The sequence below is a fragment of the Homo sapiens genome, chromosome 3 (assembly GCF_000001405.40).
Source record: "Homo sapiens chromosome 3, GRCh38.p14 Primary Assembly".
NCBI classification, from domain to species: Eukaryota; Metazoa; Chordata; class Mammalia; order Primates; family Hominidae; genus Homo; species Homo sapiens.
The window spans coordinates 98,220,838-98,336,992 of record NC_000003.12 but is presented as its reverse complement, the minus strand read 5'-3'; the positions used below and the strand labels follow the sequence as shown (position 1 = coordinate 98,336,992).

Genomic DNA, 116,155 nt, shown 5'->3' with positions numbered 1-116,155 from the left:
TCATGGTGTATTATACTTTAAATAGTGCTGGATTTAATTTGCTAGTATTTTGTTAAAGATTTTTATGATTATGTCCAATGTAAATATTGGTCTGTAGTTTTTCTTTCCTGTGATGTCTTTGTCTAGCTTTGGCATAAAAATAGTACTAGACTTCAAACCTGATACATGAATTGAGTAACTGAAAATCATCTATCAATCCAGTTCAAATATAAAATCCAGCTCAATTAGTTAAGGGCTGAGATCATGAGATACATTTCAAATTCTACTATTAGCAACCTTACTGATAACAAAGAGGCCATATGCTTTGTGTGACTATTTGGATTTTTGCATTAGTATATGGATATATTAGTACATATGAAGTTCTTACTAGTTCAGATACATAAAGGGAGCAAACATAAATCTATACTTAAATTGAGTACAGAACAAAAACTTGTTTTGAGAGCCTCAGAGAGGGCTTTATCTTAAGCAGTGCCATAATGGCCATATGATCCTAAAGCAAAATGACTTTGTAAGGAAAGTATCCCTATATATGCAGACTAGAGTCTTTGGCAAAAGGTTCATGCTGACTCCCAGTGCCCCCCAGCCCTCAGCACTGACTAGTGTGATTTTGCAATCAAATGCTCTACATCTGAGCTGTACCTTTTCATCTAGTGTGATTTTGGATTCATAAGTCTACTGAAGCTAGATACAGTTCCTTCAGGAGTAAATGACTAGTCTGTTAGTGTACTTTGGTGGAGCCAGCTTTCACCACTAAAAGCAATCAAATAATTCTAATACCCCAAATGCCTGTTTTATAATGGGTAATGCCAAAGACACATTCCAGTAAGAGTAGATCACTGACAAAAGGAGAATGGTCATCTCTAGAGGAATATATTGTATCTATGAGGGGTTTGCAGCCTTGTCTTTGGTACTGTCAATAGAACCTCTCAAACGACTGTCAATACCAACTTCTAAAAGGTGTAAACTCTATGATTCTCTCTCTGCCAGGGGAAAACAAGCTGACTTAATTACTAGTGCAAGTCTCTAAACGGAGGAACATGATGCCATTTAGAAGTCTACAACCTTTTCCCCATAGATCATAAAACTAAAACTGGTAGAAAACAGAAATGCAAAAAGAGAATAGACTCCTCCAAAATTTTATGAGGTTTCCACAACCTGGTTATGAGAGAGAAAATGTACAGGAAAGTCTCATTTATGAACATATACATTAAAATACTTAAAAATCAGCAGACTGAACCTTGCATTATACAAAAACTGTAATATTACCAACAAGGTTTCTTCCAATGCTGCTTTGGTGTTTGAAAATGTATTACTATACTTTTCCCCCTTAATAAATTAAAAGAAAATATGCAAAAAATATTGGACACATTTAGTAACATTTATATGATAACATTATTAATAACTTCTAATAGAAAATACATTATTTAATAAAATTAAGTACCAAAAACTTATAGAAAATATCACCTGAATAGTAAAACTTTGAATTTTTCCTTTTGAGATCACGTATGACATGAGGAGGCCTGCTTTTATCACTTCAGTGTTATACTAAATATTCTAGTCAATTCAATAAGACAAAAAGAAAAGAAATATAAGTAAAATGTGTAAGAATCAGAAATGAGGAAAGAAAAATGTAATTTTTGGCAGATGATAAGGCAAGGAATGAGGTTGCAATTTAAAAATACACACAGTTTTAGAGGGCACCAAATGTTCCATGTCTTGATATTTAAGATTATTACATAAGTTTTCACTCCCCAATAATTCATCAAGCTGTTTTTTGTTTACATAATTTTTTATGCATTATATTTGTAATTTGTATTTTTATATTAAATAGAAATTAAATTTTATTTATTGAGAGTGGCTTGGAGATGGCACTGCTATATCCCCTTTTGGATGACCTGAACCTACGACTCATTTAAGAATGGGTCTGTCGGCCAGGCACAGTGGCTCATGCCTGTAATCCTAGCACTTTGGGAGTCTGAGGTAGGCAGATTACCTGAGGTCAGGAGTTCGAGACCAGCCTGGCCAACATAGTAAAACCCCATCTCTACTAAAGATACAAAAATTAGCTGGGCGTGGTGGCACACGCCTGTAATACCAGCTACTCAGGAGGCTGAGGCAGGAGAATTGCTTGAGCCTGAGAGACGGAGGTTGCAGTGAGCCTAAATGAACAAAATGCCAACCAAGTAAAAAAAAATTATGTCAGTGGGGAGGGAAGAAGAGGAGTATGGATTGAAAAGCTAACCTATCAGGTGCTATGCTCACTACCTAGGTGACAAGATTCATTTCCCAAACCTCAGCATCATACAATATCCCCAGGTAACAAACCTGCACATGTGCCCCCTGTATCTAAAATAAAAGCTGAAATTTAAAAAGTGCTCCAACATTCTAGAAAGTCATAAAAGAACCTGCTTATGCACCAGAGTGTTCAATACCTATATATAATGAAAGATTCCACAAGTCCATTTGTCATTAGCCTCTTCTCTGACCTGGAATAAGTGTGTGCTTTCAAGAAGGCTTCAGTGTTGTCAAGAACATTAGAGTGTTCTGACTAGCATTTACTGGGCTCTATTTGCCAGACTCTGCCCTACATATTTCACAATGGTCACCCTTGTACCTCTTCATAACAGAGTTCTACAGAACAGTTCTACAGTTCTACAGGGGGTATTATTCTCACCCCTCCCCACTTACAAACGAAGAAAGAGGCAGAGAGAGTTTCTGATTTAGTCAAGGTTATATGGTTAGTAAGTGGTAGAGCCAGACTTCAAAACCCAGGAGTCTAAGCCTAGAGTTTATGTACTTCAGCACCCTCTTTTGCCGTAATTGATAATTGAGGCTACTTCTGCCCTGTCCATTTCTTGTATGTAATAAGTTCAGGGAGATTAGGGCATGGGGGGTGTAATTAGACGTACTAATGAACTCTTGATACAAGTTTCAGTTAATGTAATCTGTGATCAGCTTTGGATTCAGATAAGGAAAATAAGAGCACTCCTTTGGAGATTTGGTTAGATCCCCTACCACATCTAAGGGATCTCCAGTAAGATGTGCAATAGAGCATGGAGCTAGATATTGTGGGGGAAAAGAATAAGTGCTAAGAATTAGAATGAACAGAGTAGAGTTATAAGAAATTTCAGAGAACAGCCATTATCGCTAGCATCTTGCTCTAATGAGCTTGATAGCAGATGAGGGTGTGTGAATGTGCAGTCAGCTTGGCTTAGTGCCCGAGTAGAGAAGAAATCCTCTTTCCTTCATGCCAAGATTGACTCTTGGGTCTCCTCAGTATTACTTAAACAGTGTTCTCATTTGATGACAGCAATGTTACCCTTCCTAAGAAATCCCTACTGATTCCCTAATAATGTCTGCTGAGTATTGCATGTAAATTATGAATACATATTTACAATTACAGAAGTTTCCCAATTCCCAATCTCTAAGCATCAAACTTTTAATAAGTTCTCTAGTGAAGACTCTCAGATTCACTATGATACTTTGAACAGGGAGTGTTAATTTTCTATGTATGTCCAGGGTTAACAAGTGAATTACAGTATTAATCAGGATACTGTCTCCAGTGACTCTCAGTGGATGGATCATTTTTTCAAAGACTAATGATGATAATCTCAGAAAAAGAAATATTTTAGTCATTTCTGTTCTGAGAAATAAATGAAGATGCCCCTCCCCTTCATTTCATAATAAAATAAGAGAAGAGTCTCTGGGTCCCCTGTATCAGATTTGTTGAAGCTATTTATTTATATATAATACATGAAAAATCAGTATTAAATATTAGGGACTAGCCTCTAATAGCAAACTTTGAGATAATAAATAGATTGAAAGAAACTGGAATAAGCCATTATTCTTAATTTCATGAATGAAAGCCTTGATTTCTTTTCACTTTTAATGTAGTAGGGAACTTTAGTGGGTAAAAGGCATTAGAAAGTGACTATGACTCTTTTCTTCCCTTTTAAACCCCTTCTTCTCTTTCCCAATCTCTAGCTCTAGCACTTGTACTGAATTAAATAGTTCTCTTTTCCTCATCTCCTGTCTCTCTCCCTAGTCTTTTTCTTGGTTCCTTTTCTTAGAACTCTCACGCTCATTCTTTTTTTTTTTTTCCTTCTGTCTTCAGGTGTGGGACTGAAAGTAGGAAGATTCCATGTTTAATCCTGATCTTCCCAACACCTTCAATCTTTATATTAGGTTTATGCTGGGATTTCTTTTTTTGGATGCTTTGGGTTTATCTTGGACTAGATCAGATTACTTTCAAAGGCAGATTGATCTGATTTAAATGAAAGTAGTAGAAAACTTTCATTGTTTTTCTTTAAGTTCTGCAGTGAGAAAAACAGAAACTAGCTCCTTGATTATAGATTAGCAGATTCACCATATTAATTAGTATATTCAGCTGCCTGCTTTACATCTCTATGTAAATGTCTAATAGGCATCTCAATTTTTTTCCGGGCCAAACCCGAGCTTCTCTATAATTGCCACCCCTTAATATTTCTCCTGTATCTTCTCCATTTAAAAAATAATGGTGATTTCATTTTTCCAGTTTTTTCCATTTTCCAGGTGATTTCATTTTTCCAGAACAATGCCTGATACATAATAAGGATTGACAAAGAATAACCTTGGTTTCCATATCCCAGGACTATGGTTTGAATACAAGCTAACCAGAACCAAACTGAATTTTTTAATAACTGATAATAGTAAAAGAGAAGCATGCTTTGTGGGTGAAGAAAAGCTGAAGCCCAGGTCTGAAATGTTAAGACTCCTACACTCACTAATACCTTGTCCAGACCGCAAATGCTATACGAAAGACAGTGTGTGATTTTACTCTATGTTGTCGTTTCTGATTGTGCCTACTTGGATCTTCTCTTTTTCTTTGTTAATCTAGTTAGGGGTCTATCAGTCTTAATTATTCATCTGAAGAATGAACTCTTGGTTTCATTGACCTTTTGTGTGGATTTTTGCATCCCAAATTCATTAAGTTCTCTAATTTCACCTACTTATTTTCTGGTGCTGGCTTTGGAATTGGTTTGTTCTTGTTTTTCTAGTTCCTTTAGGTGCAAAGTTAGATTGTTAATTTGAGACCTTTCTGACTTCTTGATGAAGGCATTTAAGGCTGTAAACTTTTTGGGTGGATCCCAGTGATTTCGGTAAGTTGTGTCCCTATTTTTGTTTATTTTAAAGAACTTCTTATTTCTGCTTTAATTTTGATGTTCACCCAAGAATTTTCAGGAGTAAGTTGTTTAATTTCCAGATATTTGTGTCGTTTTGAGAGATCTTTTTAGTACTGATTTTCTTTTTATTGCACTGTTGTCCAAGAGTACACTTTGTACAATTTCATTTTTTTGGTTTATTGAGGTTTGCTTTATGACAGAGTATATGGTTGATCTTAGAATATGTTCCATGTGCAGATGAGAAGAATCTATACTCTGTGGTTTTTGGGTGAAGTATTCTATAGATGACTATTAGGTCTAATTGGTCAAGTTTTCAGTTTAAGTCCGGAGTTTCTTTGCTTGCTTTTTGCTTGATGATCTAACACTTTCAATGTGGGTGTTGAAGTCTCCCACTATTATTGTGTGATTGTCTAGGCCTTTTTGTAGGCCAAGAAGAAGTTTCTTATGAATCTGGATGCTCCAATGTTGGGTGCATACATATTTAGACTAGGTAAGGCTTCTTGTTGGTTTGTACCTTTTATCATTATACAATGCCCTTCATTCTCTTTCTTAATTTTTATTGGTTTAAAGTCTGTTTTATGTGATATAAGAATAACAACTCCTGCTCTTTTTTTTTGTTTTCTGTTTGCATGGTAGATCTTACTCTGCCCTTTTAATTTGAGCCTGTGGGTGTCATTACCTATAAGATGGGTCTCTTGAAGACAAGAGATGGTTTTTTGACTTTTAATTCAACCTGCCACTCTGTGTCTTTTCAGTGGCGTGTTTAGCACATTTACTTTCAAGGTTAGTATTGGTATGTGTGATTTTGAACCTATCATTGTTTTGTTAGCTGATTGCTATTTAAACTTTATTGTGCAGTTGCTTTACAGTGCCTGTGGGCTATGTGTTTAAGTGTGCTTTTGTGGTAACTGGTGTCATTCTTTCAAATCCATGTTTAGCACTCCCTTAAGGATCTCTTGTAAGGCTGGTCTCGTTTAAATATATTACCTTGGCATTTGCTTGTCAGAGAGGATTTTATTTCTCTTCAATTATGAAGCTTAGTTTGTCAGGATATGAAATTCTTGGTTAGAATTTCTTTTCTTTACAGACACTGAAAATAGGTCCTCAGTCTCTTCTGGCTTGTAAGGTTTCTACCGAGAGGTCTACTGCTAGCCTGATGCTGTCCCTTCTGTAGGTGACCTACTGCTTATCTCTGGCTGACTTTAAGATGATTTCTTTTGCATTGATTTTAGTGAATCTGATAACTGTGTGTCTTGGGGATTCTCGTCTTGTACAGTGTCTGGCTGGGATTCTCTCTATTTCTTGGATTTGCATGTCAACCTCTTTGGTGAGATTAGGAAAGTTTTCATGGACTATCTCCTCAAGTATATTTTTCAAAGTTGCTTATTCTCTCTCCTTCTCTCAGGAATGCTGATGAGTTCTAGATTTGGTCTATTGCATAAAGCATATGTCTTGGAGGTTTTGCTCATTTTTCTTAATTCTTTTTGCTTTATTTTTGTCTGACTGAGTTGATTCAAAGACCCAGTCTTTGAGCTCTGAGATTCTTTCCTCACCTGGATCTGTTTTGCTGGCAATACTTTCAATTATATTATGAAATTCTCATAGTGAATTTTTCAGCTCCAGAAGTTTACTTTGGGTCCTTCTTAAAATGGGGATTTCATCCTTTAGCTCTTGAATCATTTTACTGTATTCCCTGGCTTCTTTGGATTGAGTTTCAATGTTCTCTCAATCTAGATAAGCTTCCTTGCCATTCAGATTATGAATTCAATGTATGGTCATTTCAGACAATTTAGGCTAGTTAAGAATCATTTCTGGGGAGATAGTAAGGTCATTTGGAGGTAAGGGGATATTCTGGCTTTTTGAATTGCCAGAGTTCATGTACTAATTCTTTATCATCTAGAAGTGGTGGTATTCCTTTAATTTTGGTATAAAGTGAATATACCAAATTGGCTTAGTTTCTGGAAGTTTTCAGAGGGCTAAGGCTCTGAATAGGATCTCTTGCTGAGACAGGATCTCTTGCTGAATAGGATCTGTTGAATTCTTGCTCTTAGTTTCTCCGGGAGGGAGAATAATTTTTGGTGGTGTGGTTAGGGATGTGATCCAGCAGATGGCGCCTGAAGGCAATGGACAGTAAACAGGCTTTAGTCATGCAGTTCCTTTGTGTATCTTCACGTTTTTTTATCTGTTCTGTGGTGCAAGGGAAGAGCTGTGATCCCCTCACCAGGTCTGCTCGTGGGCCTTGGGAAGTCACCTCCGATTGCTGGCACTCTGCCTAAGATTTTTGTTGTTGTCATTGTTGTTGCTAAGTCTTTCAGGCCATGGGGCTCCCTTAGGGAGAGGCCAGGTAGGGAGATAGGCTGCACCCTTACCAGACCAGCCCTGTGGAGCCAGACACAGCTAGGTCCCACACCAGCCTTCGAATCTGTGCAACTCAGCCCTCTCAGTCTTCCGAGAGAGTGTGGGATCCTCCTCCTTTCAAGTGCAAAGCACAGATTCCACCTTGGCACTCCTGAGCCCACATCCTTGGGGCGCCAGGACCTGTTCTCAGCTCCCTCCTTCGGATGCTCAGGGTTGGGTTCCAGGTGTGGTGCGTGATTGCAATGGCTCCCAGCTGGAACGCACTCAGGTGGAGCAAAGCATCTAGGCTGGGTAGTGGAGGTTGCACTGTGTAACTGCTCCTTCCAGGCAGCCAGGCAGGGGCTCTGGGAGGGTCTGGTGCTCAGTCAGCCTGCAGAACAGATGTGCCCCAGGCCCACGGGGAAGCAGGCCCTGCTTTCTCCCAGGGGTTACCTGGGGCTAGACTTTCTCAGAGGCAGACAGGCAGCCCTGGCTGGTGGGCTTTCATGACTGGGTTCTGCTGGAGCTAACCTGTGCTCTGCTCCATCTAATCTCTGAGAGATCCCCCTTGCCAGCTCACACATCCTAGGGGTGTGGGGCCCCTGTATTAGGTTCCCAGAGGTTTGTGGTGAGAGTGGGCAGTCCTCCAGTCCTCTCACGCACCGCTTCCTCAGGTGCTGTTCAGGGCTGGGAACCAGTTATAACATTCAGGCATCCCATGAGGAGTTCCCAGCTCCCTCCCTCTTCAGCCTCAGCAACTGCATCTTTTCTGTATCCATATTTGGCATTTTCTCTGCAAATAATCTGTTCAAATTATGTTGGTGTAGTTGAAATCATTGTCTTTTCCTGTGGGAGTAGCACTTCAGCTCCATCTAGTTGGCCACCTTGGTAAAACCTAAATTTTTAAAAATTAAATACCTTTTACTGTGCCAAATAGCCTTCAGGAAAGGGAAACTGGAATCAGGCACACTAACAAGGAAACTTAGTTACTATTGTCCAATGTGTCTCAGACAAGATTATATATCAGAATAAACTGGGTACCTTTTTTTGTGCAAAATATGGATTATAAGGTATTACTGTAGAAATAGTAGTTCAACAAGGAGGCCTAAAAGTCTCCATTTTTAACATGCTCCCCAGGTGACTCAAATGCATGCAAAGTGCTTAGTCCTTGTGTGATATGACTTTGGGGGTGATAAGGAGGACAAGGCAATAGATTCAAAAGAATTTAAAATGTAGTGTCATAAGGACTTAATGACATTTTGGATATGTAGGGGGTGACCAATGAAGGAGAATGGAATTATATGGGCTGGGCAGATGGCCATCAAAAACGCAGATTGAGAGCTCAGATGCATTGGCAAATTTGTGGAAGGAGAATGTAAAAAGTAAAGCAGAGGTTCCTCTTCAAAGACTTTCCTCCCCGTCTAATTAGGAATAAATAGTAACTTCTCTTAGAAGCAAAATGTATTCAAAGACCTGTGCTAACATTCTTAAATATCTGCTAGCCATAATAAAGAAATCAACGTACTTTATGTTCTTAGCTTCCACAATTTAGCCTAAATATTTGCCCTGGCATACTTATACTGGTCCAAGCAAGCGTTAGGTCATAGCCTGTTCCTCTTCCTTATTTAAAAGTGTTTTTACCTTTCTCAACATTCCACAAGTGACTTCCTCCTTTCTTTGTTCTCCTCTACCTTTGCCTCTTTTAAAAAGTTCTAAGTTGCTAGCCAATCGGGACAAATACAGAATGTGAGGTCCTGTTCCAGCCCACGGAAACCCGACACAGCAGTAGGGTGGATGCGTCAGGATGCATCTCCTTTTTTTGGTGTACTCTTGTGGCAGAACTGCTGGTGAGTGTACCGTTTCTACAGGAAGTAAAAATGACCTTACTAAATAAATTAAATTTATGTTCAAGTGCTATTTCTTTATGGCACGGGAACAAGCATTTCAAACAGAGAATCATCTGAATATCCAGGTCAGATGAACTTAGTAGTATGAATTTACTGGAACTTACTAGAAATAATGACTTGGTTTGGAGTAGATGAAGGAATCATTATGGAAGACCTAGCAATTGGAGAGTACACAAAGTGGAAGGAAAAACTCAAGGAAGTTGTATTACAGAGGTGATAATATGTATATGCCTCATTTATTAGAATTATTAGCCATCCCCTTTTCATCTACATGTGTCTTGGTGGTGGGAAGAAGTTACCACCCATTCTAGAAACCAGAGAGGTAGAAACACACTTTCACATTTATCTTGCACCTAGAGTGAAACACTTGATCTGAGTTTGGCCAGTCAAATTGTAACTGCCAGAGGGCTTCTTCCTGCTTGCTGCACAAACAAAATCAATTCACAGAGATGATGGCATTGCAGTAAAGGAAGAGTTTAATAGACATCAGGCCAGCTACACTATGTGGGAGACAAAGTTAGTACCCAGATGAATCTCCCCAAAGGCCTGTAGTTAGGGGTTTTTCAGTGGCAGTTTGGGGGAAGGAGTGGGGGTGGCCAGGTAATGGGTGCTTACTGCTGATGTGTTGGGTCAGAGATGAAATCGTAGGGGTTTGAAGCTGTCCTTCTGTGCATTGAATCACTCTGAGTGGGGCCACAGGAGATGGGTTGGTGGGTCCAGGTGGAGCCATGGGTGTCAGACATGCAAAAAAACCTGAAAAGATATCTCAAAAGGCCAATCTACAATACTGGTATTATTTGCAGGAATGGTTGGCAATCATTTATGTCTATACCTTAGCAGAATTCAGATTCCTCTCCTCCCCCAACCTGAGGGCCTTTCATTAGCTTTACAAAGGTTGTTGAGTTTTGGGGAAGGCCTATTATCATTTAAACTATTAACTAAATGTCTGTCAAAGTTAGTTCAGCCCAAAATCCCAGGAATAATTAAGGGAAAGGCATAATGGGAGGTGGGTTAGATAGATCTCTTTTACTGCCATAATTTTCTTACTGTTATAATTTCTGCAAAGACGGTTTAAAAACCAACCCTCCATAGTTTTGCAATTTGGAGAGGGAAGATAAAGGTACAGGAACAAAAGAGAATTTGGTAGCAAAGGCAGCAATGACAAGACTCTAGCTAATGCATCCTTGACTTTGGCAACAGTGGCATCAGCAGTGGAGGCTGTGGCACCCAAGTTCAGCAGCAGGAAGAACAGCCCTCATCAGCTAGTGTTGGAACGTGGCTTTAGCTGTTGACTGGCTGTCTTGCTTCCTTCTGTTTCTGCCTATTTTTCCAGCTGATCCTCCAACTTCCTTAGCATTTCTATTTTAGACAGATTTCCATGTAATAAACTTACTTCCTGTTGTAACTGAGAATCCTGGCTCAAACAAAAGAGAGACAACAAAGAGACCAGAAAAAGATACTGAAGGAAGTGATCAGAGAAGCAGGAGGGAAACTGGAAAGCTGAGAGTTGTAGACATAAAGAGGGAAGGATACTAAAGAAAGACAAAATATAGTACAGGGCTAAATGCCAAAAAAAAATGCTACAGCAAGACAAGGAGTGAGAAGAGATCTTTGAGTGTGAAAATTAAAAGATTTTTAGTGATGTTAGTAGAGCACTTGCGTCAGAGTTAAGGTCAGAGAGTAATTCAAAATAAATGGGAAACAATGGAAAATGCTACAGAAAGCTCCATGAAATGTGAAGAATGGTTGGCATGTTTTTACTGCCCATAGACAAATGTAAAAAAGAATTTCCCATAGAACAATTTAATAAAAGTTTTCAAAGGAAGAGAGGAGAGGAATACATTTAAAGGAGAAAGGGGACAGAGAAGTGGAAAGAGAATTTGGGTAGGTGAAAAGAAAACAAGATGGAGAACAGAGAAATAAGCAGAGAATTATGGGGTCGTAAATGGAAAAGTGCAGGAAAGACAAGCCAGAGAAGCAGAGGGGAAATACCAGAGAAAGACTGAAGTGGAAAAAAATGGAAAGGCTCAAAGGCTTTAAGATAAATATTTATCCTAATGAAGCGGCATTGTTTGTCTGGGGTAATATCTGAGGTTCGTTGCCTCATGCCAAGGAAAACAAGGACGCGGACACACCAGAGTGAAGTTAAGAGCAGAAGTTTAAAAGCAAAAGAAAGAGAAGAGCTCTCTGCGCAGAAAGGGGTCCCGGAGAAAAATGGGTTGCCAGTTTCATGGTTAAGTGCACAGGGTTTTGTAGAGGAGCTTGAGGAGGCAGCGTCTGATTTACATAGGGCACGAGAGATTGGTCAGGCCAGGTGTGCTGTTTGGATAGCCTGCAAAGAAGCTGGCCGCCCCACCCTAATCTTTTACTATGTATATAAGTTCTCTACCTGGCTGGCACCACGTTGCCTACTCCCTGACTGCACACGTGGTGACGAAGAAAAGCAAAGAAAACGGAAGATGGCGCCTCCATGTTGAACATGCCTGGCTCCCAGGTAGCCTATTCCTGTCGGCACAGCCGCCAGCATTTATCTATGCAAGCTTCCAGGTTGCTTATCTATGTTTGCAGCTTAATATTTCAGGCTGCTCTTTGTTAGAAAAGAAATGATTTGGGGGCTGCTTTTTATTAAAAGGGAAGCCTTGCCCAGGACTCCTTTACCCTCACTGTCTGCCTAAATAATTTCTTCTTAGCTCCTGTATCACTAACTTTGGTGTTAAAGTGTCAACTCTGGGAATCTTTTCTTCTCTTTTAATTCAAATTTCAAAGTTCATTTTCTGAGCAGAATTTGTGTTTGAAAGGGAGATCTGACTTTAAGTTTTACTTTACAAACTTCAAGTTTTTTATTAATATATTAGCATTATCTGAAAGTTCTTTCCATATTTAAAAGGTTATCATTGTGATTAGTTATTAAAACAGACTTTTTCTAGTAATTCTGCCGGTTTTACTTGAAAGCAACTTTTTCTCCCCCATTTTTATTAGCAAAAGAAAGTTGAGCCAAAGCCTTGAATCTTACTTAGGATATAATAAGCGGTGCTGATAATTCCAGTTGCTAAACGTATTTTTATTTGGAATAGGTCTTCCTCTGTATAATCCCAAATCAGTAAATAATTGAGAATTCTTTAATTCATTTTGTTTGGGGTTACTTATTATGTCATAAATACTGGAAATAGTATTAGAGTAGCGAAGGTGTATTTTCTGCATATTTTCCACTATATATTAAATAATCAATAAAATAATAGAAAGAAGTGCATGGAAGGATAGAAGAGTTAATATTTAAATGACTTAGCTAAAAGTGTTAACCAGAGTTGTGGTTTATGATACAGAATGAGTCTTTTTATAAAGTTATCAGAAAGATTTCCATATAAGAAGCATTAGGACCCAAGTCTTTAAACCCAGTTTTAAATTGTTTAAAGTTCTAGTTCACCACAACATCTCTTAAAAAGTCATTATAGTGAAAGTAAGAGGTGAGAAAATATAATTAGAGAAATTAATTTACCTTTGCAGCTATTTTGCATATTCAGATTGTAGTTCATGAAAATAAAATAGATAATTCACTAATAGCTTTGACGTCTTACATCTGGCTATTTTGGCATCTTGTAAACCCAATCTAAATTTACTATAAATTAAACAGCATTTTCAATCTTATATGTAAAGAATAACAAATATTATATAAATCATTTCTGTCTTACCCATATCTTGAAAGAAATGGTCAAAATCCTTTAAAAGTATTAGGTTTTCTAAAGTAGAAAAAAATACAACAGTACAGGAATGACAATAACACAGGTAGCAATTCTTTGTACATAAATTTGCTATGGAGGCTTCATTTCCCACATTCAGAAAAATGTCATTTATATAAATTTGCTTTAAGTGGAGGAGTCAACCAATTGCATGTACTACCATGTGCTTTTGACAGAAGAGGGAGGAGAACTGAAACTCCTCTAATAGCACCCAAGGGTTCCCTTTAGGGCAAGTTAAGATGTATTACTGGGCATTATAAATTTGAATGTGTATAAGAAGTCTAGGCTGTCCCACAGGGCATTATAGACTTTGAAACCATAAACATCAAGTCATTGTATATGGGTCTAGTTTAACAATTGAAACTGAAATTGCACTTTGTGCCACTATTTTCTACCATAGATGACACTTCCCACATGTTTATGTAAACCTCGGATTATATATAATATTCCTTTCCCTGTGGTCTTTGATTAGGCAGTCTTGTCTGAGTTAATCAAATCATGATTTTAATAAGGCTGAAAGTCTAGATTACCCTCAGGAGCCAACTCCAAATGAAAGTGTCCTCATGAAAACTGCAAATTAAATTCCAGACATATCACTAGTTCCCAACTTTGAGTTGAAATCTGATGAAAAATCTTATTAGCAAAGATCAAAGAGAAAGAGAAAACAAAGACCACAGTGGGAGGTGGCCTAGGTCTCTGTTCCCCAAATTTCAATGTCCGTACATATTTTGGAGATCTTGTTAAAATGCATATTTGGTTTCAGTAGTTCTGGCGTGGGGCTCAGAATCTTCTTGTCTAACAAAGTGATGCCTGCTATCCACAGGGCCTTCATCATTGAGGACTTAGATTACCAGAGAGGCTAGATCATTGAGAAACAAAAAATTATAAATGTGGCTGACAATCAGAGAGAGAAGCAGGGAGGAGCCAGATGAGGCCAGGGAGGTGGTATGAATGGGCCTGCATAGCTCTTGGGAGCTAGGTCAGGGACTTTGTTCTTTACACGAAGAAAGGAAAACTATGGGGAAATTGTAAGTGTAGTGGTAACATGTTTAGATTTGCATTTTTATCTTTAACAAAGTATTCAGCAAACATTCACTTAGAAAAATAAAACAGTTCACTCATTTGTGACATTTAGACTTTATAAATGAATAATGATATGTAACTATCTCTACAATAAAAAATGTTCAATCTAAACTTGGGTTATGGCTGGCAAGACACTGGGAGAAAGCATAGGGCATGTTTTATGGTAGACTCATTAATCAATTATCCTCCTTTCTTAAGATTTTGCTAGTAAAAGACAAAGAAGCAGAAGAAAATAATAAAGAGGAGTCAGTGTGAAACCTCTGCGGAAGTGTGGAGTAAGCAGCGTGATGTGCAGAAGTAGCTTTTAACATGACCAAAACTTGACTTAAATGTATTGCCCTCTTAAATTTTGTATGATTACCTCCTAACTCATTTTGTTGCCTATCTGTGAGTACAAAAGCACTATAGTTCTGCACTGACAATAGGTAGTCTTTTCAATTTTGGTCTTTCAAATGATTGGGTCATGGCATCTCATTGTGGTTTTAATTTGCATTTCCCTGGTAACTAATGATAGTGAGTATCGTTTTCTGTCCTTATTTGACATCTGTTTGTTTTCATTGCTGAAGTGTCTGCATAATCCTTTTGTTTATATTTCAATTAAATTATTTGTTTTATTATTTAGTTTTGAGAATTCTTCATATATTCTGGATACAAGTCTTTTTACAGATATGGAATGTGTAAATATTTCTTCATGATTGCCTATCTTCAACAACAAGGTATCACACTGATTCATTACACTGATGACATTATGCTGATTGTACCTAATGAGCAAGAATAGTGACTACTCTGGACTTATTGGTTAGACATTTGTGTAACAAAGGATGGGAAATTAATCTGACAAAAATCAGGAGACTTCTACCTTGGTAAAATTTCCAGGGCTCCAGTGGTGTGAAACATATGATGATATCCCTTTTCAAGTGAAATCTGGCTCTTCCTACAATCAAATGAGAGAAACATATTCTACTGGGCCCTTTTGGATTCTAGAATTAACATATTGCCCTTTTGGTTGTATTACTTTATTCCACTTACCTAGTGACCTGAAAAGCTGTTAGTTTTGAAAACGGTACGAAAAAGGAAAGGCTCTATAATAGGTCTGGGCTGCTGTGGGAGATGCTCTGCCTCTTGAGCCATATGATCCCACAGATCTAATGGTACTGGAAGGGTGAGAGGCATAAAGGGATGCTGTCTGGAGATGTTGACATGCCTCTACTGATGAATCACAGCACAAGCCCTTTGAATTTTGAAGCAAAACCTTGCCATCCTTCATAGATAACTATTTTTCTTTTGAGAAACAGCTCTTGTTCTGCTACTGGCTGGGCATTAGTAGAGACTGAACACTTAACTATGGACCACCAATTTACTATGTGACATGAGCTGCAAATCATGAACGGAGTGTTTTCTGACCCAATAAGCTGTATGATTTAGGATACACAGCAACACTCTAACGTCAAATAGCAGTGATATATACATGATTGAGTCTAAGCAGGTTCTGAGGATAAAAGTGTATTATTACATAAAAAATGGCCCAAATGCACATGGTCCCCACTTCTGCTACACTGCCTTTTCTCTCTTGGCTTGTACCAATGGACTCCTGAGTTGTTCTCTGTGAGCATTTGAAAGAGGAAGAGAAGACTGGAGCCTAGATACAGACATTTCTATAGGATATGCAGACTCCCCAGAAAGTGCACAGCTGCATCACTGGACACCCTTTCTAGGACATGTCTGAAAGAGAGTGATGAAGGGAAATCCTCTCAGTGTGCAGAACTTAGAGTGGTGCACTTGGTCACTTACTTTTCTTGGAAGGAGAAATAGTAAGACTTGTGATTATATATTGGCTTGTGGGATGTGGCCAATGGTTTGGTTGGATGCTCAAGAACATGGGAGAGGAATAATTGGAAATTTGGTAACAAGGAAATTTGGGAAAGAGGTATGTGGATAGACATCTCTGAATTGGCAAAAAATGTATAAATATTTGTATGCTATGTGAATTTCAATCAAAGGATGACCCCAACAGAGAAGGACGGTAATCATATGGATAGAATGATGTATTCTGTGGACATCAGAAATCCACTTTCTCCATCCACCCCCATTAACACTCAATTGACTCATGAACACAGTGGCCATGGTGGCAGGAATGGAGGATAGACAAAGTCTCAGAAACATGGACTTTCACTCACCAAGTTTGTACTGGACATAGTCACTGCTGAGTGCCTAATTTCCTAGCAATGGATAGCAACAGAGTCATCAATTTGTCACCATTCACCAGGGTGATCAGCCAGCTACCTGATGCCAGGCTGATTACATTAGACCACTCCCAAAAAGGAAGAGTCAGTGTTTTGTTGTTACTAAAAAAGCTACTTGTGGCTGGGCATGGTGGCTCATGCCTGTAATCCCAACACTTTGGGAGGCCGAGGGCAGTGGACTACCTGAGGTCGGGAGTTCAAGACCAGCCTGACCAACATGGAGAAATCCCGTCTCTACTAAAAATACAAAATTAGCCAGGCGTGGTGGCACATGCCTGTAATCTCAGTTATGCAGGAGGCTGAGGCAGGAGAATCGCTTGAACCCAGTAGGCGGAGGTTGCAGTGAGCCAAGATCACGCCATTGCACTCCAGCCTAGGCAACAAGAGTGAAACTCTGTCTCAAAAAAAAAAAAAAAAAATAGCTACTTGCTTTGGATACACATTTGCCTCCCATACACCAATGCTTTTGTCAAAACTACTGCCCTTGGACTTACAGAGTACTTACACACCTCATGGTATTTCACATAGCATTGCTTTTGATCAAGGAACTCACTTCACAGCAAAAGAGGTGAAACACTGAACCCATTCTCCTGGAATACACTAGGCCTGCCATGTTCTCTACTATCCCAAAGCCACTAATTTGATGAAAAAGTAAATGGCTTTTTGAAGACCCAGTAACAGCATGGTATTGTCACATCAGAGATGTGGCAGTACCTGTTAGGGCTGGGACAAAGTTTTCCAAAACACTACATGCTCTGAATTAGAATCCTATATATGGCACTGTTTCTGTCATAGGATGCTTGGGCCCAGGAAAGGAACTGGTGAAAATAAGAGTGGGCCACTCACTATTAGCCCTAATGATCTTGTTAGCAAAATTTTTGCTTCTGGTCCCCTGACGTTATTTTTCTCCTGGCCTAGAGGTCTTAGTTCCAGAGGAAGGAATGTTCCACTAGGAGACAGAACAACGATTCCACCAAAGTGAAAGTTCATACCACCACCTGGCCACTTTAGGTTCATCATTTCTCTGAATTCCCTAGCAAAAAAAGAAGTAACTGTGCTGGCTTGGGTGGTTGAGATTTGGGTCACTATACCAGGTGAAGAACCATGTCCAACTGAAGTGCTTACTAAAAGCAATTAGAATAAAGTATGGGCAATGGAAGAAGGTTATATATACCAGCTTTGACCACATGAACAGTTACAGAAATAAAGAATGTAATTGGCACGAGTATTTTCTGTTTGTTTTGAACGCATTTGTGTTTGCGTGTGTGTATAGTAAAAGTCCTTGTTTTCTTTCTTCGATTATTTCATCATGTAACATAAGATGTATTGACTTTATATCACAGTTTTTAACTATTGTTAATTTTGGATCATAATATTTTATTTCCCAGATATTAAAGGAAAGAGTAAATATTAACAAAGATCTTTACCTCCAATCCTGTGGAAGATGCATTGACAAGTGGTGGGCAGGGGATGATTTTATGCGTCAGCTTGACAAAGCCAGAGATGCCCAGATATCTGGTTAAACCTTATTTCTGGGTGTGTCTGTGAGGGTATTTCTAGCAGATACTTGCATTTGAATTGGTGGACTGAGTAAAGCAGATGGCTCTCCTCAGTGTGGGAGGGCATCAGTCAATTTATTTAGGGCCTGAGTGGCATAAAAAGACAGGGGCAGGTCAAATTTGCTCTCTGGCTGACTGAGCTGGCACATTGATTTTCTCCTGCCCTCAGCACTCCTGGTTCTCAGATCTTCAGACTTGGAGTATAGCTTATAACAGATGTATATTTTAACTCTTTCCTAACATCTCTTGAAATGACAAAAATGACAAAAAATATTATATCTATAAAGAAATAATTTGTGTCGGGAAGACATAAAATAGTTGGAATTATATTCAAGGACAAACCAGAGAACAAGTACGTGTAGACTAGACATATACAAGAAAAAGGCTTCAGAAGAAGTCTGAGTTTCTGAGAGGATCTCTTTCATACTCATCCAACATGAAGTATGACTTAACCTGCTACACACGTTGCCACATGCTCAAAGCTTGATGTCCACCTTTTCATTGAAGAAAAAGGCCAATCAGGGAAGTAGACCTTTAAAATGGCAAAAAAAAAAAAAAAAAAAAAAAAAAAAATGGACATCAGATGCTCACATTACCAATCCAATCTTTGGGTTATAACAATGAACAAACCACCAAAAAGACAGATAATTCACAGGAAACCATCAGTACATTGAAAATATTACATAGCAATAAAAATTTTTAGAAAAGCTACAGACACATGTAATAACATGGATTCTCTAAGGGAAGGAGTAATAGAAGTTGAAGTGTTCCATATTCACTCTGTTTCCTGGAGTTTGGTGGGATTTCTTGGGAGAACAAAAAGAGGGTAGATGATTTTGTTAACTGGATGTCCACAAATGTAGAATAATATTTATTTTAAATATTTATATATTTTTATCCTTTATACCAAACATCTAACTGAATAGCTTCCCCTTGATACTTTCTCCTACTCTATCCCAGAAGACAATCCTAGTAATAAGAATATAAATAATTTATTTAGCTGTATAATATTTTCAATTGTCATGAAGGAAACATAAGGCAAGTTGCCTGCAGCAGACATCCTAGGCTCAGTAATCTCCTTGGGCTCATATCAAGGTTAAAAAAGACTGATGCACTCTTACTGCATTCTAGGAATTTGTGCTGTCAGTTTCATTTTAATTTCACAAATATTTCAAAAATGCTTATTTAGGCCCTTATGTGAATAAGCCACTGTCTACACACTGCAAAATACAAAAAGAGTAGTTAGACTATATATTGTAATCTACAAGATCCTTTGGGCCAAAAATAAATACTATGCAAGGAAAATTTTGGCCTTAAAAGAAGAAAAAAATTGCTAAATATTTCAAATGAGTTAGTAGGAACATTTGAGATAGATCTTGAAGAAAGAGTGCCATTTCAATTGTAAATGAGGATGGACGCAGTCAAGGGAGGAAAGTTTCTCTGTGGATGGACCTATCTGAGAAAAAGCATATACCTGAGAGACTAAAGTATGTCCAGAAGTCTCTCAGTAACTGATTTTGGCTACAACACAGATTCCATTAGGACAACTGTAGAGGAGACTCCAGTTAAACCAAGGTTTCATTGGAAATGAACTCAATGTCAGGGTGAGCAAATGCAGTGTGACAAAGATCTATCTATCATCTATAAACACACACACACACAAAGACAAGCACATATAGTTGGCTCTCTATATCTGTTGGTTTTGCATTTGTGGATTCAAACAATTGTGGATCAAAACTATTCAAGAAAAAATAATTGCATCTTTACTAAATATGTAGAGACTGTTGGTTTTGGTCACTATTTGCTAAACAATACAGTATAACAACTATTTACTTAGTGATTACATTGTGTAGGGAAAAGAAAGAGAGATCAGACTATTACTGTGTCTATGTAGAAAAGGAAGACATAAGAAACTGCATTTTGATCTGTACCCTGAACAATTGTTTTGCCTTGAGATGCTGTTAATCTGTAACTTTACCCCCAACCTTGTGTCACAGAAACATGTATTGTATGGAATCAAGGTTTAAGGGACCTAGGGCTGTGCAGGATGTGCCTTGTTAATAGTACGTTTACAGGCAGTATGCTTGGTAAAAGTCATCGCCATTCTCCATTCTCAATTAACCAGGGGCACAATGCACTGCAGAAAGCCACAGGGACCTCTGCTCAGGAAAGTCGGGTATTGTCCAAGGTTTCTAAGATAGCCTGAGATATGGCCTCGTGGGATGGGAAACACCTGACCATCCCTCAGCCCGACACCCTCATCCCGACACAGCATTAGTAAAAAAGGAAGGCCTCTTGCAGTTGAGATAAGAGGAAGGCCTCTGTCTCCTGCATGCCCCTGGGAATGGAATGTTTCAGTATAAAACTGATTGTACGATTTGTTCTATTCTGAGGTAGGAGAAAACCACTCTGTGGCTGGAGGTGAGACATGCTGGTGGCAATGCTGCTCTGTTATTCTTTACTACACTGAGATGTTTGGGTGGAGAAAGGCACAAATCTGGCCTACGTGCACATCCAGGCATAGTACCTTCCCTTGAACTTATTTGTGACACAGATTCCTTTGCTCACATGTTTTCTTGCTGACCTTCTCCCCACTTTCACCCTGTTCTCCTGCCACTTTCCCCTTGCTGAGATAGTGAAAATAGTAATCAATAAATACTGAGCGAACTCAGAGGCCGATGCTGGTGCTGGTCCTCCGTATGCTGAGCGCCGGTCCCCCAGGCCCACTGTTCTTTCTCTATACTTTGTCTCTGTGTCTTATTTCTTTTCTCAGTCTCTCACCCCATCTGACGAGAAATACCCACAGGTGTGGAGGGGCTGGCCGCCTTCAACATTGTATTAGGCATTTTAAGTAATCTAGATATGATTTAAAGTACATAGGAGGATTTGCAGAGGTTATATGCAAAATGCTATACCATTTGATATTAGCGACTTGAGCATCCATAAATTTTGGTATCCGAGGGCAGTGCTAGATCCCCCACAGATCCAGAAGCCCCAGGGATTCAGAAGGATGACTGTATATCACACTTATTTATTTAGATTTTATATTTATATATTTTTATGTGTATGTGTATCTATATGTATATCACAAAATCTGTACATACAAATTAACAAGCATATGGATAGTTACAAGCAGTCATGCATCACTTCATGATGGGAATATGTTCTGAGAAATTTGTCATTATGATTACATCCTATAGTGTTCTTGCAAGAAGTAAGTGATTTTGTCATTGTGAAAACATCCTAGAGTGTACTTACAAAAAATCTAGATGGTATTGCCCACACACCTAGGCTATACGGTATCACCTATTGCTCCTGGGCTACAAACCTGTACATCATGTTACTATACTGAATACTGTAGGCAATTGTAATACAATGGTAAGGATTTGTATATCTAAATATATCCACACATATAAAAGGTAGAGTAATAAAACAACCTAAAAGTTTAAAAATTATACAACTTACCGTAAATGGAGCTTGCAGGATTGGAAGTAGTTCTAGGTGAGTCAGTGAGTAAGTGATGAGTGAATGTGAAGGCCTGGGACATTTCTGTCCACTACTGTGGACTTTATTTTATAAACACTGTACATGTAGGCTACCTTAAATTTATTTCAACATTTTTCTTTCTTCAAAATTAAATTAACTGAGCTTACTGTAATGTTTTTGCCTTATAAATTTTTAAACTTTTGAAAACTTTCTGACTTTTTTGTAATAATACTTAGCTTAAAAGGCAAACATGTTGTACAGCTATACGACAATATTTTTCTTTAAATTCTACTCTATAAGCTTTTTTCTATTTTTAGAATTTTTATTAAATTTTTTATTTTTAAAAAGTTTTATTAAAAACTAAGACACAAACACACACATTAGCTTAGGCCTAGTTAGGGTCGAGATCATGAATATCACTGTCTTCTACCTCCACATCTTGTGCCACTGGAAGGTCTTTAGGGGAAATAACATGTATGTAGCTCTCATCTCCTATGACAACGATGCCTTCTTCTGGAATATATCCTGGAGGACCTGCCTGAGACTGTTTTATAGTTAACTTTTTTATATAATTAGAAGGCATATACTCTAAAATAATGATTAATAGCATAATAAATACATAAACCACTAACAGTTGCTTATTGTCACTATCAAGTATTATGGACGGTACATAAATATATGAGCTATACATTTATATGACTGACAGTGCAGATTTGTATACACCAGCATCACACAAACATATGATTAATGTGTTCTACTGTGACATAATGATGGCTATGATGTCACTAGGTGATAGGAATTTTTCAGCTCCATTGTAATCTTATGGCACCACCATCCCATAGGCAATCAAAATGTCATTATGTGGTACACGACTTTATTCAGCTCTAGGAACATATATCTTATATGCATATAATCTGGTAGCAGTGACAATCCATTAAAGGTTATTGAAGAGGAATATGATTCAATGAGAGTCTTGTTTATGAAAAATTATCTGGCTACAGTGCTTACAAGGTAAGACAGTAAGAGCTAGATGAAAAAGATAAGAAACTTGAGTTTTGCAAAACACACAGCTGAGTATGTTTTGGGGTGGGAACCTGAGTGATACCAGCGTAAACTTACAGAATTTCAAGTGTGAAGAGAATAAGGGCAAGGATGACCTAAAGATGAATCACTCATTATATTTAAAGAACATTGAGTTTGAGGAAAGCTATCAAGGACCTTTCAGCAACAGAATATCCAAACTCTTGCTCATTTTCATGTCTTTTCTATTAACCTCTGTGCAGTATGACAAAATATATAATATATATATAATAACTTTATCTGTGCTTTTTTTCCTGAAACAGTGTCTCACTCTGTTGCCCAGGCTGGAGTGCAGTGGCATGATCATAGCTCACTGCAGCCTCCACCTTCTGGACTCAAGGGATCCTCCTGCCTCAGCCTCCCAACTTGCTGAGACCACAGGTGCACACAACCATGCCTGGCTAGTTTTAAATTTTTGTTTTAGAGATGGGGTCTTCCTATGTTGCCCAGGCTGGCCTAGCAACATATACTTAGCTGGCCTATATACTTTTATAATATAAAGTTCTCATCATTCAGTCCCCACATCTAAGTGAGAACATGTGTTATTTGTTTTTCTCTTCCTGTGTTAGTTTGCTAAGGATAATGGCCTCCAGCTCCATCCATGTCCCTGCAAAGGCATAAAGTCACTCATTGTTAAGGAATATAATTACATTATAATTACATTACAATATAATTACATTATAATTACATGTAATATAATTACAGTATATTCCTTGTAATATAACCTATAAATATCACTGATTTCTTGATCTTACAAGGTTCCTTTCTTTTTAATTCAGGGAAAATTTAGACCATTTAATTCTTATTCTACCACTTCTGTTTTTTTTTTTTTTTCTCTGCACTCAACTTAATTATTAAGTCTAATGTGTTAGCTTTCCGAATTAGTAAAGGTTTTCAGACTGCCAACAAACATACAAACACAGCTGGAAATGATCTTAGAAGGCATCACAAACAGGGAGAAGCAACTGGCCTCTCCTCACTCACAGAAGCACACTGAACTAAGAGAATCCTCTCATAGTTTCCTATTTCTGTTCATTTCTGTCTATGATATGTGAATTGAATCTCTACAAGAGAAGAAATTAACCATTTCCCAATAAAGTGGAATAAAACACTTTGTGATGGTTAGCTGAATTCATGAGATTTGTTTGGGCTCATGCAAACACAAACTTGTTCTATGGAGGAATTGTGCTATGAATCTCCAGTTTATAAACCTGTATTAGTAACAAAGACATCATACTCAAGTTGTTATTAAAGGATCTACTATTGTAGCACTTGATCCGTTTATAAAGCCACATTGAAGAGCAAGAAACCTGTAAAATGTTTTTTTTTTCTGCTCTAATCTAGTATGTCATGAACAGTTGACAAAATTTTCTTGTATGCTTTTCAATAATATATACAAATATCTTAAAGAATTCATTAGATACTAATGACTTGAGTCGTTAAAAAGTTAGGACAATTGTAACTGCAAAAAACTTTAAACATACACTAACATATACTGACATCTAGCCTGCATGATTATGTGACTTTAAATAGAGAATACATTCCAGTATGAGATCTAAACATTTCCTTTTAATGTTTTTGTCAGTGAATCTATGACTTGCTTATTTCTCAGGCTGTAGATAATGGGATTTAAGAAAGGAATTATGACAGTGTAAAATAGAGACTCCACCATATCTTGATCATCTGCTTGTGGAGATGCAGGGTGCACATACATGAAGAGAAGGGGGCCATAGTATAAAGAAACAGATAAGAGATGGGCTCCACAGGTGGAAAAGGCTTTCCTTATGTCTTTGGCAGACTTTTTTTTTTAAGATTGTAAAGAGGACAAATGTATAAGAGACAAGAACAGTCAAAATAGTGAATACCTGTATTGAACCAGACAAAATAAAAAGCATTAAAAAATTAATAGAAGGGTCAGTACAGGAAATCTTTAACAATGGGATAATGTCACAGTAAAAGTGATGTATTATGTTGGAATTACAGAAGGTTAATCTGAATAAAATACCTTCATGAATTAAGGCATGAAGAAAGCCACCTATAAATGACAAGACTAATAGCCAGATACACAGTCCATTGGTCATAATGACTGGATAAAGTAAAGGTTTGCATATGGCTACATAGCGATCATATGCCATTGTTGCCAAGAGAAAACATTCTGTGGTTCCACTGATTCCAAAGGAAAAAAATTGTATCTTGCATTCAGAGACAGAAATAATCATACTCTTAGCTAAAAAGCTGATCAGCATCTTAGGGGTCACTGAGGATGATAACCAAGCATCCACAAAGGCTAAACTCCCAAGGAATAAGTACATTGGAATGTGAAGGTGTGAGTCTTTCCAGATGACAGCAATCAGACCAAGATTTGCCATGATGGTGATGAGATATATTACCAAGAATGCCAGGAACAGGGGTATTTTCCACTCTGATTGATATGTAAGTCCTGTGAGAACAAACTCTGTCAGCAATGTTGCATTTTCGTCATCCATGTCCTCATTGGATGTACCCTGAGTGAACTGAAATAAATATAAAAAGAATATTCAATAAGAATTTATAAAGTGAATACTGGAGGAGAGGAGTTAAAATAAAATCATACACTCATCAGAATGTCCTATTCATGCATTTATTACACTGTGCTAATGAAAACTATAGTAGGGGAACTGAAGAGGTGGAAAAATGCAATTATTTGAGTTTATAGAATGTTGCGGGAAGTCAAGGACCCTGAATGGAGGGACCAGCTGAAGCCATGGTAGAAGAACATTAATTGTGAAGATTTCATGGACATTTATTAGTTCCTCAAATTAATACTTTTATAATTTCTTATGCCTGTCTTTACTGCAATCTCTGAACATAAATTGTGAAGATTTCATGGACACTTATCACTTCTCCAATCAATACCCTTGTGATTTCCTATGCCTGTCTTTACTTTAATCTCTTAATCCCATCATCTTCGAATGCTGAGGAGGATGTATGTCACCTCAGGACCCTGTGATGATTGCGTTAACTGCACAAATTGTTTGTAGAGCATGTGTGTTTGAACAATATGAAATCTGGGCACCATGAAAAAAGAACAGGATAACAGCAATGTTCAGGGAACAAGAGAGATAACCTTAAACTCTGACTGCCAGTGAGCCGGGCGGAACAGATCCATATTTCTCTTCTTTCAAAAGCAAATGGGGGAAATATCGCTGAATTCTTTTTCTCAGCAAGGAACATCCCTGAGAAAGAGAATGCATCCCTGAGGGGAGGCCTTTAAAATGGCCTCTTTGGGGGGCGGCTGTCTTTTACAGTCGCAGCTGTGGGATGAAATAAGCCCCTGTCTCCCATAGCGCTCCCAGGTGTATTAGGACAAGGAAATTCCCGCCTAATAAATTTTGGTCAGACCGGTTGTCTGCTCTCAAACCCTGTCTCCTGATAAGATGTTATCAATGACAATGCGTGCCCAAAACTTCATTAGTAATTTTAATTTCGCCCTGGTCCTGTGGTCCTGTGATCTCCCCCTGCCTCCATTTACCTTGTGATATCTTATTACCTTGTGAAGCATGTGATCTCTGTGACCCACACCCTGTTCGTACACTCCCTCTCCTTTCTGAAAATCACTAATGAAATCTTGCTGGTTTTACGGCTTGGCTCAGGGGACATCACGGAACCTGCCGACATGTGATGTCTCCCTTGGACACCCAGCTTTAAAATTTCTCTCTTTTGTACTCTGTCCCTTTATTTCTCAGACTGGCCAACATGTAGGGAAAATAGAAAAGAACCTACATGAAATATCGGGGGTGAATTTTGCCTGATAATAGAATGTGCATGAATAAACATATTTAAGCAAAAAGAGAGTCATTCTATAGATGTGATTAATTTATGTGGACACTGGAGGATGGTACAAAATTTCTGTGTCTGATACATGGAAACAAGGTCAAGGGAAAAGATCTTTGTAAGGTCAGAAACACAAAAAGAGTTAAAAGCCATGTGAAGGACTTTGAACTTTATTCTTCAGGAAATAGTCAGGAATTTAAAATTCTAAGACAGACAGTGGCATGTAAGATGTATTTTAAGTTAAATAATTGGTGTTATAGAAAATAGGCTGCAAGGAAGGGAACCTGCAGTCAGAGATACTAATCCAGAAGCTGTTTCTATTGCAAAGGAATACCAAGCCAGATTACATATCAGAATTGTCTGGGGAACTTTCTTACCAAAATATAGGACATGAGGGATTACTAACAAACTCTGTAGTTCAAGAATGAGGTCTAGGAATATGTATTTTTAAGAAAATGCTATTCATGTGATTCAAATGCAGGCAAAGTACCTACTTCATGTGTGATAAGGAAGTGATGATGAAGACAAAGAAATAGATTGAAAAGAACTCAGAATGTAGAGTCAACAGGGCTCCATGACATATTAGATGGGAAGAGAATAGTCACTGAAATAAAGAGGAGTCATTTGGTGATTCAAAATGAGATTCAGAACTCAGGTTCGTTGGCAGATATGTGGAAGAAGCATTCACTGAACATCCAGGTGAGGTGTGCTTAGAGATGTGACTCTACTAGAACTTAATAAAAATAATGATATGAGAGGCATTGGGGGTAGTTTAAGGCATAGTTATAGATGTCCTATGCATTGGAGAGTGTATCAAACATAAAAGAGGATCAGAGAGGCAATACATTTAAATTACGTTAAACAGGTTATAAAGCGTATCCAATTTACATGTCATTTATTAGATGGCCAGCCCCTGGTCCTCTTTTCTACCACATGAATCTTGGTGGCCGAGAGAGAATACTACCCATTCTAGAGCTAGAAACTTACTTTTCCATCCTTCTTGCACCTAGAATGAGGCTACTTGAGTAGGTTTGGCCAGCCAAACCCACCAACATAGATTTGGAATTTGGGAGGTGGGAAACAAAGGAACAGGGATCAAAGAGAATGTCTGATGCAAAAGCAGCCAAAGCAGCAATATCAAGACCCTGACAAAAGCATCTGCACACAACAATGGAACTGACAGTGTGAGCTGTGGCATTTGAAATTTCAACCATGACAATGGGAGCTTCTGTTGAGCTAGCGTTGGGCCATAATTTGGGCTGTTGACTGGCTGTCTTACTTCATTCTGTTCCTGCCCATTTTTACAGCTGATTCTTCCAATTTCCCTGGCATTTCTATTTTACATAGCTTTCCGTTCAATAAACTCATTGCCCAATGCAACCAAGAGTCCTGGCTCAAACAAAGAGACAAGGGCGATGTCAGAAAAAAATACTGAGCAGAGTGATCAAAGAAGCAGGAGGGAAACTGGAAAGCTGAATGTTGTAGACATAAAGATAGGAAATATACTCAAGAAGGACAAAGTACAGGGCAAAATGCCAGAAGAAATGCTCTGGTTGGACTAAATATGAATAGAGATCACTGATTGTGGAAATTAGAGATTTTTAGTGGCTTCAGTGAGAGCAGTTTGCATTTTCTGATAGAATTAAAGTCAGAAAAAAATAAGAAGTGAATGGGAAACAAATGGCACAACAAATGAGGGGAATGAACTACAGCACTGCACTCCAAGTAATGTGAACAACATTTGCCATTTGCCTACTGTTGTAGAAATGTAAATAAATTAGTCCAACCATTGTTGAAGACACAGTGGTGATTCCTCAAAAACCTAAAGACAGAGAAATATCATTCAACCTAACAATCTCATTACTGGGTATGTACCCAAAGGAATATAAATTGTTCTACTATAAAGACACATGCCTGTGTGTGCCCACTGCAGCACTGTTCACAATATCAAAGATATGGAATCAATGACGGAATCCAGTCCATCAATCATAGACTGGATAAAGAAAATGTGATACATATACATGATGGAATACTATACAGCCATAAAAAAGAAGGAGATCATGTCCTTTGCAGTGACATGGATGGAACTGGAGGCCATTATCCTTAGTAAACTAACACAGGAACCAAAAACCAAATACTTCATATGCTCACTTACAAGCGGGAGCTAAATCATGAGAACACACGGACACATAGAGGAGAACAACACACACTGGGGCCTGTCACAGGGTGGAGGGTTAGAGGAGGGAGAGGATCTGGAAAAATATAATAACTAATGGGTACTAGGCTTAATACCTGGGTGATGAAATAATCTGTACAACAAACCCAAATGATACAAGTTTACCTATGTAAAAAACCTGCACATGCACCCCTGAACTTAAAAATAGACATTTTCTGTAAGCCTTTTTAATAAAAGTTTTCAAAAGCAAGGAGAAGAAAGGAAGGCAAGGAGAGGAGGAAAGGAACCAGAGAAGTGGAAAAGAAAATCTGGGTAGTGAAAAGAAAATAAAAAAGAGAAAAATAGAAAACAAAAAAGGCATATATGAATGAATGTAGAAAAGACAAGAGAAGCAGAAAAGAAACTGGAAAGCTGAGTGTTGGAAAGCCGAAGAATAGGAAGAGAGGAAGTATCAGAGAAAGACAGAGGATTGGAGGTAAATAGATGTTTTAACCCTAAAGTTCATTAAAAGATGTGAATTAGATGTGAATTCTAGGAATCTTTTCTTTACTGTTACTCAAAATTCAAACTTTAGTTTCATATGGTCTTTTTGTATGAAAACAAGATCCAATTTTAAATTTTACTTACAAACTTTGTATTATTCATAGATACACTAGCACTGTCTAAAAGTTCTTTCTGTATATAAGTCATTTTGTCTTTGTTATTCTAGTGGTTAGAACTGACTTTAGGAATTCTGCTGGCTTTACTTGAGAGCACTTTCTTCTCCAACAATTTTTTTTAAGCAAGATAATATTGAGCCAAGACTGCAACCTGAAACAGGCTATAAAAATAGCCAACAACAATAATTTCAGTGATTTTTAGATGTATTTTAATTTTGAATTAAATTAAATTAAATCAAATTGGGCCCCATTCATGCAATCTCAATAGAAAAATAATTGAAAATCTCTAATTCTATTTGTGTGTGGATACTTTTTAAGTCATAAATATGGAAAAAGCAAACATTGGTGGGACATTTTTCTGCATTTTTATGTATTTTCTGCACATAAATAAATATAAATAGTGAAATTATTTGCAAAAGTGGGTAAAAAACTAAGTATTAAGTGACACCTTAAAAGTTTTAATCATAACATGTATTTAATTAAACAATAGATTATTTTATCAGAATCGACAAAAGGATATCTTATATAGTGATCATTATAATTGAATCTTTAAACTTAATTTTAAGTTGTTCTGGTTCACCAAAACTTACCTTATAAAGTCACTATAATTAGGTTAACAAGGTAATAAAACATCACTGAAGGGAGCAAATCAGTATTACAGCTATTTTGCTTGTTGAGGCTTTATTAATTATTTTTATTTTCTAACTACTAGAGAAGTAGGGAACAGACTTTAATTGTAAAAATAAAGTATGCAAAAAAATAAAAAAAATAAAGTGTGCAGATAATTCACTAATACTTTTCATATCTACCTATTCTGACATCTTATAAACCTAATCTTAAATTATTATTAAACAAATTTTAAACTTTCTACCTAAAGAATAATAAATACTATAGAAATCATTTTACTCTTACCCATTTATTGGAGGAAATTGTGGAGATCCTTTAAAGGTGTTAGGTTTTCTAAAGTAGAAATAAACATAATTATAGCACTAAAATGACAAAAACATAAGTAGAAATCGTGGCACCCTGATTCGTTTCAGAGGTTTTATTTCCCAAGTTGAAGAAACGTGTGTATAAATTTTCCTTGAACACCAAGTCAACTAATTGTACAACTGTGCACTTTTGCCAAAACAGGAAAAAGTGGAGAACTGAAATTGTCCCAAGAGAGCTTGAGGATCCCCTTAAGGACAAAGTTAGGGGTTCTACTGGGCATTGTAGGATTGGACATGTATGAAAAGTTCAGATTGTTCCACAGGGGATTACAGACTTTAGAATCATAAACATCAAGTTACTGTAGACAGTTCTAGTTTTAAGAATTGAAATTATACTTTATGCCTTTTTTTTTTTTTTTTAACCACAGATGACACTACTGACATATTTGTACAAACTTTGGTTTACTTACATAATTTGATGCTCTGAGTTCTTTGGTTAGTATGGTCTCATCTGAGTTAATTAAAACATGATTTTAATAAAACCAAAGATCTAAATTCCTTTCAGAAGCAAACACCAAGTTGTCCTCCTCATGCAAACTGCAGCTCAAATTCCAGACATATACCTAGCTCCCCAAGTTTACCTAAATATACCTAGCTCCCCAAATATACTTAGCTCCCCAAAAGTCTGAGGAGAAATTTTTCTAGGCAAAAGTTAGGGGGAGGAGCAAAGAAAATAAAAGACAAAGGACCTCTGTGGAGGGAGCATAGATCTGTGCTTCCCAAATTTCAATGCCTATGAATTTCCTGGAGACACTGTTAAAATGCAAATTCTGTTTCAGTAGTTCTGAGGTGGGGCTCAAGAGTCATCTTGTTTAGGCCTGCGCGGTGACTCACGCCTGTAATCCCAGCACTTTGGGAGGCTGAGGCGGACGGATCATTTGAGACCATATGAGACTAGCCTGGCTAACATGGTGAAACTCCTGTACTAAAAACACCAAAAAAAAAAAAAAAGAAAAAGAAAAAGAAAAAAAAAAAGGTGGGGCATGGTGGCTCACGCCTGTAATTCCAGCACTTTGAGAGGCCAAAGCGGGCGGATCACCTGAGGTCAGGAGCTCGAGACAAGCCTGACCAACATGGAGAAACCCTGTCTCTACTAAAAATGCAAAAAAGTAGCTGGGCATGGTGGCGCATGTCTGTAATCCCAGCTACTCGGGAGGCTGAGGCAGGAGAATCAATTGAACCCGAGAGGCGGAAGTTGTGGTGAGCCAAGATTGTGCCATTGCACTCCAGCCTGGGCAACCAGAGTGAAACTCCATCTCAAAAAAAAAAAGAAAAGAAAAAATTAGCTGGGTGTGATGGTGCTTGCCTGTAATTCCAGCTACTTGAGAGGCTGAGACACAAGAATTGCTTGAATCCAGGAGGCGGAGGTTGCAGTGAACCGAGATGGCCTGGGCTACAGAGTGAGACCCTGTCTCAAAAAGAAAGAAAGAAAGAAAAAAAAAAAGCAGTCTTCCTGTCTGAGTGATGCCTGTGGACACTTGCCTTCCACATAACATTCATCATTGGAGGGCCTAGATTATAAGAGAACCTATATCACTGGGGAAACAAAAAATGACAGATGTGGCTGGCAATCAAAGAGAGAAGCAGGAAGGAGCCAAATGTGGCCAAAGAAGCAGTATGAGTGGGATTGCACAGGGTTTGGAGACTAGGTCACAGACTTTGTTCTTTAATCTCAATTTGGAGGAAAACTATTGAGAGATTGTAATTGTGGTAGTAATACGTTCAGATTTTCTTTTTGAGAATTAACATAGAAATTTGTCAATGAGCATTTATTCAGAAAAGTAAAAATGTCCTTATTTTTGGCATTTAGATTTGATATCTGAATAGTGATAAGTAACTACCTACACATTAACTTTTTAAAAACTTTAATCTCCACCAGCAAGATGGGAGAAAGCAAAGGGCATAACTTTTGGTAGGTTTATTAATCAATTATCTGACTTTCTTAGAATTTTTCTAGTGAAAAAAATATACAGAAGAAAATTGCCTATATAGAAGCAAAGTAACTGTGAATGCGCCGCAGAAAGGTTGAGTAAACAATATGATGTGCCGAGTTAGCTATTCACCCAACCAAAATTTGACTTAAATTGACTACCCCTTTAAATGTTATGTAATTATCTCCCAACTTGTTTCCTAGTTTTTACTAACAGAAGTCTGCATCATTGTTTTCAGTATAAATAATCTTTTCAATTTTGTTAATTTAAATATGTGGCTCATAGCATCTCATTGAGGTTTTAATTTGCATTTCCAAGATGACTAATGATCCAGCATGTATTTATGACCTTATTTGGCATATCTGTATTATTTTTGGTGAAGTTTCTTCTGTTAAAATATTTTGCTTATTTAATAAAATTGGGTTATTAGGTTTCTTTTCATTGATTTTGAGAGCTTGCTGTATATTCTGGATACAATTCTTTTGTCGGATATATGAGTTGCAAATATTCGGGAACTTGATCCTCTTTCTTTTCCACGACATATTCCACTGATGATATACTGATGACATTGTGCTGATTATTCTGATGACATGCTGATTGTCCTATTAAGCAAGAAATAGCAACTACTCAAGACTTATTGGTAATATATTTGCATGCCAGAGAGTTGGAAATAAATTTCACAAATATTCAGGGACTTTCTATTTCAGTGAAATTTCTAGGGATCCAGTGGTGTGGGGCATGTTGAGCTATCTCTTCTAAAGTGAAGGAAAAGTTGTTCCATCGAACCTATCCTGCAGGCTAGAAAGAGGCATAAAGCCTTAATAGGTTCTTTGAATTTTGGAGACAACATGTTCCTAATTGGAGTGAGTTACTCTGGCCCATTTAACCAATAACCCAACAAGTTGCTGGTTTGATTGAGGCTCAGAATACAAGAAGGCTCTGCAACAGGTCTAGGCTGCTGTGCAAACTACCTAGAAGGATAAAGGGGATATCATGATGTTACCATTATCTATTGCCCTCATATAAGTCTCATGTAGAAGGTACTTTAGTAGATGTGGTAAATATCATACCATTATAGCAAGTGCACATCTTATAGATGAACTTTTAAAAAATTTTAAAATAATTTTGTGGGTACGTAGTAGGTGGTATATATTTGTTGGGTACATGAGATATTTTAACAGAGGCATACAATTCATAATAATCAGATCAGGGTAAATGGGTTTTCAATTGCCTCAAGCATTTATTCTTTCTTTGTGTTACAAACAATCCGATTATACTCTGTTATTTTTAAATGTACAATAAGTTATTGTTGACTGCAGTCACAATGTTGTGCTATCAAATACTACATCTTATTCATTCTACTTAACTATATTTTTGTACCCATTAACCATAACCACTCCTTCCTGCCTACTATCCTCACCAACCTCTGGTAGACATTCTTCTACTCTATCTCCATGAGTTCAACGTTTTAATTTTTAGCTCCCACAAATAAGTGAGAACATGCAAAGTTTGTCTTTCTGTGCCTGACTTATTTTACTTAACATAAAGACCTCCAGTTTTATACATGTTGTTGCAAATGAAAGGAGCATACTTTTTAATGGCTGAATAGTACTCCTTTGTGTATATGTAGCACATTTGCTTTATCCATTCATCTGTCAATGGACACTTAGGTTGCAAATCTTGACTATTGTGAATAGTGCTGCAATAAACATGGGAGTGCAGATATCTCTTCTATATACTGCTTTTCTTTTCTTTCTTTCCTTTTTTTTTTTTTTTTTTTTTTTGGCTATATACCTAGCAGTGGGATTGCTGGGTCATATGGTAGTTCTATTTTTATTTTCTTGAGGAACCTCCAAGCTATCTCACACTGCTTGTATTAATTTACATTCCCAATAACAGTATATGGCAGTTTCCTTTTCTACACACACTAACCAGCATTTCTCATTGCCTATCATTTGGATATAAGCCATTTTAACTGGAGTAAGATGTTATCTCCTTGTAGTTTTGATTTGTATTTCTCTGACGATCATTGATATTGACCATCTTTTCATATACCTGTTAGTGATTTGTATGTCTTCTTTTGAGAAATGTCTATCATATCTTTTGCCGATTTTTAATCAGGTTATTAGATTTTTTTCCTATTAGTTGTTTGGGTTTCTTATGTATTCTGATAATTAATACTTTGTCAGATGGGTAGTTTGCAAATATTTTCTCCCATTCTGTGGGTTGTCTCTTCACTTTTTTGATTGTTTGCTGTGCAGAAGCTTCCTAACTTGATATGATTCTGTTTATCCATTTTTGCTTTGATTGCCTCTGCTTTTGGGGTATTACTCAAGAACTCTTTGCCCAGTCCAATGTGCTGCCCATTGTTTTCTTGTAGTAGTTTCATAGTTTCAGGTATTCTAGTTCAGTCTTCAGTCCATTTTGACTTTTGTATATGGTGAGAGACAGAGGTCTAGTTTCAATTTCTGCATATGAATATCCAGTTTTCCCAGCACCATTTATTGAAGAGACTATCCTTTCCTCAATGTATGTGTTTGGCACCTTTTTTGAAAATGAGCTCATTGTACATAGATGTATGAATTTGTTTCTGGGTTCTCTATTCTGTTCCATTGGTCTATGTGAGTATTTTTATGCTAGTACCATGCTGTTTTGGTTATTATAGCTCTGTAGTATAATTTGAAGTCAGTTACTGTGATTCTTCCAGTTTTGTTCTTTTTTGCTCAGGATAGCTTTGTATATTCTGAGTCTTTTTTAGTTCCATTCAAATGTTAGGATTGATTTTTTCTATTCCTGTGAAGAATGTCATTGCTATTTTGATAGGCATTGCATTGAATCTGTAGTTTGCTTTAGGTAGTATAGACAATTTTAACAATATTGATTCTTCCAACCCATGAACATGGAATATATTTCCATTTTTTGGTGTCATCTTCAATTTCTTTCATCAGTGTTTTATAGTTTTCATTACAGAGATCTTTCACTTTTTTGGTGAAGTTAATTCCTAGGTATAAAATTTTATGTGTGGCTATTGTAAATGGAATTAATTTTTTATTTTTTTTCAGATTGTTCACTGTTGGTATATAGAAATGCTACTGATTTTTTGTATGTTGATTTTGTATCCTGCAACTTTATTGAATTTGTTGATGAGTTCTCATAGTTTTTTGGCAGAGTCTTTAGGTTCATCCAAATATAAGATCATATCATCTGCAAACAAGAATAATTTGACTTCTTCCTTTCCAATTTGGATACCCTTTATTTCTTTCTCTTGTCTGATTGCTCTAGCTAGACTTCTAGTACCATGTTGACTAAAAGTGGTAAAAGTGGACATCCCTGTCATTTTCCAGATATTAGAAAAAAGGCTTTTATTATTCCCCATTTAGTATGATAATAGCTGTGGGTCTTTCATCTATGGCTTTTATTATGTTGAGATATGTTTCTTCTATATCCAGTTTTTTGAGGGTTTTTATCATAAAGGGGTATTGAATTTTATCAAATGTTTTTTCTGCATCAATTCAAATGATCATATGGGTTTTGTCTTTTATTCTGTTGATATGATGTATCACACTGATTGATATGCATATGCCAAACCATCCTTACATCCCTGGGATAAATCCAACTTGGTCATGATGAATGATTTTTTTAATGTGATGTTGAATTTGGCTTGCTACTATTTTGTGGATTTTTGCATGAATGCTCATCAGGAATATTGGCCTGTAGTCTTTTTTTGATATGTCTTTGGTAGCAAAGTAATACTGGCCTTGTAGAATGAGTATTCCTCCCAGCTCTATTTTTTGGGATAGTTTTAGGAGGATTGATGTTAAGTTATTCTTTAGATATTTGGTAAAATTCAGCAATGAAGCCAATTGACTGTATGTTTTCAAATATCCCATCTTCAAGCTCACTAATACTTTCTTATGCTCGATCAGTTCTGCTATTAAGAGATTCTGACGTAATCTTTATTATTTCAATTGCATCTTTCAGCTCCAGAATTTCTGCCTGATTCTTTTAAATTATTTCAGTCTGTTTGTTAAATTTATCTGACGGGTTTTTCCTTGTTTGGAGACTTCTTATTAAAGCTTCAGTCTCCTTACTTGTTATTGGTCTGATCAGGTTTTGGATTTCTGCATGGTTCAATCTGGGGAGGTGGCATCTAGGATTTTATCCATTTCTTCTACATTTTCAAATTTATTTACATATGGTTACTCATAGTAGTCCCTAATAATCATTTGCGTTTCTGTGGTATCAATTGTAATGTCTCCTTTTTTATCTCTGATTTTATTTATTTGGGTTTTCGTCTTTTTTTCTTAGGTAGTCTGGCTAATGGTTTGTCAATTTTGTTTATCCTTCTATAAAACCAACTTCTCATTTCCTTGATTTTTGTATTGTTTTCCTTTTTTCTTTTTCATTTATTTCTGCTCTAATTTTTATTGTTTATTTCCTTCTACTAATTTTGGATTTGGTTTGCTCTTGCTTTTCTAATTCTTTAGGATGCATTGTTCTGTTGTTTATTTGAAGTTTATCTATGTTTTTGTATGTAGACACTTATGGCTATAAACTTTCTTAGTACCAATTTTGCTGCATCCTATAGGTTTTGGTATATGTTGCATTTTCATTTTTGTTTGTTTCAAGAAAATTTTCAGTTTTCTTCATTGACTTACTGGTCATTCAGGTACATATTGTTTAATTTCTATGTGCTTGCATAGTTTCCAGAGTTCCTCTTGTTATTGACTTCTAATTTTATTCCATTATGTTAAGAGATGATACTTGATATTTCTTTTTTTTTTAATTCTTTGAGACTTGTTTTGTGCCATAACATATAGTCTATCCTTGAGAGCGATCTATGTGCATAGGAGAATAATGTGTATTCTGCAACTGTTGGATGAAATGTTCTGCAAATATCTATTAGGTCCATTTGGTCTATAGGGCAAATCACATTTAATGTTTCTTTGTTGATTTTGTGTCTGAAAGACCTGTCCAATGCTGAAAGTGGGATGTTGAAGTCTCCAGCTATTATTGTATTGGGGTCTATCTCTCTTCAGCTCTAGTAATATTTGCTTTATATATCTGGGTGCTCTAGTGTTGACTGCATATATATTTACAATAATTATATCTTATTGCTGAGTTGACCTCTTTATAATCACATAACCTTCTTAGTGCCCTTTTATACTTTTTGCCTTAAAATCTATGTTGTCTGATATAAGTATAGCTATTCCTCCTTTTTTTTTGTTTCCATTTGCATGCAACATCTTTTTCCATCCCATTATTTTCAATCTATGTGTGTCTTTATAGGTGAGGTGTGTTTCCTGTATGCAACAAATCATTGGGTCTTTTTAAAAAAATCTATTCAGCCACTATATATCTTTTGATTGGAGAGTTTAGTCTATTTATATTCCATGTTATTGTTCATCAGTAAGGTCTTACTCTTGCCATTTTGTTATTTGTTTTCTGGTTTTTTTGGTGGTATTCTGTCTTCTCTTCTTTTCTTCCTTCTTGTTTTCCATTTAGTGAAGGTGATTTTTCTTTGGTGGCATGTTTTAATTTCTTGATTTTTATTTTTTTGTGTATCTGGTGAAGGTTTTGTGATTTGAGATTGCCATGAAGCTTGCCAATACTATCTTATAACCCATTACTTTAAACTAATGATAAATTAACACTGATTGCATAGGCAAACAAACAAATCAACAAAGATAAACAAATACAATTCACTTTAACTTTATCTCCCCACTTTTCAATTTTTTATTGTTTCTATCTGTATCTTATTGTACTGTCTATGCTTGAAAAGTTGTAGTTTTGATTATTGATCACTTCATATTTAGTCTTTCTATTCAAGATGTGGGTAATTTATATGCCACAATTACAGTGTTGTTCTGTTTCTCTGTGTACTTACTATTACCAGTGAGTCTTGCATCTTCACATTATTTCTTATTGCTCATTAATGTTCTTTTCCGTCAGATTGAAGAACTCCCTTTAGCATTTATTATAGGACAGGTCTGATGTTGGTGAACTCCCTCAACTTTTGTTTGTCTGGGAAAATCGTTATTTCTCCTTCATGTTTGAAGGATATCTTCACTGTTTGTATTATTCTAAGATAAAAGTTTTTTTCTTCAGCACTTCAAGTATGTCATGCCACTCTCTCCTGGCCTGTAAGGTTTCTACTGAAAAGTCTTTTGCAAGACATATCGGAGCTCCATTGTATGTTATTTTTTTTAATTTTCTCTTGCTGCTTTTAGAATTCTTTCTTTATTTTTGACCTTAGGGAGTTTGATTGCTAAATGTCTTTAGGTAGGCTTCTTTAGGTTAAATATATTTGGTGTTCTATAACCTTCTTGTACTTGGATATTGATATCTTTCTGTAGGTTTGAGAAGTTCTCTGTTATTATCCCTTTGAATAAACTTTCTACCCCATCTCTCTTTTTATCTACTCCTTAAGGCCAATACCTCTTAGATTTTCTCTTTTAAGGCTATTTTCTACATCTTTTAGGCATGCTTCATTCTTTTGTATTTTTTTTTCTTTCATCTCCTCTGATGGTGTATTTTCAAATATCCTGTCTTCAAGCTCACTAATACTTTCTTATGCTTGATCAGTTCTATTTATTTCAATTGCATTTTTCAACTCCAGAATTTCTGCTTGATTCTTTTAAATTATTTCAGTCGCTTTGTTAAATTTATCTGACGGGATTCTGAGTTCTTTTTTTGTGTGTTATCTCAAAATTCGTGGAGTTTCCTCAAAGCAGCTATTTTGAATTCACTGTTTGAAAGGTCACATATCTCTGCTTCTCATGGATGGATTCCTGGTGTCTTACTTAGTTCATTTGGTAGGTCATGATTTTCTGGATTGTCTTGAAGCTTGTGGATGTCTTTCAATGTCTGGTATTTATTATTGTCTTTGCAGTCTGGGCTTATTTGTACCCATCCTTCTTGGGAAGACTTTATGGGTATTTGAAGGAACTTGGGTGTTTTAATGTAAGTTTTTGGTCACTACAGCCATATCTGTATTAGGAGGCAATCCAAGCCAAGTAACACTGTGGTTCTCACAAAGAGGTAAAACCTTGGTGGTCTTGGATAAGATCTGGAAGAATTCCCGGGGTTATCTGGTAGAGACTCTTGTTCTCTTCCCTTACTTTCTCCAAAACAAATGGTGTCTCTGTCACTCTGCTGAGCTGCCTGAAGCTGGGGTTTGGGTGCCATACACTACTGGGGCTGTGCTGGGTTAGAACTGAAGCCAGCACAGCACTGGGTCATACCCAAGGCCCATGGTAACCACTACCTGACTACTGCCTATGTTCACTCAAGGCCTTAGAGCTTTACAAAGAGCAGGTGGCAAAGCCCTCCAGTATTCTTTCCTTCCCTTCAGGGCAGTGAGTTTCCCTCATCCACAGGTGGATTCATAGATGCTATGTGGGAGCCAGAACCTAAAGTCAGAAACCGTAAGAATTTACCTGGTTCTCTGTTCTGTGGCTGAACTTGCACCCAAGCCACAAGACAAAGTCTTTATCACTATTCTCTTTCCTTTCTACAATTAGAGGTGTCTCTCCTCATGGCTACTACTGCCCCAGTCCCATGATGAGTACTGCCTGGCTACTGCTAATGTTCAATCCAAACGCAAAGGCTCATTAGTCAGCTTGTGGTGAATGCTGCCAAGTCTGGGACTCTCTTTCAGAGCAGTGGGTATCTCTCTGGCCGATAAAGGACCAGAAATGCCATCCAAGAGCCAAAGCCTAGACTCAGAGACCACAAGATCCTGTTTAGTACTCTATCCCACTGTGGCCAAACTGGTACCTAAGCTGCAAGACAAAGTCTCCTTTATTCTTCCGTTTTTTTTCCTCAAGCAGAACGAATGTTCCACTATAGCCACCACAGCTGTGAATGTAATGGGTCACATCTGAAACCAGCACATCTCTGAGTCTTACCCAAGGCCCATGGTGAGTACTGCCTGGGTACCACTGATGACTATTCAGGGCCCAAGAGCACTTTAAATAGCAAGGGATGAATCCTGCCAGGACTGGGCTCTTCCCTTCAAGGCAGCAGGTTCCTTTCTGGCCCAGGGTGTGTCTAGAAATGTCATCCAGGAACTTGGACCTGGAACTGGGGCCTCCTGGTGCCCTGTCCTACTCTGATTGAGCTGGTATCCAAATTGCAGATCAAAGTCCTCTTTACTTTTTCCTTTCTGCTCCTCAAGTGGAAGGAAGGAATGATTCCTGGATTTGCAGTCATTCCTGGATCTGCAAGAATGTACAACCTGGGGTTGGGGGAGGAGTGGCACAAACACTTGCTTGGTCACCGCAGCTGGTTTCTCACTAGGTTGCATGCCCCTCAGGTCCACTGGCTCTTAGCCTAACACAGCAGTAGGACTTGCCCAGGAATTATGGTCCTTGTGGCCTAGACTGCCTTTCAAGTTTATTTAAGGTGACAGAGCACTTTAGACTGTAGTGTCGAGGCTTGCCAGAACTCAGGTACCAACTGTTGGGATGAGCAATTCCGTGCTGGCTATGACTGGTCTAAATGTTTCCTCTGTGGGCACTGAGTTCTGCCTGGTGTTGCTTTCCCCTCTGACAGGCCAGCACAGAGTTCCAATGAAAAGTCCCACAATCAGTGTTCTCTCCCTCCCCTAAGCACATGTATCCTCTCTCCTTGCCATAGTGCTGCTGCCAGAGGATATGTGAGGGGTGACATCAGCAATTCAAAACTGTGTTTCCTACCCTCCTTAGCACATCTTTTAATGATATGAAGTTGTAACCAGATACTGTGATTACTCACCAGAATTTTGGTTCTTATGAAGGCTTTTTGTTTGTTTGTTTGTTTTCTTTTTTTTTTTTTTTTTTTTTTTTGAGATGGAGTCTCACTCTGTTGCCCAGGCTGGAATGCAGTGGTGCGATCTCGGCTCACTGCAAGCTCTACCTCCTGAGTTCACACCATTTTCCTTCCTCAGCCTCCTGAGTAACTGGGACTACAGCTGCCCGCCACCATGCCCGGCTAATTTTTTTTGTATTTTTAGTACAGATGGGATTTCACCGTGTTAGCCAGGATGGTCTCGATCTCCTGACCTCGTGATCTGCCCACCTCAGCCTCCCAAAGTGCTGGGATTACAGGTGTGAGCCACTGTTCCTGGCCTGAAGATGTCTTTTTAATGTAGATAGATGTTGAATTTGGTGTTCCTTTGGGGAGAATGATCATTGGAGGCTTCTATTCAGCCATCTTGCTTCACCTCCTCTGTAGGTTAAATGTTTTGAGAAAATTCTTCCAAAGCTTGATTCCAGCTACACATTTTTTTTGCCTTTAGTTTATTTTTATTTTTATTTTTAATTTTTTTATTTTTTATTATTATTATACTTGAAGTTTTAGGGTACATGTGCACAATGTGCAGGTTAGTTACACTTGTATACATGTGCCATGCTGGTGTGCTGCACCCATTAACTCATCATTTAGCATTAGGTATATCTCCTAATGCTATCCCTCACCCCTCCCTCAGCCCCAAAACAGTCCCCAGAGTGTGATGTTCCCCTTCCTGTGTCCATGTGTTCTCATTGTTCAAATCCCATCTATGAGTGAGAACATGTGGTATTTGGCTTTTTGTCCTTGCGATAGTTTACTGAGAATGATGATTTCCAGTTTCATCCATGTCCCTACAAAGGACATGAACTCATCATTTTTTATGGCTGCACAGTATTCTATGGTGTATATGTGCCACATTTGCTTAATCCAGTCTATCATTGTTGGACATTTGGGTTGGTTCCAAGTCTTTGCTATTGTGAATAGTGCCGCAATAAACATACGTGTGCATGTGTCTTTATAGCAGCATAATTTATAGTCCTTTGGGTATATACCCAGTAATGGGATGGCTGGGTCAAATGGTATTTCTAGTTCTAGATCCCTGAGGAATGACCACACTGACTTCCACAATGGTTGAACTAGTTTACAGTCCCACCAACAGTGTAAAAGTGTTCCTATTTCTCCACATCCTCTCCAGCACCTGTTGTTTCCTGACTTTTTAATGATTGCCATTCTAACTGGTGTGAGATAGTATCTCATTATGGTTTTGATTTGCATTTCTCTGATGGCCAGTGATGATGAGCATTTTTTCATGTGTCTTTTGGCTGCATAAATGTCTTCTTTTGAGAAGTGTCTGTTCATATCCTTTGCCCACTTTTTGATGGGGTTGTTTGTTTTTTTCTTGTAAATTTGTTTAAGTTCATTGTAGATTCTGGATATTAGCCCTTTGTCAGATGAGCAGGTTGTGAAAATTTTCTCCTATTTTGTAGGTTGCCTGTTCACTCTGATGGTAGTTTCTTTTGCTGTGCAGAAGCTCTTTAGTTTAATTAGATTCCATTTGTCAAGTTTGGCTTTTGTTGCCATTGCTGTTGGTGTTTTAGACATGAAGTCCTTGCCCAGCTACACATTTTTTTCGATAAACATAGGTCCCTCCTGTTACCCTTACTGAAATAAGACAATAGAGTTTTGATTGGATATCATCAGTCAATAGTAATTCCCACGAAAAAGTATTTTAAAAACACCACAATACTTCATCCTTTGCAACAGATGTCCTATTGAATTTTACATCTAACTGTCAAAATAGTGAGGAAAGGAAAAAGCGGAGGCTGGAAATTCCAAATTCCCAGGCTTATAGTAATGCTGTTCTAGTTTTTATTGCTGTTTGCATTTACCTAAATTCTAATTATATTGTTTCTTTGAGCACAGTAAAGGATAATTCGTCAGCAGTCTCATGAGCAGTAGAAGATAAGACAATAAGTAAACAAATATGTATAGAGAGACACAGAGAGACTATATATGTATATGTATATGTATATATATATATAGAGAGAGAGAGAGAGAGAGAGAGAGAGAGAAAGAGAAATCTATGAATACTTAAATGTCAAGATTAAGTAAAAAATACATCTTCATAATAAAGAGTATTTCTACTGCTATTGGTAGTTCCATAGGGTGCTTTCAACCCAACATGAGCAGTGTTATAGGCAACATATGAAATTTCAATATGATATTATTCTTTATGTCTAAATACTCATTAAATAATACATATATATTTCTATAATTTCTTTTTAAAAAATACAGAAGAATATCTTGTCCAAAATGGGGGGGTTTCCCAAGTGTATAATTTATCTATTTTCTAATATCCCACTAAATACAAAAATAATGTACTAAAAGGAATAAATCTATAACACAAGTGAGAATGAGATTATATCAATGGACAATCAATTTTGGTGAATTTCTTGAAGGCATAAAATAATTGGGATTATACTGAAGGAAATGCCAGAGCAGATACATTTTTTAACTAGAAATGTACAGGACAAGGCTGCAGGGAAATTCTGAGCTCTTCAGAGCTCCCAATTGCCTGTTCCATTTCCCCCGCCCCCAACCCCACCTAAAATAAGACTTGTGATGCTATATATCCTGCCCATGTACTCATAGTTTGTTTTCTACCTTTTCATTAAAAGAAAAGCCAACTGCGGAACTAGGCCTTTAAAATGGCAGAAGAGACACCAGGTGCTTGTATTAATATTATCAATCTTGTCTTTGGGTCATAACAGTGAACAAACAAGCAAAATATAGATAATTGACTGAAAACCATAAGTACATAAAGAATGTTATACAGCAATAAAAATCAATAAACTATAAACATATGCAATAACATGGATTCTCTGTGGAGTAATAATAAAAGCAGCTATACTGTAATCCATTAGCTCTGTTTCCTGCCACTTAGCAGGCACCTCTCTGGGGAACAAAAAGAGGGCAAATGATCTGGTCTAATTTTGTGAGCCTAGCTCTGCAAATATAAAATAATGAATTTTTTAAAACATTTATATGTTTTATATCCTTCAATTTTTAAGATTGAATAGCTTCTCCATGATATTCTTCATAGTCTATACAAAGAGTCAATCCTCGTGAAAAGGAAAGCAAGAATAATTCACTATATTCTACGCATTTGTACTGTTGGTTTCTATTTGATTTCACAAATATTTCACAAGCACTTATTTTGGGCTTCATGTATGTAAGCCATCGAGTCTCCCATAGCAAAAGAAAGAAAACATAGTAGGACTTCTGATTTGTAATGTAAAAGATCTTTAAGACAATAAATATAAAGCCAAATATAGCGTAAGAAGAATAAATAAGGAGGGGACCAGGATGGCAGATTAGAAGCAGCTACAGTGTGTTGCAGTCACAGAGAGGAATGAAAGGATCAAGAGAATATAGCACCTTCAACTGGAATATTCAGGTACTTGCACTGGAACTGATCAGGGAAACAACTCAACCCACAAAGAATAAAGAAAAGCTGGGCAGGGCAATGGCCTTCCCAAGAGTGATAGAGATATGTCGCCAAGGGAATACCCACCTCCCAACCAAGGGAAGCAGGGAGTGAATGTGCAACCCTGGGAAGTCACAGTGCAACCCTCAGATCAGAAGATCCCCTTGTGAGCCCACTCCACCAGGGTCTTGGGTCCGACACCCAGGGCTGTGTGGAGTCTCAGCAGAGCACCTGCTTAAGCACACACAGAGACCCAGGAGCTTTACATACAATGGCTCCGGGATTCCCTACTGCAACTCAGGCAAGGTGGGAGGTTCATACATATCCCTAGGAAGGGAGCTGAATCCAGGGGGCCAATCAGCGTCAGTATGTGGGCCCTACTTCCATGGCACCTCACAAGATAAGACTAGCTTGGAATTCCAGCCAGCCACTGGCAATAGGGTAGAGCCTGACTGAGACAGGACAGAGTCCCCAGAGGAAGGGAAGGGAAGGCCACCATCTTTGCTGTTTGGACAACTCAGCTACTCCAGCCCGCAGGCTTTGGAGAGTCCAAAGGGTCCAGACAAGGAAGAGACTTCCCAGCACAGCACAGCTTCTTTAACAAAACATGGCCAGACTACTTCTTTAAGTGGGACCCCGATCCATTACTCCTCACTAAGTGGAACCTCCCAGCCAGGGCCTCAAGCCATGCTGGCCCATATTCTTTGGACAGAGCTTTGATCTCTCCCTGGGACACACTTCCTAGGCAGAAGGGCAAGCTGCCACCTTTGTTGTTTGGACAACTCAGCCATTCCAGCCTGTGGACTTTGGAAAGTCCAAGCTGATCGAGGCAGAGGCAGTTCTCCAGCATGACACAGCTCTTATGTTGAGGTGTGGCAACGCTGCTTCTTTAAATGGGACCCTGATCCATTCCTCTTTGCTGGGCGGATCCTCCCAGCCAGGGCCTCCAGCCACCCCTACCCATGTTCTACGGCTGACAGAGTTCTAATTTCTCCCTGGGATGGATTGCCCAGGGGACAAGGCGAGCCAATGCCTTTGCTGTATGGGCTTTTCACCCAGTCCAGCTTGCGGGCCTTGGAGAGCCCAGAGTGATCAGGGGCTGAAGGGATCCCCAACACAGCACAGCTGCTCTGCCAAAACGCAGCTAGACTGCTTCTTTAAGCAAGTCCCTGATCCTGTTCCTCCTGACTGGGTGAGACCTCCTACAGTTGCGTTCAGGCTGGCGACAGGTGAGTATTCCCCTGGGACAGAGCTCCCAGAGGAAGGGGAAGGTTGCCATTTTTGCTATTTTGCAGCCTTCACTGGTGATACCTCCAGGTACTAGAAAAACTGCAGTGACTAGGGTCTGGAGTGGACCACCCAGCAAACTGCAGCAGCCCTACAGAAGAATGGCCAGACTGTTAAAAGAAAAACAAACAACAACAAAACACAAAAATCCCATCCAAAGGTCAGCAACCTCTAATATTGAAGTTAGATAAGCCTACAATGATAAGAAAGAATCAGCACAGAAACACTGAAAACTGAAAAAGCGAGAGAGCCTCATTTCCTCCAAATGACTCTAGCAAGGATTTGAAATGGGGCTGAAGCTGAGATGATGGAAATGACAGATGAAGACTTCAGAATGTAGATGAAAATGAACTTCCCTGAGCTAAAGGAGCACATTATAGCCCAATGCAAGAAAGCTAAGAATCATGATAAAATGATGCAGGTGGTGACAGGCAAAATAGCCAGTACAAAGAGAAATATAACTGACCTGATACAGCTGAAAAACACACTACAAGAACTTCACAATGCAATCACAAGTATCGATAGCAGAATAGACCAAGTGGAGAAAAAAATCTCAGAGCTCGAAGACTATCTTTCTGAAATAAAACAGGCAGACAGGAATAGAGAAAAAAGAATGAAAAGGAATAAACAAAACCTCAAAGAATTACGGGATGGGATTATGTAAGGGACTGAATCTACACCTGATTGAGGTACTCAAAAGAGACATGGAGAATGGAACCAACTCAGAAAACATATTTCAGCATATCATCCAGAAAAACTTCCCCAACCTGGCTAGACAGGTCAACATTCAAATTCAGGAAATGCAGAGAACCCTGGTAAGATACTACATGAGAAAATAATCCCTAAGACACATAATCATCAGATTCTCCAAAGTCAAAATGAAAGAAAAAGTGTTAAAGGCAGACAGAAAGAAAGGTTAGGTCACCTAAAAAGGAAAGCCCATCAGACTAACAGTGGATCTCTCAGTGGAAACCCTACAAGGCAGAAGAGATATGGGTCAATATTCAACATTCTTAAGGAAAAGAAATTCCAACCCACAATTTCATATCCAGCCAAACTAAGCTTAATCAGTGAAGAAGAAATAAGATCCTTTTCAAAGAAGAAAATGCTGAAGGAATTCATTTCCACCAGGCCTGCCTTACAAGAGCTCCTGAAGGAAGCACTAAATATGGAAAGAAAAAGCTGTCACCAGCCACTACAAAAAACACACTGAAGTACACAGAGCAGCGACACTATGAAGCAACCATATAAACAAGCCTGTAAAACACCAAGCTAGCATCATGATGACAGGATCAAATCCACACATAATAATACTAACCTTAAATGTAAAGGGAGTAAATGGCCCAATTAAAAGACACAGAATGGCAAGCTAGATAAAGAACCAAGATCCATTGGTATGTTGTCTTCAGGAGACCCATCTCACATGCAAAAATACACAGTCTTAAAATAAAGGGATGGAGGAAAATTTACCAAGCAAATGAAAAAGAACAAACAAGTGGTTCCAATCCTAGTTTCTGACAAAACAAACTTTAAACCAACAAAGATAAAAAAAAGATAAAGAAAGCCATACGTAATAGTAAAAGGTTCAATTCAACAAGAAGAGGTAACTATCTTAAATATATATGCACTCAATACAGGAGCACCCAGATTCATAAAGCAAGTTCTTAGAAACCTTCAAGGACACTTAGACTCCTACACAATAGTGGGAGACTTTAACACCCCACTGACAATATTAGACAGATCATTCTGACAGAAATTTAACAAAGATATTCAGGATCTGAACTCAGCTCTGGATCAAGTGGACCTAATAGATGTCTACAGAACTCTCCACCCCAAAACAACAGAATATACATTCTTCTTATTGCCACATGGCACTTCTTCTAAAATTGATCACACAATTGGAAGCAAAACACTCTTCAGCAAATGCAGAAGAACTGAAATCATAACAGTCTCTCAGATAATAGCACTATTAAATTAGAACTCAAGCTTAAGAAATTCACTCAAAATCATACAATTACAAGAAAATTGAACAACCTGCTCCTGAATCACCTTTGAGTAAATAATGAAATTAAGGCAGAAATCAAGAAGTTCTTTGAAACTAATGAGTACAAAGATACAATATATCAGAATCTCTGGGATGAAATTAAAGCAGTTTTAAGAGGAAAATTTATAGCACTAAATGCTTACATCAAAAAGCTAGAAAGATCTCAAGTTAACAACCTAACATCACAAGTAAAACAACTAGAGAACCAAGAGCAAATAAACCCCAAAGCTGGCAGAAGACAAGAAATAACCAAGACAAGAGCAGAACTGAAGGAGATAGAGACATGTAAAACCTTTCAAAAGATTAACAAACCAAGTGCTGATTTTTTTAAGAAAATTAATAAAATAGATAGACCATTAGCCAGACTAATAAAGAAAAGAGGGAAGACTCAAATAAACACAATCAGAAATGATAAGGGGGATATTACCACTGACCCCACAGAAGTACAAACAACCATCAGAGGATATTATGAACACCTCTGGACATAAATTAGAAAATATGGAAGAAATAGATATATTCCTGGGCATCTGCACACTTACAAGACTGAACCAGGAAGAAATTAAATCCATGAATAGACCAATAATGAGTTCTAAAATTGAGGCAGTAATAAATACCCTACCAACCAAAAAAATCCCAGAACCAGACAGATTCACAGCTTAATTGTACCAGACGGGTGGAAAAAAAAAAAAGGCTGTACCATTCCTACTGAAACTATTTTTTAAAAAAATTGTGAAGAAGGGCTGTGGTGGCTCACACCCGTAATCCCTGCACTTTGGGAGGCCAAGGCAGGCAGATCATGGGGTCAGGAGTTCATCACCAGCTTGGCCAACATGGTGAAACCCTGTATCTACTAAAAATACAAAGATTAGCTGGGCGTGGTGGTGGGTGCCTGTAATCCCACCTATTTGGGAGGCTGAGGCAGGAGAATCATTTGAACCCGGGAGGCAGAGGTTGCAGTGAGCCGAGGTTGTGCCATTGCACTGTATCCTGGGCGATAGGGCGAGACTCTATCTCAAAAAAAAAAAAAAAGAAGAAGAAGAAGAAGGGACTCTTCCCTAACTCATTCTATGAGGCCAGCATCATCCTGATACCAAAACCTGGCAGAGGTACAACAAAAAAAAGAAAACTTCAGGCCAATATCCTTGATGAACATCAATGCAAAAATCTCAACAAAATACTGGCAAACTGAATCCAGCAGCACATCTAAAAGTTTATTCACCACTATCAAGTAGGCTTCAACCCTGGGATGTAAGGTTGGCTAAACACAGGCAAATCAAAAAATGTGATTTATCACATAAACAGAACTGAAGACAAAAACTACATGATTATCTGAAAAGATGTAGAAAAGGCCTTCAATAAATTTCAACATCCATTCATGTTAAAAACTCTCAATAAGCTAAGTATTGAAGAATCAAGCCTTAAAATAATAAGAATCATATATGACAAACCCACAGTCAATATCATACTAAATGGATAAAACCTGGAAGCACTCCCCTTGAAAACTGGCACAAGACAAGGTTGGCCTCTCTCACCACTCCTATTCAACAAAATATTGAAAGTTCTTACCAGGGCAATCAATCAAGAGAAAGAAATAAAAGTATTCAAATAGGAAGAGAGGAAGTCAAACTATCTTTGTTTCCAGATGATAAGATCCTAGATCTGGAAAACTCATTGTCTCAGCCCAAAAGCTTCTTAAGCTGATAAGCAACTTCAAAAAATTCTCAGGATACAAAATCAATGTGCAACAATCACTAGCATTCCTATACACCAACAGACAAGCCCAGAGCCAAGTCGTGAATACACTTCCATTCAAAGTTACCACAAAAGAATAATATACCTAAGAATACAGCTAACCAGGGACATGAAAGATCTCTACAAGGAGAACTACAAAACACTTCTCAAAGAAATCAGAGATGACACAAACAAATGGAAAGACATTCCATGCTCATGGATAGGAAGAACCAATATCATTAAAATGGCCATACCGCTCAAACCAATTTATAGATTCAATGCTATTCCTATCATCAGATTCTTCAAAGAACTAGAAAAAACTATTTTAAATAATCGTATGGAACTAAAAAAGGGCCTGAATAGCCATGGCCATCCCAAGCAAAAAGAACAAAGCTGGAGCCATCATGCTACCCAACTTCAAACTATACTACTGGGCTACATTACCCAAAACAGCATGGTACTGATACAAGAACACACACATAGACCAATAGAACAGAATAGAGAACCTAGAAATAAGACCACACACCTACAACCATCTGGTCTTCCACAAACCTGACAAAAACAAGCAACAGGGAAAGGATTCTTTATTTAATAAGTGGTGTTAAGAGAACTAGCTAGCCATATGCAGAAAATTGAAAATGGACTCCTTCTTTACACCATATACAAAAATCAACTCAAGATGGATTAAAGTCTTAAATGTAGAACTCCAAACTATAAAAACCTTAGAAGAATACCTAGACAATACCCTTCACGACGTAGGCATGGGCAAAGATTTTATGATGAAGACACCAAAAGCAAAAAAGCAAAAATTGACAAATAAGATCTAATTGAACTAAAGAGCTTCTGCACAGCAGAAGAAACTATCAACACAGGGTAAAGAGACCACCTAAGAATGTGAGAAAATTTTTGCAATGTGTGCATCTGACAAAGGTCTAACATCCAACATCTATAAGGAACTTAAACATATTTACAAGAAAAAAACAAACAACCCCATTAAAAAGTGGACAAAGGACACGAGCAGACACTTCTCAAAAGAAGACACACATGCAGCCAACAAACATATGAAAAAAAACTCGACATCACTGATCATTAGAGAAATGCAAATCAAAACCACGATGAGATACCATCTTGCATCAGTCAGAATGGCTATTATTAAAAAGTCAACAAAAACACCAGATGCTGGTGAGGTTGTAGAGAAAAAGGAATGCTTATTCACTGTTGGTGTGAGTGTAAATTAGTTCAACTATTGTGGAAGACTGTGACAATTTCTTAGAGACGTAGAGGTAGAGATACCATTTGACCCAGCAATCCCATTACTGTGTATATACCCAAAGGAATGTAAATCCTTTTATTATAAAGACACATGCACACATATGTTCACTGCCACATTATTTACAGCAGCAAAGACATGGGATCAACCTAAATGCTCATCAATTATAGACTGGATAAAGAAAATATGGTATATATTTATCATGGAATGCTATATAAACATAAAAAGGAATGGAATCTTGTCATTTGCAGGGACATGGATGGAGCTGGAGGCTATTATTCTTAGCAAACTAGCACAGGACCAGAAAATCAAATATTGCATGTCCTCACTTATAAGTGGAAGCTGAATCATGAGAATACATGGACATATGGCAAGGAACAACACACACTGGGACCTGTTGAAGGGTGGTTGGTGGGAGGAGAGAGGGGGTCAGAAAGAATAGCTGACGGATGCTGGGCTTAATACCTGGGTGATAGGATGATCTGTACAGCAAACCACCATGGCACACATTTACCTATGTAACAAACCTGCACATCCTGCATCCCTGAACTTAAAAGTTGAATTTTTTTTAAAAGAAGCATAAATAAAGTGCTAATTGTTTTAAATGAGTGAACACCCCCATCCACTTCCAGGTAGGCAGAAAAAGCTTTGTGGATGAAAGCTTTATAAAATGGTAACATTTCATACACACCTTGAAGAAAGTTATCATTTCAATTGCAAGTGACTTAGAGGTGAGTTGCAGTAGTAGGGATTCTCTGTGGAGAGAGCTATATGAACGAAAACATGCACCTGACAGAGTAAGGAGTGTACAGAAGTCTCCTGGTAACTCACTTTGGCTGCAACACAGGTTCCATCAAGATAATTGTGGAGGAAGAGTCTCCAGAGTTAAACCAAGAAGTTTTTTTGCAAAAGATCTCAAATAATTCAGGGTGAATAAATACTAGCTGAGGCATATATATGCATATTATACAATCTGTACAGACATATAAACAAACATATCCATATGTATATATTCATATATAGATATATGTACCACATATGCATATAATCTGCTAGCAATGACAATCCATTAAAAGGTAATTAAGTAGGACATGAATTAATTAAACTTAAATGCACAAATTATATGGCAGCATTGTTTAGGAAATAAGAGACTATAAAAGGATAAGGGAGATACTAACTAGAGTCTTGCAAAACAGACAGGTGAGTTGTTTCAGGTTGGGGACCTGGGTGATATAAATGGGAATGTGATGAAATGATATACATAGGAATATAGATGAAATTTTAGTGTTGAAAGAGGAAGAGTAGGGGTGACCTGAAGATGGATTACTCATAATACAGCAAGAGGATGTAGTGTGAGGAAAGCTAAAATGTAAGGACTTTTGAGTCACAAAACATCCATACTCTTGCTTATTTTCACACCTTTCGCAGCCACCCACTGGACACGATGAGATCATATCATTTTAGCATTATTTGATCTTTGGCAATATGCATTTAAGGCCACTTTTTATCCATAACAAATGCTAATAATTATGGAAATATTACTGATTTCCTTTTCTTATTGTTTTCATTTTTTTAATGCTAGAAAAATTGATACCATTTACTTTCTATTCTGGCATTTTTCTTCTCTACATCCATGCTAACTTAATTTTTAAATTATCTATTAGCTTTCTGAATTCGTTAGCAATATGAATCTTTTCATGTTTTCCAGTGTCATACAAATACAACTGTAAAAGGCCTCTGAAGGCATCGTCAATAAAGAGAGGCAAGTTGCCTTTTCTTATTACTCATAGAAAGGAATAGAGATAAAAGTACCCTCTTAGAGTTTGGCCTTGCATTGACGGTTTTAACTCACTTCTCATTTTATGATTGCATTTCCCATTCTATTTATTGCTTCAAGTGATATATGAGTTAAATTCTTATAAGAAGTGAAGTTTGCCAATTCCATAATCTAGAGTAAAAGACCTTTTGAGGGACAGCTGATTCCTGAGATCTTTATCGGCTCAACCAAACACAAATCTGCCACCACAATCCAGTTAAATGTGATGTTTCCACACTATACAATTCTGTCAGCTGTATTATATTTCCTACTCAAATACTTTTGAGAGGAACTACAGTGCTTTAACACTTAAGGCATTTATAAAGCCACATGAAGAGTATTTAACCTATAAATGTTTTCATTTGTTTTCTGCTTTAATTATCTAATATAACATGAACACCAGGTTAAAATTCCTTGGATGCTTTTGAATAACATATATAAATATTTTAAGGAGTTTATTAGGTATAAAACCCTAAGTCATTAAAATGCTAAAACAATTATATTTACAATAACTTTGAACACTTAGCAAAACACCTTATCTAACTGCAAAATTCTTTTTACTGAAAATGAGAGATATCACTATGAAATCTAAACATTTCTTTTTACCATTTTTGTGAATGAATCTATTACTTGTTTATTTCTCAGACTGTAGATAATGGGATTTAGCAAAGGAATTATGATTGTATAAAAGACAGAGTCTATCATATCTTGGTCATCTGCTTGTGGAGATGCAGGGCGCAAATACATGAAGATAAGTGGGCCATAATATAAAGAGACAGATAAGAGATGGGCTCCACAGGTGGAAAAGGCTTTCCTTACGCCTCTAACAGACTTCTTTTTTAGGATTGTGAAAAGAGCAAATGTGTAAGAATTAAGAACTGTCACAATGGTGAATACCTGAATTGAGCCAGACAAAATAAAAACCATTAGAAAATTAATAGAAGGGTCAGTACAGGAAATCATAAACAGTGGTATAATATCACAGTAAAAATGATGTATTATGTTAGAATTGCAGAAGGTTAATCTGAATATAAGGACTTCATGAATTAAGGCATGGAGGAAGCCACCTAAAAATGAGAAGGCTAACAGCCGTATGCATAGTGAATTGTTCATAATCACTGGATATAGTAAAGGTTTGCATATGGCTACATAGCGATCATATGCCATTGTTGCCAAGAGAAAACATTCTGTAGTTCCACCAAATGCAAAGGAAAAAAATTGAATCATGCATTCAGACAGAGATATCATCCTGTTTTTGGCCAAGAAATTAACCAACATTTTGGGAGTTACTGTGGAAGATATCCAAGCATCAACAAAGGCTAAACTCCCAAGAAAAAAGTACATGGGGATGTGAAGTTGTGGGTCATTCCAGATAAGAGCAATCAGACCAAGGTTCCACACAATAGTGATGAGATAGATCACCAAGAACACCAAGAACAGGGGCATTTTCCACTCTGGCTGATATGTAAGTCCTGTGAGAACAAACTCTGTCAGCAATGTTGTATTATCCTGTTCCATGTCCTCATTCGACATCCCTGAAATGAAATGCAGTAAATGTAAAAGAGCATTCACTAAGACTTATACAGCAAATACTGGGGGAGGGAAGTTGATAGAAAAACATACTCTTATTACAATACCCTTTTAATTTTCTTTCATATTCCTGTAATAGATGGAAACTGTTTTGGGAAATATAAGAAATCAAAATAAATGCAATTATTTTAATTCTAAAAATGTGATCAAATAATCTACTTTTAAAATGCAGATGATAGAAATGCATGTAATGTGTGTTAACTTAAGAAAATCACTATTTGTAAATTTAGAAAAGGAGAGAAGACTTATTTCTTATAAGGGGTTACAGCCTGCAAGGTGGCCATCAAGTGTGCTGGGAAGCATGCCTCTGGCCAAGACCAGAAACAGGCACATCAAAGGAGGAGGGCTTGAGGTAGGAGCTTTAGGCTAAATAAGTTGGCTAAATATACATATTCAACAGGTTACGGGAGGATCTATGAGTATTCATGAAGGTAGCCTTGGCACATGCATATTGAACATGTATGTAACATACAACCCATGTTCACATTGGAGTGGAGACTTAACATTTAAATTTGTTACAGTTAGGCCCTATACATCAAAAGGTCTTCTCAGGACATGAAGGCCCATAAATGCACTGTCTCTGTAAACCAGCCAGAACCAGTCCGTGGTCAGTTTTCCTCTTATCTGGAGAAAGTTACTGACATCAGTCTCTTGTCCAATCAAAGCTGTAGTTATGTCTGGTAGCAGGGGTTCAGTTACTGAGCATCTGGTGCAGCTGCAAATTGTTTTAATCCTGCTTGTCTTGAGGCCAGTGCCTGTTTAGCTACTAGAGAAAAAGAAAAACCTTGTGGCAGTTAGAACACAGTTTATTCTTTAAGTGTAGAGGTGCCTGACTTAAACCTTGCCTGGTGTGGCCTTAGGTTCTGTTTATAATTTGGAATCTTATTGTCACAAAGAATATGTTCTGTCAGTCTTATAATCTCTATCTTAACATTAATACCGGTCAGTTGTCATGTCTAAATTGCAAAAGAGAGGAAGTATAACAAGGCACATCTGACTTCCCACCCTGTCATGGCTGAGAACTAAGTTTTTACAGTTTTTCTGGAGAACTTTTGGCCAAGAGGGGGTTCGTTCTGTTGATGGGGGGCTTTGAATTTTAAGTTTGCAAGTGCCTAGTCCATGTGTATTATAATCTTGCAAATAATGAGGATGAAGAAATAGATTCTAAAGCATTCAGAAAGTAGTGTCACTAGGACTTAGTCACATATTTGATAGAAAAGTAGTATTCAGTGAAGGAAAAAGGAGTCACTTTGTGAGTAGGTAGATTGTCATTCAAAATAGAGACTGAGAACTCAGGGGCATTGACAAGTTTGCAGTGTGAGCATGCCTTGAATATGTAGGTGAGATGTTTGGTATTAGTAATACAATTCTACTAGAGTGATAGAAATAACTTGGGAGTCACTGGAGTAGTTGAAGGCATAGTAATGGATGTCTTACCTATTGGAGAGTACATTAAGAAAAGAAAAGCATAGCACCAAAAATACTTGATAGTATAATGACCTAATTTCCTTTGGGTATATACCCAGTAATGGGATTGTTGGGTCAAATGGTAGCTTTGTTTCAAATTGTTGAGAAATCTCCAGGCTGCTTTCCACAGTGGCTGAACTAAAGTATTTCCACCAACAGTGTATAAGCCTTTCCTTTTCTCCACAGCCTCATCAGCATGTTTTGTTTTTTAATAATAGCCATTATGACTGGTGTGAAATGGTATCTCATTGTGATTTTGATTTGCATTCCTCTGATGATTAATGATGAGCATTTCTTTTTTATGTGTGTTGACTGCCTGTATGTCTTCTTTGGAGAAGGATCTGTTCATGTCCTTTGCTTATTTGTTAATAGGGTTACATTTTTTTGCTTGCTGATTTGTTTAAGTTCCTTATAGATTCTGATATTAGACCTTTATTGGATGCATAGTTTGCAAATATTTTCTGTCATTCTGTAGGTTGTCTGTGTACTCTATTGATGATTTCTTTTGCTGTGCAGAAGTTCTTTACCTTAATTAGGTCACACTTGTCAATTTTTGTTTTCATTGCAATTGCTTCTGAGGACTTAGCCGAAAATTCTTTGCTAAGGCTGATGTTGAGAAGAATACTTCCTAGGTTTTCGTCTAGGATTTTTACATTTTGAAGTCTTACATTTAAATATTTAATCCATCTTGAATAAATTTTTGTGTATGATGAAAGGAAAGGATTCAGTTTCATTCTTCCACATATGGCTAGCCGCCATGACAGCACCGTTTACTGAATAGGGTATCCTTTCTCTGTTGCTTGTTTTTTGTCAGCCTTGTTGAAGATCAGATTATTCCAAGCGTGTGGCTTAATTTCTGAGTTTGCTACTCTGTTCCATTGGTCTATGTGTCTGTTTTTGTAACAATACCATGCTGTCTTTGTTGTTAAAGTCACATGCACTCCTATGTTCATTGCTACACTATTCACAATGGTAAACACATGGAATCAATCTAGGTGTCCAGCAGGGGTGGATTGGATTTTTAAAATGTGGTACATATACAAGATGGAATACTACTCAGCCATAACAAAGAATGAGATCATGTACTTTGCAGCAGCATGGATGCAGTTGGAGGCCATAATCCAAAGCAAACCGACACAGGAGCAGAAAACCAAATGACACACGTTCTTATTTACAAGTGGGGCTAAACATTGAACACACATGGACATAAACATGAGAACAATAGACACTTTGGACTAGTACATGGGAGACGGAGGGGAGAATGGGTGGAAAAACTATTGAGTACTCTGCTCACTAACTGCATGCAATATACCCATGTAACAAGCCTGCATATATTCTCTCTATATCTAAAATAAAAGTTGACTTTTTTTAAAAAAAAGAAAAACAGCTTGAGGAGTTATATTGAAAGGTAATATAGGGAATGGATGTCATTTATTGGATGGTCAACATCTGATACTTTTTTCTCTCCCACACAGATCTTAGTGGCAGACAAAGGATTTGACTTTGGTATGTGTAATCAAACCCACTCAACCTAGATTTGGATATAGAGAAATGGAGGCAAATGTGCATGGACAATAAAAAAAAATTAGTACAAAGGCAGTTGAAGCAAAAATTTCAAGATCTCAGAACATGCACCCTGCATTTAAAAAACAATGGTACAGAAAATATAAGCTGTGTCATTGGCAGTTCAGCAGCAGAAAAAACCACACTCATGAAGCTACTGTTGGAACAGGATTTTGGCTGTTGACTGGCTGCCTTGCTTCCTTCTGTTCCTGCCATTGTTTTCCAGTGAATTTCTCCAACTTTCCTAGCATTTATATGTTAAACTCAATATCCATTCAATAACTTATTTCCTGTTGCAGCCCCCCAAAACCTGGATGTTCAAAAGAGAGATGAGGGAGAGAACAGAAAAGGATATTGAACAGAAGGATCAAGGGAAGAAGCAGGAGGGAAACTAGAGAATTGAGTGTTGGGGACATAAAGAAAGGAAAGATACAAAGAATGACAAAGTGAAGTACAGGGCCAAATGCCAAAATAAATGGTTTAGTAGGACAAGAAGTGAAGGAAAATCACTGTGCTGAGAATGTACATGATTTTTTAGTGGCTTTAGTGAGAGCAGTTTCCCTTATATAATGGAATAAAGTTCAGCAAATAAGACGTGAATGGGAAACAAATGGCAAAACAGTGAGGTGATGAAATAGAGTACTCTATGAAATGTGGAGAATGGTTAGCATTTGTCTGCTGCTCATACACTAGTTTAATATTTTTTCTTCTGTAGAATATTTAAGAAAAGTTCTCAAAAGAAAATATAGACAAGACAGAGGACAGCAAGATATTTAGAGGAGAAAAGGGACAGAAAAAGTGGAAAGGGAAATTTGTGTGGGTGAAAATAAGAAGGAGGAAGAAAAATAGGCTGAGAATAATTATGCCATATAGGGGTAAGTGCAAAAAAGACAAGCCAAAAAAGAGATAGAGAGGAAGTCTGAGAGAAACATAGAGGCAAATAAAGGGAAAAGCTCAGAAGCTTGGGTTGAATGTGTGCATTAACTCTGATGTTCATGAATATGACAGAGAGCTCTGAGAGTATTTTCACTTTCTTTTTTAAAAAATTCAGTTTGTTTCCCTTTGGAATTTGTGTATGATGAAGAGACTTTTACTTAAAATTTTACCCATAAATGTTCCACTGTTCATGACCATATTGGCACTGTCTGAAAGTTTATTCCATATTCAAATGTTGCTATATCTTTATTATTATGGAGCTTAAAATGAAATTTCTCAAGAAATCTTGCTGATAGTGAGAGCACTTTATTCTCCATCAGCATTTTGTTTGATTGCTTGTTTTTTAGCAGAATTAAATAAACCAAAGACGGGATCCTGAGGCAGACTATATAAAGAACAAAGGGCAATAATTCCGCTTTTTATGTAAATTTTTATATAATTGGTTTATTCCATTCAAACCCAATTAACAATATAATCACACATTCTCAAAGTCAATTTATGCAGGTACTTTTTAAAACTATAAATGTCAAAAAAGGTAGGGGAAGTATATTTGCTGTATATTTTCTGAGATGTATATATGTGAATTACTAGTATTATTTATAAATAAAATACTCAATAAAAATATATTTATTTCTTTGTACTAATTTTATATATTTATTTATATGCCTATATTTAATATGATCAATGAAATTACTGCCATAAGTGGTGATGATATAGAGGAGTTAATATTTAATTAACAGATCTTAAAAGTTTTAATCAGAAATGTTGACTACACAGAATAAACCTTTATGTCAGAATCATCAGAAAGATTTCTTATATAACCATAGAAATGAATTAAAGCTTTAAACCCAGTTTTAAAGCATTTAATGTTCTAGTTATCCAGAATTTACCTTACATAGTCATTAGAGTTGGGTTTAAAAGATAATATATAAGGGTTCAAAATTTTATTTTATAGTTATTTTGCTTATCTAGATTTTAGATAAGATTTTAGACATAGATTTTAGTTATTTTGGTTATCTAGATAATAAAATAGGAAGATTATTCACTTCTTTTGTTCCATTTGCCCCTGGCAATTTTGGTATGCTGTAAATCAAATACAAAATTATTATAAATTAAATAGCATTTTAGACTTTCATTAAAAATAATAATATGAAAAATAATTTCTCTCTTACCAATATTATAAGAAATTACGGAGATCCTTCAAAAGTGTTAGGCTTTCTAAAGCATAGAAAAATGCATGATAGAACAGAAATGACAATAACACAGGTAGGAATTCTTTGCACACTGATTCATTATGGAGGCTTCATTTTCAATCTTAGGAAAATGTTGCTAACATAAATTTGCTTTCATTACAAGGGTTCACCAATTGTATCTCTTTATTTTTGCCAGGAGAGGATGGTGTGGAGAACTGAAATTCCGCTAAGAACACCTTAGGATTCCCTATAGGGTAAAGTGAAGATCTTCAACTGGGCGTTGTGGATTTAGATGTGTATGAGAAATCCAGATTATCCTACAGGGTATTACAAAGCTCAGAATGGTAAACTTTAAGTCACTGTAGCTAGTTCTGATTTTTACAATTGAAATTACACTTGATGCCACTATTTTCCATAAGTGATGCTTCTGACATTTTATGCAAACTTCAGTTTATATATAAAATTGGATGCTCTGAATGCTTTGATTAGCATGGTCTTACCTGAGCTAGTTAAAACATGATTTTAATAAGACCAAAGATCAAGATTTCCTTCAGAAGCCAACTCCAAGTGAAGTTGTCCTCCTCATGCGAACTACAGCTTAAATTCCGGACATAACAGCTTAGCTTCCAGGTGAGCTGATATCTGATGATAAATTTTACTAGACAAAGCAATCTTGCAATTTATCGCTACCCAGTTCATGCTGTAGGTATGTTTTATAATAAAAATGTTGTCATAGGAGCAATTGGGGAGGTTAGGAACCTTGTAGCCTCTGGCTGCAAGACTCTAGTGCCATAATTTCTAACTTTGTGGTGGTTAGGTCCACGACTATGCTAAATGTCATGCCCAGGGTTAGGTTCCAGCCCATGCTGAGGTTCCGGGGAAGTGGGCGGGTGGCAGATAGCTGAAAGACACTCGGCGGGGTGGTGTAGGCAGGTGAAATGTAGTTTTATTCAGCAGCTTTCTGGTCAGCAGCTCTCTTACACTGTCTGTCTTTATGTCAGCTACCTGTCTTTATGTCAGCTGTCTGTCTTTATGTCAGCTGTCTGCTCCAGCTCTGCAGCTCCTACCGCCCCTGTGCCTGCAGCTGCACTCCCTGGCCTACAAGCTGCACTCCCTGGCCTCTCTCTTTATGGGGAGAGCAGCTTAACTCTTTCACTCTGGGCACAAGCTGGTTCCTAGCTCCCTCCTGCCAACCTTCAAGGCAACTGGCTCTCCCTTACAGGGGTCAGTAGTGTTACTCTCTCTTCAGGTGCATGCAAACTGAGTCTGTGCAGTGTCAGCAGGGCAGTTATACCCTTTTCAAACAATAGTGGCTCCAATCCAAGTATGAGCTTATACAAACAGATTATACAACAAGTGGAGTTATATGCCTGTGCTCCAAACTCATGCAGGCCTAGATGTCCGCCTTAGCCTAATTCCCTGTACCTTATGTTGGCTAATTGGTTAGTTTTACAAAGGGGGTTTGGTTCCCAAGGAAGGAGGGGGTTTTTGTGAGGGGCGGTTATCATCTGTGTTGAAACTATAAACTAGTTCAATTTAAACTAAATTGATACCAAAGTTAGTTCAGCCTACATGCAGGAATGAAGAAGGGTAGTTTGAAGGTTAGATGCAGTGTCTCATTTTCTTATGTCAGATTCACTATCATAATTTTCCTATGTGAGATTTTTCTCATTGTCATAATTTTTGCAAAGATAGTTTCATCTATATTGCAGGGGATTATCCCTTACCTCATAATCCTGAATCTACTAAACATTTGCTTTGTTATGTTTTCACTCCTAATAATAAGAAGAAACTAGACAAATGCCCTATAAAGTCAGTTTCTCCGATTAACCAGGTCTGCTTGCCTTTTTTTTTTTTTTTTTTTTTTTTTTTGAGACAGAGTCTCGCTCTCTTACACAGCCTGGAGTCCAGTGGTGCAACCTCAGCTCACTGCAACCTCCACCTCCCGGATTCAAGCAATTCTCCTGCTTCAGCTTCCTGAGTAGCTGGGATTACAGGCATGCGTCACCACACCTGGCTAATTTTTTTGTATTTTTAGTAGAGGCAGAGTTTCTCCATGTTGGCCAGGCTGGTCTTGAACTCCTGACCTCAGGTCATCTGCTCGCCTTGGCCTCCCAAAGTGCTGGGATTACAGGTGTGAGCCACTGTGCCCGTCCCAGGCCTGCCTTCTTTAACTACATTTACAGGTTGGACAAAATCTGGCTCAGAGCAATGGTGAAAAATGTCCCTGTGATGCAGGATTGTTTTTGCTGTCACTTCACCAGCCAGAGACCTCTGCAGCCAGTGACACCCATGCCTGGGCCTTGCTTGGGTCCTGGGCTTGCTGCAGGAGACACCCCACCCACTCAGCCTGGTGGGCTGTGCTTGCCTTGCCCTCCTGCCTGGATCCTACACTCGCTGCAGAATCCGTGCTTAGCCTGCAGCTGGGCCAGGTGTGCTGTGACCTGTGTCCACCTTAGGAGCCAGCATCTGGACAAGAGGAATGTGATGGCACCTGAACAGAGATTCCCTGAAGCCCCAGAGTGGGTGTTACAACATGCTAATAACTCTTTTAGTCTTGCCATCCACAGCCCAACAAATGGGGCATGTTAACAGCTCTGTCAGTTTCATTGCCCTGCTATGGCCTGCAGCCCTGGGGCTGGGTCCGGCCCTGCCTCTGCTTCCCATTGCAAGGGGCAGCCACTGAGTGCTGGCAGGAGCAGAGGACTATAATCTTACAGGCTTTTTCATACCTGCATTCAGCAAGTCCCTAGTTCTTGTCTCATATCCAAGAAGAATGAGGTTATGCTGACAGCTGATGGGTGCACAAGGTGAAGAGTTTTATTGAGTGACAAACAGCTCTTAGTGGAGAGGTGGACCTGAGTTGGGTACCCCCTTACCTGAAGTCAGAGGGTCTCTCTTCTCTCGCCCATAGGTGGGTAGTCCCTAAGTGTAGCTGAATCAGGTTCTTTTATGGGCTCAGAATGGGGGAGTGCATGCTGATTGGTTTGTGAGTATGCAAAATAGGCTAAAGTCACCACTCAAAGGTGGGCATGACAGTGTAAAAAACCAATTAGGGAAGGGTAGTTATTTGTAAAATAGGTGAAGGGTGAGGATTAATCAGAGGAAAGTGCACCAAATGGGAAGAGAGGTTCTCAATCCAGTCCATGGATTTATCTGAGACTTGTAGCTTGGATTTCAGGCTTTAATCTGTCTTTGGTTTGAAGGTGGGGTTTCATCAGGGACCTTCCCCTGTCTGCCTATGAATTTGTCTGCCTCCTGCTGCTATCACCTGTTCCAAACAAAAGCCCCAGAAATTTTCTGTGAAATTTTGAATTCTTCTTGGATCACATGATCCAGGACTCTGTGATCTTCACCAATTCATTCAAATGATACTGGAAGCTGGTGAAGCTGGTAGCAGAAGCAAAATGTGTGGTACCTAAGATAGGTAGCAAAGATCTACCCCTCAGTCTTCCAGAGAAAGACAAAAAGTGCTGGGAAAATAACAAATAACCTCTTAGAATCCACCCTCAAATTATTTCTTCAACAACTCACTGGTCTGTCATGCAATCTTGTAAAGAAACAAGGATGAACTAGTCTTTGACTCTAAGGAAAGATTAGAAATACTATTTGTAAAACATTCTGGTCAATCCATGTTGAGTGCAGGCACAGAAAATACTTGTCCTATTTATTAATGGGATCCATGCTGAATTCATTGATCTAATTACTAAACAAAGCTGGATTGGGAAGCTGGCCAAATTAATACCCAAAATATTTTGCCTCTCTGGCATAAAGACTATTTCAAGCTGGTTATTTTAAGGTAGCATTAGAAGAGAAATTTAAAGGAATTTCCATTTTTAGGATGTCTCCCTTTCTGGTCCAGAAAGAGATGGAGGACTAAATCACTAAATAATGGAGAAAGAATTGATTCAATCTACACCACAAACCTGACCTTTTTAAGGTGTTTGTCTTGGTTATTTTGTCTTAACTGGGCTTTTACCAACACATTTTTTATTTTTTTGTTTTCACAGATGACTGTACCTAAGCCTGAATTCTAAGCATTGTGCCTTTGTAATATTAAATTTTCTAGCCTGTCTGTGCTAGGGCATGAGGGTAAACAGGTTAAAAATCTATATGCAAATTTCAAGAAGATGACACGTTTGAAAGAAAAAAAAAGGTATTTGTAAATTGGGCAAGTGAAAAATAGTAAAAGTATTTTCCACAAATATTAGTAAAAAGCTTTAGTCAACTGGGCAAGACATCTTAACTTGTTCCAACTACCAGAAACACAATTCAAATCTAGGTATTCTTCTATAAACTAGTGAGTTCAGCATTATTATACCTGACACATGGCTACAGTTTTAGGATAAACACTATAAGATTCGCTTCTTTCTGTATATTTATGTATGTCTATGTATGTTTGTATGCATGACACTTTTCTAACTCTAGATGATACTGCCAAAATTAAATTGTATTTGAACTCTATTTAACTAGCTTATGGAATAATATATACTTATATAAACTAAGAATTCTTTAAACTCTTAGAACAACAAAGACCAACCAAAATATTTTTCAAGTTCACATGATCTAGGATAATCTCTGGTAAATAAAAGCTATTTTAAATTTGCTGGTTTAATTAAAATAGACATCTCTAGAGTTTTTAGCATTAAATATAATACAAGAACACAACTTCCATTCAACATGGGTTTACTAGTCAAATAAGTTTAGGTTATCTTTATCTGATGTTCAGCCTAACACAAAATGTGAAAATTCATGTTTACTTCATATAAATCAAGCACATCAGTAAAATAAAAAACTCATGTACTTGACTTTTAGGTTTTTGCTTTCATGACTGACATGCATGTGCTGTAAATTAACAAAAAGTAATGTGAGATGTTGGCTAGCTGTGTCTACTGTCTCATGGAATTTTCATGACTAATGCACACATAGTTGTTAGGAACAAGTGAATTAGGACTAGCAAGTGGAGCAAGATGGCACAATAAAAGGCTCCACTGACCATCCCCTCACAAGGACCTCAATTTAACAACTATCTACACAAGAAAAGCCCCTTCATAAGAACCAAAAATCAGGTGAGCACCACAGTACCTGGTTTTAACCTTGTATCGCTGAAAGAGGCAATAAAGAAGTTAAAAAAAAAAGTTTTGAATCTCCAAAATTACCCCTCCCCAACCCGTCCGCACTGTCAGCCTGCTGCAGAAAGTGTTTCTGTGTGCTGGGGGAGGGAGAGCACAGCAATTTTTGAACTCAGTGCTGTCCTATTAGAGCTGAAAACTGAACCAAACTCAGCTGATGCTTCCTTATAGAGAAAACATTTAAACCAGCCCTAGCCAGAGGGAAATTGCTGATCCCAGAGGTTAGAATTTGAGTGCCTGCAATCCTAACCACCACAAGCTGAAGTGCTCTGGGGCACTAAATAAATTTGACAGGAATTCTAGGCCACAAGCACTGAAGATCCTAGGCAAGTCCTAGTGCTGGCTGGATCCAGAGTCAGTGGACTGGGGAGACATATCACCTACTGAGACATCGTCCAGGGTGGGTAAAGGGTAAGGGAGTGTCAGCCTTGCCCCTACACTAACCCCAGGCTGCACAGCTCATGCATCCAAAAGAGATTCTTTCCCTCCACTTAAGAAGAAGAGAGGTAAAAGTGAGGAGGACTGTGTCATGCATCTTGGATACTAGCTCAGCCACAGAAAGACAGGGCACCAGTAAGAGTTGCTGGGCCCCCTTTCCAGGTCCTAGCTCCCAGATGAAATTTCTAGACACAACCTTGGCCAGAAGAGAATCCACTGCCATGAAAGGAGGAACCCAGTCCTGACAGGACTCCATCACCTGCTAACAGAAGAGCCCTTGGGCTGTAAATAACCAGAAGCCTCAGTACTATACTGAGGGCCTTGGGAGAGACTCTGAGACTTCTGGCTTCAGGTGAGACTCAGCACATTCCAAGCTGTGGTGGTTATGGGATGAGACTCCCTCTGCTTGAAAAAAGCATAGGGAAAAGTAAAGGGGATTTGGCTTGCACCTTAGGCACTGGTTCAGCCATGGGGGTCGAGCACCTTAAGTGGGTTATTGGGGTTCCTGATTCCAGGACTTGGCTCCTGGACAGGATTTCTGAATAAGCCCTGGCCTGAAGAGGGGCTCACTGCCCTGAAGGGTAAGTCTCAGGGCGGGCAGCACTCACCACAGCTCACTATTTATTTATTTATTTATTTATTTAATTTATTTCAAAACGGAGTTTCACTCTTGTTTCCCAGAATGGAGCGCAGTGGCACTATCTCGGCTCGCTGCAACCTCTGCCTCCTGGGTTCAAGTGATTCTCCTTCCTCAGCCTCCTGAGTAGCTGGGATTACAGGCACCTGCCACCACGCCTAGCTAGTTTCTGTATTTTCAGTAGAGACAGGGTTTCACCATGTTGGTCAGGCTGGTCTCCAACTCCTGACTTTAGGCCGTGGTCCACGCCTGTAATCCCAGCACTTTGGGAGGCCGAGGTGGGTGGATTGCCTAAACACACAGCTGACTTAAAAGCCCTTAGGCCTTAAGAGAATATTGGCATTAATCTGGTAGTACTGCCCATGAGCCTGTAGTTGTGGTCATGGAGTGAGGTTATTATGCCTTTGGAAAGGGGAGAGAAAAGTGGGAAGGACTGTGTCTTGTGGTTTAAATACCAGCTCAGTCATATACAACAGAACACCAGGTACACGTCTAAGATTTTTGCCTCTAGTACCTGGCTCCTGGATGGCAACTGTGGACCTCCCAGGACCTGGGGGAACTGGCAACCCTGAAGGGAAGGACACAAGCCTGAGTGGATTTACCACCTGCTGATTGAAGAGCCCCAGGAGCTTGAGGGAACATAGGTGGTAGCAAAGAAGAAATTAAAGAAGGCCTTGGGCGAGACCTGGTGCTGTGCTGGCTTCAGGTCTCACATAGTGCAGTCCTAAAGGTGGTGGCCACAGGAGTGCTTGGGTCACTCCATCCCCAACTCCAAATGTCTCAGAATAGAGAGAGAGAGAGAGACCTTTTGTATGGGAGAAAGTAAGGGAAGAGAACAAGAGTTTCTGCCTGGTAATCCAGTAAATTATCCCAAATCTTTTTCGAGACCCTTAAGGTGGTACCTTTACAAGACCGCAAGAACCACAGGGTTACTGGGCTTGAGATGCCCCGTAAAACAGATATAGCTTAGATCACAACACTCAAATCTTTTCAAACATCTAGAAAGCCTCCCCAAGAAGAATGGGTACAAAGAAGCCCAGACAATGAAGATAACAATAAATACCTAACTCTTCAATGCCCAGAGACCAAAGAACATCTACTAGCATGAACACTAATAAGGAAAACATGACCTCACCGAATGATCCAAATAAGGCACGAGGGAACCAATCCTGCAGAAATAGAAATATGGAAGCTCTCAGACAGAGAATTCAAAATAACTGTGTTGAAGAAACTCAGGGAAACTCAAAATAACACAAAGAAGGAATTCAGAATGATATCAATGAAATTTAACAAAGAGATTGAAAGAAGTAAAAATAATCAGACAGAAAATCTGGAGCTGAAAAATGCAATTGGCATACTGAAGAATGCATTAGAGCCCTTTAATAGCAAAATGGATTGAGCAGAAAAAAGAATTGAAAACAGGCTATTTGAAAATACACTCGGGGGTCAGACTTGGTGGCTCATGCTTGTCATCCCAGCACTTTGGAAGGCCGAGGTGGGTGGATCGCTTGTGGTCAGAAGTTCAAGACCAGCCTGGCCAACATGATGAAATGCTGTCTCCACTAAAAATACAAAACTAGCCAAGTGTGGTGGTGCATGCCTGTGATCCCAGATACTCAGGAGGGCAAGGCAGGAGAATCACTTGAACCTGGAGGGTGGTGGCTGCAGCGAGCTGAGATCATGCCACTGCACTCCAGCCTGGGCAACAGAGCAAGACTCCATCTCAAAAAGAAAAAAAAAATACACAGCCAGAGGAGACAAAAGATAAAAACAATGAAACATACTGACAGGATCTAGAAAACATCTTCAAAAGGGCAAATCTGTCATTGGCCTAAAAGAGGAGGTAGAGAAAGAGATAGCACTAGAAAGTTTACTCAGAGAGATAATAATAGAAAACTTCCCAAACCTAGAGAAAGATATCAATATTCAAGTATAAGAAGGTTATAGAACAACAAGCAGATTTAACCCAAAGATGACTGCTTCAAGGTATTTAATAGTCACTCAAAAATCAAGAATAAAGAAAGGATCCTAAAAGCAGCAAGAGAAAAGAAACAAATAACATACAATGGAGCTCCAATACATCTGGCAGCAAACTTTTCAGTGGGAATCTTACAACCAGGAGAGAGTGGCATGACACATCGAAAGTACTGAAGGAAAAATAACTTTTACCCTAGAATAGTTTATCTGGTGAAAATATCCTTCAAGAGTTAAGGAGAAATAAAGACTTTCCCAGACAAACAAAATATTTCATCAATACCAGGCCCATCCTACAAGAAATGCTAAAGAGAGTACTTCAATCAGAAAGAAAAGAACATTAATGAGCAATAAATAATCACCTGAAGGTACAAAACTTACCGGTAATAGTAAGTACACAGAAAAACACAGAATAGGATAAAACTGTAATTATGGTGTTTAAACAATTCTAATCCTAAACAGAAAGACTTAACAATGAACCAATCAAAAATAATAACTACATCAACATTTCAAGACATAGTACAATAAGATATAAACAGAAACAACAAAATGTTAAAAGGCAGAGAGATGAAGTTAAGGCATAGAGTTCTTACTAGCTTTCTTCTGATTGTTTGTATGTTTGCTTATATGAAGTATTATGCTATTATCAGCTTAAAATAATGGGTTATAAGCTAGTAGTTGCAAGACTTATGTTAACCTCAAACCAAAAACATAATGGATACATCAAAAATAAGAGGCAAGAATATAAATCATATCACCAGAGAAAATCACCTACAGTAAAGGAAGACAAAAAGGAAGAGAAGACAAGAAAACAACCAAAAAACAAATAAGATGGCTGAAGTAGGTCCTTACTTATCAATAATAACATTGAATGTAAATGAACTGAACTCTCCAATCAAAAGACATGAAGTGGCTGAATGGATAAAGAAACAAGACACGTTGATCTGTTGCCTACAAAATACACATCTTACCTATAAAGACACACATGGACTAAAAACAAATAGATGAACAAAGATATTTCATCCCCCCTTAAAAAAACAAAAAAGAGCAGGAGTGTCTGTACTTATATCAGACAAAATAGATTTTAAGACAACACTATATGAAGAGATGAAGAAGGTTACTATATAGTGATAAAGGGGTCAATTCAACAAGAAGATATAACAATTTTAAATATATATGCACCCAACAGAGGAGACCCACATATACAAAGCAAAAAATATTAAAGAAAGAGCTAGGCCCCAATACAATAATAGCTGGAGATTATGATACCCCACTTTCAGCATTGGACATATCTTCCAGACAGAACATCAACAAAGAAACATTGAGGTTAATCTGCACTATAGACCAAATGGATATAACAGATATTTACAGAACATTTCACCTAACAGCTACACAATATACATTCTTTCCTCACCACATACATTATTGTCAAGGATAGACCATATGTTAGGTTACAAACATGTTTTAAAATATTCAAAAAATTGAAATATTATCAAGTATCTATTCTGAACACTATGGAGTAAAACTAGAACTTAAATATCAGGAGGAATTTTGGAAACTATACAATCACATGGAAAATAAACAATATGCTCCTGAGTGACCAGTGAGTCAATGCAGAAATTAAAAAGGAAATCACAAAATTTCTTGAAACAAATGATAATGGAAACACAACATACCAAAACCTGTCTGATATACCAAATGCAGTACTAAGAAGGAAGGTTATCGCTATGATTGCCTACATCAAATAAGAGAAAAAACTTCAAATAAACAATTTAATGATGCATCTTAAAGAACTGGACAAGCAAGAGCAAACTAAACCCAAAATTAGTAGAAGAAAAGAAATGATAAAGATTAGAGCAGAAATGAATGAAATTGAAATGCAAAAAATACAAAAGACTAATGAAACAAAAAGTTGGTTTTTTAAAAAAATAAACAAAATTTACAAATCTTTAGCCAAACTGAGGAAAAAAGAGAGAAGATTCAAATAAATAAAGTCAGAAATGGAAAAGGAGACATTGCAATTGATACTGCAGAATTTCAAAGGATTATTAGTGCCTACTATGAGCAACTATATATATATATATATATATATATATATATATATATATATATATATATATATACCAATAAATCAGAAAACCTGGAAGAAATGAACAAATTCCTAGATACATACAACTCACCAAAACTGAACCAGGAAGAAATTCAAAACCTGAACAGACCTATAACAAGTAACAATATTGAAGCCATAATACAAAGTCTTCCAGTAAAGAAAAGCCTGGGACCGGATGGCTTCACTGCCAAATTCTACCAAAGAGAACTAATACCAATCCTGCTCAAACTATTTCAAAAAATAAAGGAGGAAGGAATACTTCCAAACTCATTGACAAGGCCGGTATTACCTTCATACCAAAACCAGATATCAAAAAAAAAAAATTAACAGGAGAATATCTCTGATGACTATTGATGCAAACATTCTCAACAAAATATAAGCAAACCAAATTGAAAAATATGTGATAAAGTTCATTCATCATGACCAAGTGGGATTTGTCCCAGGGATGCAAAGGTGGTTCAACATACACAAATCAATCGATGTGATACATCATATCAAGAGAATGAGGACAAAAACAGTATGATTATTTCAATTGATGCTGAAAAAATATTTAATAAAATAAAACATCCCTTTATGATAAAAACCTCATGAAACTGGGTATAGAAGGAACATACCTCAATATAGTGAAAACCATATACAACAGACCCACAGATAGTGTCATACTGAATGGGGAATAATTAAAAGTTTTTCTCTCAGATCTTGAAAATGACAAGGATGCCCGCTTTTGCCACTGTTATGTAATAGTACTGGAAGTCCTAGCTACAGCAGATGAGAGAAAGAAAGAAAGGGTATCCAAATTGAAAAGAAAGAAATCAAATTATCCTTGTTTTCAGTTGATATGATCTTCTATTCAAAAAACCTAAATACTTCCCTTAAGAAAGCATGAGAACTGATAAAAAATATTCAGTAGATTTTCAGGATACAAAATCCTAGAAAATAAAGTTACTGAGAATTGAGAATTCTAGTTAATGTACGGTAATTAAAACTGCTAAAGAACATGAGAAACAACCCTGTATGCAAAGTAAGCAAGTAAAGTAAGAAATGTTTTTTTATAAGAAAAGCCACCAGGTATGAGGATATGTGGGTTTTTTTTTTTTTTTTTTTTTTTAAGTGGAGTAATATTGTCTAGTTTGGATGATAGCTAAAAGCTGTTTCAGAATAGATGATGAAAGACAAAAACCAAATGAATGCAGAAAGTTGGAAGAGAAAGAGAATCTTTTGCAGTTAAGTTGCCAGAATTCAAGTTATTATGAGTTTTTAAAATGAGTCTTAATATTAAAACTAAACTAATCAAAAATATAATTTGGTCTTTTCAATTAAAATCACAAAGTTTGAACAACGTGTTGGTCTGCTCTTACTAGACACTGGTTAAGTTTTCTCTTGGCCCTTTAAGTACTTGGCCTGTGAAACAAAAAGATTTTATGTTTTATCAAGATGATGTTCTGTGATCCATATTATCTTTAGCCAGTATCTGATTACTTAAGAAAACTGAGTTTTCTCAATATTAAAACAGATAACTTTTTTGTTTTTTTTCACAATAACATAATTTTTTTCTATTTGCCTTTGAAATCTTTGTCATTTTGGTATTCTTTCAATTTGTGACTATATTTAACCAATTATTGCAGGTCAAGACAAATGGTATGTTCTTACTGTGACATCACAGCCTGGGGAGTTAGCCTGGAGAGGCTATGATGTCTAATTAAAGATTAAAGTCTAATATGAGATTATTTATTAAAGGTCCTAACATGGCCAAATTAAAAAGAGATGGTCAGTCGCTATTTTTACTGCACTTATACTCAAGTCCTTATTAGATGACCTAGACTATTTTAGCATTTAATGCATTTATAAAGCCACATTGAATAACATACGACTTTGTAAAATATTTTTATTTTCTTTCTGCTAATATTATTCAATTATGATATGAACATGATTAAAATTTCTTAAGTGCTATTGAATAACATTAGGGATATATTTATTAGTTTAATAGGTACTAAAACCTTAGGCCATTAAAGTGCTAGGACTTTGCATCATCTTTGAATGCTGGCAAGACATAGACACCTCTAACTTGCACAATCTTGGGACAATTTTAGTAAATAGAGAAGAGAGATTGTATGAGATCTAAACATTGCTTTTGAACATTTTTGTGAATGAAGCTATTACTTGCTTGTTTCTCAGGCTGTAGATCATGGGATTTAATAAAGGAACTATGACAGTGTAAAATAGAGACTCCATCATATCTTGGTCATCTGCTTGCGGAGATGCAGAGCCCAGATATTTGAAGGTGAGGGGGCCATAGTATAAAGATACAGATAAGAGATGAGCCCCACAGGTGGAGACAGCTTTTCGTATCCCTTTGATAGACTTCTTTTCTAAGATTGTAAAGAGGATAATTGTATAAGATATAAGAATAGTTCCAATGGTAAAAACTTGAACAGAACCTGCGAAAATAAAAACCATTAGAAAGTTAATAGAGGAATCAGTACAGGAAATCTTTAACAATGGGATAATGTCACAGTAAAAGTGTTGTATTATGTTGGAATTACAGAAGGTTAATCTGAATGAAAAAGCTTCATGGATTAAAGCATGAAGAAGGCCACCTATAAATGACAAGACTAATAGCTGAATGCATAGTTCATTGGTCATAATGACTGGATAAAGTAAAGCTTTGCAAATGGCTACATAGCGATCATATGCCATTGTTGCCAAGAGAAAACATTCTGTGGTTACAGTGGTTACAAGGGAAAAAAATTGTACCATGCATTCAGAGAGAGATATCATCTTACTCTTAGCTAAGAAGTTGATCAGCATCTTCGGAGTCACTGTGGATGATAACGAAGCATCCACAAAGGCTAAACTCCCAAGGAATAAGTACATTGGGATATGAAGGTGAGGGTCTTTCCAGATGAGAACAATTAGACCAAGATTCCCCATGATGGTGATGAGATATATTACCAAGAATGCCAGGAAGAGCGGTATTTTACAGTCAGGTTGATGTAAAAATCCTGTGAGAACAAACTCTGTCAGCAATGTTGCATTTTCCTCTTCCATCTCCTCACTGCATGTCCTCTGAAAAATGAAGCAAAGGTAAAGGAACATTTGCAATGGAATTGTGAGTTGAAATTGGGGAAGAGGTGTTGAAATAAACTATGTAATTATCGAGCCCTCTTAATTTTTTTTGATCAGTGCTATAATTGATGAACCCTATATTTGAGGATTTAAATACATGGAAATAATAATGAATTTGGTTTGAAAATTGTGTAGGAGTTAACAGACTGAGAGTTAAAAAGACGCATTATCTGAATGTACTAAATTTTTGTGGACTCTACTGAATGTAATGAAAAAAATCTGTCTGGGACATGGATGTAGGGTGAAGGAAAAAAGATATTTGAAAGACGCAGGTTAAAATAAATGGAATGAATGCAATGTGAAGAATCTCAAATTTTATTCTTCACACAATAAACATGCACCAAATATTTTAGGATACAAAATGGCATCATGATATATTTTTAAAATTTAGTTCTTGGTAGTGTAAAAGTATGCTGCAGAAAGGAAACAGTGATTCAGGAGTCCTAATTAGAAACTTGATACTAAGGTCAAAGGGATCCCAAATTAGATTACACATGAGAATCATCTGGGAGAGTATTTTTTAATGAAAAATACAGATTGTGAGGTTTTATTGTAGAAATTGATGATTTCAGGAATGAGGTCTAGGAATCTGTATTTTGGAAATACCCTCAAGTGATTGAAATGCATGTGAAGTCTCTAGTCCCAGTTTGAAATGACACTGGAAGACGTGGTAGGACAAATGAATAGATTCAAAGGAATTCGAAATGTAGAGTCTCTAGTATTCTGTGACATATTCAGTTTGAAGTATGTGGTCAGTGAAGGAGAGAGAAGTCACTTGGTGACTAGATAGGTGGACATTAAACATTTAGGATGAGAACTCAAATTGCTGGCAAGTTTTTGGAGTGAGCATCACATCTGAACAACTAGGTGAGATTCAATCAGTAATATGGGTCTATTAGAGCTTAATAGAAGTAATTACCTGGAATCATTGTAGTATTTGAAGGCATCATTAGAAATGATGTACAAAGTGGATATAATCTTTTATAAGATGGTCAAGATCTAATCCTCTTTTTTGCCACCCAAGTCTTGGGGGCTTTCTGAGGTTACCTATTGCTATTGCTCTAGAAGCCAAAAGGATTAGAAAGTCATTTTCCCATTCTTCTTGCCTGTAGAGAGAAGAAACAGTGACCTAGGACGGCAATGAAACACATTGATCCTACCTTTGGAATATGGATAGAAGAAGAAAAGTGGATCAAAAGTGGATTTTAGTTGTAAATTCAGCCATGACAGAAATACCATGAATCCACTGAATGCATCCTTCATCTATATCAATAACACATACAGTGTGAGCTGTCAAATTATGGCCAGAAGTGTGTATATGAATACAAAAGTTAATTTTTAAGTGACTAGCCTTAAGAGTTTTAGTCCGAGAATGTGCATAATTAAAAACAATGAGTATTTTTATCAGAATAATCTGAAAAAAATTCTTAGAATCATTATGATAAAACCAGTCTCATTTGTTTAATGTCCTACAGCATCACAAATTGTCATATAACATCATAATAAGGTTAACAAAAAATAAAATATCATTAAAGAAACAATGTTGTCTTATAACTATTTATCCTATCCATATCATAGTCATGAAGCTAAAATATAGAGATAAGCCAGTAATAGCTATCGAATTTCAACCTGGCTATTTTGACAGCTTGTGTACCCAATCTAAAATTATGGTAAGTTAAGTAGCATTTTCAACATTTCTACAAAGTATAATGAAAATTATAGATATTTTTTCTTTCTCACCCATATTTGGAAAGAAATTTAGGAGATCCTTTAAAACCATTAGGCTTTCTAAGACAGAAAAAATATAATTGCACAGGAATGAAGATAACACAGGTAGCAATTCATTGCGTATCCATTCTTTATGGTGGCTTCTTTCCCCAAGCTCAGGAAACTGCTGTTTATATAAATTTGGATTAAACAGAAGAGTCATTCAGTTGTACAACTCTGTAGTTTTGCCAGAAGATGATGGAGTGGAAAACTGAAATTCTCATAAGAGTGCCAAAGGAATCCCCACGGAACAAACTGAAGCTGTTCTAGTGTGCATTTTGCATTTGGACATATGTGAGAAGCCCAGATTGTCCCAAAGGACATTACAAACTTCTGGAAACATAAACATCATTTCATTGTGGACAATTCTAGTTTTAACAATTGAAATAATATTTTATGCACTATTAACCACCACAGATGACACTTCTGTCATGTTTGTACAAACTTTAGTTTACATATGAAAATTACTCAGTGCTTTGATTAGTATAATCTTGTCTGAGGTAATCAAAACATAATATTAATAAGGCCAAAGTTTCTGATTCCCTTCAGAAGCCAAACCTAAATACAATTGTCTTCCCCATGAAAATTGCAGCTCAAATTTTAGACACATACTTAGTTCTCCCATTTTATGATAAAATATGATGGGAAATCTTATTAAAGGCCAAGGGATGAGCCAATGAAAAACAAAGACAAGGACTGCAGTGGGAGGTGCCCTAGAACTTTGCTTCTCAAATTATAATAGCTAAGACCTCTCTAAATGCAGATTCTATTTTAATAATTCTGGTGTGAGTTTTCCAGGAGCCTTTATTTCCAAAAAAAAGTAATGTCCATGGACATTTGCCATCCAACAGGCCTTCATCATGGGAGGACCTGGATTATCAGAGAACCTTGATCATTGGAGAAACAATAAATAGCAAATGTGGTGGGTATGCAAAGAGAGAAGCAGGGGACGACCAGATTTGTTCAGGGAGTCCAGCATGAGTAGGTTTTTGAGGGATCTTTGGGGGTAGCTCAGGGCTTTGTTCTTTACCCCAACTTACAGAAAAATCATTGATGGATTTTTGAAGGATTTTGAAAATGGAGGTAGCATGTTCAGAATTTTTCTTTAGTGCATTAATAGAGCAATATGTTAATGAGCATTCATTCAGAAAATAAAATCTAATGTACTTATTTATAATATTTATATTCATATTTAAATTTTCTTGGCAGTGAAAGGACTCTTTAAAGAAAAAAAAAAACTTCCTCTTGGAAAATGGTAGGATAGGAAGGTCTACTGCTCTCTCCCCTGTCCACCTGCACTGCCATGCAAGGACACCAAGTTCATACCCATCTACTCAGAAAAAAATACCTTCATTAGAACCAAAAGTCAAATGAGCACTCACAATATCTGGTTTTAATGTCATAGCTCTGAAAAAAACACTGAAATGATAGGAAAAAACAGTCCTGAATCAGTAACACCACATCTCTCCCACCCACCAGCAGCAGCATGGTGCTGAGGGACTCACTGGGCCTGTGGGAGGGAGAACAGAGCTATTGTCAGGTATTGAACTCAGTGCTGTCCTATTAGAGCAGAAAGGAAAACTAGACCAAACTCAGCTGAAGTTTGCCCACAGAGGGGACACTGAGACCATCCCTAGCCAGAGGGGAATCACTGATCCCAGTGGTCCAAATGAGAGTAGGCAAACCTCACCATCAAGGGCCAAAGTGCTCTTAGTCTCTAATTTGAAAGGCAGTCTAGGTCATAAGGACTGCAACTTGTAGGCAAGTCCTAGGGGAGAACCAGGCCCAGAGACAGTGGACTGGCGGGGGCACATATAATATACTGAGACACCAGCTGGAACAGCTAAGGGAGAGCTGGCATCACCCCTTTCCTAGCTGTCCAGGCTGCACAGCTCACAGATCTAAAAGAGACTACTTCCTTCAGCTTAAGGAAAGGAGAGGAAAGAGAGGGGAGGACAGTGTCTTGCATTCATGGATACCAGCTGAGCCACACCAGTATAAGGCACTGGTCACAGTCAAGAGGCTCCCATTCCAGGTCCTGTCTTCCAGATGACATTTCTAGACACACCCCGGGCCAGAAGAAGACCCAGTACCTAGAAGGAAAAGACCTAGTCTTGGCAGCATTCATCAACTGCTTACTGAAGAGCCCTTGGGCTCTGAATAACCTGTAGTGATACCCAGGTACTACATCAAGGGACTTCATGAGCCTCTGACACTTGCTGACTTCAGGTGAGACTTAGCACATTATGAGCTGTGTTGGCTATGGGACAAAATTTCTTCTGCTTGAGAAAAACAGAGAGAAAAGTAAATGGAGCTTTGTCTTGCACCTTAGGTACGAACATCACCACAGTTGGGTAGAGCACCAAGCTGGCTCTTTAGGTCCTCAATTCTAGCAGTTGACTCTTCAACAATATTTCTAGACTTTCCCTGGGCTTGAGGGGAGCCCACTGCCTGAAGGGTGAGTCTCAGGCTAGGCAGCTTTACCACAAGCTGATTTAAGAGTCCTTGGGCCTTAAGGGAACATCCAGGGTAGTCTTGCAGTACTCCTTGTGACCAGGGGTGGCAGTGGCAACAGGTGGAGGCTCCTCTGCCTTTGGAAAGGGGAGGGAAAAGGGGTAGAATTGTGTCTGTGGTTTGAGTGCCAGCTCAGCCGCAAACAATAGAATACCATGTAGACTTCCAAGGATTTTGACTCTAGTCGCTGACTCCCAGATGGCACTTCTGGACCCATCTGAGATTAGGGGGACCTTGCCTCCTGAAGGGAGGGACACAGGTTGGGCTCGCTTTGCCACCTTCTTATTGTAGACCCCCAAGGCCTTGAGTGAAAATAGGCAGTAGCCAGGGAGTGGTTACAGCAGGACCCGGATGGGACCCAGAGCTGTGCTGTCTTCAAGTCTGACCCAGTGCAGTCATAGTGCTGGTGGCCCCAGGGGTGCTTGCATCAGTTTACTCCAGCTTTAGGTGGCTCAGAACAGAGAGAGAGAATGGCTGTTTGTTTGAGGAAAAATAAGGGAAGAGAGCAAGAAATCTCCTGGATCTTGTTCAAGACCATCAAGGTAGTACCTCTATTATTCTGCAAGAAATGCAGCATTACTAGGCTTGAGGAGCCTCCTAAAGCACATACAGCTTAGATGACAATGCTGAAGTTCTTTCAAATAACTGGAAAGCCTTCTGAAGTAAGACATCTACAAATAAGCCTAGACAGTGAACACTACAATAAATGCCTAACTCTTCAATGCACAGACACTGAAGAACAGCTACTAGCATCAACTCTATCCAGGAAACAAGACCTCACCAAATGAACAGATTAGGCACCAGTCCTGGAGAAACAGCGATATGGAACTTTTCAGACAGAGAATGCAAAATAACTGTGCTGAGGAAACTCAAAGAAATTCAAGATAACTCAGAGAAGGAGTTCAGAATTCTATCAGAAAAATTTAACAAAGAGATTGAAAGAATTAAAAAGAATCAAGCAGAAATTCTAGAGCTGAAAATGCAATTAACATACTAAAGAACACATCAGAGCCCTTTAATAGCAGAATGGATTGATCGGAAGAAAGAATTAGTGAGCTTGAAAACAGTATATTTGAAAATACACAATCAGAGGAGACAAAAGAAGAAAGAACAAAAAACAGTGAAGTGCACTGACAGTATCTAGAAAACAGCCTCCAAAGGGCAAATCTAAGGGTTATTGGCCTTAAAGAAGAGGTAAAAAGAGAGATAGGGGTAGAAAGTTTACTCAAAGGGAGACTAACTGAGAACTTCCCAAACCTAGAGAAAGATATCAATATTCAAGTACAAGAAGGTTATAGAACCTCAAGCAAATTTAACCCAAAGAAGACTGCTTCAAGGTATTTGATAATCAAGGACCCAAAGATAAAGGATAAAGGATCCTAAAAGCAGCAAGAGAAAATAAACAAATGACATACAATGGCTCTCCAATACATCTGGCAGCAGACTTTTCAATGGAAACCTTACAGGCCAGAAGATAGTCACATGACATATGAAAGTGCTGAAGGAAAAAACGTTTTACCCTACATTAGTATATCTGGTGAAATTATTTTTCAAACATGAAGGAGAAATAACTTTCTCAAACAAACAAGCTGAAGGATTTCATTAATACTAGACCCATCCTACAAGAAATGCTAAAGAGAGTATTTTAATCAGAACAAAAAGGACATTAAAAAGCAGTAAATAATCATCTGGAGGTAGAAAACTTACTGATAACAGTAAGTACACAGAAAAAAAAACACAGAATATTATAGCACTGTAACTGTGGTGTGTAAACTATGCTTATGCTAAGTAGAAAGACTAAACAACAAACCAATAAAAAATATAAGGTATGAGGATACAAAGGCAGAGGAATGACACAATGGATTTTGGGGACTCAGGGGAAAGGGTGGGAAGAGGATGAGAGATAAAAGACAACAAATTGTGTGCAAGGTATACTGCTCAGGTGATGGGTGCACCAAAATATCACAAATCACCATTGAAGAATGTACTCGTGTAACCAACAGCACCTGTTCCCCAATAACTGATGGAAATAAAAAAAAAAATTAAAAAAAAATAACTACAACTTTTCAAGACATAGTCAACAAGATAGTACATAAATAGAAACAACAGAGAGTTAAGAAGCAGGAGGGCTAACTTATGGTGAGTATTTATTTATTTATTTATTTTTTGCTTATTTGTTTGTTTATGCAAATAGTATTGTTATTAGGTTAAAATAATGGGTTGTAGATGGAAATAAATGAACTATTTTCAAGCCCTGTGGTAACCTCAAGCCAAAAAGCACACACCAGATACAGAAAAAATAAAAATCAAGAAACTAAATCATATCACCAGAGAAAATCATTTTCATTAGAGGAAGACAGGAAGGAAAGAAAGAAAAAAGAGAAGACCACAAAATAAGCAGAAAACAAATGAAAAATGGTAGGAGTAAGTTGTTACTTATCAATAATAATATTAAATGTATTACAAATGGGCTAAACTCTCCAATCAAAATATGGAGTGACTGAATAAATAAAGAAACAAGACCCATTGATCTGTTGCCCACAGAAAACACACTTCACCTACAAAGACACACATAGACTGAAAACAAAGGGAAGAATAATAATATTTTATGCCAATGGAAATCAAAAGAGAGCAGTAGTCACTATACTTATATCAGACAAAATAGATTTCAAGACAAAAACTATAAGAAAAGTGAGTTACTATATAATGATAAAGGAATAAATTCAGCCTAAGGATATAACAATTTTAATTATATATGCACTCAACAGTGGAGCCCCAGATAGATAAAGCAAATATTACTAGAGCTAAAGGCAGAAATAGGCCCCAATACAATAATAGCTGACATTACAACTGATACTGCAGAAATTTAAAGCATCATTAGTGCCTACTATGAGCAATTATATGCCAATAAATTGGAAAACCTGGAAGAAATGAACAAATTCCTGGACAAATTCAATTTACCAAGATTGAACCAGGAAGAAATCCAAAACCTGAACAGACCAATAACAAGTAACAATACTGAAGCTGTAATAAAAAGACATCCAGTAAAGAAAAGCCAGGGATCTGATAGCTTCACTGCTGAATTCTACCAAACATTTAAAGAACTAATACCAATCCTACTCAAACTATTTCAAGAAATAGACAAGGAACCTCATTTGACAAGACCAGAATTATTCTGATACCAAAACCAAACAAATACACATCAAAAAAAAGAAAACTACAGGACAATATCTCTGGTAAATATTGATCAAAAATCCTCAACAAAATATTAGCAAACTGAATTCAACAATACATGATAAAGATCATTCATTATGACCAAGTGGGATTTATCCCTAGGATGCAGGTATGGTTCAGCATCCACAAATCAATCAACATGATACATCATATCAACAGAATGAAGAATAAAAACCATATGATCATTTCAATTGATGCTGAAAAACCATTTGATAAAATTCAACATCACTTTATAATAAAAACCCTCAAGAAATTGGGTATACAAGGAACATACCACAACATAATAAAAGCCATATACAACAGACTCACAGTCAGTATCATACTGAATGGGGAGCAACTGAAAGCCTTTCTGTCAGGCCTTTGAGCCCACGCTAAGCCATCATATCTCCTGTGACCTGCACTATACATTCGGATGGCCTGAAGTAACTGAAGAATCACTAAAGAAGTGAAAATGGCCTGTTCCTGCCTTAACTGAAGACATTACTTTGTGAAATTCCTTCTCCTGGCTCAAAAGCTCCCCCACTGAGCACCTTGTGTCCCCCGCCCGTCTGCCAGAGAACAACCCCCTTTGACTGTAATTTTCCACTACCTACCCAAATTCTATACAATGGTCCCACCCCTATCTCCCTTTACTGACTCTCTTTTTGGACTCAGCCTGCCTGCACCCAGGTGATTAAAAAGCTTTATCGCTCACACAAAGCCTGTTTGGTGGTCTCCTCACACAGACGCGTGTAACACTTTCCTCTCAGATTTGGAACATGACAAGGATGTTTACTGTCACCACTGTTATTCAATATAATACTGGAAGTACAATCATAGAGGAAAAGGTATAAAGGGCATCTAAATTGGAAAGGAAAAAGTGAAATTATCCTGCTTGCAGATGATATAATTATGTATTTGGAAAAAATGAAAAATTCAAAAAGAAAATTATTAGAACTGGTAAACAAATTCAGTAAACTTGCAGGATACAAAATCAACATACAAAAATAAGTAGCATTTCTATATAGCAACAGTGAACAATATGAAAAAGAAATTCAAAAGTAATCACAGTTACAGTAGCCACATGTAAAATTAAGTATTTAGGAATTAACCAGAGAAGTGAAAGATCTCAATAATGAAAGCTATAAAACATCGATGAAGGCAGTTAAAGATGACATCAAAACATGAAAAGATATTTTATGTTCATGGATTGGAAGAATCAATATTGTTAAAATGTCCACACTGCCAAAAGCAATCTATAGATTCAGTGCATTGCCTATCAAAATACCAATGACATTCTTCAAAGAAATAGAAGAAACAATTCTAAAATATATATAGAATGACAAAAGAAAACCCAGAATAGCCAAAGCTATCCTAAGCTAAGAGAACAAAACTGGAGGAATCATGTTACCTGACTTTAAATATACTACAGAGCTATAGTGTTGTGGGAAGACAGGGACCCTGAATGGAGGGACTGGCTGGAGCCGTGGCAGAGGAACATAAATTGTGAAGGTTTCATTTTAATATGGACATTTATCAGTTCCCAAATAATACTTTTATAATTTCTTATGCCTGTCTTTAATCTCTTAATCCTGTTATCTTCATAAACTGAGGATATACGTCACCTCAGGACCACTGTGATAATTGTGTTAACTGTACAAATTGATTATAAAACGTGTGTTTGAACAATATGAAATCAGTGCACCTTGAAAAAGAACAGAATAACAGCAATTTTTAGGGAACAAGGGAAGACAACCATAAGGTCTGACTGCCTGCAGGGTCGGGCAAAAAGAGCCATATTTTTATTCTTGCAGAGAGCCTATAAATGGACGTGCAAGTAGGCAAGATATCACTAAATTCTTTTCCTAGCAAAGAATATTAATATTAATATCCTCGGAAAGGAATGCATTCCTGCAGGAGGTCTATAAATGGCCGCTCTGGGAATGTCTGTTGTTTAAGATGTTTATCAAGGCAATACGTGCACCACTGAACATAGACCCTTATCAGTAGTTCTGCTTTTGCCCTTTGCCTTGTGATCTTTGTTGGACCCTTATCAGTAGTTCTCCTTTTCGCCCTTTGAAGCATGTCATCTACTCCCCATTCTTACATCCCTTCCCCTTTTGAAACCCTTAATAAAAAACTTGCTGGTTTGAGGCTCAGGTGGGCATCACAGTCCTACCGATATGTGATGTCACCCCTGGTGGCCCAGCTGTAAAATTCCTCTCTTTGTACTCTTTCCCTTTATTTTTCATCCAGCCAACACTTATGGAAAATAGAAAGAACCTATGTTGAAATATTGGGGACAGGTTCCCCTGATACTATAGAAAAAAAAAAACCCAGCACGGTTGACATAAAAATAGACACACAGACCAATGGAACAGAATAAAGAATCCAGAAACAAATGCACACATCTACAGTGAACTCATTTTCAACAAAAATTCCCAGAACACATACTGGAGAAAGACAGTCTCATCAATACATGGTGCTCAGAAAACTAGATATGCATAAGCAAAAGAAAAAAACTAGACCCCTATCTCTCACCATATAGAAAACTGAAATCAAAATGGATTTAAAACTTAAATTCAAGACTTCAAACTATGAAACTACTAAAGAAAACATTGGAGAATATATCCAGAACATTGGGCAGGGCAAAAATTTTTTGAGTAACAACCCAGAAGCACAGCAAACTAAGCAAAAATGGACAAATGACACCACATCAAGTTAAAAAGCTTCAGCACAGCAATGGATACAAGCATCAAAGTGAAGAGACAACCCAGAGAATGGGAGAAAATATTTACAAACTACCCATCTGACAAGGGATTAATAGCCAGAATATATAAGGAGCTCAAACATCTCTATAGGAAAAAAATTGAATAATCTGATTTTTAAAATGGGCAAAAGATTTGAATACACATTTCTGAAAAGAAGTCATATGAATGAAAAACAGGCATTTGAAAGGTGCTCTACATCATATTGATCATTAGATAAATGCAAATTAAAACTACAATGAGATATCATCTCACTCCAGTTAAAATGGCTTGCCTCCAAAAGACAGGCAATAATAAATGCTGGCAAGGATGTGGAGAAAAGAGAACCCTTATACACTGTTGTTGGGAATGTAAATTAGTATAAACACTATGGAGAACAGTTTGGTGGTTCCTCTAAAAACTGAAAATAGAGCTACCATATGATGCAGTAATTCCACTGCTGGATATATACTCCCCCAAAAAGGAAAGCAGTATATTGAATAGATATCTGCATGCACATATGTGTTGCAGCATGGTTCACAATAGCCAAGATTTGGAAGCAACCTAAGTATCCATCAACAAATGAATGGATAAAGAAAATGTGGCATGTATACCCAACGAGTCTCAATTCAGCCATAAAAAAGAATGAGACGCTGTCATTTCCAACAACATGGATGGAACTGGAGATCATCATGTTAAATGAAATAAGTCAGGTAAAGAAAGACAAACATCACACATTCTCACTTACTTGTGGCATCTAAAAACCAAAACAATTGAATTCATGCACACAGAGAGTAGAAGAATGTTAACCAGAGGCTGAGAAGGGTATTGGGTATTTCAGGGGCACTTGGGGATGCTTGATGGATACAAATAATAGATAGAAAGAATAAATAAGACCTACTATTTGATATCACAAAAGGGCGACTGTAGTAAATAATTTTTAAAAACTATTTATTAAGCTTTAAGTTCTGGGATACATGTGCAGAAAGTTCCGGTTTGTTACATATGTATACATGTGCCATGGTGGTTTGCTGCACCCATCAACCCGTCATCTAGGTTTTAAGCTCTGCATGCATTAAGTATTTGTCCTTATGCTCTCCCTCCCTACGGCCCCCACACCCCAACAGGCTCTGATGCTTAGTGTTACCCTCCCTGTGTCCATGTGTTCTCATGGTTTAACTCCCACTTATGAGTGAGAACATGCAGTGTTTGATTTTCTGTTCTTGTGTCAGTTTGCTGAGAATGATGGTTTCCAACTTCATCCATATCCCTGCAAAGGACATGAACTTGTTCTTTTTTGTGGCAGCATAGTATTCCATGGTGTATATGTGCCACATTTTCTTTATCCAGTCTATCATTGATGGGCATTTGGGTTGGTTCCAAGTCTTTCCTATTGTGAATAGCACTTCAATAAACATACAAATGCATGTGTCTGTATAGTAGAATGATTTATATTCCTTTGGGTATATACCCAGTAATAGGATTTCTGGGTCAAATGGTATTTCTGGTTCTAGATCCTTGAGGAATCACCACACTGTCTTCCACAATAGCTGAACTAATTTACACTGCCACCAACAGTGTAAAAGCATTCCTATTTCTCCACATCCTCTCCAGCATCTGTTGTTTCCTGACTTTTTAATGATCGCCATTCTAATTGGGGTGAGATGGTATCTCACTGTGGTTTTGATTTGCATTTCTCTAATGACCAGTGATGATGAGCCTTTTTTCATATATTTCTTGGCCACATAATGTCCTCTTTTGAGAAGTTCATATCCTTTGCCCACTTTTTGATGGTATTGCTTGTTTTTCTCTTGTAAATTTGTTTAAGTTCCTTGTAGATTCTGGAGATCACACCTTTGTCAGATGGATAGATTGCAAAAGTTTTCTCCTATTTGCTAGGTTGCCTCTTCACTTGTATGTTTAAAAATAACTGAAAGAGTATAAGTGGATTATTTGTAACACAAAAAAAATGTGTAAAAGGATATATACTCTATTCTCCATGATATGATTATTAATACCCAGTATTTGGTAGACAGAAGGTTTACTATAGTCAAAATAATTTAATTGTACATTTTACAATTACCAAGAAATACACTTGGATTGTTTGTATCACTAAGGATAAATGGTTGATGGGATGGATACCTCATTTTCCATGATGTGATTATAACATGTTGCATACCTATATCAAAATATCTCATGTACCCCATGTATATATATATGAATATATATGTACCCACAAGTATTAAATATATAATATATATAATATAGAGAGAGAGACTAACACATCAATAAAGACACAAATGCATGTGTCTGTATAGTAGAATAAGTATAAATATATAAAAAAATACTCTGGGGTACATATATACATATACATACATGTACATATATACACATATATACATATACATACACACACTCACATACATATATATATGTATCCACAAGTATTAAAAATAAAAATTTTAAACTTTTAAGTTCAGGGGTACATGTGAAGGTTGTGCAGGTTTGTTACATAGGTAAACGTGTGTCAAGGGGGTTTGCTGTACAGATTATGTCACCAGCCAGGCATTAAGCCCAGATTTCATTAGTTATTTTTTTGATATTCTCCCTCCTCCCACCCTCCATCCTCCAATAGGTCCCAGTGTGTGCTGTTCCCAACTAAGTGTCCATATATTCTCATCATTTAGCTCCCACTTATAAGTGAGAACCTTGTAGTATTTAGTTTTCTGTCTCTCCATTAGTTTGCTAAGGATGACGGCCTCCTGCTCTATCCATGTTGCTGCAAAGGACACGGTATCATTCCTTTCTATGACTGTATAGTATTCCATGGTGTATATGTACTGCATTTTCATTATCCAGTCTATTATTGATGAGCATTTAGGTTGATTCCATGTTTTTGCTATGTGATTAATGCTGTAATGAACATACACATGTATGTGTCTTCATAATAGAACAATTTACATTCCTTTGGGTATACCCTCAGTAATTGGATTGCTGGGTCAAAAGGTATTTCTGTTCTTATGTCTTTGAGAAATCACCACACTGTCTTCCACAGTGGTAGAGCCAGTTTACACTCCCATCAACACTGTCTAAGTGTTCCATTTTTCTCCACAACCTCACTAGCATATATTATTCTTTGACTTTTTAATAATAGCCATTCTGACTGGTGTGAGACGGTATGTCATTGTGGTTTTGATTTGCATTTCTCTAATGATCAGTGATGTTGAGCTTTTTTTGATATGTTTTTTGGCCACATAAATGTCTTCTTTTAGAAGTGTCTGTTCATATCGTTCACCCACATTTTGATAGGGTTTTTTTTTTTCTTGTAAATTTGTTTATGTTCATTATAGATGCTGGATGTTAGATCTTTGTCGGATGCACACACTGCAAAAATTTTCTCACATTCTTAGGTTGTTTGTTTACCCCATGTTGATAGTTTCTTTTGCTCTGCAGAAGCTCTTTAGTTTAATTAGATCCCATTGGTCAATTTGTGCTTTTGTTGCAATCAGTTTTGGTATCTTTGTCATGAAATCTTTGCCCATGCCTATGTCCTGAATTGTATTGCCTAGGTATTCTTCTAAGGTTTCTATAGTTTTGGGTTTTACATTTAACTCTTTAATTTATCTTGAGTTTATTTTGGTATATGGTGTAAGGAAGAAGTTCAGTTTCAATTTTCTGCATAAGGCTAGCCAGTTCTCTTAACACCGCTTTTTAAATAAAGAATCCTTTCCCCATTGCTTGTTTTGTTGAAGACCAGATGGTTGTAGGTATGTGGTCTTATTTCTAGGTTCTCTATTATGTTCCATTGGTCTATGTATCTGTTCTTGTACCAGTACCATGCTGTTTTGGTTAATGTAGCCCTGTAGTATAGTTTGAAGTAGGGTAGCATGATGGCTCTATCTTTGTTCTTTCTGCTTGGGATGGCCTTGGCTATTCAGGCTCTTTTTCCATATGAATTGTTCCATATGAATTCTAAAACAGTTTTTTCTAGTTCTCTGATGAATCTAATGATAGGAATAGCATTGAATCTATAAATTGCTTTGGGCGTTTAGGCCATTTTAATGATACTGGTTCTTCCTATCCATGAGCATGAAATGTCTTTCCATTTGTATGAGTCATCTCTGATTTTTTTGAGAAGGGTTTTGTAGTTCTACTTGTAGAGATCTTTCTGTTATGCATGCCCGTGTGAGACCATCTGAGCAGGCTTAGTGAGAGCAACAAGTCTGTTTATTCACTTGGGTGCGAGTGGGCTGAGTCTGAGAAAGAAGTCAGCAAAGAGTGGTGGGATTATCATTGATTCTTATAGGTTTGGGATAGGCGGTGGAGTCAGGAGCAATTTATTGCTGGCAGTGGATGGATGTTACAAAATACATTCTCAAGGGTGGGGAGGATGTTACAAAGTACATTCACAAGGGCAAGGAGGGTGTATTGTCAGAAGGGTGGGGAGGATGTTACAAAGTACCTTCACAAGGGCACGGAGGATGTATTGTCATAAGGGCGGGAAGGAATGTTACAAAGTACATGCACTGGACAGGGAATATCACAAAGTACATTATCACAACGGTGGGGGGAATGTCATGATGGCTTGACCACGGTGCAGCCAGATCAAAGGACCTTACATTTCTGTTTTTTAATGTTAATAAGGAAGACATAAAACAAGAAAGAGTAGTGAAAACTTGGGGTGAAAATTTTGGGGGTTGTATGGAGGGGTGATGGGTGATGTTTCTCAGGGCTGCTTTGAGCAGGATTAGAGGTGGCACGGGAACCTTAAGTGGGAGAGATTAGACTTAAGTAATACTTTGGGGTAAGGGGTGATATTGTGGGATTGTTAAAAGCAGCATTTGTTGTATAGAGTAATGAGTGATAGCCTTGATGCGGTTTCGTAGGAATTGAGAGATTAATTGGAAGACACAAAGCCTGAATAAGAGAAGGAGGAGGATAGGTATTGAGGACTAATGATTGGAAGAAGCCAGGATACCCAGTTAGAGAGTGGCCAGGTGGGTCCAGTGTAATTAGTTGCCTGATTAGCAAGTTTTTGAGCTCTGTCTTTGAGTTTTTTGATGTTATCATATACCAGGCCAGATTGATTTAAGTAAAAACAACACTCCTCTTTAAGAAATATACAGAGTCCTCCTTTTTCAGCAGTGAGTAAATCGAGGCCTTGGTGGTTCTGAAGGACAACTGTAGCTAAAGAGTCAACCTGAGCTTGGAGGACAGATAAAGTTTGTGATATATCTGTAATGCTAGCAGAGAAGTCATAAGAGAGGCTGCAGAATGTTGTGACAGAGGTTGAGACACCTGCTATTCCAGTTCCAAGTGCAATAGTGAAGGCACAAAGTCCTAGACCCACAAGTAAAGGGATTAGTGGGATGACTCTTTTTTGTCATGTTGGTGTCATGAGGAGGACAAGCAGTTGTTCATTCCCATCTGCAAGCTGGATTTTGGGGGTAAGGAAGATTAGAGTACATGTGCCTGTCCACTTGACAGGTAGGCACATGTAGGTGGAAGAGCCACATAAAAAAAAGAGATGTTGTGTCAGGCAGAACTGGAAATGTAAAGTAAAAAGGTGACAGGGTGTACTGAAAGAGGAGTCCTGCACCCCAAATCCTAAAGATCCAGCAAGGACAGCAGCCGTTAGCGGTTGTAAGGGGATTGATGGTGCAACTGCATAGAGGGAGAGGTTCAGTTCTCATGGAATAAGAGAAAGCACATAGTGTCTACAAGTAAGCTTTCACTGCTATTCATGGGTCTGGGTATAAGCAAGCAAGAGGAGGGGCCAGGAGGAGAGACAGATGAGCAGCGGGACGGTAGCCAAGGATGCACGGTAGGTGTCTTCCTAAACAGTAGTGACTGCCAATGTTTTTTAGTTTGTCAATAATGATAGAGGGCTTATCAGTAATGCAAAGTTGGAATGCTCCCATCTGGTAATGTGTGGCTGGAGATAAAGAGTAAAGGAATATTTAGACGGTGGAAGGTTGCCTAAAGGGATTCCAGCAGGCTGTTGTCAGGAGATGCATAAAGAAGCAGCAACAGGGATAGTTGTTTGTGTGGTTAGGGGTCCAAATATGGGGAGGGGGAGTGGAATTGATGTAGGAGAAAGGTGCCATGAGTAGATGTGGAGAAGTGTGGCAGCTTGTTGGTGCAAAATGTCTGGGGAGTTCTCACCAAATCTGTCTAGAAAGTAAAGAAGTTCCTCAGGTGGGTAAAGATGAGGGCTATTAAAGGAGGTTTGGAGGTGCAGGGAGACAGGAGAGGTAGCCCAGTTGACCCATGGAGTGGGGATGGCTGTGTAACAGCAGGAAGAAAGGGAAACGCATAGCCAACAATTCTTTGCTAGAGAAGGATTGGAGGAAGTGAGGAGAGAGTGGGTGAGATTTACAGTATGCTGGAGGTAACTAGGGAGAGGTAGAGAGTGACTGGAGAATGGGGGCAAGGATAAGAGTGAGTAGAAAAGTAAAAAAAACTAAAAAAGGACTTCATCAGGATAGAAGAATTGGAGTGTACCTTGCCACTGAAGATCTTCTATTCACTCCAAGAGAGAGTTAAGGGTGGCAGTTTGAGGTAAAACCAGGAGATTTCAGTTATGATGGTTTGGAGGAAAAGTGTAAACCAGCAGTGTAAACCACGGCAGGGCATTTACGAGTAGTTGAGAATGGTGAATAGGAGTATAACTAGACAGAAGATAGTAGGGATGACAGGTTTATGGGGCACAGTCCAAGAAGTGGGGACTGACCACGTAAAGCCCTGTTGCAAAAAGTAGGGTAAGGATGAATAGACCTAATAGAATGAAGATCCTGAACCAACCTGTAAGATGTACACATATGAAACAAACCTGCACGTTGTGCACATGTACCCTAAAACTTAAAGTATAATAATAATAATAATAATAATAAAAGAAATTAAAAAAAAGATTTGTCCAATTTCTGGACAGGTAGGATAGGGGAGTTGTAAGGAGAATTTGTAGGCTTTAAAAGGCCATGCTGTAACAGGGGAACAGTAACAGGCTTTAGTCCTCTTAAAGCCTGTTGTGGGATGGGGTACTGACGTTGAGCTGGGTAAGGGTGATTAGGTTTTAATGGGATGGTAAGTGATACCTGATTGGTCACCAGGCAGGGAGTAGAGGATCCCATACGTGTGGATTAAGGTAGGGATACACGAGAGGAGAATTCAAAGGAGGCCTTGAATCAGGCAAAAGGGCAGCAATGAGGTGTGGCTGTAGTCCAGGAATAGTCAGGGAAGCAGATAATTCAGTTAAAACGTCTCAGCCTAATAAGGGAACTGGGCAGGTGGAGATAACTAAAAAAAAGTGCATAAAAGAATGTTGTCCAAGTTGGCACCAGAGTTGGGGAGTTTTAAAGGGTGTAGAAGCCTGGCCATCAATAACCACAACAGTTACGGGGGCAAGGAAAACAGGCCTTTGAAAAGAAGGTAATGTGGAGTGGGTAGCCCCCATATCGATTAAACAGGGGATGGACTTACCCTCCACTATAAGAGTTACCCGGAGCTTGGTGTCCGTGATGGTCCAGGGGGCTTCCAAAGTTATTGGGCAGTGTCAGTCTTCAGCTACTAAGCTGAGGAGATCTGGGAAGGAATCGGCCAAGGAAAGTTGGGTTTGAGCTCCAGGAGCTTTAGAAGCAGCGGAAATGTGAGTCAGACAGTCCAACTTCCAGTGGGCCCCGCACAGACAGGGCGTGGCTTAGGAGGAATCCCGGGCTGCGGGCATTCTGAGGCCCAGTGGCCAGGATTTTGGCATTTGAAGCAAGGTCCATGAGGAGGTTTTGAAGGAACCCCTGGGAGCTGTGGTTTAGATGTTCTGAAGGTTTTGTATGCTGGAGACGTGACTGTGGGTTGTCTTACAGCGGAGGCAAGTAGCTGTAACTGAGAGATATGTTGCCGCTTGGTGGCTTCTTCTCTGTTATTGAACACCTTGAAGGCAAAGTTGATTAAATCCTGTTGTAAGGTTTGAGGGCCGGAATCCAACTTTTGGAGTTTTTTTCTAATGTCAGGAGAGAATTGGGTGACAAAATGCATATTAAGGATAAGGTGGCCTTCTGACCCCTCTGGGTCTAGGGCTGTAAAACGTCTAAGGGTAGCTGCTAAGTGGCCATGAATTGGGCTGGGTTTTCATCTTTACCTGGGGTAATTTCCTTCAGCTTGTCATAATTAACTGCTTTCTATGCTGCCTTTCTGAGCCCCTCGACTAGGCAGGAGACCATGTAATCTAGCCTACCTATACCTGGTGAGTCCGTCTGGTATTGCCAATGGAGATCCTCTCGGGGAACTGCCCTGGTGCCCTCTTGGAGGCCTGGCTCATGAAGCCAGCAGGTGTCTGAGTAGGACTGGGCTAGAAAATGAACTCTTTCTCGTTCATACGGGGAGAGGGTAGAGGTCAGGATGACATTTAAGTCACTCCAGGTTAAACTGTAGGACTGAGTTAGATATTGGAATTCCTATATATATTTAGTGGGGTCTGATGAGAAAGAGCCTAAACGCTGGCTGATATGGGAAAGGTCTGACAGAGAAAAAGGCACATATGCCCTGACTATGCCTTCAGCTCCAGTCACCTCTCTAAGAGGAAATTGTTGGGCAGGTTGCGGGGAGCTAGTCGTGGAATGAAACTGTAAGCCAGACTCGGTGTGAGGAGGGGAGGTAATAGAAGGGTTATAGGATGGTGGAGTGGAGGCTGCGGAAGAATTGGCACCTGATTCAGCCTGGGAAGGAGCGGCCAGGGGAGGAAGAGAGAGGTCAGAGGGGTCAGTAGAAAAGGAGGATTCAGAGGACTCTGAGCTTGGGGTGGAGACCGAAGGAGCGAACGGGAAAGAAAGAAGGAAAATCTGGGAGGAGTTGCACTGGGAGCAGAGACTAGGGAGGGAATGAAGTGTAAAAAAATGCCTGGACATAAGGTACCTCAGATCATTTGCCCAGTTGTCGACAAAAATTATCTAGGTCTTGTAGGATAGACAAATTGAAAGTGCCATTCTGTGGCCACTTGGAACTATTGTCGAGTTTGTATTGGGGTCAAGCAGTATTACAGAAGAAAATAAGACATTTAGGTTTTAAGTCAGGTGTTAGTTGAAGGGGTTTTAGGTTTTTAAGAACACAGGCTAAGGTGGAAGAGGGAGGAATGGATGGTGGAAGGTTGCCCATAGAGGAGAAGGTAAGTTTAAAGAGGAAGGTAGAGACATGGAGAAATGGAGGTGGGAAGCTACCAGGCTTCCAGTAGGCACCCCTGACTGAGTCCTGGGCTGTAATGTGGGTGAGCAGCCAAAGCAGGCGTCCTTGCGATTGACCTGCCACCAAGGGAAGGTGGGTGAATGACCACAGCAGGCGTCACCGCGGTGATCAGACACCAAGGGAAGACTGTCTTCCCATGTCCGTGACCGACGTCGGAGTTTTTGAATGCACGGATAAAATGTGTCTCCTTTTGTCTCTACCAGGAAGGGAGAGAAACTGAAATTGAAAGGAGAGAGATTTAAGGGAGGCAAGAGAGGTTAGGTAGAGAGCGAAAAACCACTTACCCAATTGCGAAAACCCGCTTACTGATTTGAAATTGGTGAGATGGTCCTTGGGCTGGCTGGTCTGATGACCCGAGGTCACAGGTGGATCTCCTCACGGTGGGAGCACGAGGACAGGGGACTGCTCTCCCGTAGGAGTTCCCCTGTCACGGGTCTTCGACACCAAATGTTACCCGTGTCTGTATAAGGGACCACCTGAGCAGGCTTAGTGTGAGCAACAAGGCTGTTTATTCACTTGGGTGCAAGTGGGCTGAGTCTGAGAAAGGAGTCAGCCAAGGGTGGTGGGATTATCGTTGGTTCTTATAGGTTTGTGATAGGCAGTGGAGTCAGGAGCAATTTTTTGCTGGCAGTGGATGGATGTTACAAAATACATTCTCAAGGGCGGGGAGGGTGATACAAAGTACATTCACGTGGGGAGAGGATGTATCGTCACCAGGGTCGGGGGGGAAAGTTACAAAGTACATTCACAAGGATGGGGGAGGGTGTATTGTCACAAGGGCAGGGAGGAATGTTAGTTACAAAGTACATTCACAAAGATGGGGAATATCACAAAGTATATTATCACAAGGGTGGGGGAATGTCGTGATGGCTTGATCATGGTGCGGCCAGCTCAGAGGAACTTACACTTTCACCTCCCTGGTTAGCTGTGTTCTTAGGTATTTTATTCTTTTTGTGGCAATTGTGAATGGGATTGCATTCCTGATTTGGCTCTTGGCTTGACTGTTTTTGGTGTATAGAAATGTTAGTGATTTTTTAGGTGTATAAATATATAAAATATATAAAACATATAAAAATAAAAATAAAAAATAAAAATTTAAGTAAAAGGATGTAAGTACAACAAAATTTATAAAGATTTAAACTTTGTTTTATAATTTATTTATAAACTATTTATAATTGTTTTTAAATTATGTTTTATAATGTGCCTGCATAAAAATATCCTCCCAAATCTCTATGGTAATTTATACCCTTAGAGGTTCACAAAGCTAAATTAAATGATCAACATTCATTGAATACCTGGCTGATTTCCAAATAAGACAAAATGTTAAAACATTAATTTCTGAAAATAGGCTTATCTGCTTTGGGCTTCCTATTACATAGGAAATAAAAATATTTGAGGTCACTAGCAAACATATTTCATTGCTACAGTGAGAAATTGTGCTGTGAAGAAACATATGCTTCTACAAATTATAAAATGGTGTATTCATAGGTTTCCCCATCTACAGATTTTGGATGTGATATGTACTAGGCAATCACTTATATCCAAGAAAATAAAGCTGCTGAGAATTGAGAGTTCTAGTTAACGTGTGGTAATTAAAACTTCTAAACAGCATAAGAAAAATAACTCTGTATGCAAAGTATCCAAGTAAAGTGAAAAATGTTATTGATAAGAAAACCACCAGGTATGAGGACATATATTTAAAAAAAAAAGAAAAGTGGAGTAATTTTGTCTAGTTTGGATGGTACCTAAAAGTTGTTTCAGGATAGATGATGAAGGACAAAAACCAAATGGGTACAGAGAGTTGGAAGAGAAAGAGAATCTTTTGCAGTTAAGTTACCGGAATTCAAGTTATTATGAGTGTTTAAAATGAGTCTTAATATTAAAATTAAACTAATAAAAACTATAATTTGGTCTTCTTAATTAAAATGGCAAGGTTTTAACAATGTGTTGGTCTGCTCTTATTAGACACTGGTTAAGTTTTCTCATGACCCTTTAAGTACATGGACTGTGAAATGAAAAGAATGTATGTTTTGTCAAGATGATGTTTTGTGATCCATATTGTCTTTAGCTGGTATTTGATTCCTTAAGAAAACTGAGTTTTCTCAATATTAAAAGATTTAACTTTTTTTCAATAACATCACTTTTTCTATTTACTTTGAAATCTTTTGTCATTTTAGTATTCTTTCAGTAACCAGTGCCTATACTTAACCAATTATTTAAATCATTTGATAGTTTTAACAAACTTCCCAAAATAAAACTGTAAATTAAATCTTTTTTGACCTCAATTAACTTTGAGATTTCCCAGATGAGCCTCTAGAATGTCGAAAGAGAATTTTCATTATCTGTTACAAAAAGAGAGATGTTAAGCTAATGAGGCTTATATAATATGTGAAATTGAGAAGTATTGTCCAATTAAAGCAATCAAGGGAACAAAGAATGTGAGAACTCATCAATTATCATGAGAATGGCATTACCATTCATTAGGAATTCTAGCTCTTGACCCACACACCTCTATTCTGTTTCACCTCCAACATTTGATTCAGATTTCAACATGAGATTTGAATGGGTCCCTCAAATCAAACTACAGAAAATTTCTCAAGAGAAACTGGCCTGATATCTGCTCACACCTTTCCAACCTTACTGACTGAGAGGAAGGTCACTTTCTAGAAGGCCCAGGAAACTGAAAAAACTTTTTAGGACTTCTTTTGAGTATAAGGGAATTTACCTAAATCTATGGAAGTTGCAGGTCAAAACAGATGCTATGTCTTTGCATGACATCATAGCCTGGAGAGAATATTAAAGTCTAATATGAGATTATTTATTAAAGGTCCTAACTTGGCCAAATTAAAAAGATATGATCAGTCACTATTTTTACTGCACTTATGTAAATACTCAGTTGAAGTTTAATGAGAGTAGACTTATTTTGTAAAGAAATTAGTCTTTCTATAATTATGTTTGGTAGAAATGAAGGGAACTGTAGAGGAAAAAATAATGTTTCAGTAGAAAAGTATAGTGCGCCCACTGTTAAATTCTTGTTCTCTCCATTGTCTTTGAGGTTTTATTATCTACCTATAAATTGCCCTATTCCTGAAGCCCTACAAGCTAGGGCTGGGCAACTGGATGTAAACTATAGAGGACAATCTTTATGAATGTAGCTGACTTGTCTGCTCAGGTAGTTGACCAATGACGTAAACAGAGACATTCAGACTGCAAACTAGAAAAATCATCATATTGCAACTGCCACTTTATTTCATCATCTAAAGACGCTTTGAGCTTAAATTTAAAAGTCTTCTCAAATAACTGCCCTCAGGGCTCAGATACTAAGTTTATAGATTGTTATAACCATTGATCTTTTGTTTTTATTGGGTTTATTTCAGTTGGTTCGTGCACACTTTGGCTATGGAGTATATCCCCATTCTCTTGGGACTATCACTGTGACTATTATCATTGTAATCTTCCTGGAGTGCTGTAGTCTCTCAAGAGTCTTAAATGTGAGTTCATAGCCATCACAGTATGCCAGGTTTCCTCACTGTGATTAGAATGACAACAACAAAGAAAAAATAGTAAAAGAAACACTTCTGCAAGAGACCGGACATTATGACATGAGTTCCATGTTGACACAAAGCTAAACCAGCTGTGCTCGTCACAGAAAGTGGCCCATGTGCCTAAGTTTTAGTCAATATCCCATAACTGGGAGCCTAACCAAAAGGGAAAAAATAGCTAAAATAGTTAAATAAAAGGATATTGGGCTGAGGTGGGTGCAGCAAAGTGGGTTCCTGCCTAAGCAAACAGAAATCCAACTCAGTGTAAATGGTAAAACAAAAATTAACTTAAAACAACCACCAACTCACCTCTAACTATTAAACTTCCACATGATCCAAATCATGCCACTGCTTCACTTTAGCCAATAAAATATTTCTTTTTGCCTTACTTTCTCATTTACCCTATAACAGCTTCTTTTCTTTCCTCTTCAGGAAAGCACCAAAGCACCTGCAGTCTGGTGGTACCAAATAAATCAGTTTCCTCAAATAAACTCTGAATTTTAATGCCACTACTTTATACATGTGTATATATACATATATTAGATGACTATACATACACATAAAAAAATGTATATTTACACACACACAGATATAGATACCTAAACCATATATGCATATAATTTGGTAGCAATGACAGTCCTACAAAAGAAACTGAAGAGCTACATAAATATTAGAGTTATGTTAGCAAAAAACCGATCTGATGGCAATGTTAAGGGAATGAATGAGTACTAGAAGAATGGAGAAAATAAGTAACCAGAGATTTGCAAAACAATACATGAGTAGTTTTTAGGTAAAGGCCTCATGGTATCAGTGAGAATGTAAACAAAATTTCAGTGATGAAAGATGAAGGGCAGAGTGGACTGCTAGATGGATGACTCATGCACTTCAAGAGTATGAGGTTTGAAGAAGGCTAACAAGCAAGGACTTTTTGAGGCAGAAATATACAAACTTCCTCATTTTCATGTTTTTTCCCTTCACTCACTAGGCACTATGATGTCAGATCATCTGATCATTATTTGAACTTTGGTAATAAGAATTTAAAGTCTCTGGTTGTCAAAAAATCATTCCAATAATCTTGCAACATCACTGAATATTAAAAATCTCATAGCTTCATTTTTTTTTCTGGGAAGATTAAGGCCATTTTGTTCTTATTATGCCACTTATCTTTTCTTCTCAATGCCTACTTCAGCTTAGTTCTTCTAGTTCATCTTTTAATTTTCTGAATTAAGGGAGCTTTTCAGATTATCTAAATACATACAGCCACAGCTGGAAAAGGCATTAGAAACCATTGTAGAAAGTTAGAGGCAACTTACCTCTTCTTACTTTTGCAAGCACACTACGTAAAGAGTACCCTTTTAGGCTTTGGCAAGATCTTCACTGTTAACTCCCTTCTCAGTTTTTCTCCTCATTGCATTTCCATTTTTGTTTATTTCTTTACCTGATATGTGAGTTGATTTTCTACAAGAAGTAGAATTCACTCTTTCCCAATGAAGTGGAATAAAAGATCCCTTGATGGCTAGCAGAATTCTTGGGATTTACCTCTGTTCACCAAAACACAAATCTACTTTCACAACAGAGTTAAATGTGTTGAGTGTCTCAGGTAATATAGTTGTATTAGTATCAAAATCATCATACTCAAGTCCTTATCAGATGACATAGACTATCTTAGCATTTAATGCATTTATAAAGCCACATTGAATAACATAAACACTGTAAAATATTTTTATTTGCTTTCTGCTGACATTATTTGATTATGATATGAACATGACTAAAAATTTTTAAATGCCGTTGAATAACATTAGGAGTGTATTTATTAGTTTACTAGATATTAACACCTTAGGTCCTTAAAGTGCTAGGACTTTGCAAAATCTTTGAATGCTAGCAAAACACAGATACCTTTAACTTGAACAATCTTGGGAAAATTTTAGTAAACAGAGAACAGAGATTGTATGAGATCTAAACATTTCTTTTGAACATTTTTGTGAATGAAGCTATTACTTGCTTGTTTCTCAGGCTGTAGATCATGGAATTTAATAAAGGAACGATGACAGTGTAAAATAGAGACTCCATCATATCTTGGTCATCTGCTTGCGGGGATGCAGAGCCCACATACATGAAGACAAGGGGCCCATAGTATAAAGATACAGATAAGAGATGAGCTCCACAGGTGGAGACAGCTTTTTGTATCCCTTTGACAGACTTATTTTTTAAGATTATAAGGAGGACAAGTGTATAAGATATAAGAATAGTTCCAATGGTAAAAACTTGAATTGAATCTGCGAAAATAAAAACCATTAGAAAGTTAATAAAAGAATCAGTACAGGAAATCTTTAACAATGGGATAATGTCACAGTAAAAGTGTTGTATTATGTTGGAATTACAGAAGGTTAATCTGAATAAAAAAATTTCATGGATTAAAGCATGAAGAAGGCCACCTATAAATGACAAGACTAATAGCTGGATGCATAGTCCGTTGGTCATAATGACTGGATAAAGTAAAGCTTTGCAAATGGCTACATAGCGATCATATGCCATTGATGCCGAGATAAAACATTCTGTGGTTACACTGATTACAAAGGAAAAAAATTGTACCATGCATTCAGAGAGAGATATCATCTTACTCTTAGCTAAGAAGTTGATCAGCATCTTTGGAGTCACTGTGGATGATAACCAAGCATCCACAAAGGCCAAACTCCCACGGAATAAATACATTGGGATATGAAGGTGAGGGTCTTTCCAGATGAGAACAATTAGACCAAGATTCCCCATGATGGTGATGAGCTATATTACCAAGAATGCCAGGAACAGGGGTATTTTCCACTGTGGTTGATATAAAAATCCTGTGAGAACAAACTCTGTCAGCAATGTTGTATTTTCCTCCTCCATGTCCTCACTGCATGTCCTCTAAAAAATGAAATAAATGTAAAGGAACACTTGGAATGGAGTTGTGAGTTGAAACTGGGGATAAAGTGTTGAAATAAACTATGTAATTATCAGAGCCCTCTTAATTTTTTTATCAGTACTCTAATTGATGTGCCCTCTATTTGAGCATTTAAATACATGGAAAAATAATACATTTTGGTTTGAAAATTGTGTAGGACTTAACAGGTTGAGATTTAAAAAAATGCATTATCTAAATGTACTAATTTTTTGTGGACTCTACCGAATGTAATAGAAAAACCTTCTGTCTGGGACATGGATGTAGGGTGAAGGAAAAAAGATATTTGAAAGGCCTGTGTAAAAATGGAATGAATGTAATGTGAAGAATCTCAAACTTTATTCTTCACATGATAAACATGCACCAAATATTTTAAAATGGGAAATGGCATATATATATATTTTTTTCTTTGTTTTTTTTGAGACAGAGCTTTGCTTTTGTTGCCCAGGCTGGAGTGCAATGGCACGATCTCAGCTCCTCCCATAGTGCTGGGATTATAGGCGTGAGCCACTGCGCCCAGCCCATCATAGCATATTTTAAAAATTTAGTTCTTGATGGTGTAAAAAGTGTGCTGCAGGAAGGAGAAACTGATTCAGGAATCCTAATTAGAAACTTGATACTAAGGTCAAGGGGATCCCAAATTAGATTACACATGATAATCATCTGGGAGAGTTTTTTCATGAAAAATACAGATTGTGAGGTTTTAATGTAGGAATTGATTATTTCAAGAATGAGCTCTAGGAATTTGTATTTCAAAAATACCCTCAAGGTGATTGATATGCATGTGTAGTGTCTAGTCCCTGTGTGATATGATATTGGAAGAGATGGTAAGACAAATGAATAGATTCAAAAGAATTCAGAATGTAGAGTCTCTAGTTACTGTGACATATTTGGTATGGAATACATCATCAGTGAAAGAGAGAGAAGTCAGTTGGTGACCAGGTAGATGGACATTAAACATTGGGGATGAAAACTCGAATTGCTGACAAGTTTTTGGTGTGAGCATCACATCTCAACAACTAGGTGAGATTCAATCAGTAATATGGGCCTATTCGAACTTAATGGAAATAATTACTTGGAATCATTGTAGTATTTGAAAGCATCATTAGGAATGATGTACAAAGTGACTATACGTTCTTTACAAGATGGCCAAGATCTAATCCTCTTTTTTGACACCCATGTCTTGGGGGCTCAGAGGTTACCTACTGCTATAGAAGCCAAAAAAAACAGAAACTCATTTTCCCATTCTTCTTGCCTCTAGAGTGAAGAAATAATTATCTAGGATGGCAATGAAACACACTGATCCTACATTTATAATATGGATAAAAGAAGAAAAAAAAGACAGGATCAAAAGTGGATTTTAGTTGTAAACTCAGCCATGGCAGCAATACAATGAATCCACTGAATGCATCCTTCATTTGACAGTGTGAGTTGTCAGATTATATCCAGAAGTGGGGATAAGGATACAAGAGTTAATTTTTAAGTGACTGACCTTAAGAGTTGTAGTCTAAGAATGTGATTAATTAGAAAGAATGAGTATTTCTATCAGAATAATCTGAATAATTCTTAGAATCATTATAATCAAAACCAGTTTCAATTGTTTAATGTCCTAGTTTGCCACAAGTTGTCAAATAAAGTCATAATAAGCTTAACAACAAAATAAAATATCATTAAAGGAAGAATGTTGTCTTATAACTATTTATTCTATCCATATCATAGTCATGAAACTAAAATATAGAGATAAGCCAGTAATAGTTATCTAATTTCAACCTGGCTATTTTGACAGTTTGTATACCCAATCTAAAATTATGGTAAGTTAAATAGCATTTTCAACATTTCTACAAAGTGTAATGAAAATTATAGATATTTTTTCTTACCCATATTTTGAAAGAAATTTAAGAGAGCCTCTAAAACCATTAGGCTTTCTAAAACAGAAAAAATACAATTGCATGGGAATGCCGATAACACAGGTAGCAATTCGTTGCCTATTCATTCTTTTTGGAGGCTTCTTTCCCCAAACTCAGGAAACTGCTGTTTATATAAATTTGGATTAAACAGAAGAGTCATTCAATTGTACAACTCTGTACATTTGCCAGAAGACGATTGAATGGAAAACTGAAATTCTCATAAGAGTACCAAGGGATTCTCTGGGGAACAAACTGAAGCTGTTCTTGTATGTATTGCGGATTTGGACATATATGAGAAGTCCAGATTGTCCCCAATGGCATTTAACTTCTGGAATCATAAACACTATTTCATGTAAACACTTCTAGTTTTAACAAATGAAATAATATTTTATATACCATTTACCACCACAGATGACACTTCTGTCATGTTTGTGTAAACTTTAGTTAAATGTGAAATTTACTCTTAGTGCTTTGATTAGTATAAGCTTGTCTAAGGTAATTAAAACATAGTTTTAATAAGGCCACATTTTCTGATTCCCTTTAGGAGACAAACCCAAATACAGTTGTCTTTCCCATGAAAACTGCAGCTCAAATTTTAGACATACACCTAGTTCTCCCATTTTATGCTAAAATCTGATGAGAAATCTTGTTAGACAGAGGTGAATGGATGAGCCAATGAAAAATAAAGACAAGGACTGCAGTGGGAGGTGCCCAAGAATTTTTCTGACATAAAAAGAGACACACAGACCAATGGAACAGAATAAAGAACCAGAAGCAAATCCACGCATCTACAGTGAAGTCATTTTTAACAAAGCTTCCAAGAACATACATTGGGGAAAGACAGTCTAATCAATAAATGGTGCTGAGAAAACTAGATATCCATATGCAAAAGAATAAAACTAGACCCCTATCTCTCACCATATCCAAAAATAAAATCAAAATGAATAAAAAGCTTCAATCTAATACCTCAAACTATGAAACTTCTATAGGAAAACACTGAGGGAAGTCTCCAGGACTTCTGGGCAAAGATTTCTTGAGCAATACCCTACAAGAATAGACAATCAAAGAAGACATGGACAAATGGGATTACATCAAGTTAAAAAGCTTCTGCACAAAAAAGGATACAATCAACAAAATGAAGAGACAACCCACAGAATGGGAGAAAATAGTTGTAAACTACTCACCTGAGAATGGATTAATAACCAGAATATATAAGGAACTCAAACCACTTTATAGGAAATAATCTAATAATCTGATCAAATTAAGGGTAAAAGATTTGAATAGACATTTCTCAAAAGAAGACATACAAATGGTAAGCAGGCATATGAAAAGGTGGTCAACATCCCCAATCATCACAGAAATGCAAATCAAAATGGCCTGGCATTTAGTGCCTGTGGTTTTTCCAGGCACACAGTGCAAGCTGTCAGTGGATCTACCATTCTGGCATCTGGAGGACAGTGGCCCTCTTCTCACAGTTCCACTAGGCAGTGCCCCAGTGGGGACTCTGTGTGAGGGCTCCAACCTCACATTTCCCCTTCGCACAGCCCTAGTAGAGGTTCTCCATGAGGGCTCTGCCCCTACAGCAGACTTCTTCCTGAACATCCAGGTGTTTCCATGCATCCTCTGAAATCTAGGCAGAGGTTCCCAAATTCTTTCCTTCTGCACACCCACAGGCCACAGGGAAGCCATCAAGGCTTGGGGCTTGTACCCTCTGAAGCAACGACTCAAGCTATACCTTGACCCATTTTAGCTACAACTGGAGCTGGAGTAGATAGGATGCAGGGTGCCATGTCCCAAGGCTGCAAAGAACAGCGGGGCCCTGGGCCCAGCCCATGAAACCATTTTTCCCTCCTAGGCTTCTTGGCCTGTGATGGGAGGAGCTGCCATGAAGATCACAGAAATGCCCTGCTGACATTTTCTGTACTGTCTTGGCTATTAATATTTGGATCCTTGTTACTCATGCAAATTTCTGCAGCAGGTTTAAATTTCTCCCCAGAAAATGGGTTTTTCTTTTCTGCCACATGGCCAGGCTACACATTTTCCAAACTTTTATGCTCTGCTTCCCTTTTAAAGATAAGTTCCAGTTTCAGAAAATCTCTTTGTTCACACATATAATCATACACTTTTAGAAACAGTCAGGTAACAAAACATCTTTAATGCTTTGTTGCTTAGAAATTTCTTCTCCCAGATACCCTAAATCATCTCTCTCAAGTTCAAAGTTCCACAGATCTCTAGGACAAGGGAAAAATGCCACCACTCACTTTGCTAAAGCATAGCACGAGAGACCTTTACTCCAGTTCCTAATAAGTTTCTCATCTCCATCTGACTATCTCAGCCTGGATTTCATTGTCCAAATCACTATCAGCATTTTGGTCAAAACCATTCAACAAGTCTCTAGGAAGTACCAAACTTTCCTTCATCTTACTGTCTTCTTCTGAGTCCTCCAAAGTGTTCCAACCTCTGCCTGTTACCCAGCTCCAAAGTTGCTTCCTCATTTTCAGGTATCTCTATAGCAGTGCCCCACTCTTTTGGTACTAATTTTCTGTATTAGTTCATTCTTACACTGCTATAAAAAGCTACCTGAGACTGGGTACTTTATGAAGAAAAGAGATTTAATTGACTCACAGTTCCATAGGCTGCACAGGAAGCATGGCTAGGAGGCCCCAGGAAACTTACAATCATGGCAGAAAGTGAACGGGAAGCAAGCACGTCTTACCATGGCAGAGAAGGAGGGAGAGTGAGCAGAGAGAGAGTGAGCAAAGAGAGAAGTGCCACACACTTTGAAACCGCTAGGTCTCGTGAGACCTCACTCACTATCACAAGAACACTAAGGGGGAAATCCGCTCCCATGCAATCACCTCCCATCAGGTCCCTTCCCTGACACATGAAGATTACAATTTGATATCAGATTTGGGGGAGAACACAGAAACACAGAGCCAAACCATATCAATAAACAACACAGAAGTCACTGAAAACTCTTCAGAAGGGTGCACTAAGCAGTATAATATGCATACATAGTTACTGACATTACACAAAATTAAATTATATTCCCGTCTACTTGTGTAACATAATGCTGGAAATAATGAGGAGGATGAAGAAAGATTTAAGGCATTCGGAATGTAGCATCACTAGGATATTGTAAGGCATTCAGAATGTAGCATCACTAGGATGCAAATATTTAGCCCCATATTTGATGGGAAAGTAGTATTCACTGAAGGAAAAAGGAGTCACTTTGTGAGTAGTTATCCAAAATAGAGACTAAGAATTCAGATGCATTGACATGTGTGTAGCGTGAACATGCCTTGAACATCGAGATGAGCTGGTTAGTATTAGTAATATAATATTACTAGAGCAATAGAAATAAAAAAATAATTTGGGTGTCATTAGAGTAGATGAGGGCATAGTTATGAATTATTTATCTATTAGAGAGTATACTGAGAAAAGAGAAGTATAGCAAGAAAAAAAAATGATGGTATAATGACCTAATTTTCTTTGGATATAGTAATAGGATTGCTAGTAATAGTATCGCTGGGTCAAATGGTAGCTCTGTTTCAAGTTCTTTGAAAAATTTACAGACTGCTTTCCACAGTGGCTAAAGTAATTTATGTTCCCACCAACAGTATATATGTGTTCCCTTTTTCTGCAGCCTCTCCAACATCTGTCTTTTTTTTTTTTTTTTTTTTTTTTTTGACTGGTGTGAGATGGTATCTCATTGTGGTTTTGATTTGCATTTTCTCTGATGAGTAGCGATAATGACCATTTTTTCATATGTTTTTTGACCACTTGTATGTCTTCTTTTAAGAAGTGTCTGTCATATTTGCTCATTTCTTAATGGGGGTATTTATTTATTTATTCTCATTGATTTAAGTTCCTTATAGATTGTAGATATTAGACCTTTGTTGGATACACAGTTTGCAAATATTTTCTCCCTTTATGTAGGTTGTTTTTATTCTCTATTGATAGTTTCTTTTGCTGTGCAAAAGTTCTTTAATTAGGTCCCACTTGTCAATTTTTGTTTTCGTTGCAATTGATTTTGTGGACTTAACCAAAAGTGCTTTACCAAGGCCAACATTAAGAGGGGTATTTCCTAGGGTTTCTTCTAGGATATTTATAGTATGAGGTCTTACGTTTAAAAACTTAATCCACCTTGAGTAAGTTTTTGTATATGTTGAAAGGTAAGGGTTCAGTTTTGTTCTTCTGCTTCAGGCTAGCCAGTTATCCTATCACCATTTATTGACTACAGAATCTTTTAACCACTGCATGTTTACCTTGAACTTGAAGGTCAGATGGTTGTAAGTGTGTGACTATCTTTCTGAGTTTTCTACTCTTTTCCATTGGTCTATGTGTCTGGTTTTGTACAAGTACTATGCTGGCTTAAAGGAAATCAGTGCGTGTAGAAATTAAGCAATTTTTAATGGCTTTAGTGAGAGCAATTTTCCTTAAGTAATAGAATAAACATCATCAAATAAGAAGTGAATGGGAAACAAGTAGCACAATAGTGTGGGAATGAGATAGAGTACTCAAAGGTATGTGAACACTTAGCATTAGTCTGCTGCTCATAGACTAATGTAATATTTTTTCTCCTGTAGAGTATTGAAAAGTTCTCAAGAGAAAAGATAGATTGAGATGAGAGAAGAGGAAGATGTTGAAAGGAGAAAAGGGACAGGAAAAGCAGAAACGGAGATTTGTGTGGGTCAAATAAAACAGGAAGGAGGAAGGAAAGATAGGTAGAGAATCATGAAGTCATAGATGGGTAAGCGCAAAAAAGACAAGCCACAAAATAAAAAGAGAGGAAGTATCAGAGATTCATTAAGGCAAAATAGAGGCAAAGACTCAGAAGTTTCGTTTGGATGTGTGCATTGACCCTAGTGTTCATCAATACCAGCTTGAGCTCTGAGTCTTTTGTAAAAAATTAAAAGTTTATTTTTCCTGTGGAATTTGTGTATGATAGTCTTGGACTTGAAATTTTACTCACAAATTTCCCACTGTTCATGAAAATATTGAAACTGAAAGTTTAGTTCATATTTAAATTTTGATCTTCCTTTTTGTTAAAGTAATTAAAACTAAATTTCTCAAGAAACTTTGCTGGTTTTGAGAGCACTTTATTCTCCACCAGCTTTTTGTTTTTGTTTTTGTTTTTTTTGCAGAAAGAAATCAGCCAAAGACTGAATCCTGATACAGAAAATATAAAGAACAAATGGCAGCAATTCCAATTTTAAGTAAATTTTTATATGGAAAACATTTTCTTCCATGCAATCCCAAATCACAAAATAATGAAAAATTCTCAAAAGTTTTTACTGGAATACTTTTAAATTTGTAAGTGCTGAATAAGTTAGGGAAAGTATGTTTTCTGATATGTATATATATATATGTATTACTATTCATATATAAAATGCTGAATAAAAATATATGTATCTCTACATACTGCTGTATATATGTATCTATATAAAAGATATTTAAATTATTGCCAGAAGTTATAGAGAAGTTAATGTTTAATTGGCAGATCTTAAAATTTTAATCAGAATGTGTGATTACACAGAATATACATTTATATCAGAATCATCAGAAAGCTTTTTTATATAAGAACCATAATGAAAGGAAAGTTTAAACTGAGTTTTAAACCATATCACATTCTACTTAGGCCAGGGATGGTGGCTCACACCTGTAATCCCAGCACTCTGGGAGGCCAAGGCGTGTGGATCACCTGAGGTCAGAAGTTCAAGACCAGCCTGGCCATGGTGAAACCCCATCTCTACTAAAAATACAAAAAATTAGCCAGGAGTGGTGGTGTGCACCTGTAATCCCAGCTACTCAGGAGGCTGAGGCAGGAGAATCGCTTGAACCTGGGAGGTGGAGGTTGCAGTGAGCCAAGATTGCACCATTGCACTCCAGCCTAGACAACAAGAGTGAAACTCCGACTAAAAAAAAAAATTCTACTTAACCAGAACTTATCATACAAAGTGATTATAGTTGGGATAACAAGCTAATAAGTCATCATTATAAAAACTCATTTATCGAGAATTTTGCTTATCTAGATTTTAGTCATGATAATAAAACATGAAGATTATTTACTCTTTTTTAATTTGTCCATAATTTTAGCATGCTGTATATTAAATCTAAAATTATTATGAATTACATTGCATTTTAAACTTTAAGAAGAATAACAGATATTATAAAATAATATCTCTTTTACCAATATCATAGGAAATTATGGAGATCCTTTGAAAGAGTTTGGCTTTCTAAAGTAGAGAAAAATATATAATAGTACAGAACTGATAATAACACAGGTAGCAATTCTTTGTACACTGATTCATTTTGGAGGCTTCATTTCCAATCTCAGAAAAATGTTTATATAAACTTGGCTCTATGTGGGTTCAACACAAGGGTTCATCAATTGTATATCTCCACTGTGCCGGGACAGGAAGGTGTAGAGAACTGGAGCATCCCTAAGAGCACCTTAGGATTCCCTGTAGGAGAAAGTGAAGATCTGCAACTGGGCATTGTGGATTTAGATGTGTATAAGAAATGCAGATCATCCTACAGTGTACTATGGACTTCAGAATCATAAACATTAAGTCACTATAAGCCAATTCTTGCTATTAACAATTGAAATTACACTTTATTCCACCATTATCCACAACACATGACACTTCTGACATCTTATGCAAACTTCAGTTTATAAAATTGGATGCTCTGAATGCTGTGATCAGTATAGTGTGATCTCAGCTAGTTAAAACCTGGTTTAAATAAGGCCAAAGATCTAGATTCCCTTCAGAAGCCAGCCCCAAGTAAAATTGTCCTCCTCATGCAAACTGAACCTCAAATTCCAGACATATATCTTCCAGGCAAACTTATATCTGATGAGAAATAAGGGGTTTTACTAGGAAAAGGTCGGGGGAAGAAAAAGGTAAAATAAAGACAAACTTGCAGTGTATTGCCTCTTAGCTGGTGCTGTCACTATGTCTTAATACTGCCATTCTATCATCCTATTCATTAGTGTATATATATATATATATATATATATATATTTTTTTTTTTTTTTTTTTCCAGAGGCCAGGTGTAAGTCTTTGACTGACATTTCCAACTCCTCCTCCTCTCTATATAACCGCCCACTGGGATCTTCTTGCCTTCTACCCACATAGAGGCAATTATCAAGACAGAGGAATTAAAATAGTGAAAGAGTTTAATAGTCATAGAGCTGGCTAAATGGGAGACTAGAGTTTTATTATTACTCAAACAGCCTCTCCAAAAATTCAGAGGCTAGTGTTTTTTAAAGACAATTGTTAGTTTTTAAAGATAGTTGATCGTTTTAAAGATAGTTGTTGGCAGGGGCAAGGAAATGGAAAATGCTGATTGGTTGGTTTAAGGATGAAGTTATAGAGAGTCAAAGCTCTCCTCTTGAGGTGAGTCCAGACGAGCCGGTCTACAAGTCAAAGTGGTGCCTGCTAGTTCATCAGAATACCGGGTCTAAAGATATACCTTGAACACCAAACTCGGATTTGACAATAGTAATGATATCCATAGGAGTAACTGGGCAGAGTAGGAATCCTGTGGCTTCTGGCTGCATGGCTCTTGAACTACAGTTTCTAATCTTGTGATAATTTGTTAGTTTTTCCAATGTGGTCTGGTCCCCAAGGAAGGAGGTGGTTTGTTTTTAGTAAGGACTGTTATGCTCTTCGTTTCAAAGTCAAACTTAAACTAAATTGCTCTAAAAGTTAGTTTGGCCTACACCCATGAATGAAGAAAGAAAGCTTGGATATTAGAAGCACTGTCTAATTATCCTATGTCAGATTCACTGTCATGATCTTCCCATGTGACATTTTTCTGTATAAATTTTTGCAAAGGCAGTTTCATCTATATTTCTCTTTATTATCTTCTACCCGTTAACTCCAAATGTACTAAGCCTTTTGCTCAGTTACCTTTTCACCCATGAGAATAAAAGGAAACTAGACAAATGCCCCATTAAGTCAATTCCTCAGATCAACCAGGTCTGCCTTCTTTAACCACCTTTACACCTTGGTCAATGTCTGAGCTCCATGCAATAATGAAAAATGTCCCTGTTCCAAATAAAAGCCCCAGAAATTTCCTGTAGAATTTAGAATCCTTTTTGGATCATATGATCCAGGACTCTCTGAATTTCACCAATTTATTCAAATGATACTGGAACCTGGTGAAGCCTGCAGCTGAAGCCAAATGTTAGGTAACTAAAATAGATAATAAAGATCCACCCCTCGGCCAGGCGTGGTGGCTGACGCCTGTAATCCCAGCACTTTGGGAGGCCGAGGCAGGCGGATCACGATGTCAGGAGATCGAGACCATCCTGGCTAACACAATGAAACCCCGTCTCTACTAAAAATACAAAAAAATTAGCCAGGCATGGTGGCGGGCGCCTGTAGTCCCAGCTACTTGGGAGGCTGAGGCAGGAGAATGGCGTGAGCCCGGGAGGTGGAGCTTGCAGTGAGCCGAGATCGTGCCACTGCACTCCAGCCTGAGCGACTGAGTGAGACTCTGTCTCAGAGAAAAAAAAAAAAGATCCACCCTTCAATCTTCCAGGAAAACACACCAAAAGCTGAGAAAATAACAAATAATCTTCTAGAACCCATCCCATAATATTTCCTCAATAATTCACTGGTCTGTCATTCAGTCTTGTAAACACAGAAAGAAGAACCAGTTCTGTAAGGCAAGATTAGAAGTACTATTTGTAAAACATTCCGGTCAATCCATGTTGAGTTCAGAAATAGAAAGTACTTATCCTATTTATTAATGGGATTCACCCTAAACCATTAATCTAGTTATAAAATAAACATGGTTTGATAATCCGACCAATTAATACCCAAAATATTTCGCATCTCTGGCACAAAGCCTATTTTATGTTAGATATTTTGAGATCCCATTATAAGAGAAATGTAAAGGAATCTCCATTTGTAGGATGTCTCTCTTTCTGGTCCCCAAAGAGAAGTTTGAGTAAATCACTAAATAGTGGTGAAAGCACTGATTCAGTCTCTGTCACAAACCTTACCTTTGTAAGTGTGGTTATCTTGGCTATCTTGTCCTGACTGTGTCTATCAACACTCTTTTTGTTTGTTTGTTTTGGCAAATAATGACATTTAAATATGAATTCTAAGCACTGTGCCTTTGATATATAAGGCTGATGGTATCATGAATGTTTAGGTAAGTAGCTATGATCAAAATCTTAACAAGCACATGGAAAAGGCTCTGAGAAGTAAAGATTTCTGGTAACATTAGAATCACAACATCGTACCAGATTTAAAGAATCTTTATCAGAAATTTGGTCAAGTATACCCTTTGTAAACAGAATTAAAACATTTACCTATCTCTCCCTAGCTGATCTATCCAGAATTCAGAAACTGAGTATTCTACTTTTGATGACAATATAGGTATTTGTGAAAGTTTAATAAGAATTTGTTCTTCTTGTAAGATAACACATTTGGAAACATTGGTTGTATGACCACAACTTTGACTGGAATGTCATATTGGAGAATGTGTGTAGAATTAGATATGACTAGACAGTTTAAGGAACTGTCTTTATTAAGGAATTGACTTTATGAAGCTAATTATGCCTTGCCTTAGTCCATTCAGTGTTGCCTTAAAGGAATACTTGAAGCTAGGTAATTCATATATAAAAGAAGCTTATTTGGCTTAAAATACTGCAGGCTATAAAAGAAACATTGCACTAACATCTGTTTCTGGTGAGGGCTTCAGCCTGCTTCACTCATGGAGGCAGGTGAAATGGAGTTGGCATGTGCAGCGATCACATGACAAGAGAGGAGGCAAGAGAGGAAGCAAAGGTGTCAGGCACTTTTTAACAATCAGCCATCATAGGAACTAAGAAAGTTAGAACTCACCCATTATTATGGGGGATCCGTACCCATGACTCATACACGTCCCATTCTGTCCTACCTCCAACATTCAGATTCATATTTCACCATGGGATTTGGAGTGGTCCATCCAATCAAATAGCAGCAAGTACCTTCAGAAAAACCGACCTGATATCTGCTCACAAGTTTTCCAGCCTTATTGTTTGAGAGGAAGGTCACTTTCTGGAAGGCTCAGGAAACTGAAAAATATTTTTAGTACCTATTTTGAGTAGAGGAGAGTTTAGCTAATTCTATGGATATTGCAGGTAAACACTGATTTTATGTTCTTGGTATGATTTCATAGCCTGGACAGGCTTTTAAAGTTGAATCCGAGATTATTTATTAAAAGTTCTAACAAGGTAAACTTAAAAAGAGATGATCAATCCTATTCCTACTGCACTTATGTAAATACTCAGTTGAAGTTTAATGAGAGTAGACTTGTTTTGTAAACAAATTAATCTTACTATAACTATATTTGAAAGAAATGGGTGTGACTATAGAGGGAAGATTTATGTTTCAGTAGATAACTGTAATGCACCCATTATTAACTTCTTGTTCTGTCCATTGTCTTTGAGGTTTTATTATCTACCTATAAACTGCCCTATTCCTGAAGCCCTGCAAGCTAGGGCTGGGCAACTTGATATAAACTTCAGAGGACAATCTTCATGCATGCTGCTGTGTGGGCTGCTAAGGAAGTTCACCAAAACATCCAATGACATAAACTAAGCTTGTCCAACATGTGGCCCACAGGCTGCATGCAGCCAAAGATGGCTTTGAATGTGGCCCAACACAAATTAATAAACTTTCTTAAAATATTATGAATTTTTTTGTGATTTTTTTAGCTCATCATTTTTTAGCTATCATTAGTGTTAATGTATTTTATGTGTGGCCCAAGACAATTATTCTTCTTCCAATATGGCCCATGGAAGCTAAGACATTGGACATACCTGACATAAACAGAGACATTCAGATTACTAACCAGAAAAATCATTAGATTGCAACTACCATTTTATTTCATCATCTAAAGTTGCTTTGAGCTTAAATCTAAAAATCTTCTCAACTAACTGCTCTCTGGGCTCAATACTAAATTCACAGATTGTTATAACCATTAACCTTTTCTTTTTATTTGGTTTATTTCTGTTGGTTTGGTTCACTGGCACTTTGGCTATCGAGTATATACCAGTACCTTGTTGTTTTCCTTGTGATAGTCATCACTGTAATCTTCCTGGTATGCTGTATTTTCTCAGTAGTCTTATAGCCATCAAAGTATGCCAGGTTTTCTCACTGTGATTAGAACGGCAAAAAAAGAAAATAAATAAAATATTTAAAAAATAAATAAATAAAAAATAACTGAAAAAGAAGCTTCCTTAAGAGACTAGAAATTATAACTTATGAGTTCTATGCTGAGACAGAGACAAACCAGAAAAAGCGGCCTGTGTGCTTGAGTTTCTGTCAATAATTCATAACTGAGAGGGAGGCTGACCAAAAGGGAAAAAATAATTAATATCATTAAGTAAAAGTTCCTTAGGATGAAGTGGCTCCAGCAAAGTGGGTTCCTGTCTAAGCAAACAGAAATGCAATTCAGTGTAAAAGGTAAAACAAAAGTTAAATTTAAACAACCAGAAAATGCCAACTCACCCCTAACTAGGGACTTTTCACTGGAGTGAAATAATGCTACTGCTCCACTTTAACCAATAAAATATTTCTTTTTGCATTCCTTCTGCATTCACCTTATAAGAGCCTTCATCTCACATGTTCTCACTCATAGGTGGGAATTGAACAATGAGAACACTTGGACACAGGAAGGGGAATATCACACACCGGGGCCTGTTGTGGGGTGGGAGGAGGGGGGAGGAATAGCATTCGGAGATATACCTGATGTAAATGACGAGTTAATGGGTGCAGCACACCAACATGGCACATGTATACATGTGTAACAAACCTGCACGTTGTGCACATGTACCCTAGAACTTAAAGTATAATTAAAAAAAAGAACCTTCATCTCCTCTCTTGCCCCTTCAAAAAGCCCCAAACCACATGCAGTCTCATGTTGCAAAATACATCACCATCTCCTCAAATAACCACTAAATTCTAGTGCCACTACATTCATATTTTAACTATATATGTATCTATGTATATATATTACATGACTCTACATACACATAAAAAATAAACATGTGCATAGATATTGATACCTGAAACATACATGCATATAATCAGGTATCAACGACAATCCAACAAGAGGCACTGAAAAGAGATATAACTCATTAGAGTTTTGTTTGCAAAAAACAATCTGACAGCAATGTTGGGGAAGTAAGTGAGTGCTAGAGGATGGAGGAAATAAGTAACTAGAGGTTTCCAAAACAATATGTGAATAGTTGTTAGAGTAAGGGCCTCAGTGGTATCAGTAAGAATGTGAAAGGAATTTTGGCGTCTAAACATCTTCATCTTTTGACAGAGTGGAATGGTCGATGAATGACTCATATATTCAAGAGTATGAAGTGTGAAGAAGGCTAACAATCAAAGACTTTTTGAGGCAGAAAATATCCAAACTCTTTCTCATGTCCATCTTTTTCCCTCTACTCACTGGGCACTGTGATGTCATATCATCTTAACATTATTTGAACTTTGGTGATGTGAATTTAAAGCCCCGGGTTGTCAAGAACACATTCCAGTAACTTTGTATTATGACTTTTTCTTTAAAAAATCTTAGTAGCTTCATTTTTTTTCTAGGAAGATTAAGACCATTTTCTTCCCATTACGCCACTTATCTTTTCTTCTCTATGCCTACTTCATATTAGTTCTTCTATTTAACCTTTTAATTTTCTGAATTAGGGAAGAGTTTCAGATTGTCTAAAACATAAACATGCTAGAAAGGAAGTTAGAAGCAAATATAGAAAGTTAGGGGCAGCTTTTCTTTTCCTGCTCATATAAGCACAATGAGTTAACAGCATTCTCTTACACCTGTTAACACCTTTCTCATTTTATTTCTAATTGTGTTTCAATTTCAGTTTATTTCTTTACTGGAAATGTGAGTTGATTTCATACAAGAAGTGGAATTCACCCTTTCCCAAAAGTGAAATGAAAGTCCTTTTGAGGACTAGCAGAATTATTGGGATTTACCTCTCTTCACACAAACACAAATTTGCCTCCACTATGAGTTAAATGTGATGGGCGTCTCAGGCAATATAGTTGTAATAGTATCAAAAGCATCACACTCAAGTCCTTATCAGATGAACTAGATAATTTTAGCGTTTAATACATTGATAAAGACATATTGATTAACATACAATCTATAAAATATTTTTATTTGCTTTCTGCTGTCATTATGACATGATTAAAATTTCTTGAATGCTTTTGCATAACATATAGGAATATTTTAATTAGTTAATTAGGTTCTAACATGTTAAGTCATTATAGTGCTAGGACAGTTATAATTACAAAAAAATTTGAAAGTTGGCAAAAACTTAGGTACCTCAAACTAGCATAATTTTGTAACTATTTTATTGAATAGAGAAGAGAGATAAGTATGCAATGCAAATATTTTATTTTAACATTTTTGTGAGTGAACCTATTATTGCTTATTTCTCAGGCTGTAGTAATATGGTTTAACAAACGCACAATGATAGGGTAAAATAGATACTCCATCATATCTTGATTATCTGCTTGTGGAGCTGCAGGGCCCACATACATGAAGAGAAGGAGGCCATAACATAAAGAGAGAGGTATGTAATGGGCTCCACAGGTGGAAAAGGCTTCCCTTATGCCTTTGTTAGACTTCTTTTTTAAGATTGTAAAGAGAACAAACATATAAGATACAAAAACAATCCCAATGGTTAAAACTTGAATTGAACCTGAGAAAATAAAAAACATTAGAAAATTAATACAAGAATCAGTACATGAAATCTTTAACAATGGGATAATGTCACAGTAAAAATGTTGTATCATGTTGGAGTTACAGAAGGTTAGTCTGAATAAAAAACCTTCATGGATTAAAGCATGAAAAAGGCCACCTAGAAATGACAAGACAAATAGCCAGATGCATAGTTCATTGGTCATAATGACTGGATAAAGTAAAGGTTTGCATATGTCTGCATAGCGATCATATGCCATTGATGCCGAGATAAAACATTCTGTGGTTACACTGATTGCAAGGGAAAAAAAATTGTACCATGCATTCAGAGAGAGATATCATCTTACTCTTAGCTAAGAAGTTGATCAGCATCTTCGGAGTCACTGTGGATGATAACCAAGTATCCACAAAAGCTAAACTCCCAAGGAATAAGTACATTGAAATATGAAGGTGAGGGTCTTTCCAGATGAGAAAAATCAGACCAAGATTCCCCATGATGGTGATGAGATCTATTACCAAGAATGCCAGGAACAGGGGTATTTCCCATAAAAATCCTTGTTGACATAAAAATCCTGTGAGAACAAATTCTGTCAGTAATGTTGCATTTTCCTCTTCCATGTCATCACTGCATGTCCTCTAAAATAAAATGCAATAAATGTGAAAGAAAATTTGCAGTGGTATTATGAGTTGAAATGGAAGAAGAGGTGTTGAAATAAACTGTACAATTATCAGAGGTTTCCTAAGTTTATTTATCAGTGCTATAGTTGATGAATATACATTTGAGGCATTAAAGAAATAAAAAATGATAAATTTTAGTTTGACAATTTTTCAGGAATTAATAGATTTAGATTAAAAAGATGGATTCTCTACATATACTAAATTTGTGTGTGCACTATGGAATGTGGCATAAATATCCTGTGTCTGGTACATGGATGCAATGTTAATGGAAAAGGATTTTGAAGGTTTTGGATTAAAAATAAATAAAATGAATGCCATGTGAAAAATCTTAAACTTCACTCTTCACATAATAAGCATGCACCAAATGTTTTAAGATGGGAAATGGCATCATAACATATTTTTTAATTTAGTGATTGATAGTGTAGAAAATGTGCTACAGGAAGGGGAAACTGACTCATGGATATTAACCAAAAACTTGTTACTAAAGTCAAGGTGATCCCAAATCAGATTACACATGAGAATCACCTAGCAGTGTTTTTTCTATGAAAAATACAGATTGCAAGGTTTTAATGTGGAAATTATTTCAGAAACAGAGTCTAGGGATCTGCATTTTGAAAATACCCTCAAAGCGATTCAAAAGCATATTAAGGGTCTAGTCCATGTGATGTCATTGGAGGAGATGGTAAGTCAAAGAAATAGATTCAAAAGAATTCAGAATGTAGAGTCCCTAGTATTCTGTGACATATTTGGTGAGAAAAAAAAGTGGTTAATGAAGGAGGGAAGAGTCACTTGGTGACTGGGTAAGTGGTCATTAAATATTGAGGATGGGAACTCAGTTGCGCTGGCAAGTTTTGGAGTGAGCATCATGTGACCAATTAGGTGACATCCAATCAGTAATGTGAACCTACTATAGCTTCATAGAAATAATTACTTGGAATCATTGTGGTAGTCAAAGACATAGTTAAAAATGATGTATCCATTGGAGATTAGACAAGTAAAAAAAAGAATGACAAGAAAATAAACTTAAGGAAATTATATTAAAAGAGGTAACAAAGTGGATATGCATCCTTTAGAAGATGGCCAAAAGCTGATCCTCTTTTTTGCCACCCAAGTCTTGGCGGCTGTCAGAGGTTACCTACTGTTCTA

At 37.5% G+C, this 116,155-nt stretch overlaps 2 protein-coding genes, 2 long non-coding RNA genes and 3 pseudogenes across 6 annotated transcripts, besides 11 other annotated features; 2 read left to right on the top strand and 5 right to left on the bottom strand.

Annotated features, from left to right (window-relative positions):
- Window positions 7,058–7,794: an enhancer, noted in NCBI's record as "H3K27ac-H3K4me1 hESC enhancer chr3:98048043-98048779 (GRCh37/hg19 assembly coordinates)". NCBI's record gives its function as "activates a minimal SCP1, AML or CMV promoter by ChIP-STARR-seq in primed H9 embryonic stem cells {active_cell/tissue: H9 hESC(primed)}" and the evidence as "EXISTENCE:reporter gene assay evidence [ECO:0000049][PMID:30033119]".
- Window positions 7,247–7,366: an enhancer, noted in NCBI's record as "active region_20134". NCBI's record gives its function as "activates an Ori minimal core promoter by ATAC-STARR-seq in GM12878 lymphoblastoid cells {active_cell/tissue: GM12878}" and the evidence as "EXISTENCE:reporter gene assay evidence [ECO:0000049][PMID:35858748]".
- Window positions 7,427–7,506: an enhancer, noted in NCBI's record as "active region_20133". NCBI's record gives its function as "activates an Ori minimal core promoter by ATAC-STARR-seq in GM12878 lymphoblastoid cells {active_cell/tissue: GM12878}" and the evidence as "EXISTENCE:reporter gene assay evidence [ECO:0000049][PMID:35858748]".
- Window positions 7,795–8,532: an enhancer, noted in NCBI's record as "H3K27ac-H3K4me1 hESC enhancer chr3:98047305-98048042 (GRCh37/hg19 assembly coordinates)". NCBI's record gives its function as "activates a minimal SCP1, AML or CMV promoter by ChIP-STARR-seq in primed H9 embryonic stem cells {active_cell/tissue: H9 hESC(primed)}" and the evidence as "EXISTENCE:reporter gene assay evidence [ECO:0000049][PMID:30033119]".
- Window positions 9,894–9,953: a silencer, noted in NCBI's record as "silent region_14554". NCBI's record gives its function as "represses an Ori minimal core promoter by ATAC-STARR-seq in GM12878 lymphoblastoid cells {active_cell/tissue: GM12878}" and the evidence as "EXISTENCE:reporter gene assay evidence [ECO:0000049][PMID:35858748]".
- Window positions 9,961–10,559: an enhancer, noted in NCBI's record as "NANOG hESC enhancer chr3:98045278-98045876 (GRCh37/hg19 assembly coordinates)". NCBI's record gives its function as "activates a minimal SCP1, AML or CMV promoter by ChIP-STARR-seq in primed H9 embryonic stem cells {active_cell/tissue: H9 hESC(primed)}" and the evidence as "EXISTENCE:reporter gene assay evidence [ECO:0000049][PMID:30033119]".
- Window positions 11,169–12,368: an enhancer, noted in NCBI's record as "CDK7 strongly-dependent group 2 enhancer chr3:98043469-98044668 (GRCh37/hg19 assembly coordinates)". NCBI's record gives its function as "activates an origin of replication core promoter dependent on BRD2, BRD4, P300/CBP, MED14 and CDK7 cofactors, with strong dependence on CDK7, by STARR-seq in HCT116 cells {active_cell/tissue: HCT116}" and the evidence as "EXISTENCE:reporter gene assay evidence [ECO:0000049][PMID:35650434]".
- On the top strand, window positions 22,311–74,276 carry LOC105373999 (uncharacterized). Of its 3 annotated transcripts, none has more exons than XR_001740814.2 (4): window positions 40,018–40,087; window positions 57,105–57,135; window positions 59,518–59,951; window positions 73,851–74,276. It is a non-coding gene; the product is annotated as an uncharacterized LOC105373999 (long non-coding RNA). The 3 variants fall into 3 exon arrangements; XR_924259.2 differs by lacking the exon at window positions 73,851–74,276 and adding an exon at window positions 63,332–63,652; XR_924258.2 differs by lacking the exons at window positions 40,018–40,087; window positions 57,105–57,135; window positions 73,851–74,276 and adding exons at window positions 22,311–22,525; window positions 63,332–63,652.
- On the bottom strand, window positions 24,153–25,080 carry OR5H8 (olfactory receptor family 5 subfamily H member 8 (gene/pseudogene); annotated as a pseudogene).
- Window positions 44,845–45,346: an enhancer, noted in NCBI's record as "H3K27ac hESC enhancer chr3:98010491-98010992 (GRCh37/hg19 assembly coordinates)". NCBI's record gives its function as "activates a minimal SCP1, AML or CMV promoter by ChIP-STARR-seq in primed H9 embryonic stem cells {active_cell/tissue: H9 hESC(primed)}" and the evidence as "EXISTENCE:reporter gene assay evidence [ECO:0000049][PMID:30033119]".
- On the bottom strand, window positions 52,923–54,488 carry OR5H2 (olfactory receptor family 5 subfamily H member 2). The gene has a single exon (NM_001005482.2). The coding sequence runs from the start codon at window positions 54,088–54,090 to the stop codon at window positions 53,161–53,163; it is 930 nt and encodes a 309-aa protein (NP_001005482.2). The 5' UTR covers window positions 54,091–54,488; the 3' UTR covers window positions 52,923–53,160.
- Window positions 71,637–72,749, bottom strand: OR5H6 (olfactory receptor family 5 subfamily H member 6). Its single transcript, NM_001005479.2, has one exon. It carries the CDS (start codon window positions 72,658–72,660, stop codon window positions 71,731–71,733), a length of 930 nt encoding a protein of 309 aa, NP_001005479.2. The 5' UTR covers window positions 72,661–72,749; the 3' UTR covers window positions 71,637–71,730.
- Window positions 94,283–94,978: an enhancer, noted in NCBI's record as "OCT4-NANOG hESC enhancer chr3:97960859-97961554 (GRCh37/hg19 assembly coordinates)". NCBI's record gives its function as "activates a minimal SCP1, AML or CMV promoter by ChIP-STARR-seq in naive H9 embryonic stem cells {active_cell/tissue: H9 hESC(naive)}" and the evidence as "EXISTENCE:reporter gene assay evidence [ECO:0000049][PMID:30033119]".
- OR5H7P (olfactory receptor family 5 subfamily H member 7 pseudogene) lies at window positions 97,715–98,641 on the bottom strand (annotated as a pseudogene).
- LOC101929320 (uncharacterized) lies at window positions 99,620–101,468 on the top strand. The gene is made up of 3 exons (XR_924257.1): window positions 99,620–99,716; window positions 99,955–100,119; window positions 101,145–101,468. It is a non-coding gene; the product is annotated as an uncharacterized LOC101929320 (long non-coding RNA).
- Window positions 103,065–103,184: an enhancer, noted in NCBI's record as "active region_20132". NCBI's record gives its function as "activates an Ori minimal core promoter by ATAC-STARR-seq in GM12878 lymphoblastoid cells {active_cell/tissue: GM12878}" and the evidence as "EXISTENCE:reporter gene assay evidence [ECO:0000049][PMID:35858748]".
- Window positions 103,245–103,304: an enhancer, noted in NCBI's record as "active region_20131". NCBI's record gives its function as "activates an Ori minimal core promoter by ATAC-STARR-seq in GM12878 lymphoblastoid cells {active_cell/tissue: GM12878}" and the evidence as "EXISTENCE:reporter gene assay evidence [ECO:0000049][PMID:35858748]".
- OR5H4P (olfactory receptor family 5 subfamily H member 4 pseudogene) lies at window positions 114,027–114,954 on the bottom strand (annotated as a pseudogene).

Coding starts and splice junctions, on each gene's coding strand:
- OR5H2 (NM_001005482.2), bottom strand. CDS start 54,090: ATGGAACAGGATAATACAACATTGCTGACAGAGTTTGTTCTCACAGGA.
- OR5H6 (NM_001005479.2), bottom strand. CDS start 72,660: ATGGAAGAGGAAAATGCAACATTGCTGACAGAGTTTGTTCTCACAGGA.